The sequence below is a fragment of the Malaclemys terrapin genome, chromosome 6 (genome assembly GCF_027887155.1).
Source record: "Malaclemys terrapin pileata isolate rMalTer1 chromosome 6, rMalTer1.hap1, whole genome shotgun sequence".
NCBI lineage: Eukaryota > Metazoa > Chordata > Testudines > Emydidae > Malaclemys > Malaclemys terrapin.
In genome coordinates, this window is record NC_071510.1 from 104,241,996 (window position 1) to 104,385,085 (window position 143,090).

Genomic DNA, 143,090 nt, shown 5'->3' on the forward strand with positions numbered 1-143,090 from the left:
CATATTTTCAAATGGTTCCATTCCAAAAGATATTAAAATTCTGAAAAAGTCAAAATGCTTTGTTTCAACATTTTCTAAATGAAACATTTCAACTTTTCAGTTTGAAACAATTTTGTTTAAAACTTTCCTTTATTTTTATTTAAAATATAATCAAACCTTTAAAAATGGTTGAAAGTGAAATAAAATATTTCAGGTCAAACAAAATATTTCATTTTTGATAAAATTTCAGGTAGAAAGAAACAATTTATTCAACTCAAAGTAAAAAAAATCAACTCTTTCAATTAGCCAAAAATTGCCAATAAAAAAAATATTTGGGGGTTGACCCAAAACAATTTTTTTAAATTTTGTGGAATTGCTCACAAACCAAAATATGCATTATTCTCACAGCTCTCTCAAGGACCTAAAACGAGGCAAGCTACAATAGGAAACTACCTATGAAGACATGAGACAGAAGCTGGCCCTGGTTGACAGGGGATGGATCACTCAATAATTGTCCTGTGCTATTCATTCCCTCTGAAGCATGTGGCACTGGCTGCTGTCAGAAGCCGTGATACTGGGCTAGATGGACCATTGGTCTGAACCAGCATGGCCGTTCTTATGAGTCTGTCTCCATTCCCCACTGCTCTTAATTTTTCTTTCCCTATTAGGATCGAAGTCAATAGAAACTCTGTTACTGGCATTCTAGTCTATACTCTATTGCCCTCATCACTGTAGTGTCTGAGTGCCTTCCAGCAGTGCATTAAACAACATGACTATATATCTGTCATCTGTTGTTTGTTCTCTCTTCCTCTCCCCAGAGGGAGAAACATGTGCAGAGAAGTGTCTTGTTTTGGTAGACCATCTGTTTTGTTTTGTTGTTAAATATACCTGTTGCTATGTGCTTATGTTAGAGATGGTAAGGTCAAAGAAATGTGACATGCACTTGGAGCAGAAAGTGGTAAGGTTTTTGATGGTCATTACTTCCTGGGGGAGTTCATTATAGTCTCAGACCATCCCCAGAGAGAGTTTTGTCTCCTGCACAGATGAGCTTTACACTTATCATTGAGGATTTCATTGTGGCAGAGGAGTGTAATTGTTAACCATGGTCTTCATCCTGGAGCAGTAGAAGGGCTTTTAGGGTGTCCTAGGCCCATGCCATAGAGCACTTGGAAGATAAGGACCCAAACCTTAAATTTGATTAGATATTCTGTGGGAAACTAGGGTAAAGAATGGAGGACAGGGTTGGTGTGCTCACAGTAGCCTGTGTTGCGAAGGAAAAGAGCAGTGTTTTGTACTACTTAGAGTTTCTGCCCAGGTATATCACATCACTGTAATCCAGCCAAGAGGTAACGAAAACATGAATAACTGAGGCCGGGTCTTTGTCTGCCAGGATGGGATGGAGTCTCTTAGCCAGCTAGTGATGACAGAAAGCATTACTCATGGTCATTTTGATGTGAGAGCTCAGAATCAGTGGGAAAGCCAAGAGGCCTCTGAACTGACCAGTTGTGGGTATGTGCCTTCAATCACAAGGGATTGCATCATGGCTGCAAATTCCTCAAAATACTTTCCTCTGCCACCAGCATCAGCTTTGTTTTGCTCAGGTTCAGCTTTAGCTAGCTGTTCCTCATCCCCATGAGCTGATCTCATCTAAGACATCTTGGTGGTAGTGGTGTACTTGTGTGTGGTGAAGGATAGGTAGAGCTGTGTGTCATCTACATATTGCTGGCACATGAGTCCATCTCATCTGACTAGTTCACCTAACGGGAGCATGTAGATGTTGAAAAGCACTGGGGAAAGAATTGATTCTTGTGGAACCCCACAGGTGTAGGGTCTAGTGGTACAGGTGTAATTTCCCCATCACTGCTTGTTGGGTGCATCCCTCCAGTATGGACTCAAACCATTTCAGAGCTTTACCTTTGACTCCTGCGCCCTCTCTCAGGTGAGACAGCAGACTCTCGTGGTTAACAGTGTTGAAAGTTACAGAGAGGTCAGGAGGTTTGAGAAGGGATGTTTGTCCTCTGCCTATTGATAGGAGGAGATCATCCATAAGTCCCACTAAAGCAGTTTTAGTTCCATGTCCTGGCCTGAATCCAGAGTGTGCTGGGTCTAGAATGCTGGCTACAGTAAGATGAGCTTTTAGTTGGCCTTTTGCTAGCTTCTGTATGAGCTTGCTCAGAAATAACAGATTTGATATAGCAGGTGAGTTGGCTAGGAATGAAGTATCTAGGGCGGGTTTCCTCAGACTATTGCATGTTTGAAAGAGGAAGGGAAGATCCCTTCTCTGAATGAGGCATTGGCTATTTCAGTCAGGAGTACCACCAGTTGTTCATGACTCTCCTTCACAAGCCAGGGAGGGCATGAGTCAGGTCTTGGGTCAGGACTTGGGTCACAAGACTTGGGTCAGGACTCGTTTAGGGTTCTCATATGTATAATATGTTGTAATGTGTTGAGTAAATGATACTGAAAACAGAGAAAAATATACAGTGGAATGGAAAATACATTCCCTGGCTTGGAAATTGAGTGTTTAGAGCCAGAGAATAGAAGTAAGGAGAAAGTTCACTGGCTTCATTCCCTTAATAAATAAATCAGGGATGAGAAGGGTTGGGATTTGTAAATGGCATAAAATAAATGTGTGAGACTTGGAACCAATTTGTTTTTAGAAAGATTCCAAAAATGGAAGAATTCAGCAAAATCCCTTTTTTTCCACTTCATATTTTTAGTTGACACCTTGTTGATTTTAAAATGTTGCACAGCATCTTTTAGAGCTGGCAATAGCAAAGACATACGCTGAATTGGGCAAAGATTCCCTAAAGTAGTCTATTGGGTCTGAACTGGTTCTTTTCTTCTGGTTTCTACTACAAATGTCTTTTCTGAAAGGGAGATTTTCTTTTTCTCTCACCCCTTGCCACTGAGTTAATCTAACCGTAGCTAGTGGACAACCGCGCTAGAAATTACGTCAAGCATAAGTAAGTAGCACAGGCAGGTGCTGGTGGCAGCAATCAGAAGGAAATGCCATACCCAGATAACAACAGAAGACTGAGCCAAGTGGACAGCATTGGAACAGAGACAAAAATCCTGGCAGTATAAAGAGGAAATTAAGAGACTAGAAGCACAGTACCTTTGATATCACACAGAGATTTGGAGTGAATTCTGGAAAGGTTGTCACTCCCTCATAACCTTCATCCCCACACTCCTGCCTTGTGAGTAACTTGATCCAGATCATGTGGATGGGAACAGGAAATAAAGATGGATCTCCTGCCATCACTCCAGACCCAGGGAATTTCTGTAATCCTTATGAGTCCTGGTGCCCTCTGCCAGTTAGCACCAAGAGGTCTCTGGGACACAGTAGATAATGCAAGGCTTCAGCTTTATTAATTGTGGTTTTTTTTCTTTTTCAGAGAAGGAAGCTTGTTAGCTTTTATTTTTCCCCCGTGCTTGTCTATCTCCTCTGAAGATTCACTTAGACAATTTCTAGCATACCTCTTTTCAGTGGGGAGCTACTTCTTTTTAACCCTTACAACTTTGTGCTTTGCCTGACAGGAATACTTCTTCCTAATAAGATGCAGTTACAAGCAAACTCTAACTCCCACACACACACACCTGAGAAGCAGCCTCCTTCCTTTGTCCCTCAATTGGATTCGCTTCATAGCCACCTTACCTTATGGAATATCACTGTCCACCCCTATCAACTAACAAGGGCTGGTACACAATGTTAAGGACCTCACTGACACAATGCTCCCACCTCTTGTCAAGCTAGGAGAAATAAAGGACTCAGGTCGGGTTTGAAACTCGGATCCTACAAGAGGGACTGGAGGTCACTGCACTGGAATGGCTCAACAATTTTTAATCAAATAATCCAGTTAAGACTGCTACCCAAAGCTTGAATCCATTACATTAATACAATAAAGCAGTAATTCTTATGGCTGACCCACTATGGCCAACTGTTCTCTGGCTACCAACACACTGAAGTTTCTTATCAACTCTCTTCATTTTATAATGCACACATTATTAAAGCCCAGATTTTGTCACTTTACCCATGCTGAGTACTACCTTATTTCACAGAGTATTTCCATTAATTTAAATTAGATTACTCCTGGGGTTAGGTAGGACTCAATAGACTAGTAAAATATAATCCTGGATCAATCACGTCTGCATTCCTGCCACGCTCCAACAGAGAGACAACTCTGTTTGTCAGCATTTATGGGCTTCTGATTAGATCTTTAGAAACATCTCCTCTCCTTAGTGGAGTTGTCTAGCCAGTAGGTGACCTGGCAGAGTTCATGCTACTACAGATAGCTCAACAAGGCCCCAGTGCTACTATGGGCAACGGAGCTACCATAGGAATCATTCACCTCAACAAATCCAGTAAAGGGATATGCTAGGCCTGTCTTGGCTGAAAGTTGCCCTTTGTATATCATAGAATCATAGGACTGAAGGGACCTCAAGAGGTCATCTGGTCCATTCCCCTGCACTCATGGCAGGACTAAGTATTACCCAGACCATCATATACCATGGTACAAGTTTGACCCTGTCTTACACTCCACATAAGTCAAGGGTTGCAGGAGATGTAAATCAGGACAGAGTATTTCCTGTAAAAAAAACACCTGAAGTATTTAAAGTAATTCTTAATATGACAGGGTGGTTATTTTCCAAATAATAATAGACAAAATGGATAGTGTAGAAAGCTGAATTTCAGATAATTCTGATGTGTGTAATGTGATCATCTTTGTTTTGATACTACTGCTATTAAAAAGTTATCCATTTTAGCTTTCATCATAGAAAATTAACAAGTTCAGGGGCTAGTCATGAATGAGACAATCATTTTAATAGGTACACAAAATTTCTTTGAAAAAGAATTTACAATATATGCCGTTTTCCAAAATATCCTCTCCCCATCACCCCATCCGTACACACGTCTCCCCCATTCACCAGATATTTTGATCTAAAATATTTCATGATGGGACATGCTGTTAAAATTAAACTCAGCAGCATGTATGGAAAGAGGAAAAAACTCAATTGTTTGCAAAATATGGAAACTTCCCCCAAATGCAGTAACTAATTTTTCTACCAGGCATGACAGAATACTGGGGCATTTTCATCAACTCCATATGAAACAGCAGTGCTTTTTGAGTGTTGAAACAATGTAACATTCAGATAATTCCAACATTCATTCCAGCAGGCGCCACTCACCAAAATTCTGATAACTAAATCTGGCAAAATGTTGTTGTTGTTTTTTTTTAATGGGATGCAATCAGAGTCTCAAGCTTCTTTCCCAGATTTTCTTTATAAAACTGCAGCAGTAAAGCATAAAATAGCCCACGTGTAAACTCTCACAGTAAATCCAGCATTTTTCATGCAAAGGCACATGTTCACATATCACACTTCCTTCATTTCATATGGACCCTGGTCCATAATGACTTTGGATCGCACTCTTCATTTATCTCAGACAGTGACAGAGTTTGGTCACTGTGTTTTAATTTAGCTGGATTAACATCAGGAACTAGAATAGATAATAAATAGAAACATGAATTATTACCTGTAAAGAGATTTTAGGAAATGACCCCTAGGAAAAAATTACATCATTGGTCCAAAACACTACTGCAAAATGTAGCGTTTGGGACCAAGCAGTAAAATATTGTAGTGGTTTTTTTATGAGAAAATTGAGATAATATTTTAATTGATTTTTTAAAAATGTAGTTAATCTGCTGCTTGTAAATGGTGCCAGATTGATAGCCTTGGATAAAGTCCTCTATCTGCTAAGTAGAGACCAAATCCAGGGGGAGGTAAGAGGATAGTTCAGTCTCCAGCCCCAGTTAATCCTCTTTCCTCAGTCTGCCAACATGGTCCAAACCAAAGCCAAACCTGGTAGCAGTGGTTTGTGTGAGGTGAACACATCTGGACTGAAACAACCAAACTGATTTCACGACAGCCACAGAATTAGTATCTCCATTCTGCAACTTTATCTCCTCACAGTGGGAAGAAAGAGATAAAATGGGCAAGGACTGCAGTGCACAATGCAGGTGTGATCAGTAAAGTTCTGAAGAACAGGAGCGCTTCTTAGCATTCTGGTTTCTCAGAAAGAGCCAGTGTCCTGGGGAAGAGATTCATAGCTGACTAAAACAAAACAACTTGCAAATACACTAGCAAGCTGTGATTTTTTGTGAGCTCCCTTTTGGGGGGTTGCAGAGCGTGGAGCAGATGGGTTGTGTGGGTGAAAGTTTGCGCTGGTAAAAATTATTATATTTGGAGCAATAAATTCCTCTTTATTTAATATGCAGACTAGATAAAGTGGACATCTGTAGTGTATTCTTCCCCAGTGTCCGGTGAGTGACCTCTGCCTGGTCCGTAGGTTCCACTTACTGGACCTAATTCATCTCTGCTGTAACTCACTGAAGTCAAAGTAGTTACACTAGGAATTAATTTAGCCTAGTAATTCTGATAAATATGGCTGATATTATTATTTATGGGTATTACAGTAGCACCCAAAAGGTCCAACTGAGATCAGGATCCGATTCTGATAAGCACTGTGCAAACACATAGTAAAAGACAGTCACTATCCTTAAAACCAAAATCACCTCTTCAGAAACCACAAGATGGAGTTGAACTACTATGTTTGTGTCGTTTCTGGGGCCTCAGGAAGTCATCTAGTCCAACCCGCTGCTCAAAATAGGACCAATTCCCAACTAAATCATCCCATCCAGGGCTTTGTCAAGCCTGACCTTAAAAACCACTAGGAAGGAAATTCCACCACCTCCCTAGGTAATCCATTCCAGTGCTTCCCCACCCTCCTAGTGAAAAAGTTTTTCCTAATATCTAACCTAAACCTCCTCCACTGCAACTTGAGACCATTACTCCTTGTTCTGTCATCTGGTACCACTGAGAACAGTCTAGATCCATCCTCTTTGGAATCCCCTTTCAGGTAGTTGAAAGCAGCTATCAAATCCCCCCTCACTCTTCTCTTCTGCAGACTAAACAATCCCAGTTCCCTCAACCTCTCCTCATAAGTCATGTGATCCAGCCCCCTAATCATTTTTGTTGCCCTCCGCTGGACTCTTTCCAATTTTTCCACATCCTTCTTGTAGTGTGGGGCCCAAAACTGGACACAGTACTCCAGATGAGGCCTCACCAATGTCTAATAAAGAGGAATGATCACGTCCCTCGATCTGCTGGCAATGCCCCTACTTATACAGCCCAAAATGCCATTAGCCTTCTTGGCCAGAAGGGCACACTGTTGATTCATATCCAGCTTCTCATCCACTGTAACCCCTACGTCCTTTTCTGCAGAACTGCTTTCTAGCCATTCGGTCCCTAGTCTGTAACAATGAATGGGATTCTTCCATTCTAAGTGCAGGACTCTGCACTTGTCCTTGTTGAACCTCATTAGGTTTCTTTTGGCCCAATCCTCTAATTTGCTTCAGACACTATCTCTAGTAATAAAATGTCTGCCACTTCATTCCCACCTGTTACACTGTGGAAACTCATTACTCAGAACATCCTTGAAAGACAAAATTATTTTTACTATTCAAGAAGCTCTACCATTTAAATAGAAGAAACAAAATGAGTAAATGAGTTTGCTCACTTTTCCAAGTCCTGGCACAATAAGATGTACCTACCCTTTATCCAGCCTGGAAAAAGATTAAAACTAATAGAGTCACAAATAACATTTATCTTCAGTATGTCAGATTGGGCACGGAGGCGGGTGGGAGGGTTGTGTCAAACTGTGAATTCCATTTTGTTTTGTGCATGCCATTTTGATTGTAACATTCATTGTAACCTTCACTTTGTATTATAACCTCTATACTGGACTAAGGCCTGGTCCACACTAAAACCTTATGCTGGCATAGCTGTGTTGGCTAGAAGTGTGGAAAAAAAATCACACCCACATAGACAACTCCCAGCATAGATGCAGCAATGCCAATAGAAGAGTGCTTCTGTCAGCACAGCTAACGTCATCAGGGAGGTGGTGTTTCTGTACTGACAGAACTCCTCCTTCTGTTGACATACACTATATCTACATTAGGGGCTATGCTGACATAGGCTGTATAGTGTAGACATGGCCTAAGACTTTCTGGTTGTTTGGAAAAAAACAGTCTAATTTTGATGAGGCCAGTCTATTCTAGACACTGCCCTGCTCATTCTGGGGCGTGGGACACCTCAAAGAGGGCTAACAATGAGAGGGCCATAAGCACTGAATGACTCTTCACTACTGAAACAATGGCTTTGGTTTTTTTACTAGTAAAGGTATCACCATGGACACAGAAGCCAATGGGAGGGAGAAGGATTGGAGCCTGGAATTCCCCCCATCTAAAGTACATGGGCAAAAGAAGAACAGAGACATTTTAAAAGTGTGTACTTCTCTGAGTAATGAGGCCAAATTACTGCCACATACAAGAAGACCAGGATAAGAAGAGAGATGGCAGGAACAGCTGCCTAGCCTAAGGACACTGACTAACCCCAGGACTCCCAGGAGGAGTGAGCTCAAACCAAAGGTTGAGCGCAGGTTGCATTCTGGATTTTGTTATCTTTCAAAGATCTGTGACTCTCTGGTGCTTTCCAAAGTAAAATTGACTGTGGTTAAGAACTTCTTTTGCTAAGCCTGTGTTCCTTCCTCTCCAGACACATTGTCCACGAAGGATTTGACTAGTAACCAAAGTTTCCACAGCCAACTGGACTCTGGGGAAATATGTCTATGCAACTGGGGGGCTCAGGAGGGCTGAGGCATTTATTTGGGGGTCTCAGGTGACAAGACAGCAGGGTCCCACTGACCAAGAAGGGTGTCAGACATAGGGAGTGAGCCTGAGAGACCCATAGCTAGAAATATTGACCCAGGGGCTTAGAAACATGTGGGGCCCAGGATTTGGGTCAATTTAGAACAGACTGGTGTCTGGCCAGAGGGAAGACAGGGCCATTTATAAAATTCAATATCCAAGCCAGATCTCTATTAACTGCTAAGGTAGTTAACTCCCTTTCTTGGTGAATTTGTGAAATCCTGTTCAAAATACAGGTAATTTCCCCCCCACATTTAACGTAGTGCCAAATCTGCTGTTTAAGTATTTCCAGACTCTCTATGCTGAATTCAAATGTGCAGCTTTATAGTTCTTTGCCACCTCCTCACGCCCCAACCCCCTACCCCAGCCCTGATCCCCTCCTGCCCTCCGAACCCCTTGGTCCCAGCCTAATGCTGCCAGTTTCTCCTTTTTACAAATACTATACATGTTGCTTCCTTTCCTTGGGAAGTTTGTAACAAATTCTACCCAGTATGTCGCTAAATTTAATTTCAAGGTCTCTATCTTAGGGCATGTCTATACTTACGTGCTGGTTCGGCGGCAGGCAATCGAACCCAGAAGTGCTCCCCGTCGACTCCAGTAATCCTGCTCGGCGTGAGGAGTACGCTGAGTCGACGGGGGAGCCTGCCTGCCGCGTCTGGACCACGGTAAGTTCAAACTAAGGTACGTCGACTTCAGCTACGTTATTCACATAGCTGAAGTTTTGTACCTTAGTTCGAATTGGGGGGTTAGTGTAGACCAGGCCTTATTTACTTCCAACCATAAAGTTATTCACGTTGTGAAATTTTTTTCCATGTTTTCTTTGTAAAGTTTGTAAAATAGAAGTTTTTCAGATGTCTGACAGGTGTTTGTCTAACCCACTCTTAAAAATCACCAATGATGGAGATTCCACCACCTCCCTAGGCAATTTATTCCAGTGCTCTAATACCCTGACAGTAAGGAAATTTTTCCTAATGTCTAACCTAAACCAACCTTGCTGCAATATAAGCCCATTGTTTCTTGACCTATCCTCAGATGTTAGGGAGAACAATTTTTCTCCATCTTCCCTCTAACAAACTTTTATACTTGAAAAGTGTTATGTCCCCTCTGTCTACTCTTTTCCAGACTAAACAAACCCAATTTTTTCAATCTTCTTTTATAGGTCATGTTTTCTAGACCTTTAATCATTTTGTTGCTCTTCTCTGGATTTTCTCCAGCTTGTCCACATGTTTTCTGAAATGTGGCACCCAGAACTGGTCACAATACTCCAGTTGAGGCCTAATCAGCATGGAGTAGAGTAGAAGAATTACTTCTCATGTCTTGCTTACAACACTCCTGCTAATATATCCCAGAACATTTGCTTTTTTTTTTGCAACAGTGTTACACTGATCACTCCTATTTAGCCTGTGATCCACTATGACCCCCTGATACCTTTCCACAGTGCTCATTCCTAGGCAGTCATTTCCCATTTTGTATGTGTGCAACTGATGTTCCTTCCTAAGTGGAGAACTTTGCACTTGTCTTTATTGAATTTCATCCTATTTACTTCAGAGAATTTCTCCAGTTAGTCCAGATCATTTTTAATTTGAATCTTATCATCCAAAGCACTTGCAACCCCTCTTGGTTATCATTTGCAAACTTTAAAAGTGTATTCTGTGCCGTTATCTAAATCATTGATGAAGATATTGATGAGAAACGGACCCAGAACTGATCCCAGAGGGACCCCACTTGTTATGCTCTTCCATCTTGTCTGTGAACCACTGATGACTTCTCTCTGGGAATGGTTTTCCAACCTGGTTGTGCACCCACCTTATAATAGCTCCATCTAGGTTGTATTTCCCTAGTTTGTTTATGAGAAGGTCATGCAAGGCAGTATCACATGCAAATTATAATTAGCTGTGGCCAAAGTGCTCCATATTATCATTGATAAAAGCTTGAAGAAAAAATTCACAAACTACAGAAATCTCTGAGGATCCTCCTCAGTTTTCTCCCATTCCATCTGCAAGATGTTGCATCACATTCATACCAAGAATGACTAGATAGGTCTTCAAAGCCCATTGGTTACATTCACTCCTTAGGTGGCTGGGAATGGCTATGAGACACCCTGTTCCACTACAAGCAAACTGTGATGCTTTCACAACATTCCCAACTAATGCTGCCCGAGGGAGCAATGAGAGACTAAGGACAAGAAATAAACTGCACTGTGCCATGTGACAAATAACATTATCCCTGGGGTGCTGAGCTGTCTCCATAATTACATGTTTGACTGTAAACTAGAAGAGAAAAGCTAAACATCTTACTCTGGATTAAGGCCTCAGGGTCACCAGTGGGGTAGAAGCATGAGCAATGGCAACAAGTGCTGCGAGCTGGTTTTTTCCAGCTGACTTCCTAAAAATATGAGGAAGCGGCACAAATACCTTGCTAATATGATAGATCTCGAGACAGAACATCCAGATGTATACAGTGCATATGAGGACAGTCTGTATCAAAGAATGCAGTAGCTTACACATCATTAGGACCAGACCATGCGTGTAAGCACCTAAATAGGTGGATGAAACAACACAAAGGGATCACAGGAATATTAACTAATCCGTATGAAGACAGCATTTTTTCCAGTTGTGCCTGGACTCTGTTGCATGCTACAAGAATGCAAAGAGTATTTTTGTCCAATAGGAAGTGTATGTAAAGATCATCATGACTTATCTACTGCTGTACCCTATTCAGCTGAAGGTAATCTTATGGTGCCATTGTAATCCTTTCACTATTAAACATAGGTGAGCTTTGTTTAAATTCATAACCCAGGCTATTGTACCAGCCTGAACTATTGCGGGACTGCCACAAGGGACAATAACATACAAATATTGTATGAGCAGTTATGTACATCACAACATATAAAAAGAACAGGCTACAAATATTGGCATCTAACAGCAACATAAAAAAGGTGAAGACTTGCCATACATTTAAATCAAAGAGAAATCGGCTCCTTTGGGAAGTCAAAGCTAGGAAATAAACCCAATATTTTTAATAATAGGAGTCCAAAGGTAGGTTCACAAATCTATACTCAGTTGACTGCCTGGTTTTCAAACATTCTGGATGCCTAGCTATGCCTGTTGAGGACAATGGAGAGAGCGAAATTTTATGGAGAGCCATTTTACACCCCCTCCCCAACCTTTATACGATGAGAACAGTGTAAGCAAGCTGCAGTGTGCAGCAGAATCCAGCCCATTGATTTCTATTTAATTTATCAAGACATAGTAATCACTCATTATTATTTGTATTACTGTAGTCTGTAGAGGCCCCTGTCAAGATCAGAGCTCCATTGTACTGGTCACTGTACGTACATATAGGAATGGACAATCTCTGGCCCAAGGAAATAGAGGCACAAAATGGGAAAGTCACAGAGCAGGCCAGCAGCACAGCCAAGAATGGAACCCAGCTCTTCTGAGTTCCAGAGCACACTGTGCCTTTTAAGACTCATGGTGCTAAACCTTTGACATAAGAGAGCTCATTAAATCTAAAAAGACTGCATAATTTTCCTATACTATGGTATGGTTGAGGCAGGTCAATTATAAAGGTGAATGGACTGCCATATATTTGAATACTGATATGACCATTTTGTCTACAAATAGAGATTAAAATTTTGAACAACATTTTATTAATTTTTTAAATAAAAAGAAAGAATAATGAAATAGGAATTAAGCTTTTTAACTCTGAAGATAAGAGAGAGGAATTTCACAGATACCAAGTGTTAATGCAGGACCTTCCATAGGAAATTCTCAGCTTGAGGTGCAATAAACAAATTACATCCATTAAAATTCTGAATGTTTTAGAGTTCTATACCCACTATTGCTAGAGGATATGTCTGTAAAGTGTTTCCATACTCTTGGTGCTAGATAGATAGATAGATAGATAATAGAACTCCATTAAATGAAGCCAACAGGATACAATGCACTCCTTTGTGTAAAATTGAGCAGCCCATGAACTGCTCTGACTTTGTCCCAGCTGCCTGTGGCCCCAGGGTCCTGATGTGGCAGGCAAGAACAATGAAAGCATGGTGGCACTTCAGCCAGAATCTAGACGTATTGGCAACCACCTCGCTATGCTGATGTGCTGCCCCTATGCTACCCAGGGATTCCTCCAGCTCTAGAGGAATTGCCAATGAGGCAGTGTTGCCAGCTTTTCTCCTGTTTGCACCATCTGTAGATGGCATCAAACAGAAATGGGGTCCAGAATTGGGTCCACTGATTTCAATGGAAAGCATCAACAGTGTGAGTAAGGACAGTGTAGAGTATTTTTGCTATTCTGCATTTACTTCTCCCAGAAACTGGCTGGTCTTTCATGCTACCTGACCTCTTTATGTTGCATATGCTGCTGTGCATCTCTAGTAACTATGATTCAGTGGCCTGAAAATGGAAACATTTTTGGTATTTGCAATGTACAGTGTGCACGTTTCTCTCTCCTCTCTGGGTGCCTGAAGAAATTAAAACAGGTCAAACAACAGAGCATAATTATAGCCATCAATGTATCAACTATAGTGCATACACTGAGATTAGACCAGACATGATGCTTTCATCAGAGGCATCAAAGTCAAGTATGAATATAAATAATAAGTAAATAAAGCCTGCATACTCACCTGACTGTCACAAAAAGGGATTTTCCCACTCTCAAACATTTGTGTCATTAATGTCTCTGTGGGAATCAACCAACTGGAGAGCCCTCTCCTACAAAGCCTCATCAAGTGTAATTAGTTGCCTTAGTAGTGAGTCTAACTGCTCCAACATCAAATTCTCTAGTAAGTTTAACATACTGACAAAGATAGTAAGGCACCATTGGAATTTGTGTTAGGACTGCTGAGAGTTTATTTACAGTTCTAGTGATGGGCAGTCTAATGATTTAAAGCAGTGGCCTGACAGATGAGCCTACTAAGTTTTATTCTCAGCTCAGGCAATGACTTACTATATGACTTTTGACAAGTCACTTAGTAGTTCAGTGATCTCTCTTTTAACATTGGTATATTTGTATCTGATATACCTACCTCACAGGGATTTGGGCAGGCTTAATTATTGTTGGTAAAGTGTTTCGGGATGTTCAGATGACAGGCTCTGTTGAAGTGCAAAGTGTTATCAGATGTGTTAATGTTGCTTCCATCTGTCTTATGCAGTGTTTTCTGAGCTTCTCTACAAAGTCATCATTTAAAGAAAATTCCAAATGACAGTAGCTGAGCTGAGAACACTTTGTAGGCACATTTTTTTAACTTGCCAATAAGGCTAACATAAAGCACATCAAATAAAACCGTGTCAGTGTGGAGAGGCTTAGGCTCAACGATCAGAATGGTTGTATCCACAGTTTTTGAAGGGGTGAAAACTTGTCTCCTTTATTTGTCTTCCTGTTCATGGCTAAGCAAGTGGCATGGAAATTCCCTTCAACATTTGAAGTGTCTTCTAAAAATTCAACCTAAAATTGTAAAGTGGACCAACACATTCTTTTTCAGAAATAAGGGTATAGGAACTTGTCTGGCTGCCCGATGGAACCGCTATGTGCTACTATATTGAAGTCCTGGGCAAGTTCCAGAGATGAAGCTTTTGGCTGCTTGATACTCAAATATCAGCTATTGATCAGCTTAAGCTGGCTTTCTCTTGAGTAAGGTAACTCACCCAACACTCCCAGCTAGACAGAATTATGAATTTTGTGTTCATCAGAAGAGGGCAAAATAGAGGACTGGATGGCTCAGGAATTTGGTAATGATAAAGTGGTTACCATTTTAAAAGCAACTTTTACCACTTTCCGGCAGTTTCCACTATCTCAGAAGCTGTGTTGTAGTATCATTTCCTATTCTAAAGATTGAGAACTACTATTTAATAGAACCTAGGCCTTTGGCTCAAGTATGACCCAGGGAAATGGTGACTGAAAGCTACTGTCTGATGGCTGTTTGGTAGTGGTCTCAGATGTCCACATCACAATGGAAATTAATGATTTGCTTCTTTGCTAGGATTGCCAGGAGTGTGCAAAAGAATTAATGGGTATGGAGAATGATCTATGCTCCAACCTCTAGTTACGATTCAGATATTGATATGGCAATGTGGGGAAACTTCCACTTCTATTTGTGCCATAACTGTTCTACAGCTAGACGGTGCTGTCACTTATACGATCTTTCCCTAGAGAGAGAAAGAGGTAGGAAAGGGTTTAGCGATGATGAAACTATATGGAGTCTGCCTCCAACTAAAGGCATCTCAGTTTGACTTTGTGCAGTCATAGAGACATTTCAGTGAGAAAGGAACAGCTGAAGACATACCACACCCAACATTCTGCTGTGTTTATAATCCCATTTGCTAATAAGATCTCAAAACACAAACTGATAAGAACAGAGTTACTGATGTTGAACTTGTCACTGTTTATCTATAAAGGTGTGATGGGTTAATTGCATGAAGATGGGCGTGTGCCCATACAAATCTCTCTGGGGGAGAGTCACACTGTTGAGAAGCATTTGGAAATCTTGGCTGATCTGGAAATTTATAATCCAGTTGTTCCATATCACAAAAGCATACCATGCCCTTTTGCAAATAAAATGGGAACTCAGAACACTGTTGGCTCCTGTACAACAAAATCATCAGCCTTTTCAGCCAACATCACAATACAGAAATTATAACTTCATGTCCAACCAATCAAATTTGCAAGAATGCTAAGATGGATTTTGTGAAACTTTTGATTTTTTTCCAGTGTGTTGATTTTCCACAGAAATTTCCTTATGGAAGTAATACATGAATTACACAATTACATTACCAGATAACAGTTCATAACACTAGTAGTTTCCAATCCAATAAAAAAAATAAAGGGGACTAGTATGGCCTCCACTCAGGCTCCTACATGCTATTCCAGTGGTGTAAAGGAGATACTACCAGCCTGGGGATAATTCCTCTGGTGCAGGACAATGTAGGCTTTACATGAGTAGCCTGACATTGCCTCCTTTCCAGCCCCAAGTATAGGGTGTGCCCTGGTTTTAGGAGGGGGGCATGTATACAGTGATCTGCATTACAAGGAGTTCTGGGCTTTAAAGCAGCCCATAGGCAGTCACAGTAATGCTGCCATAAATTAGACCAGCCCCTGGGGCCACAATGTGCATCGGGGCCACAATGACCCCCACCCAGTTCAGGCAGAATCTAGGTGGTATAAAAATACGTTTGCCACTCTCCCACCCTGCCTCTGAGCTATGCCTTTTTGGTAGGACTATCCCTGGAAATTCAGTACAGAATCAGCTTCAATATTTTTATAGGTACTTTCTAAACGTTAGTGAGCAACACATGAATGTGAAACCAGCTTTATATTACAGAATTGAGATAGGGTAGTCATTTTTCTTTTGCAGTATAGACAATGCAAGCTGTGTCCTGCCATAGTGAAATTAAGGTGATCAGTTTGATCTAATCCCACATGTGCCAAAATCACCCTGGTGAGGGGGGCCCTCTGTATTATTCAGGACTTATGGCAGTGTTTCATGAGCAATGGAGACATAGGATCAGCCACACAGGGCGTTCTCTGTACCCATTGCACACATGAAAGGCACTTTACTGATGGCAGGCTGAGGGGCAGAGGGCCTTAGAACTGCAGTTGTGTGGAATTCGTGGCCCTAATATGACCCCAACCAAAATCACTTTGTTAGTGTGTGACGGGGCATGCCTCACCACTGCAGCACCTGCTGCTGGCTGTCTGGGGAATTAGCGCTGCACCCTCTTCTGGTGGTGTCTCGCCCGCTGTCACCTCTGTTCCTGGACCCATGTCCCTCCCAGGACCGCGGCATTCTCTTCAGTGACACTGCCCTCCAGCTGTGTCAAACTCTATGTTCCCCCCCTTCCGGGGGGACCTGCAGTCTACTGTCCAGCCATTTCCTTCAGTGGCAAACTGCAGTCCACGGTCTAGCCCCTTCCTTCAGTGGCTCCAGCATCCTCCTCGCCCTTGTGATCCCTGCAGCCTGCCAGGAGCTGCCTTTAACTCCTTGGGTCGCTGCCTGCAGCACTGCTCTGCCCTTCTGATTGGCTGCCTCCTGCGCAGCCTCCCTAGAGCTGCTTTTAACCCCTTTTCTGCCAGTGTGGGGCAGACGCCCCATCACACTGTGTTAAAGTTATGTGTTCATGAGTAGCGTTGTCAACTCAAGATTTTATCATGAGTCCTGCAATATTTGGCAAGTTTCAGAAAGCCCCAGCTTTTGGAGTCAAGTGATTAAATGAGAATCTCAGCTTTCATTTTTTTTAAATATAAGATTCTAGCAAAGAAAAGCTTGAAAATGTGACCTCAGTGCACTGTGAAGGCCCAAAACCAGGAGATGAAGAACCCAACATTTATTTATTTTTTAACTTCATGATTTCAAAGCCAATCTCACAGATTTTTTTAGGGCTCACTCAATTCTTGAAATCATGAGATGTCATGTCCTCGAAGTAAAACAGCTTGTAGCTTTCAGGGAAGCTTAGGGAGCTGACTTCTCCTCACCACAGAAGGTGTGAGTATGAAAGTCAAGCTACTTGAGAGGATTTGGGGGAACAGGGAGGTGTTTGTGTATACATATATGCAGTTGTGTCCGTGTGTGCGTGCACTTCTGACTTAGAAGCTGGGGTGGAACTCTGGTGTTTGGATAAACTGCAGTGGTTGACGTCTGTGGTTTGTGCTGTGTGAAGAAGCAAACTGTGGGTTAAACATGAAGGAATTTTCTGCTGTAACATCAATGTTGATTATATAGACTGTTGTAAGGTTGCCATGTGGCTGAGCAAAGGTTCTGCTCTGTTTATTATGAGTGGGTGTGGCTGTGTATACATGTGCTTTTTTGGAAAATATATCAAAAAGACATTTTCTTTCTCTGTAGAATTTCAGTGACCATTGAGCTCACAGGGGCAGCACAGAATATGCTCAGACATTCTTCTCAATTGAATTGAATTTACAGTAACTTCAAAAAATAAATGGTAAATAAGACAGTTTTGATGTGCACACTGCCTGTCCAGTTACAATGGTCACAACACACAGTAGCTGGAAGCACATAACTTCATGGAGAGAACCTGTGAGCTGGTGGATCTTGGCTGGAGAGGATACAGGCTCAGGGGGACCAAGGGAGGGGATCTGGGTAGGGCAGACTCATGGGGGAGGCAATAGAGGATCAAGGCAGAGCCTTGTGCTGAAATTGGGCTTGGGTACACAGGCAGAGGAAGCATCTTTGGGAGAGGAGGATGAGGTGTGATTGGAAGAGGGAAAGGCTATTTATGGGAGAATAGGTCTGTGGGAAGAAGGAGAGGAAACTGAGGGTTGGGAGAGGCAATGCTTTTTGGGTGATGAGGAGAAACTGAAATAAAGGAGGAGGAGTGAATGAAGGGTGGTTGGGAGAGTGAGGAGTTTGTGAACTTATTGAGGTGGGAGGTAGGAGGGAAGAAGGAAACATACTACTGGGGAGGACCGTGGGGGTGCTCATGGTACTATGAGGATCTGTGTGAGTGTCCACTTCTGACTTCTAATTTTTTTATTAAAGTTATTCGAGTGTCCTTTTTACACAAAACATACCTAACTTATATTGCCCTTAATAATCTACACGCAGAGATACAGTTTTAAAAATGACTCTACAAGTTGAACTGAAATGCTTTTTGCTTAAATGACTCAGTGATGGGCACACTAGAAATACCTGGATTATGGCTAGGAAAAGGGCTTTCTGCCTATAGTAGTTTCAGTGTGAAATATTCTCTCATTCTTTTCTTTTCAGAGTATGAAGTCTTCCCACCAGAAGTCTGGGACATTGCGAAGAACTGCAGTGTTTAGAACAAAACTCGTTGTGTGCTATGAGCCTTGAAAGGAATTTTGGAACACAATGTTTACTGGATGTTAGCAGCTACTTGAAATTGAACTTTTTCTATGTGTATACATTACTATCCTTGAATCCCACAGGAATTATACACAGATATCCAGCTTTACTGATGGAAAACATAACAGGGTGCATTTGGCCAAGATCTGTCATTCAGAACTGAGTTCACTGCTGGGGTGGGGGGGGGGTTAGAGGGTCATACAGTGTTGACTGGACGTTCATTGGATAACACCCCCACTTCTACAAACCATCGGTATTGTAGACAAAGCCTACCTCATTACCTCACCCTACTTCATTTCTTTTTCATTTGGTATATGCTTCCTCATGATGACAAAAGGTAAGTGGAGGTTGCCTCAACTGCATAAAATATTCTCACACAGGACCTGATCCTATTCCCACGGGAGTTATTGACAAAATCCTATTGAATCTAAGGGGAACAAGATTGGGCCTAAATCATCAAACCATATAGGGCTAGCTTGCTCATGTGGTGGAGCATTTACTTCCACAAGCAGACCCATTGAAGCTAGTGAGTAAATGTTCACCAGAGTGAGTAAGGGATCTCCAACCTGGCCTCTGATTACATTGGCTGAAAAGGGTCTTCCTCAGCAACTTGGACAAAGGTCTAATAGAAGTCAGTAAGATACCAATACACTATCAAGGCCTAAAGAGACCTGAAGAGTTTTATTCTATAACCTTCCTTTTAGACTCTGCCAGGACTGCAGCTGTGTGATGCTTACATGATTTCATCACTTGATTTCACCCCTCTTCTGCATGGCTGAGATATATTCAGCTCTTCTCCCTTGTTCTGCGTGGCTGAAATATATTCATCTCCTTAACTTAGTCCTTCACAATCATTACAGATATCCCTATACACACCGAAGCAAAGTGGACTTTAAGTTGTGCATCATCCCCAACGTCTGCTGCTTATCATTTGGAAAATAACAATTTGATTTTGTTCTTCAGGTCTCAGTATTTTAATCAACTCTTCATTGTTCTCCAACTCCCATGACTTTTTGCTTCCGTGAACTTAGACCCTTAGTGAGCATTTAAGTAGCCATTCATTACATGTATGAAAAAGTGTTTTCAATCTAAAGAAAGAGGTAATTATCTAAATGCACCTCAGACACAAGAGAATGGCAATTCAGTTCCATATGCACATGCCTTGGTCTCGAGGAAGTGTCTATCAGATAAATTGGGGGGGTTTCATTATATTTCAATTCCTGACAAGTAAGGAGGGTTCTCACCTGCCTTAATTTCTGCACTGCCTGTCTGATCAGGACAGCACAAATCCCCCCTATGCCTAGGGCCAAAGTGGCTTTACATTTCTGGATCCTGGGGTTTCCATGTGCCAGTCTGGACACCAGGATATGTTAGAGTACCCTGATCTCTGCTCTGACTTACACCCAGCTGCCCACAGAACCAAGAAGGTGTTCCAGCAGCTGGGGATAGCAAAGCAACTTATCCATGCCTTGCTTCTTGCCTCCTGGAAACATCCCATGAATCAAGAACCTAGGAAGGAGGGATGGCAAAATGGTGCTATGGCAACTATTTGCCACCCAAGAATTGCCCTTTCACCGGGGTATCCTCAGGCCCCCAGTTAGCCAGTTTTCTGCTGTTTTGCAGCCCCAGAGCAAGAGTCAATCAGTGCAATGTGGCTAAAGTTGGACACCTGGAATTAGAGGTCTGGCCCTAAATGACTTCCATAAGGTCACATAGCAATTTGTAATGCTGAGGATAGAATCCAGATCCCCTGATTCCCAGTCCACTGGACTATATTGCTTCCTGAAGGAATAAAAATCCCTAGATAACTTACTAATGAATCAAAAATAAAGAAAAGGGAGTATTTCCAAATATTCAGTACTAAATTACATTTTTTATATTTAGTAGTGACTAATTATAGCCTTATATCACTAAATAGATACAATCAGTATCTTTAAATATAAAAGCTAACAATATTACAGTTGAGGTTTTAAGACACACAGTTTGCTTCCACTGAAGTCAAAAATAAAACTCCTACTGACCTCAATGGGAGCTGGGTTGAGGCTTTAAACAGAGGTGAGCATAGGGTCATATATTACCCTTCTTTGGGCTTTCTTTGTTTTGCAGGTATTTGTTTCTTGTTTGTATTTGTGTTTACATTTTCCCAGGCTCTTTTAGTGCCTCAGGAAGTCATTTATGGGGCCATGATAATATAACACATTATTATAGCCCCATAAATTACTCCTTGAGGCGCTACAAGAGCCTGGGAAAATGTAAATACAAACACAATTATACAGATACAAAGAGTGCATTTGATTGAACAAAAGTTGGGAAATACTGATGATGAAAAATGCAATAATTAAAAAAATTGGAAAAGTACTTTGCAATTTATTTGCTTTTTCTTTAATTCAAGAGAGAAAATAACTGTCCTGCAGTCAAGCCCTCCCAGTTATTTTTTGTTCGTTTGCTAATGGACGACAAGTAGTGCCCTCTTGTTGTATTGAGAGTTCCAACTGTTATCTGTACTGACATGAACACCCAATGAGATCTATATGAAAAACAGTGAAGCTAGCTAAATGACAACAATATATTTACTTATTGCATTATTTAGAAAACCTAAATATTTAAAATCTAGGTAATGAATATTTAATGACATCTTAAATATTACACAGACCACATAGTAAAGAGAAATACACTATCTATTGTACTTATATAACCCCTGTTACCATAGTATCTGAGAGCTTTACAATCTTTAATGTATTTATTACAGCTAGTTAGAGAATCAAAAATCCCCTCAAAAATTTCTTTTTTTAAACAAATTCCCCCCCAAGGCATGAGAAAATGTCAAAAATATGAAGTTTTTCACAGGAAGGGATTTCAAGAAAACTGCTTTTCGGGAGAACTAAAACAGAATGTTTCAGCTGCCTGCCTGGAATGCCTTTGGAAAATTTTGGTTTTGAAAAAAGGGTTTTTTTGGAGGGAAGAATCATTCCTAACAGAAATTTCTGCCCATCTCTAGTACCCCTGTGAGGCAGAGCAGCACTGTTATCCCCACTTTGCTGAGGATAATAGAGCTCCATCTCTAGTACCCCTGTGAGGCACAAAGAGATTAATTGTCTTGCACAAGATCACACAGGAAGTCTGTAGTAGACCAGGGAATTGAACCAAGGTCTTTTAAGTGCTAGCATAGCACTGCAGCCACAGGACCATCCTTTCTGTCTTGGACAGATTTCTGGCTCTGCTACAGTTCCTGCAGGTTCTACCATGGGAGGGCATGATAGATTCATTCTCCTCAGCCAGAACCTCTCTCCTTAACTTGGCCTGTGTTCCCCGCATGACCTGAATCCCATTCCCTCTTTCACACTGGGACATGACAGGTCACCTTGAAGAATGAGGCCAGGGAAGATGTAAACTATACTAACCCTAATATGTGGCATTGGTTCAATATTGACTCAAAAGGCAGTATGCCACCTAATGACTCTCACACCAACTCCCATCCAAGTCTGGCCCTATTTAGCCTGTGAGATCTGAGGCAATCCCAGAAAAAGGTTGTATTGCCATAAATAGTCTCCATTTTAAGTTGTAATCATGTTATATTAGTTCATAAGAAGTTTTGTACTCAGAAGTTAATCTCTGAACACTCAGACTAATGTCTACAATAAAACAAATGTCTCCATGTTAATCCCAGAAACATTAACAACAAAAATAGGCCCATGTCAGTTGTTTCCAAAAGTTTCCTTGACTGCTTGGTCCTAGAGGTTATGGATTTCAGAGGGAAGTGTTGATGTCAATTACATTAACACTAATAACGGGTGCTCTGGGACTGACCCCGGGTGTATTCATCAATAGGCGGTGCTCTTGAGCCTGAATCTGTTATCAATCAATACACAAATCAAACATTGGGAAAGGAATCCTAGGATTTCTCTTGTATAATGTTATAGAATTAATTATTGGTTATAAAATATTACCCTGGCTATGCTGCTGCTGTTGTAGGGTTTGGGAAAGGTATTGTTCCACTTGCAGAAAAAGACATGAAAAGTAGGTGAGACACAATTTTGATCAGATGGGACATTCAAGGATGGATACAGCTGCTGGAAACAGATGAGGCAGATTGTCCGCCCCACAGTGAAGAGGGAACACTGAAGGGAGCTCATTGTGGCTCCTTGATCTTCAGTCAACTGGCCACAATGCAAGTTAGAGATACACAGGAGCAGCTCTGACTTACACCTCCGATGTACTAATGTCTACAAGGGGAAGATGGAACGTCCATGATGGGCATTCTGGGAGAGGGAAATGAGCCCGAATGGAGTGTGGAAGAGCAGAATTCCACTAAGCTCAACTCTCCACTAATGTAAGGTCCCTGATAAAAAGGAAATGGTACAGCCTCAGAATTCTCTAGACACATCTCCTCTGATCCCCTTTTGCCAAGAGTGGGGTGGAAGCAGGAAGAATTACTGTCTCTGCCAATGGAGAATTCCCCTGCAAAGGGGCAGTTCTTCAGTCACCACCGGATGACCATTCAGTGCAAGCTGGGCTAAGCAGACCAGAGAATCTGACCCAGACTTATTTAGGCCACTAAAATTATGGGCCCAAAACTGTAATCCTTATACTCATACAAGCAGTCCCATTGCCTTTAACAGGGTTACTCATGTGATTTAGGATTGCAGAATTGGACCCCCTTACTCTAAAAGCCTTTACCAAGGTAGTAATACAATCCAAACTCCCCCCCACACACACTTTTTTCTGAAAGCATTTAAAGTAGTTACATTAAAACAATGTATTTTTCTAACAAGTCATTTACTCATCCTGATTTATTAAAGAAAAGGCAAGGAGGTGAACTGTTAAGGACATCATAAATTTTATACTATCAATATAATAAGCATAAATCCACTTTAATATTAATTTAAACTGTGCTGAAATGATAAATATCAGCTTTTATTAAATGGCTGTTTTTCTAAAAAATAATAAATTTTAAAGAGGATATTACTTTCCAAAAACTGAGAACAATGAGGTTTTTTTTCTTCGATGAGGATATGTTCAGTAACATTTAAACAAGTGAGACATTTGATTTACTGCAGACTGTAGACTGAGCGTTTTAAGTGATTGTTTTCATTTCAGAGGTTTTATAAAGAAGCTACCTTACCGTTAAGTTCAAAAGCAGGCATGTGATTAATTTTAAACAAAGTATTGGCAAGTTAAGAGACTGGAGCTGGATAGATATATACACAACTTTAAAGCTAAACCACTGGTTTCAGAACTTCTTGCAATAGACCTGCACTGATCACCTTTCAAAACATATATTTTGCTACAAGATTCAAATAATTATGGTTATTATTTGTCAGTCTTGTCTCTATGCAAGACAATAACTCCAAGCCCCTACCGTGAGGAGATTTAAATCTAGGACCTTAAACATTATTATGCCATGCAGATTCTTAGAGCAAATTATACCAACCTAGCAATAGCATAAGGTAGAAAGTTTTAGCCTTTTAACATCTGGGCACATGTGTGACAGTTGGTTCAGTTAGTCAATGGATTCATTTAGTGACACAGACTGGATGTTCTGTAAATTTAATACTTCCTAGATAAAGCATCATAGATTTGAAAAGGATTCATAATTGGTGTCTATGATACACACTGGAACACAGAATATATGGTGTGCACCAGAGGTCTATTCAAATATCTGTGAGCAAACAAGAATGAGACTAGGAAGGGTGAAAATAATAGAAATGTAAACTCTCACTGAGCATGTAACCTTTGCTTTCTCTCTCTCTCCCACCCCCCAAAAACTCCTCACCTTTCCTTGTAGTGTCATAATTTTGGGTCCAAACATTCCCACAAAATTATCAGGGTAGAGGAGGCCTTCTGTACCTAAATCCTATGTGGAAGGCAGGTGTTGCCTGCCTTTGTATCAGCATCCCCAGGCCTGGACTCTCCACAGAGCCCTCATGGAGTCAAAAGTCCACAGATGTAGAGAGGATGGGCCAAGAAATCCATATCATCCTTCCCTGAAGCCTATGGGAAATCCAGAACAAAATTAATTTAGTCAGAGACTACATTAATATTTGCACAACCTCCCTCTTCATTCCCAGAAACTACCTTTATGAAGGTGTCCTGGGAGCCTGTTTTACACAACATGTATGAAAAACATCACAGAAGAGTGAAGTTTAAATTTTCTCCAATTGTCGTAGGGCACTGGGTATAACATTGTGTCCTGGCTAAGTTATACAATGGTCTCCTCTTGCAGTGATGTCACTTCTTCACAAATATCTTTGTGATAGTGGCAGTGGACAGGTCCATTATCACTTGACTTGCTGGGAGTGAGCCCATTGAATTGCACTGAAACAACCTGAGGTTTTCCAGTCTAAATTACATGTCACATCAGAACTTTCTAAGAACCCTCCAAGCTATGGAGCACCACTGTTCAGATGCTCCTGGCACAACCATGCATAATAGCTTCAAGGGACAGAAAAGCTACTGCCTACATGGATCGTGATCCCTTTCCCTCCCAGCTGGTCTATGGTACAGTAGGGCCACAAAACCTACTTCAGCTCTTGGGGTAGGATCTCCACCAGCCAGCTGGGTTATTCAGGTTGGGCACTGGACAGAGAATTTGGGCCTGTAAACAAGGGCTAGAATATGTGCCTGCTGTGTGGTCTGTCAGTATCATGGATGTGGAGAAGCTATTCTCCTTGAAGACAACAGTGAGGAAATGGTTTGCTAGGGTACAAAAGTAAATATTACTGACTAAGCCAGAACATCAAACTCATTCAATGGAGAGAGAGAGAATTTTATTTTAAATTATAATTCAGAGGCCAACATGCAAATATAAGATGCCATACTGTTCTTAATCCTCAATGGAGCTCCTACTGATATCAGTGGAAGATTTGCAGAGACACCCAGCATAGAATCTTGCCTTTATGTAAGTAACTATACTTTTAGTTGCTTTCATTATTACTATTAGCTGCTCGGGATCTTATTGCTGTATCCAGAACCACTCAGAAAGAACATCTGCTCTCCTTTAGGACCACTGCCCTTTGTTTCACTTTCTTCTCCATCCTCCTTTCTCTGTTTCTCTCGCTCCTCTATATCTTTTTGTATATAGGTGTCCTCTGTTCTTCCCCTGCAGCAACTCCCAAGTCCCACCTCCTCCTAGATCTCATCTGTTAAAATGATCAGCAGTTAATTTAACATGAGCATTAGCTATTTATCATTAATATGCCAATCAGATTATTGGTAGTAGAGAAGTTCACACCTTTTGAAGTCATTGTTTCAGGCTGTCTGCAGATTTAGGAAGACAGCGCTGCATCCATTACATTCAGATCGTATTAGAAGGTTATTTTTGCAACCACAAGGACTAAAAACTGAATTAATTTAAACAAAAGTTAAAAATCAGTCAATCAGGATCAGAAAAGAATGTATCTTTTCAGCCACATAAATACATCAAGCCAGCTGACATCTACCCTGTGTGGTGAGCATTAAGCTTTTTTTGCACTTTTTAGATTCCTACAGTTTCACTACTTGGATTTGGTTAAACAGATTTAGAACAGCTTTGCTCCAAATGTGTGTTACCTTTACAACCACAATAGAACCAATCTTTGTTAAAACAAACATAATACCATGTGAGTTAAAAACTTCAGATTAAATGTCCTAACATTGTACCACATCAGTCCCCAAAGTGGGTCTATTCTTTCTTTTTATTTGTAAAACAGCTCTAAAATCCTATTGCATTTCTGTACAAAGTAAACTGATTTTTATTACATTCTTTTGATCTCCCCTTAAAGGGAGGAATCCCAAGAAGACTATTTTTTCCTGCGATACATTTTTGTAATACTTTCTTTCTAGAGATCATCCAAATCTTCTAAGTCAATACTTCAGAGTTCAACAGTGCTCATCTTCTATGATAATTATAAAATATACAGTGATTTTAGCAGATGGCAAAATGTTTCATGAGAGAAGATACAGTACCACAGCCCCCTTACTCCAGCTGGTTCTGGTTTATATCTAGCTGTCAGTCTTTATTTGTGTGCACTCTTTTTAATACATTGTTTAAATATACAGTAAGGTTGCAGCTTGTGCAGTGGTATAAATATCAGACACCTAGAGTAGGTGACCACAGCTCTGTTCCATTACCAAGTTTCCTACTCTGGACCAGCACAGAATTTCAGCTCAACTGGGGATGTAATCAGAGTTTTAAAAAATTTGATTTGCCTCATTTTTTGATAATGGTGCATAAAATGAAAGAACAAAAAGAAGCATCCACTTTAGAAAGTGTTTTCTAAATTGTGGTTGGGGAATTTGATTGAATGTTCAGTGAATTCAAAATGGTAAAACTCTACTTGAGGAAAATCTTTCCTTGCAGAGTTGTGGGGAGGAGAAAGGGGGGTTGTTTGAGGTGAAAGGTGGTGAATGCTCCCGTCAGCAAATACTCTTCCAGAAAGCATCCTCCCTTCAGGCAACGGATCTTAAAAAAGCATAGTTAGAGAAAAAAGGTGTGCAAGGATATTTTAAAAATCTCACAAGGAATAAATGAAAGAGATTTTATTATATAACAAAATGCCTGGTTTTTACTCAAAGTAGTTTTATTGATCTCAGAGGGATTTACTCATAAAAAACTATTCACCTATTCACATGACTTTGGGTTGCAGGATAAAGCCCTCAGAGGGCACTCTTGTTAGGTAATGTACTGTAAAAATGAAAATATGAATATGAATTTCTTTAATGTTATGTAATGTTCTCTAACATACTTCCCTATGAAGTTCAACGCTACACAACCTTTTTTTAAGCTTTTCTATAGTATCACTCCGTTGGTTACTAAATAGTCTAGAACAGTTTATATTGACTCCAGAGACAGCTGTTGGGGGGGGGGGAAATTCCTCATTTCAAGCCAAATATGGAGTTCGTGGCTTAGCTAAGGAATTGGCTACAACCCAAGAATTTGCTAGGTTTTTTTCCTCACATATGAGTTGCCCAATGCCCCCACCCCCAACTCTAAAGTAATAAAAGGTAAAGCATACCCAAAGAGCTTTCTTTACATAATCATTTCTTTAAATGGACATTGTCAGATCAATCTAGGCCTAAAATTTAGGTTTTGTAAAACTAGGCTTTTACAAAGTATAAAACGAATAGAAAATGTATCATGATTTAAAAAAAAAAAAAATATTCCACTGAAAATAGCTGTTTGTATTTAAAGGGGCCCCTGTAGTATTCATGACTCCATGTAATGTCCCATTATGCTACTACATAAGAACCAGGAAGTGAAACTGACTAGAAACAAAACTCAAACAGATTAGTCTACTTTCATTGTTCAAGCAGAGAGAAATGCAACTAATAAACAGCTTTAATCATAGGACTGGAGGGGACCTCAAGAGGTTATCTAGCCCAGCGCCTGCACTCATGGCAGGACTAAGTATTATCTAGACCATCCCTGACAGGTGTTTGTCTACCCTGCTCTTAAAAATCTCCAATGATGGAGATTCCACAACCTCCCTGGGCAATTTATTCCAGTGTTTAACCACTCTGACATAAGGATTTTTTCCTAACGTCCCACCTAAACCACCCTTGCTGTAATTTAAGCCCATTGCTTCTTGTCCTACCCTCAGATGTTAAGGAGAACAATTTTTCTCCTTCCTCCTTGTAACAACCTTTTATGTACTTGAAAAGTGTTATCATGTCCCCTTTCAGTCTTCTCTTCTCCAGCCTAAACAAACCCATTTTTTTCAATCTGCCCTCATAGGTCATGTTTTCTAGACCCCCTTAATCATTTTTGTTGCTCTTCGCTAGACTTTTTCCAATTTTTCCACATCTTTCCTGAAATGTGGAGCCCAGAACTGGACACAATACTCCAGCTGAGGCCTAATCAGAGCAGAGTAGAGTGGAAGAATTACTTCTCGTGTCTTGCTTGCAACACTCCTGCTAATATATCCCAGAATGATGTTTGTTTAGAGTAGCTCCATCTAGGTTGGATTTCCCTAGTTTGTTTATGAGAAGGTCATGGGAGACAGTATCAAAAGTCTTTCTAAAGTCAAGATATACCACATCTACCACTTCCCTCCCCTCCTCCCAAGGCTTGTTACTCTGTCAAAGAAAGCTATTAGGTTGGTTTGACATGATTTGTTCTTGACAAATCCATGCTGACTGTTACTTATCACCTTATTATCTTCTAGGTGTTTGCAAATTGCTTAATTATTAGCTCCATTATCTTTCCAGGTACAGAAGTTAAGCTGACTGGTCTATAATTCCCCAGGTTGTTCTTATTCCCCTTTTTTATATATGGGCACTATATTTGCGCTTTTCCAGTCCTCTGGAATCTCTCCCACCTTCCATGACTTTTTGAAAATAATCACTAATGGCTCAGCTATCTCCTCAGTCAGCTCCTTCAGTATTCTAGGATGTATTTCATCAGGCTATGGTGATTTGAATACATCTAACTTGTCTAAATAATTTTTAACTTGTTTTTTCCCTATTTTGGCCTCTTATCCTACCTCATTTCCACTGGCATTCACTATGTTAAATGTCCAATTGCTACTAAACATTTTGGTGAAAACTTTTGAAACAAAAAAATCATTTAGCACTTCTGCCATTTCCACATTTTTTGTTATTGTTTTTCCTCCCTCATTGAGTAATAAGCCTACCCTGTCCTTGGTCTTCCTGTTGCTTCTAATGTATTTGTAGAATGTTTTCTTGTTACCCTTTGTCTCTAGCTAGTTTAATCTCGTTTTCTGCCTTGGCCTTTCTAATTTTGTCCCTACACACTTGTGTTATTTGTTTATATTCATCCTTTGTAATGTGACCTAATTTCCACTTTTTGTAGAACTCTTTTTTGAGTTCCAGATCATTGAAGATCTCCTGGTTAAGCCAGGGTGGTCTTTTGCCATACTTCCAATTTTTCCTAAGCAGTGATGTAATGGTGAGTTTTAGAATTTTCATTTTTAATAATTTGAGGTTCTATTAATGACACATACCAAAATTTAGTTTTAAATATATAACATTTACAACCTGATAGACTGTATCCCTTTCAAAGAAAGTGCATTTGTCCTAGTGCTTGAGTTACAACTATTAATGAAGGTGGTAATATAGGACCTGGTTTTCACTAGTCAAATGTCTAGTCTATATCTGGTTGCTGTTGTTGGCATACTCATGATCATTAAAACAAAGAAGCATTGACCAAATTCTTCTCAAATCAGTAGAAGGATATATGTTAATGAGAAAATCTATATTTGTTACAATAAATATCTCAAATTGAAATTTGTTTGATGGAACATGGGTTCTATAGATTTGCTTTATTGTGCCTGTGTTAGCTCGTGTATGAGAAAAAAACAGCAAAGCGAAAAAGAACAAAATGTTATTATAACATGACAGAAAATGCAGCCTTGTTAAGAAAACATTGCTCTGCAGGTAGATATAATCAGATCTTGCAGCAAATAGTTTCAACTGATGAGAAACCTGCTGGCAGGAAAAAATGGCTACCAAATAATATTCAATAAAATGGGGGTAGTGCTTAAGGTTAAAAGCAAATCTGCAACTGATAACTTCAAAAGCATGGAACACTGAAAGCAAATAATGCTTAATCCCAGTGATATGAGAGGTATTTTAAAGATTTTTTTCCTTCGACTGGGAATATCTGAGGGGTTATGAATTTTACAAAATATGTTTCTTGAGTGTTATGGAACATTCTTGATAGAGGAAGTGCGCCTGACTGATGTTGGTCAGCAATAAACACTAATTATGATCAGTTATTGTGGAGGGGTGCTCCCCTCCCTGCTGCGTCCTGATTCTGGAAGACTATTTCTTAGTCATACACTAAAGCCTCAGAAAACTACCAGATAACTAGAGATTGTGTCTATTCAAATTTGCATGGATGTTCTCAGTTCCTTTAACAGGAAATGAATGTAAGCCCTTTATGCAACTAGCAATACAGAAACAGCCCATCTGAAACTGTATTAGGAAAGGATGGCCCAGTGACTAGGGTATTAGCCTGGGATTTAGAAAATCTAGGTTCAATTAATTCCCTGTTCTGCACAGGCTTCTCCTGTGATGTTGGAAAAGCTGCTTGTTCTCTCTGTACCTCAGTTCCTCATCTGCTCAATGTGAATAACAGCAGTTTCCTATCCCACAGGTGTTCTGTGAGGATAAAAGCATTAAAGGTTATGAAGTTCTCAGATACTGTGGCAAAGGAGACCACCCAGATTCTTACTTTTGCCTGAGATAGAAGCATCACTTGTACTACACCCTCAGACAATGGGTTAATATGAAGGCTGTGCACTTGGTTTTCCATGATAAAAGCATGTTGGTTGAGGCTAAGTTAACAGTGGGTTAACTCAGTTTTAAAACACATCAGAATGACAATTGTTTCATTTAAATAATAGCTTAGTGCCAAATTCAGGGTAGGGTGGCGATGGTGAGAGCCTCTGAGACTTAGAAGTAAAGTGTGTGGACATAAGCATGCAAAAGGAAGTCTATGTAAACCAGCCACTGTTTGGTCTCCCTGCAATGTCTGTGACACAGCTTGCATCCATACATAAAATTGCTCCCAAAGGTACACACATAAAATATGTCTTAGCCAAAAGTAGCAAGTTTCCCTTAATGGAAGCTGGCCACTCTTATCAGGTATCTTTTAAATGTTACTTGGAGATTGATGCTCGTGTGAGTGAGGAATGGTGGTATATACCTGTTGTTGTCCTTGGCCAAGTTCTGAAGGTTCTCATTTCCTTGGTAAAAGATGATAAATTATTTACTAGGGTCTGAGCATGTGTTTGTAAAGAATCAGTCTTCTGTGATTCAGCAGTCTTACCAAGATGGCCATGATGGCCCCCCTCCCGCATTTAAAATGTTCGATTCTATTTTGCTCGGAAACACCTACATTGAATACATTCTCACAGGTAAATATGCTTCCAGCTGTTGTATTCACTTCATCACTTCTACTCAAGTGATGCCTCACAGATACAGGGTATCATCTTTGGGCTAAAATGTACTCATCATATGTGGTCAGCTGCTTCTGCTTATAGCCAAGACTGGGGCAATCAGCCCAAGCAGGGCGGAGTAAAGACATCGATTTTTCAGACCAGAGTGAGAACCAGGTAATGGAATAACCTGCACAGTTACTGTACTGCTGCCTTTGATTCTCCATAAAGGAAAATAAAACTAATGACATGATAAATCAGACCCATGGCGGTAGGGATCAACGCTGGCAGAGAGAGTGGAAAAGGGTAAACCACGCACAGGTACTTTCACTTTTGGGTACAAGCTCCATAGGATGCTCTCTCACCCTATCTTCATTCAGTTTGATGCTGCAGTATTTCTTGATAAACCTTTTTCTATTTTGCTTTTAATGGTCTTTCTCTCTCAGTTAGGAAGGTCTGATAGACTGACCAATGGAGTGTCCTGCTAAGAGAATTCTGCTGTGCACAGCACTCATATCCATGGAATTGTTATAGCATGGACCCATTTGGCTCTTTGGCAATATAATAATTGGTTTGCCCACTGGTCTGTAGAAACCCTCTCTCGCAACACATGTGAGTGGAAAAACCTTACTAAACCCCCATAGCAATAAGCAACAGATACTAATGGTGAGTCCACCAATATTTGCTAGGTTGGCTGGGTTCTGGGCCTGGTCCCTGGACTTCTAGTAAAAGAACAGGAGTACTTGTGGCACCTTAGAGACTAACAAATTTATTAGAGCAATGCTCTAATGCTCTAATAAATTTGTTAGTCTCTAAGGTGCCACAAGTACTCCTGTTCTTTTTGCGGATACAGACTAACACGGCTGCTACTCTGAAACCTTCTAGTAAAAGGAAATTGATCCACACTAGTTGTGCTGCTGCCAACCTTCCCATCAAAGATGCTTGCCTCATCACTGTACATCACCTTGCACTGTACATTGGAATTACACTCCACTCGAGATTTGATGCTCCCCCATGTGGTATATTGAGGACTGTGTAGGAATTGCCAGCTGTCACTTTGCAGGGAGGAGATTCCTGGTCTTGCTTGCAGGCTAGGGAGCTCTATAGTGAAATGTGTAATTCGAATTACTCTGGAAAGAACCAGCATAGAACAAGGGGGAGTGAGTTGTGCCTCTCTGCCTTAGGAGTGTGTCTACTCTGCAGCTGGGCATGTGCCTCCCAGCCTGGTAGACACACCCTAGCTCTGCTCAAGCTAGCATTGTAAAAATATCAGTGTGGACTTTGCAGTATGGGTGGCGACACAAGCTAGCCACCCAAGTATGGATCCGGGGTGTCAGGTAGGCTTGCACTTGGGTGGCTAGCCCATACCACCACCTGTACTGCAATGTCCACACTGCTATTTTGAGCATGCTAGCTCAAGCAGAACTGGCATGTGTCTTTCTACCTGGGCTGGAAGGCACACTCCGAGCTGAAGTGTAGACATACCTTAGGGAGCAGACTGCTTCTTCTCTCTGTTTTTAGGTTTCATCATTGAGTCTAAGAATAAAAGTGTTATGTCATGTCACAACCTTCCAGCAAGAGTATTTTATGTTTTTATCTAACCTCTCTAGGTGGGCACCTGAACATAACACCACATCTTTGCATATGGCTTATGAGACCCATTTTCTATTGATATGCTGGAAAACCTTCCACCATTATAGAGAACAAAGGGCACACGTTACATCAGGAGTGTCACTGTGTTTTGGGGGAAGGGGAACATACCACATTTTGATTCATCATATGTAAGAAACTCAAACATATTCAGTGCTGCTGATTCTCATTTCTTGTATGGTGCATCAGACTCATCACCACCCTCCTTACCATGTCCTGTGTCCTTTCTGCTGCCTGTTCAGTCACATTATCCCTTCTCCCCTTTTGGATGACATGACTACTTTGAGGTTAGAGACGTGTGAACTAGAACATGAAGGTACTGCACATTCCTCCTACTCAGCTACTATGGTCACCTGGTGTTCCCACTTCTGGCCACTCTGTCCATACCTTCTTTCTCCTCCTCCATCTCATAGTCTAGGTGGCAGCACCCTCATCTACAGCATTTCCATGATCATGGGATCTCTAGGGTCCTTTATGTGTAGCATATAAATATATTTTTATATGTCTAGAATCAGCATCAAATCAAGTGATAAGTGTTTCTGGGCATGTGTGAGGAGACTCTAGGAAAAAGTTGAGCTTACAAGATTTGTTCTTGTTCTTTTAGCTGGAGAAATGGAGCACTGACTGAACAACACTGGGTTCGACTCTGAAGAAAGAAGAGATGGTAATATTTACAAATTATAGTACCACCACTAAGAGGGATTAAGAAATGTATTAAAATATTTGTAGAGTAAATCCACCTTTGCCTGTCATTAACGCGTATATTTTTAAACATAATTGAAATGGCTTTGCTGGGTTAAAGAGGCAGTACTACCCTCAGCCCCTAAGAGAGAAAGGAAGCTTCTTGAATCACACTTGAACAGATCCCTTTGGCCATATCTCCCAACAGCTCTGATAAGCTTTGGAGACTCTGTTACTAAACTAAGCCAATGTTATAAAAGACCCTACCCGGAAAAAGTTTCTGCCAGTTTGGTCATTTTGCTTCCTTTGTTAAAGGAAAGCAGAGTTTTATTTGAGCTACATGTTGCTACTGTGATCACATTTGCCACAGTGGAATTATCAACTTAGCAAACTTTATGCAATTGGTTTCAAGCATAGTGTGCCCCTCAACATTAATGAAATATCTGCACTCAGAACAAAGATAGAAAGTGCCCTGGATGTATCTGTTCCATAAAGCAGTTAATCCTATTCTCACATCAAACTTTTTCCTCATTCCCATTTCTGGCCTGCTTATCTCAAATTTTGAGATAGTAGAACCGATGGCATTTTCTTTAAAGAAGCTTGCAGTGTCCCTGTTTACCAGAGGACTTTGCGTAACACCTATAGGTTATCACACTACTTATTTGGCTTGTACAATCATGGGGTCCTCGATAAAGAGGTCATAGTTTGAACCCAAGGGAAGAGAGAAGCATATGTGTTGCTGCAGTTCTTCTAAAGTGGAGTCCTGGAAAAATTCATGTAAACTGTGCATAGCTGTAATGTGAAAGGGGCCATTTGTTTCTCAAACAGGAATTAGTATGGTGCAAGAATTATCTTGGCAGATAAACAGAACACAGGAAAATGTGTAAACAATGTTTTATTCTGTAAAACTTTAAGCAAATGAGCAACCTCTTTTAAAAGGAAAAAAAATGCACCCTCTCTTTACCTTACACACACTCACAGCCACACACCTTCCCTTTAAAATCAGTTGACTTTTGTTGACACTTTTGACCTCAGTTGTTTGGTTTGATTTACTGATGGGTAGAAAAAGTGTCAAATGTCAAACTGAAGAAAATCATTCATGCAAAAACCTATTGGCACAGATAACTCTCCCTCTAAAGACCACATTCTAGGATTCATAGTGTGGGAAAATTGCTTGTCTTCCCCCATTTCCTAAGAGATTATTCATATGAACATTTTTTTAATTACAGAAAGCACAGCACTCATGACTTTCCCTATTGTAATGTATTGGTTTCCTCTACTGGATGGAATGCCTGCCCTTTTTAAATTGTAGGCAACTAAGTTCATCTCTATTGATTGACACACAGAGTAGTGTAAATTCCTTAAAATTACTGCATCTTAAAACTAGTAACAGAAATTCTTCTTTAGATCAAGTCATAGCAGGTCTGTGCTTTTGAAGCAGACAGTGGCAGGTTTAGGCTCAGATCTTCAAAAGTATTTAGGTACCTAACTCACACTGTAGTTCAACACCTAAACACCTTTGAGCATCTGGCCCTACGTCCGCACAAGTGCAGTTTAGCTGTTGACCATATCTATATCAGCAACACATTTATTATAGTGTCACATATTCCCTGGTTATTAGAACTGGCAAAAAAAAATGCAAAAAATGTAGTTCAAGTTTTGGCCTCCATTTTTGGCCAAAATTTGAAATGTTGACAAAATAATTCAGATTTTTGACCAGCTCTATTAATTATCTACAGTAAGTCTCTCAACACTAGGGTGCGCAATATTTTACCCCTTTCTCCCAAATATTTATTTGTAAATTGTTAGGTGCATGGGTGTGTGTTTTTAGGGGAAGTTTGCCAAAAATATTCACGAGCAAGCCTTTGATAACAAAATTAATGAATCTAACAAAGGAAATATGTTCAGTAAGAGAAAATATTTTAATGTCTAGCTTCCAAAGAGTTGCTATGAACAAAGGGTACAAAATTCTAAAACAAGGACTAAAAACAAATGAATAAGACCCTGCCATTATCAATTACATTATTATTTACTATTTGTATTACCATAGCATCTAGAAACCCATTATGTTAGGCCCAATACAAACACAGAACAAAGACAGCCCTTTGCCCCAGAGAACCTGGAATCTAACTAAACGCCAAGAGACAAGAGATGGATATAGACAGGGGAGTACAAGTAAACAATGAGATGATATTGGTCACCATGATAAGCAGTGGTGTCCACAAACCCGCAGCCTAATCATTGTTAAGTTTTTTGTAGGTGTCACAGGATGCATAGTCAGTGATACTGACTAGGTAGTGACACACTTCGTTCTTTTCTCAGGTTTTGCCAATAGGTCCCTTATGTATAGCATTTAAAACATCTATGTATATCATATTGTATAATACTAAAAAGCTCTTCATTCACCCTACTCTGATTTGTTTGCAATGCTGAGAAAAAGAAAAGCCTGGCATGCCCAGTGTTTTTTGTTAGCACTTACTGTTCCCAAACCCTGTGTGTTAGTTCAACGGGGATTAAATATGAAATTTTACTATGACAGTTGGCTCTCACGTGAATATCGTATAACTGCCCTAAGGATCTAAGAGGATTTTTTTACAGTAACATGATTTTCTATTGGATGCCACCCTTTGTGGCATCATGAATCATGAACTTTAGTTAGAGTAACATTTAGTAAGGCATTATTATGTTCAAGGAGTGGGAAAGTTGGACATCTTATAGAATTAGCAGAAGAGCTCATAAGAAGATACTGGTATAGGTATAGCTGATTAATCTTTGTTTGCTTTATCTATGGTAGTAGATACCTACTAGTAATGGGGGATTTTAACTACCCAAACATCAGTTGGAAAAGTAATAGGACAAAACAAAATTTCCAATAAGTTCATGAATGGATTGGGGACAACTTTTTCTTCCAGGAAGCAGAGGAAGAAGTCAGGCCATTTTAGACTTGAATCTGAAAATGGAAGGTAATTTGGGTGAGAGTGAGCATGAAATGAGAGATTTCATGATTCAAAGGAAAGGAAGGAGTGAGAGCAGCAGAATAAAGACAATGGACTTCAAATAAGAAGACTTTAACAAACTCAGAAAACTGGTAGGTAAAGTCCCAAGGGAAGGAAATGTAAGAGGAAAAATGAGTTCAGGAAAGATGGCAGTTTCTCAAGGAGACAATATTAAAGGCAAAACTGAAAATTATTGTGATGTGAAGGAAAGAGAGAACAGTAAAAGGCCTATCTAGCTCCATTAAGAGTTCTTTAATGATCTGAAAATCAAAAAGGAATCCAACAAAAAGTGGCATCATGGTTAAATATCTAAGGAGGAGCACAAAAGGATATGTAGGAACAAAATCAGAAAAGGTAAGACATAAAATAAGTTTCACCTATCATGGGACATAAAAGGAGGTTCTATAAATATATAAAGAGCAAGAGAAAGATGAAGGAAAGTGTAGGACATCTACTTAGCAGAGAAGGTGAGCTAATAATTGATGGCATTAAGAAAGCTGAGGTGTTTAATGCCTATTTTGCTTAAGTCTTCACTTAAAGGTTAATGCTGACCAGCTACTCAACAGAATTAACATTAACAACCAGAGGGAAGGAATGCAACCCAAAATAGGGAAAGAACAGGTTAAAGACTATTTAGATAAGATGGAGGTATTCAAGTTGGCAAGGCCTGATGACATTGGGTTACTAAAAGAACTAGCTGAAGCAATCTCTGAATCATTAGCAATTATCTTTCAGAACTCCTGGAGGACAGGTGAGGTCCAAAAAGATTAGAGAATGGCAAACATAGTATCTGTCTTTAAAAGGGGGAACAAAGAGGACCCAGGGATTTATATACCAGTCACAGCCTCACTTTAATACCTGGAAAAATACTGGAACAAATTGCTAACCAATTTGTAAAGCACCTGGAGGATAAAAGGGTGTGACGCATGTCTAGAAAGGGTTAAACATCCTGCAAAATAAACAACTCAAATTCAACCCTTAAAGACATGTGGTGAGGTAATGGTTGTGTTTTTGTGTATTTACATATGTATGACTAGGGTTGACAATGTAATCAACAGTCTCTGTCTATGCTGTATTCTAATAATTCAGAGATCAAAAGAACATCCTAGTATTTAAATTAATTGTAAACACGTATCTCTGTATTCATCTCTCTTTGAAATGTATAGCAAATAACCTGTGAATGGTGGAGGAACAAGCAAATTCCTTTATGTTAATTCTAGGGATAGCTCAGTGGTTTGAGCCTTGGCCTGCTAAACCCAGGGTTGTGAGTTCAATCCTTGAGGGGGCCATTTAGGGATCTGGGATAAAAATCTGTCTGGGGATTAGTCCTGCTTTGAGCAGGGGGTTGGACTAGATGACCTCCTGAGGTCTCTTCCAACCCTGGTATTCTATGATTCTATAGATAAGTACCAGTGATGGACCTCCTTCAAAGTCATCCTAATTACCTTTTTGTTCCCAGAGGAACTCCAACTTGTCAAAAAGGACATGAAATTGTATAAAAGATCGTTGGGTCCTAATCCTGTTTCTCTCAGATCTGCTTAAGATTTCCTGCACTTAGGACGGAAGAATCCCATGCACTACTACAGACTAGGGACCGAGTGGCTAGGCAGCATTTCTGCAGAAAACGACCTCGGGGTTACAGTGGATGAGAAGCTGGATATGAGTCAACAGTGTGCCCTTCTGGCCAAGAAGGCTAACGGCATTTTGGGCTGTATAAGTAGGGGCATTGCCAGCAGATCGAGGGATGTGATCGTTCCCCTCTATTCAACATTGGTGAGGCCTCATCTAGAGTACTGTGTACAGTTTTGGGCCCCACACTACAAGAAGGATGTGGAAAAATTGGAAAGAGTCCAGCGGAGGGCAACAAAAATAATTAAGGGGCTGGATCACATGACTCACGAGGAGAGGCTGAGGGAACTGGAATTGTTTAGTTTGCAGAAGAGAAGAATGAGGAGGGATTTGATAGCTGCTTTCAACTACCTGAAAGGGGGTTCCAAAGAGGCTGGATCTAGACCACGGGTAGGCAACCTATGGCACGGGTGCCGAAGGCGGCACATGAGCTGATTTTCAGTGGCACTCACACTGCCCAGGTCCTGGCCACCAGTCCGGGGGGCTCTGCATTTTAATTTGATTTTAAATGAAGCTTCTTAAACATTTTAATAACCTTATTTACTTTGCATACAACAATAGTTTAGTTATATATTATAGACTTATAGAAAGAGACCTTCTAAAAACATTAAAATGTATTACTGGCACGCGAAACCTTAAATTAGAGTGAATAAATGAAGACTCGGCACACCACTTCTGACAGGTTGCCGACCCCTGATCTAGACTGTTCTCAGTGGTAGCAGATGATAGAACAAGGAGTAATGGTCTCAAGTTGCAGTGGGGGAGGTTTAGGTTGGATATTAGGAAAAACTTTTTCACTAGGAAGGCGGTGAAGCACTGAATGGGTTATCTAGGGAGGTGGTGTAATCTGCTTCTTTGGAGGTTTTTAAAGTCAAGCTTGACAAAGCCCTGGCTGGGATGATTTAGTTGGGGACTGGCCCTGCTTTGAGCAGGGGGTTGGACTAGGTGACCTTCTGAGGTCCCTTCCAACCCTGATATTCCATGATTCATGCAGGGGAGGCCTATGCCATAAGGACTGAGATCCCAGTTCTAACTGGATTGCCCTGAAATATAAACATTGGACTATAACCTATGGACTATTTCTGAAAGAACTCCTTGCAACTACAAAGCTCACAATCTTTGCTATGAATCTCAATCTTTAGAACAGAACTCATGTCTGTATGTATATTGATCTTTTAATATACTCGCTCTCATTTTTTAATACATGTTAGTTTAGTTAATAAGAATTGGCTATAGTATGTATTTAGGTAAGATCTGAAACATTCATTAACCTGGGAGGTAATGTGCCCTATCCTTTGGGATTGGTAGAACCTTTTCTTTTATATGATGAAATAAGATTTTCAGAAGTCATCGTATTTGACTTAGGTACCTGGATGGAGGCCTGAGTCTGGATCACTTTAAGGGAAATGTGTTTTTGGATTTCTGAGTAACCAGTAAGATAATAAAGAAGCTGTTTGTGCTGGTTTGGTAAATCTAAGTATTGGAATATCCACCAGCTTTTGGGAGATTGTCTGCCCCATTCTTAGAAACTCACCCTAATTGAGTGACCACAGCTGGCCCGCACTGGGGCCATGGTCACAAAGGATTATAAGGAATAGTACAGGATAGATGGGTCAAGAACAAATCATGCCAAACCACCCTAATTTCCTTCTTTGACTGAATTACTGGCCAAGGGGGGTGAGGGGGAAAGCAGTAGCTGTGCTAGATCTTGATTTTAGTAAGGCATTTGATACAGTCCCACATGATATTCATATAAGTAAACTAAGGAAACATGGTCTAGATGAAGTTACTATAAGGTAGGTGCATAACTGGTTGAAAAACTGTATTCAAAGAGCAATTATCAATGGCTTGCTGTCTAATTGGGAGGACATTATCTAGTGGAGTCAGTCCTCGGTTCAGTACTATTCAATATTTTCATTAATGACTTGAACAATGGAATGGAGAGTATACTTTTAAAATCTGTGGATGATACAAGCTGGGAGGAGTTGCAAGCACTTTGAATGAGAGGATTCAAAATGACCTTGGATTTTTGTCCAAAATGACAAATTGGAGAATTGGTCTGAAATCAACAGGATGAAATGCAATAATGATAAATGCAAAGTATTTCACATAGGATGGAAAAAATCAAATGCACAAATACGAAGGGGGAATAAGTGGCTAGATGCTAGTACTGCTCAAAAAAGGATCTGGGTCTTATAGTAGATCACAAATTGAATATGAATCAAAAGTGTGATGCAGCTGCGAAAAAGGCAAACATCATTCTGAGGTGTCATAGAATGATGAGTGTCATATATAAGACACGGGAGGTAACAGCAGGGCCGACGAGGTGGGGAGGGAGCCGGTACAAATTACCGGGGTCCGGTGGTCTAGAAGGGGGCCCAGGGCCTGGTTTCCCTGGCTGTTTAGCTGGTTCACCCTTGCTGGGGGGCCCGAAAACAAATTTTCACCGGGGCCCGAACCCGCTCTCGGCTGCCCTGGGTAACAGCCCTGCTCTATTCAGTACGGATGAGGACTCAACAGGAATACCATGTCCAGTCTGGGCACCAAACTTTAGGAAAGATGTGGGCAAATTGGAAAGAATCCAGATAAGAGCAACAAAAACCATAAAAGGTTTAGAAAACCTGTCCTATGAGGAAAGGTTACAGAAACTGGGCACGTTTAGTCTTGAGAAAAGAAAACTGAGGGGGACCTGATAAGTCTTCAAATATGTTAAGGACTGTTATAAATAGGATAGTGATCAATTGTTCTCCATGTCCACTAAGGTAAGATCAGAAGTAATGGGCTTATTCTGCAGCAAGGGAGAATTAGGGTAGATATTTGGCAAAACTTTCTGACCATAAAGGTAGTTAAGCACTAGAATAGGTTTCCAAGAGAGGTTGTGGAATCCCCATCATTGTCCAACCTGTTCTTAAAATCTTCCAAACACATATCAGGGATTGTCTAGGATTACTTGGTCCAGCCACAGTGCAGAGGGACAGATTTGATGACTTCTCAAGGTCCCTTCCAGTCGTACATTTCTATGTTTCTACGCATTTCCTCAGGATTAGACAGATTAACCCCCTCACCAATAGTTGGGATCCTGAAGGGAGGAACACTCAGTGAGTGACTCTAGGATTCCCTGCTCCTTCCCTCTACTGCTGCCTTCACTACCCCTGTCCATGAAGAGTGGAAGTGGATTCCACACAAAGGGCACTGCAGAAAAGGGGATATTGCTTGGGGCTCCCTTTATGGTAGAATTTACCCTGCCTACTGGACGTGGATTGGAGATGAAGGAAGGATACATGCCTCCTCCCCCCCCACTCCTCCTCCCCCCCCACACACACACACTTCCCCTCACATGTGGAGACCAGGATCGATGGACATCCATATCCAGACCCAGCATCCAAAGTAGGACAGGACTTTTAAGGGTGGCTTCCTCTGCAAAGGAGGACGGAGGCTGGCACATAGAAGGCCCCCTCCATGAACAGTTCTGGTGGGAATGACCTTCTCCTCCTCTCCTCTGTTTCCAGAACGTATCTGGGGAAGGGGAAGTTCAATTTGAAATTTCACAGTGGCCTTTTGTTATAAGACAAAAATGGTGTTGAGGAAGAAAAGTGCACAGTGGTAGGAAAAAAGAGTAAAATATGAATCCTTAATTGCTTAGGCACACACTTGTGGTCAGTGAAAACGCTAACATATTTCCACTTACATTTGCTAATTAAAACATTCAGTGCAGAAAGTGACTACATTTCACAAGAAAAACTGTTTACAATCCTTGTAATCTGTTGCTAATTCCTTTAGGGCATCATTTACCCAAATTTGACCAATATGCTTAACTGTTAAAAACAAAATTAGTACAGGTTTGTGTTGTACAGAACTTGGATTGCATGTAATTAAGAGTGCATGAGCTACATCCCCTTGGCATGTAGTATGGTTTTATAGTTAACATGGAGAGGCAAATGTCACCCTGGGGTCATTAATATTGTATAAAGTAATGAGAAGCAGGGGCAAGAGACACAACAAAACTGGAGGGTCAAAGCTGTTCACAAAAGATGTGAACCTCTGTGTGATAAAGCAGCAGATCTGAAATGCTTGTAATGAGTAGGCTCTTTGGAAAGGGAGTAGTGTTTGGCTAAAGCTAGAGAAGTGGATAACCACCTAACCATGTAAGTACTTCTTTCTAAGTATACTTAGTATACCATGAAAGAGTCAAGATGATGAAAGACAAATAGAGGGGAAAATACTAATAACTTTCAATTAAGAATGACTCATTTAATAGTTGTTTGCAATGTTGTTTTAGCCGTATTGGTCCCAGGATATTAAAGAGAAAAAGGTGGGTGAGGTAATATCTTTTATTAGACCAACTTCTATTGGTGAAAGATTCCACATGCTTTCAAGCTTAAAACACAACTATTTTTCATATCTGGGAAAGGTACTCAGAGTATCACAGCTAAATACAAGGGTGGAACAGATACAGCGTTCATCTTAAATTGTCTTTTGCAAAAGGTGTTAAATCAGCAGTTTACCTCTACAGTCAGGTGTAAAGAAGCAATAAATCCAGTGTCTTTATTAAATCCATGTTATTTGGTGTCTAGTAGAGTTATGAATTTAAGTTCCCAGGCTCATCTTTTAAAAGTGTTGTGCAGGTTTCCTTTGAGGATGTGGACTGACAGGTCAGATATGGAGTGATTGTTTTGTAAAAAGTGTTCGCCCTTGGGTGATATGGCATTTTTGTCTTTTACTATTTTTCTGTGAGAGTTCATTCAAGAGCACAGTGATTGTCAGGTTTTTCCCACTTTGTTGTTGTTGGGGCATTTGATGCATTGGTTGAGGTACCCCATATTGTGACAAGCATGCGTAGGACCAATGGATCTTGACAGGTGCGTTGTGAGGGGTACTGATCATCATAGCAGTCGAGATATGTCTGCAGGTTTTGCATTTGTTGTTCTGGCAAGGGCTGGTGCCGCTGTGAGTTGGTGTGTCCTGGTCTATAGGGAGCTTGCTTCTGATGATGAGCTTGGCAAGGTAGGGAATTGAGTGAAGGCCAGAAGAGGGGGTTCAGGAAAGATTTTTTTCAAGATGTGGTCACCATCAGCATGGGTTGTAGTTGTTTAATGATTAATTCCAATGCATTTGATCCCCATGCTTCTATATATAGCAATATAACTTATTTTTTCATGTACAGTTTGGTTCGGAATAAAATGAGGGCTAATGTTTTGGTGCATGAAAAAAAAGTGAATTTCGATTTTGTTTCCTAGATGTTTCTAGATTTTTGTGTGAATTAAATGTTTTAAAATTCAAGAACAACTGAAAAGGGTGAAATCCTGCTGTTATTAATCAATGGAAAGATGGCCATTGACTTTATTGAGGCCAGGATTTCACCCCAGTGCTTGTGTAGCTAAGTGCCAATGGAACCTCTTAAATAGGTTTCCCTGCAGTTTCTAATCCTGCTGTTCTATCAAAATAAAATGGTCAGTAATATTGCTCAAGAAGAAAATGAGATTTTCACTTATTAACTAGGACACAGGACTTATCAGTTCCACTGACTCTAGTGCGTGTAGGGAGCCAGAGCAACTATAGCTCCTGGAATTCAGCGAGAGAAAATTCAGGAATACATTAATTCTCCTCCGTGATGTTATAATTGAAAGTCATTTTCCACCATTACTCAAGCTATTTGGTTATGAACTGTTTTGTCCATTCATTGTAAAATGTGAGAAATAATCATCATCTTGGTCATGACTGGGGGATTGAACTGGGTATCTCCAGAGATAAAAGCATGGGCCTCTACAATTTGAGATAAAAAAGATGAACGTCTATAGCTAGGAACTGTAAAAGAGGGGATGAGACACACCACACACTGAGTTACATATGCACATACTGACTTCTGCCCAAGAGAAACTTAACCCAGCTCCTGAGTGCTTAACCAAGAAGAGACTCTCCCGTTTTAGATCATCTGGTACAGCTGCTGGCATACAATTCTGTTTTAACCGTGGTAACTAGCACGCTACAAATAGTGGCTCCGATTCCACTCTCTCTTCCCATGGTGTAGATCAAGAGTAACTCTATGGATGTCAATGCACCTAAAACCACTGTGAGATTAGAATTGAACCTAATGCATCCCTCCAAGATGGGGAGTTTAGTTAATTAAGTCTGCTTTAGTTACTGGCTGGTTGAAGATACTCATTACTCCTTCCTATTTTTCTCCCTTCTTTATCCTCTTTGTTGCATTTCTCCTTTTAGTCTTAATTTTTCTTCATGGCTTTCTGTCTGTTTTTGCTTTGGGGGTGGGTTCTCTCTCTATTTGCACATCTTTCAGTCTCTGCCTTCTGTTTCAGCAAGGTCTGCAGCTGCATGAAAACTAGGATGCTTTGGTGTCTCTAGGTCTATGTTCTGAGACATATTCATGCAGCAAGGCAAAAGCTAGCTTAGCTGCATGGCAGGTTTAGAGTCCTTCTGCAGCTGCTAGTCCCACAGATGCCAGTTCTGGAGAGGCAAACATTAGCATGCCATTCAAGAAGTGGTGTGGCAGGGTGGGTTCACAATTGGGTCATGCAGGTGACCATTTGCTGGAGATATCTCAGACTCTGAGCTGACACTTAGATACACAGTATCCCACTTTAACAGCTACAGGAGGGAGAGAAAGAGGATAGTCACTCTGAAGCTATCTTACTATCTTGAATAGATTCTCTCAAATTCTCTGCTGCCAGACTATTAACTTCTCAGGTATATTTGTGTGAAACAAGTGACATCCAGTGGCTGGTTCAGTTAATTACTATTTGTATTTCAAGGCTTCACTTTCTGAGCCAGGTTCTCTGATGATCCTTCCCTAACTCTCTTCTTTTATCGACTTCCTGCCCAGGCTAAGGGCTTGCAGCTTGTTAACCTATCCTTCTGGCTGAAGATAGCTAGACTTCTCCTTCAAGACCTGGTCCACAAGGGCACGCTGAAGAGGGACACCAGGATTAAGGAGGCAGATAAAGAAGCAACAACCTCACTTTATCGCAGACTGGAATCCCAAATTTTGTACTACCATTTGACCATCAGGTCAGTCACATCAAAGCCTGTTTGAATCTTAAAGCAACACTGACAATATTTTTTAAAAGGGGTCCCTCTAAAATTTTCTTGTGTCCATATGAAACCACAAATCCCAGGGGGATGCATGGCACTTTGGGTCATAAGGAAAGGAAGGGAGGTAACTGCACTTGGCAAAAATCTAAAGCCGCACTTGTGAGTATTTATATTTTGCTCCTGAAAAATATATAAGTATATTGATAGTGTAGCATTGCAACAGCCTACATAATCTCAAGTGGGGATAAGGGGTGAGACCTTGTGGAGGGGGCTGTAGGCATCCTCCCCAAGGAATATTTGTAAACCCTTGAAATTAAGTGCAACCAAATTCAGAGACATTTTTGTGGGTTCCAGAGATCAATCATTTCTGTAATGGACAGTTCTGTCAAGGACGCCACCTACAGAGGTAGGGAAACCATCTCTGTTTTCTCAGTTGGAAAGAAAAAATTTAACAGGGCACCTCTGAGAATCGCATGATGTGGAAGGAGTTGTTTGAACAGTATTTGGCAGATCTCTAATTTGGCCATTCTGGAATGATTCTAAAAGGTAGATCTCCTAGGGCAGACTCAGGAATAGGACAACATTTTCACACAGCATGAGCTGAATTTATGTTGTTCCTTTTGAGATATGTCTGATACTAAGATTTCTTAGAAAGACCACAAATAGCTGAGACTCTTCATAGCAGCCCTAGCAAAACCTATGCCATTTCAAAACACTGACAGAACAAACATGTAAACATACAATTACCAAACCACTCCGGAAATCCAAGACAAATTCTGCTGCTGAAAGAGTGAAGTAAAGAGTACCAAGAAAAATAGATTAACGTGGCCTATGTGTCAGAGACACAGACAACAGGACCATCTCCACAAACAGGCTTAACAACAAATGTTGGTAAGGAAATTTATTAAATGGCTTAGATTTTTAATAAACAATCCAATTAGATAATGGATGAGCATTCCACACTGTGTAATTACGTTACAGATTTAAACTCATTAACCAATAATATTTAAAACAAATGTCTCATAAAACATTTTCAGTAATTTCTTGGGTGCTTAGTATGAACATATGGACACATGACACATACTTCTTCTTACTTATAAAATGTCTTGGATAAATGGGAGCAATCTGTTTGTCAATGAATCCTGTGATCTCCCTGGTTGAGAACAGTATACATGTTCATATTCCACGTCATTGACTAAACTTCATCAGTTTGTTTAGTTTCTATTCTGTTCAGGTTCTTATACCCTGCCTATCACTGAGGTTTATGAGCATCTTGTCTAAATCAGTTTATAAAACCATTGTTCTAACTCAAACTGGAGTCAAAGCTCTGCAGGCTGAATCATTATGTTCAAGCATAGACAAGTAAAGAATGATCATGTCTGTACTGACCTGCCAACATGCTTCAAACATGGGCTTGAAGACTCACCAACAAGCAGACTTAGCCATCTCCAGCGTCTCCGTTTTGATGGCAGATATTAACTGAAAACTACAAATCATTTCATTCAAAATCAACTCATTTTACCTACTATGGACATGGGGTGGATTCAGTCCAATGAGCTAGAGCTAACAAGTGTTCTCTAATTCTGAGACACCAAATCCTACCTAAGTGAAAGTCTTTTAAAGACCTTTTTGTAAAATTAATTTCTGCTTTATTCTACTTTTTTTAAAATAGCTTTTTTCAGCCTTACACCACATACAGTCTCCATATTCTTGCTATACCTCTTGCTTTCATATAATCATAGAATATTAGGGTTGGAAGAGACCTCAGGAGGTCGTCTAGTCCAATCCCCTGCTCAAAGCAGGACCAACACCAACTAAATCATCCCAGCCAGGGCTTTGTCAAGCCGGGCCTTAAAAACCTCTAAGGATGGAGATTCCACCACCTCCCCAGGTAACCCATTCCAGTACTTCACCACCCTCCTAGTGAAATAGTGTTTCCTAATATCCAACCTAGACCTCCCCCACTGCAACTTGAGACCATTGCTCCTTGTTCTGTCATCTGCCACCACTGAGAACAGCATAGCTCCATCCTCTTTGGAACCCCCCTTCAGGTAGTTGAAGGCTGCTATCAAATCCCCCCCTCACTCCTCTCTTCTCCAGACTAAATAACCCGTTCCCTCAGCCTCTCCTCGTAAGTCATGTGCCCCAGGCCCCTAATCATTTTCGTTGCCCACTGCTGGACTCTCCAATTTGTCCACATCCCTTCTGTAGTGGGGGGACCAAAACTGGACACAATACTCCAGGTGTGGCCTCACCAGTGCCGAATAGAGGGGAATAATCACTTCCCTCGATCTGCTAGCAATGCTCCTACTAATATAGCCCAATATGCCATTGGCCGTCTTGGCAACAAGGGCACACTGCTGACTCATATCCAGCTTCTTGTCCACTGTAATTCCCAGGTCCTTTTCTGCAGCACTGCTGCTTAGCCAGTCGGTCCCCAGCCTGTAGCGGTGCATGGGATTTTTCCTTCCTAAGTGCAGGACTCTGCACTTGTGCTTGTTGAACCTCATCAGATTTCTTTTGGCCCACTCCTCCAATTTGTCTAGGTCACTCTGTACCCTATCCCTACTCTCCAGCATATCTACCTCTCCCCACAGCTTAGTGTCATCTGCAAACTTGCTGAGGGTGAAATTCATCCCATCATCCAGATCATTAATAAAGATGTTGAACAAAACCGGCCCCAGGACTGACCCCGGGGCACTCCGCTTGATATCGGCTGCCAACTAGACATCGAGACATTGATCACTACCCATTGAGCCCAACAATCTAGCCAGCTTTCTATCCCTAGTGTTTTACTCTTGGCTGTACTACTGTTAACATTCATGCTTTATTATACATTTTCAAATGATGATTTTCAACACTTTAGGTTAAGTTAAAATCATTGTTGCCATACAGGGAAATAGCTATGGAAGCCAGAAATGTGCCAATGCCAGGAAAAACATGAGCAAGCTAATGCCAGCTCTGAGATTCAGTAACAGGAGAATTTTAGGACCCCCACCACTACTACCAATGAGTAAGGTTTCTCAATACAAAAAGATAAAACCCGTGATGGGCTTGACTGACATATTACTGAAAGCCCTCAGTACCTGGGGAGAGCAGGACAATCTTTCCTGAGGAGGAAAGATCCTTTACCAAAGAACTATGCTGTAACCATCCATTTCACATTCTGCAGATAGCGTATCCTCCCATTAAATGTTCTTCTCCCTCGTATTTCCTACTGGCTAGCCTAGGCAGCTCCCCGCTCAGTTTGCTGTCTTCTGTGAATCCCTTTTTTAGTCTCCTAACTCTCCCTGTGCATTGTATGGGAAGCCTAATTCAGGGTTGTGAATTTCACAAGGCAAGAGATCACTTAAAAGTTAGGCACTGCAATGCCTAAGTCCCCTTTGTGAATCTAGCCCTGTGTCTTAAATGCTGTCTTTTGCAGCTTAACTATGAATTTGGTTTCAGAAAGGTTTTTCCCATGGCAATGCGTTCAACAAACACCCCTTCACCCAATGTGGAAAGCAGACTCCTTATCAAGATGACCATTTACGTTTTAATTACAAAGATGAGGCCATTATAAAATGCTACTTCAACCCAGCACACCAAGAAGCCAGAGCTCCCTTGCTCATGATCTCCATTCAGCCCATGCTCACTCTTCAGCCAAAGACCTGAAAGTAAACAGAAAAGTTTATAGTATCACCTCAAACTGGCTTATGTACTGTGGTGATACAGTGACACATGTCATGAAAGGCAACAGATTGTCTCATCTAGACTGACTGTGGAAGCTAATTCTAGAGCAGAGTGCTCAACAAGAACACAGGCCACCAGTCTGCAAGAGACTAAATCCATCTGCTCTTCTGAGCTACCCATGGGAGACACACTCAGAGGGGACAGATACTACCCCACGACACACTAAGTGCTTCCTCTATATGTACCAACAATATTGTCATTTTGTCTCTTTTGGGGTTCAAACCCCCACTCTCATATATGCCTCTGTGGCCAAGCACTAGGAACCCAGACACACGGCTGTCTCTCTACCCCCAGTCTCAGATGGTACAGATAGTGAGATTGGGCTGCAATGTGATTTTCCACAGTGGTCTCCAATAGGGTTACCATATTTCCACAATCAAAAAAGAGGACACGGGGGGGGGGTGAGTCCCGCCCTAGCCCCGCCCCCACCCCATCCATTCCCTCCCACTTCCCACCCCGACTGCCCCCCTCAGAACCCCCAACTCCTGCCCTGCTTCTTGTCCCCTGACTGCCCCCTGCTGAGAACCCCCCACTCTAACTGCCCCCCTAGAACCCTATCTGTCCCCTGACTGCCCCGACCCTATCCACTCGCATGGGTGGCAGGGTTGTAGAAATTTTGGTGGTGCCCAAAACCCGCCCCCCCCCACCTGCCTAAGGCTCTGGGAGGGGGGTTGGGTGGGGGAGGAGGTCTGGGGTGCAGGTCCTGGGCTGGGGATTAGGGTGTAGGAGGGGTGCAGGCTCTGGGATAGAGTTTGGGTGCTGAGTGCAGGCTCCAGGCTGGGGCAGGGGGTGGGTGTGCAGGAGGGGGTGAGGGGTTCAGACTCTGCGATGGAGTTTGGGGGTGGGAGGAGGTGCAAAGGGGGGGTGCAGGCTTTGGGAGGGAGTTTGAGGGCAGAAGGGAGTGTATGGGAAGGGGGAGGGGGTTTGGGGATAGGAGGGGGTGCAAGGGTGAGGGCTGTGGGGCTGAGGATGAGGGGTTCATGATGCAGGAGGGGGCTCAGGGCTGGGGTAGAGGATTACAGTGTGGGGGGGATGAGGGTTGGGGCTGAGGGGTTCATGATACAGGAGAGGGCTCAGGGCTGGGGCAGAGGATTAGGGTGTGGGGGGATGAGGGCTCAGGGCTGGGGCAGAGGATTAGGGTGCGGGGGGATGAGGGGTTTGGGGCATTGGAGAGGCTCGGGGCTAGGGTGGAAGGGCAGGGTAAGGGCAGCCTGTCTTGCCATTAGTGGATGGGGGGCACTAGGATCCGGGGGCAGCAGACAGCAGTTGCTGCTAGCTCTGGCAGTACAAGCAGGCAAGGGAGAGGCAGGCAGGCAGGGAGGGGGGAGACCTACGGGAGGGGTGGCAGGTGGAGGCCGAGGACCCATCCAACCCTCCCCCTGCTCCCTGACTGCCCCCTGGGACTCCCCTTACCATGCAGATGTCCATGTGTAGGCAAAACACGCTGCAGGCAGCAGGGGAGGGGCTCTGGCTGCTGGAGGCCAATGGGAGCGGCTCAATCAGGTCCAGCCGCCCAATCAGCAGCCGCACTCTGCATGGAAGGGAGGGAAGGTGGGGAGGGGAAAAACCCCAGACCTTTTAACTTTGTTACCAATTCCTCCCGGACGGCTATTTAGAGACACAAAAGGCGGACATGTCCGGGGAAATACAGACGGATGGTAACCCTAGTCTCCAATACACACTGAATGGGATGGGTTCAACAGGCAGCTGGGCAACTGTGCAATAGCATCCTCTAGGGAAACAGATCTCCATCCACTCCAACCGTCTGCAGGCAAGCTTTATGGTCAACCTCATGGATTGTTCAGATCTAAAAACAGATATGAATGCTTGACCTTTGTTTACTGGCAAGAAATTCATTGACTAATGAATCAGGGAAGTGTCAATACCACAGTCAGGCCAAAAACCAGATTGAAAGATGTCTAGGAAATCAAAGGACTACAAAACCAGCAATTTCTCAGGATTAGGAAATGCTAGAGACACGACCTAACTGGTGTGTGGTAAAACTGTCTCTATCCAGAGACAGAGTGTGCTTATTGAGGGAAGCTGGCACCCTGTCCTCCCCTAAAGTGGTGTTAAATCTGTGCCCATAATGGTCACAATGCTGCCTCTCTTGCTTGCACTAACCACAAAAGGAACAAGTCTGTCTTGTAGTTGTGGTCTAGAGCTCTTCCTGTACTTCTAGGAGTCCCCTCTGAGCCAGGGAAACTACCTGAATCTCAACCAAGGACCTAATCACTGTTGCCAGCATGTCATACTACCTGTCCACTAGGGTGAGATGGCCCTGGAAACCTCAAAAAATCCCGAGGCCAAGAAATGGGAGCAGGGAGTGGAGAGAGATTCCTGCTGATGACCACTGTGGGCCATGCTGTGCAATTCAAGGGTGATTTTAGCAATACTTAGCACTTACATGTAATGTAAATACATTAATTATAGCTTTTAAAGTTGCATGTAGCACTAAACCAGTTCTAAACTGACACTTCCAAAGGAGAATGGTGATGTCAAAATAAAGACTCATGTGCCTATAAATCAAAGGCAAAATTCATCTTCCTATGTTGTCTGCATGTTAGTAAATCCCTCAGAAGCTATAATAAAGATAAAACTGTGATTTTCTGGATTTAACATTTCTCAAACAGTTCTTCCTATCCACATCTGTAATATTTTAATAAAGAAAACGGGAAATTGCTATTATTGCATGGGACAACTTTAACATCTGCTAGGGCTTTTCAAAATGTGTGCTAGTTATTAGTTTCTATGTCCCTGGGAATTTTTTTAATTATCGGTTAGACTATTTAACAGAATAACAATTTTATACTGTACTAGAGAACAACCACAATCTTTTTTGTACACATCTCTTATTGAGTGTAAAGCCCTGTCAGCCCTTTTGTTCTTCTGTGGCTTCCTTCCCATAAGAGAGATGGGGTTGGACAAGAACCAGCTCTCAGGGTCTAGTCAGCACAGAACTGGGGAGATGGACAAGAGGGTCAAGAAGCAGAGAGACCTTGTAGGGCCTTTACGAGCCCAGATCTAAAGCCTGAACGCAAAATATCCGCAGTGCTAGCAGATTCACAGAGTATTCAATAAAAGCACATGTGCTGCAAAGAGCAGAATTTTGGCCTACACGTAACACCTCTGCACTTCATAAACAAAACTGAGATGTATAAGGGACAAAGCTATCTCTGAGACACTGTCATTCATTTTTCTTTAATAATTACTTTAATAACCTTGTTTGTAAACAACTTATTCTCTTCATGAAAAAACATTGGCTTTATTATATGACACATCACATAATCATACACCAAAAGCCAACATGGTTCTAATTTTCTCCTTGTTCGCATACTAAGAATATTGATATGAGCACAGCAGTTAAATATGGTTTATTAGTGAGTCTGCTTCCTTTGCTGTTTCTACAGCTGCCTTGCAAGGATTAAAATACAACCTATATAAAAAGGACGATTTGAAAATTTCAAGAGGGGTGGATTTAAAAATTAGAAAGGGGATAGCCTCTTGGATTTTATAGAACAGTTTCTTTAAATTAGGTAATAAGATGGACCCAAAAATGCCAGTGTCCTAAATCATTGTTGTGTGCAAAACTGGACTAAAGGTTCCAAAGTTCAGAGGGAGGTAAAGACAGATTAATAGAACAAATGGTTTAAAGTTTTATTTTAATCTTTTTCTTCACTGGCTTCTTGTTATCCGAATGTTTCAGATCCATGCTTATGGAGATAAAGGTCCCACATCCAAAAGGCCACTGTGATCAATGTCCTGGGAGCAGCCATTCTTCCATTTTAAAATAATTTAATTCCAAGCAGAGAGTTTTTCAAAACAAGATTTTAGGATAGGTGCTGGAGCAAAATATCTAACTAGACATTTTTAGGAACTTGCATCTTTGAAAGTTTTAAACCAGCTACAACAGTGTGTTCTGTTTCTTTTATACAACACTAAGGAACACATGAGAATAGTCTGTAACCTAATTAATGTAATATTTATTTCCTCTGAGTGACTACAGAGCAGCTGGATTATGCAAGTCACTGCCATTTTAGCAGAGGAATTTTTTCACCATCCTACACCAAACACAGTTGCTGGAACAATACCCAGTAAACTGGCAAGTCCCATAAATTGAATATTTGAACTACTCTGCCTAGATATACAAACAGAACAACCCAACTTTCCCAATACTCAAACTTATTGAATGCAGTAAGTTCTCCTGTGGGATTGGAAAGTATGCTCCTCTGCCGTGTGTATACTTTGTAATGACTTAATCATAAACTTTTTGCTCAAAGTAAATCTGCAAGATTGCAAGTGAATTGCAGCCTATGGTGCCTCTTCTGATTCTTTGAGTTTCCATCACTTTCCACCTCTGAAGGAATTTGAGTCCCACTATACTTTCCAGGTGAAAAAAAACTAACAGTTGATACAACAGGACAGGAGTTATTCATTACATTATCATCTCATTTTAAAAATATTAGATGTGATAGACCCAGGCTAGTTGGGTACAGCAGAATAGCAGAAGGCAGATATACTGGCCACTGGATTAACAGTTTTCTGTTCCCTGACTGATCAGAGCAGGGCCTGCTCCAGGCTAATGAGAACACCTGACTCCAATTAACCTGCAAAGAGTCAGGTGAGGGCATTAAGCTAATGTGACCACCTGACTCTAATTAAGGCCCCACTGATACTATAAAAAGGGCTCACTCCAGTCAGGCAGAGGAGAGCCAGGGAGCGGAAGTGTGGCTGAAGGGCTGGTTAATGAAGACACCCTCAAGTTATTGATATGGGAGCCCTAAGGGAAGGGTGAAGAAGGGAGAAGCAGGAGACCTGTGGGGAAGTGGCCCAGGGAAATATAGCAACTCTGGCAGTGAAAGGTTGGCTGCCAACAGCTGCTACCATTAGGGTCCCTAGGCTGGAACCCGGAGTAGGAGGGTGGGCCCGGGTCCCCCCCAACCCACCACTACAGGAACACCTCCTTGGAGGGGAAGTCAGGCTCCTGTCAGGACAGGAGGCTAAACTGTTCTAAAACAAGCCCTAGGGACAACAGAGACTGTGGGAGTTCTCTCACCAACCTCCTTGCTGGCTTATGATGAAAAGGGCTCAGACTGTAACCCTGGCCCTAGAGAGAGAAGGGCTACGTGGAGGGTCACAGAGAGCCACTGAGGCTAGCATATACCGCCTAGAAGCGCAGGACCCGTGGGGACAAGGTCAGAGCTTTGCCACACAGAGCAAAACCCAAGTTTGATCCCTGGAGTCACAGGCCAACATTTCATTAAGTATTCCTTTTTAAGAGCCATGTTAATACAATTTACACTATGCCGTCACTATGTAAGGTTGAATATAAAATGCAAGTTATTGTGTTGCAAAGTGCTTTCATTCCAGAGGATTGCAGAGTACTTTACCAATTTATTCATACGAGTTATATACTGGGATCACTTCACCCCTCACTGAAATGCAAGCCATATCTAAAGTAAAAACAGACAGTAACAGTAGTGTGCAAAAACAACACACAGTTTTGGGCAGAAAGTGAACATGATGCTAGATAGTAGAAAGTGCAGGAGAAATGTAGGAAGGCAGAATTTAGTTTCTGAACTTGGAATGCGGCCGGGGATATGGTATTAACATAGTTTAAAAAAATAAATCATGGACATTTTATTCACTACCAGGTGCAGGGACTCTTACAATTTAACCAAATTTTGGTACCACAAAGGGTCCTGGCTCCAAGTTAGAGAAATCAATCAAGAGGAAGAGAAAGCTACCTATTGAATCAAGACCTCTGACTGTTGCTCCTGGATAGGATACTTCTAAGAAACAGCTAAGTTCTGACCACATCCAAACTTGAAGAGAACTGCTTCCTTTTTATCCTGGGAGACCTGTCTGCAAGATTGGCTGAAGTTAGATTGTGTAATTAAGTAAGCAAACATATGTCAGCTCAGGACTGGTAACTATCTGTGAAAAATAGATGCATCCAAAGATAAAACCAACCTGGCCTGCCTTCAGTGTAATTTTGATGCTGTAACTCCCAAAATGGAGCATCAGGCTAGTGACCTTTTTAGGCCACATTATACTGGAGAGGAGATGAACAATGATTCTGAACGAAAACTACATTTTTTAAGCTTTTTTAATAATTCTCTGATGTTTCATGATAAAACACAGTTCTAAAGTTAACACTGGCACCTCTGATCCATAACAAATTGCATTTTTCATTTCAGATACAAAGGAAAAGGCATTTTAAGAAAAGATTAACTTTTAGTTAGCTACATACAAGCAGAAATAAGTTGGACACTGCAGCCAATAATACTTAAATCAGACTTGGTCAAGGAAAAAAAATAATATTCCATGATTACAAAATTGCCCGCTATTTAAGTCCCTTTTCTCCCCCTCAAGGTTTGTTTTTTTTTTTTTTGCGCACAGACCCAACAGAAATATAGCTATCAATACAATTATATTAAGAGGCCATACATACTGCATTCAAACATAGCTGCCCCAATGTGTTAAGTTAGAATTTAACGCCTCAAGTATTCCTATGCTGTGTAACAACATATTAATGCTTATATGCTAATGTTATTTTTGAGCTATAGAAAAGACAGATTTCTAAAAAGGCTGTTTCTTTCATACATTATTACATTTCTTGATATACTACCTGTTCAAAAAATGGATTTTAAGTTATCCTTACATAAAAACAGAGGTAGCTAAGTGGTAATATTTCTCAAATGCTATTGAGTTATTCAAGGTCCCAATACATGATGTGATTAAAAAAAGCAGTTTTATAAACTGTCAGGATGGATTAATTTTAAACTTGCTTCAGAGTAGTTTGTTTTTCCCAGATGTTAATGCTTTCTAACACAAGTATAGCTATTTGTATTTAGCTTTTGTCACCAAAGACAGCTGCTACATCATTGTGCAAACATGATAAATTCATTTTATTAGGCAAATATTTGAGTTCCATTCAAGTACTCTTAACAGAATAAAAATAAAATAGCACTATATGCCAAACTGATTTACTGCTTAGTGGTACTTATGAAAATTTAAATAGTGCTCTTAATTAGATTAAGGGAAAGTCAAATATTCAAAACATTGATTGTAAGATTGCATGCTTTTGCGGTCCCCAAATGATAGTTGATTCATTTAAAAAAATTGTGATAAAGAAACTCTTGATTTGCATCTTCTCCAGCATCTTAAATATGTTGATTAAGAAAGTGCCTTCTTCCAGCATTACAAAAATGTTGATTAAGAATGCATCAAAATGAAAGTAGCAAAATATCATTAAAAGTCAAAAGTGAACTGAAATTGAAATGGCCTGCAGTGGCCAAAGATTTTACAATCAGGTTAGTGTAGGCAACCGCTGGTGCCCAAACACAATCGATTGCGGGATTGGGGACATCGTTTTCTCAGAACAGTTAAAATGGCAACAACTGCAGGGGGGATAAAGATTTGAATTAGTTGCATTTGCTGAAAAATATTTCAGCACTTTAGGTGCATATGTTTACATCATGTCATACTTAGAAGTTAATGAAACAGGTCCATGAAATCCTACATTTCAATTTATATTACCTGTCTGCTAGGGGAGAGGAAAAAAATTCAGCCCCACTAGATTCATCTAAAGATGGACTCATTCTGCTGAAGTGTTCCTGATTCATAGCATCCATAAAACCCACAACAAACACAATTCAGGTTTTTCTAGACCCTTAGCAAAGTATTGATTTTTTTCAGATGTCAAAATTATATAAGCCAATTTGTGCACTTGTTTTTTTTCTCATAACTTTGCCTTACATTCTGATGTACAAAATAACGGTTTTTGTTTTTCATACTGGCCAAATATTAACTTTGATAGGTGTTTCAGTATTTACATCTGGTAGGATTCTCTGACTTTGGCCTGCAGGGCATCACAGGTCTTCTTGGCATCTCCTAAAAGCATAGCGGTGTTGGGTTTGTAAAAGATTGGATTGTCCACAGCTGCATAACCGACACCTAAAGATCTCTTCATAACAATGATCTGCAAAAGGAAGAGTTTATATTTGACATAGTACATATCAATCTTCTCCCTTAGTGCAGGAGATTTGAATATAATCTCAATACACAAAATAAAATAAGGGATTTGATATTATGCCCTGTAATAGATCACTTTATGGGTGCCAATATATATATTCAATGTACTACTTGCAGGCCAATGTCACTGTGCCACATGAACAGGGTAGATAGGTGGTCTCCAATTAATGTTCCACATTCCCATGCAGGAAACATAGGTTTGATTCTCAGTCTCCACCTCACCCCCCGGCATAGGTAAGGTATGTTCCTAGATCCCAGGGAAGGAATGGCTTGCTTTAATCAAAAGCAAGACCAATGGCTGACTAGGGACTGTACTGGCACACACAAGCCCTAACCCAATGGTCTCCAGCCACTGAGGGTATGACTACACTACAGCTGGGAGAGAGCGCCTCCCAGCCTGGATAGACAGACTTATCCTAGCTTGGCTCGAGCTAGCATGCTAAGAATAGCAGTATGGATGTTGTGACTTGGGTGGCAGCTGTGGGTCTGAGTGTGGCTAGCTAGCCCAAGCCTCTGCCAGGTCCACACTGCTAGTTTTAGGATGTTAGCTCGAGCCAAGCTAGCATGAGTCAGTCTACCCAGGCTGGGAGTCTCGCTCCAAGCTGCAGTCTAGACTTACCCTGAGGACGACTAGGAGTGTGAAGAATTATTATACAGCAAGGGTACACTGGATGCTGTACAAAATACTAGAGAAGCTAACTATACAATGAAAATGGATGTAACGAAATGCAGAACGTGACACCTTAATTTCAAGTGCATGTAGCATCTCAGATCCACAGCATGTGAGATTGGGCAATAATGATTCAGTTAAAAGTCTTATTGCACATACAAATTACCTATGGAGACTCTACTTTTGACCACCACGTTTAAGGTTTACTGTGCAGGGGAGAACACATTTAATTAACCAGGCAGAAAAAGCTGACTACAGAAAGATGTCAGAAAGGCCCTTAAAGCATGATTAAAGAATCCCCTGACATCACTCCCTAATGTTTGATTGCAATGACTGGGAAATGGATAAAGTGAATGATCATCTTTTAAAGGTGAGTTACCTAAAGTCTATCGTTGGCTGTAATATTGAGGTGATTCAATTCTCAAGAGTCTTCCATGCTCTCAAAGGTACTTAGTTCCAATCCACAGTTAACCATTTCAGGCTGTGGAGCTCCAAGAAGCAGGCATAGCTTGGCAAAATGGTGACACCTTAGTCGCTACAGTTTAACTGATTTTCATCCTCTAGAAGTTGAAAAATTTAAGACTATGCCAGCTTCAGGAGCACAGGTTTTTCCACACCTCTAGTAAAGTCGCTTGTTCGCCACAATCTTTTCATCTGACGTAGGACAGCTCTACATTATTTTTACACCTTGTCTATCACAAAGGAACCAAAGCAAGACTTTGGGACTCAAGAATATTATACAAACAAAGCAACTGCTCTCTTTTAGAACCCAGCCTCTCAGTAACAACAACAGAAATATTTGAGTGAAAGTCCAGCACCAATATTTGATAAGTTCACATTCTTGATAACTATTTTCCAAGATAATATTGTGAAATAATGGGCTGTCAGTTCTGACATGGGTCTTTTAGAAGAAACAAATAGGTTTGGGATAATTAATGCTAGAGCCAATTAAGGAAATTAATCAGCAGACTTGGAGGTAGGGAAGTTACTGGAGCATTCTGCTTGCTTATATGGATTCCTCCAATCATGGTAATGGGGTATTAAGAGAACACTAATAATAACAACTCCATCACTCTAAGCACTTGAGTGTTTCAGGATGGCAAATCTGAATACTGAGAATTCACAGGAGTGATGAAGAATAATTGACAACATTTGTACTGCTGCACAGATAGATGCAACTCTGCTTCTTATCCACACCTCATCCAAACAGTATCTCTAAGAATTTTCTACATGCTAGATCTTTTTTCAAATCAGACTAACTCCTTTGGCTGCTGTATTAGTTTCACTATCTGAGGAATGATAGCTAATAAGGAAACTACATGGCTGTCTGTCCACTCCACCCTTCCCCAGGCCAACAGTGCCAAATATACTTGCCAACAGAATTCTACTCTTTAGCCTCGTGAGTTGTAGCCACCATTAGCTTCACTGGATCAGAGCACAGCAATATGCTTCTATTGCAACATTACTGATGCTCTAAAGTGCACTTCTGAAGTACAGAATATTCTGTTGTGCACAGCGCAGTACATGATGGGAAAACTTTGTATGCAAATAGAAAAAGTAGGATAATCCTATTAGCATCTCCAAACAAAACCGTTTTAGGAAAAGGTGGCTAAATGAGATTGCTACTATGTTTTATTTGTTCGCCTTACCTGTTTTGACTTCCAAACTTCTAGAACTGGCATTCCAGCAATGATAGAGTTAGGATCTTCTTGAGCTGCTGAATTAACTGTATCATTAGCACCAATTACAAGGACCAGGTCAGTTTCTGCATTAAAAAAATAAAAAGGAAAAAACAACTTGAAAAATCAGGAACAATACAGAATTTACTACGAATATTGATTTGCATTATGATAGAACCTACAGTGCCAACAGAGTGTGTACAGTGCCTCACACAATGGAGCCTCAAACTCATCAGGAGAGTTCCTGTTCTGAACAGCTTACAACTTAAATACGGAAGACAGACAAAAAGCGAGCATGGACACTGGTATACAGAGGTGAAGTTTCTCATTCAACTGGTCAGTAGTAGAGCCAGGAATAAAACCCAAGTATCCTGACTACCGGATCCAGTACCCTATCCATTAGTCCATGATGCCTCCCTAAGTTAAATCCTTTTACATCCACATAAAGTTTCACAAACAAACTTAAAAACAGAAATTCTAGTATGTGGAGCCATATTATCCAACAGATCAATAGTAGCATCAAAACTTTTAGATACCCAGTCACTTAAACTAATGGAGTATCTAGTACCATCATCTCCTATTGACCAGCCACTACTGGGAGATGAGACACCACATGCCACTGGTTTCACAGCTATTAGACCTTCACAGCAGAGTAATGTACAGATCAGAAATCCTGTGCTGAATTTTAGGTTCTGGAGAGGGGTGTTCTCTAGTGGTTAGACATCTTTTTGCCCATTCCCAGCCTGTCTCCGTCTGTCCCTATCTCTTAACACAGGGGTCGGTAACCTTTCAGAAGTGGTGTGCCGAGTCTTCATTTATTCACTCTGATTTAAGGTTTCGTGTGCCAGTAATACATTTTAACGTTTTTAGAAGGTCTCTTTCTATAAATCTATAATATAGAACTAAACTATTGTTGTATGTAAAGTAAATAAGGTTTTTAAAATGTTTAAGAAGCTTCATTTAAAATTAAATTAAAATGCAGAGTCCCCCGGACCAGTGGCCAGGACCTGGGCCACTGAAAATCAGCTCGCGTGCTGCCTTTGGCACCCGTGCCATAGGTTGCCTACCCCTGCCTTAGCATATCCCTTCCAGCCTGTTTCTCTCTGCTCTTATGTTTCCCACACTATTTCTGTCCCTCCCCCGCCCATCCTGTACTTCTACCCTTCCCAGTCAGTTTCTGTTCCCCTCTATTCTTGTTCCTGTTCCTCCCCATCCTTAGCCTGTCTACATCTCCTCTCTGCTCCTCAATTCTCTACTTTTGAGCCAGCCTGCTTCTTCCTTCTCCTCTATGTTCCCTCAGCATCAGCAGGGGAAGCAGTGAGAATACAGAAGGGGGTGAGGGGGAAGAGAGACACTGCCCTCAGTTCTAGTACTTGGTGCCATGGCCAAGGGAAAGTCCTGCTCAACCCCTGCAGCCTTGAGTTGGAGCATGCTCAATGCAGATGGAACTTTGCAGAATGTAGTTGCCAACCTCTAGCAAACCTCTACTGAACATGTGACATGGCAATTTTCAGAAGCTTATACCTTGGCCAAATTTGGGTGAACGTTCATGAGTACAGTAAAAGGCACCTTTCTGACTCCAAGGTAACCCATCTGCCACATTTCAAATCCCTGCTCCAGAGCATAAAGGCATTAAACTTTGTTAATGAAGCATATGCAAGTACGTTTTAATCCTTGGCAAAATATTTTTCTCTAACAATGTTCACAAAACAGATGAACTGTTTTTGCCAAAACGTTCCAAAAGATTTAGCCGGAATGGTTAAAATTTGGTAAATATATAAAGCATATAATAAGAAAGTCTTGTAATAGAAAGCATTTAGCAGATGTGGAAACAATGCGTATTGTTGCCTATTGTTATAGACACGTGCGTGGCTCTATTTTCATTTGAAAAATAAACAAAAAATAACCACTGCAAGTTTAATATACTAGCAAATAATGTAGTTTAAGTTATCACTCTCTCTAACCTGGGAAGTCTTCATTGATCTCATCCATTTCCAGCACAATATCATATGGCACACCTGCTTCTGCTAGGAGCACATTCAGCTGACCAGGCATCCGACCAGCCACAGGGTGAATACCAAACCTAGACCAAAAAAAAGGGAACATACCCATTAGCAGAAATAGCCTGTTTCATTTCATACTTTAAGGATTTGGCCAAGTATGGGATAGAACGCTAGTTCCTAACTGTGCTAATACCTACAGAATTACTCAAAAAAAATTTAAATCTCCAAAGACAAATTACATTTATTTTCCAGCATTTCCTGGGAGTTTGGGGAGACAGAGTGGGAGGGAAGGAGCTATAGAAGAGGAAGATATTTGAAATCACATAAAACCACTAGATTAAGATTTTAAATCTCAACCCTTCAGCCTCAAGGACCACAGATTAAATCCATCAGAATAAAGTTGTGCCAAAACCAAATTCGTGTGTTGGAAACCACAGGCAAGAAAAGCCCCTAAATTAGCCCCTTCCCTGAGACAAGATGGCCATTTAAAGCACCATTGATGCATCCAGGACAAGAGAAAAAGTTTCCAATAAAATCAGTGAGAATTGGAAATGGAGTAGATTTTAACTTTTATTTAATGGAACTAGCCCTTTTAGTATGCTGATCCACAAGGAAGCTGCCTCTGGAGATCCTGCAGCAATGAGAATGACAGAGGCACTCCCAATTACAGCGGTGGAGGAACTAGTGGCAGAGGCTTTCCAGATAAGTGGATGGGGCTGTCAGGAAATGCATGGCTGGTGAACAACATAGCAACAGTGAAGTAAAGTTTCCACGAGGTAATATTCTACTTCAATAGGGTGGGGTTTTTTAAATAGTTTTAAAAATAATTGCCTTTTTCCTGCTCCCTTTTGGCTGACAAATCCTTCTGTCACCAGCCAAAGTGAGACATATATGCCAAAACATTTGTGTCTACCTCCCAAACAATACTAGAAGAATTAAAAACATATGAACAGCATATTTGTCTTTGGCTCCCACAACAGATGTTGGGAAGGCTCCTTAGGTTATCAAGAATTACAAGTGCCACATATCGTAAAGGGTGTGACCAGAATCAACAACTCTCCTATGAAAAGTGGAAGACCATGTGGGGTGTTCCACAACCAAAAGGTATCTCCCAACTTTCTCCAGAAGAATCTTCAAGGCTAAGTTAGAGAGAGAATACTTTACTCTTGATTACAAATAAAATGTATCCTTTCAAGAATTCAGACTCGAACAGAGTTTCCTTAAATTAAAGTTTGTCCCAATTATCTAGGACTTCAGCTGCTTCTGGATAAAATTATTTTAATTTCTGAAAGATGGGAACCATTGAATTTATCATGGTAACAAGAGTAATTGCCATAAAATTACTCTCATGAAATGGGAAGATTAAACTGGGGCGAGGGGGGGAAAAGGCTGTGTGCTCTCTTTATTTCATGTAATGAACTCAAATGGGGCATTAGAAATCTGTTTTTAAGAAGTTGGCATGTAGCTCTTTGCATCTTTTCAAAGAACATGACAATCTCCTTAGAATGAAAGAGGCCACTCCATCTCATGGCATGTATCCCTCTAATCCCTAGACTCTGACATTATTAACAACTTTATTCCAGTGAGAGGAAGACAAGACAAGAGTAAAACAAGTCATCTGTACTTTGCTTGATGTATTATGCTGTAACTTTCAGGCAAAATATGATACTATAAAAATATAAGATTGGTGACAGGTTAGATCTACTTTGTTACAAATGAACTTTGTCAAACAGAATTATGACCATTTCATCTGGTAGTCATTAAAAGAAAAATTAAGGTCTTTACAGTAGGAACAGAAGTCTGGTCTCTTAATGATGATTTAGTTTTTACTCGACTTTTTTATTTTCTTAGAGTGCACATTTTGAGAGATCTCCTTTTCTTCTCCACTCAATATTTTACCATATCAAAACTTGGACAAAATGTACAAAGTTAGCATTGCAATTTTTTCTACCTAACAAAGCCTTACTTAACAGTTTATCTCTTCCCTTTCCTCCAACACACATTCAGGTGACACCAGAGGATACAATTATAGGTATATAATTAGCACCTTATATCTAGCAGTGCAGCAAAACTACAAATAATGCGGGCCAGAATATTAAGTCTCTATCATATAGCCTAATGACATTGCAGGACAAGTTTAGATAGCCAAAAGGTTATTCCCAAACTGGAATTTAACCAGGACACCAGAGATAATATCCATTACTCTGGGTGAACAGTAGATGGAGTTTTAGCCATAGAATTTTTGGTGAAGGCACATAGTTTTTTTTTCCATCTCATCTAAATGACGGCACCTCCACAGAACAGTTCCTCCCAGCATCACTAAGGCTACACACACAGGTTAATTGCACCTCCCTAATCCTACTTTATATTCCCCTGCTTATGAATCCAAAGATAATATGGAGAGATTTGTTTCTGTAAAACTGAAAAAAACTGTCTTAATTATAAGGCTGCTTTTCACCCTTATGTTTGAGCCCTGTATAGCATAGAGTCTCAAATATTTCCATACCGAGGACCATTATCGTATAACAGATTTTCTCATGGTCATTTCCTTCCCACATTACTAGTCACAATCCAACATGTTCCCCAAAGAAGCAACGGTGATCAGCACATGAGAGTAGTACTAGGACAGAATTCAGGAGATAGGTGCTAACTTGCTTTAATCTCATGGGTATGACCACTTAGCTGCAACTCCTCCCACTATTTTGATTTCTTCAACGGGTGCAGGTATTTACATTTATCAGACCCAAATCACCTCCTTGTCTGCAGCCCCTACTTCTCTAGTCTCTCCTCCAGGCCATGCTGTAGGTGGGTTATGTTGTCCTATACGTTTGATACCCTCCAGTTTTGGAGTCAGCAATTTTGATCATGGTTGAATTTACACAAAGAAATGCCAAAAGATAATTAAGTGACTTCAGTTCCTGTACAGCAAACCAAAGAATCAGAGGTGTGATAAAGGAGTTCTTAAAGAAATATAAAGGAGCTCTGCTTGAAGACTGATGATTAAGCAATTGAAACTTGCTAGGACAAGAGAATTATCTTTCCATTGTGCATATTTCATCATTACAATGGAATCAGTTCACAACCCCCACCAGTGGTCCACAAACTACAGTTTTTGAACCACTGACGTGTAGTGGATACTAATTTTCACACTGTACAAATATAAATTTAGAATGAGAATAATCTGTTTAACTACCAGTAGTAAGGTTAAGGCAGCTTGAACATCAGCTAATTTGAACTCCACGTTCAAAACCAGACATACTGAATGATCACTCCACTCAGCACTATTAGATGCTGTGACAAGATGCAAGTACAGTAACTCCTCACTTAAGGTTGTAGTTATGCCCCCCATTCAACCCCCCTGTTCCCCGCCTTCTGACCACCCCAACCCCTATCCACACCCCCATCCTCCGACTACCACCCCAAACTCCCCTGACCTCTATCCAATCCCCCAGCCCCCTTACCGCGCTGCCTGGAGCACCGGTGGCTGGCGGTGTGGCTCAGACCACCAGGACAGGCAGCCGTGCCGAGCCAGCCATGCCACCATGCAGCACAGAGCACCGGGTCAGGCCGCGGCTCTGCAGCTGCGCTGCCCCAGGAGCTCACAGCCCCGCCACCCAGAGCATTGCACAGGCAGCGCAGTGAGCTGAGGCTGCGGGGAAGGGGGAACAGCGGAAGAGGCGGCGGGGGCTAGCCTCCCGGGCCAGGAGCTCACGGGCCGTAGTTTGTCCACCTCTGGCCTAAAGTTACACACCAACCACTCAGTAATGTAAACCATGTGCAGCAGCACAGCTGCTTCCAAACTGCGCCCAAATGCAATGATTTTTAGTACTTTAGAAGAACTCTTATTTTGAAACATGTTAGAAAATCATCACTATTTTGGCCAGTAACAAAGATTTCCCAACAAAATTCTCTTTAGTTACTAATAAAATTCGAGCTTCTTTTTGATTAAAGCTGGCTTACAAATTAAAAAAAAACAAAACAAAATATGCTTGAGGTTTCTATTAAATACTAGATCACAACCTTGTTTCCAGGGCTGATCCCCAAACCGACATATAAGTTGCCAAGTGAATGAACTTTCACCTTCCTGAGGGAAGGGGAAGAAGAGGAAAGAAATATTTTTGGTTGGTGGGAGAAGTTATGGTATGGACCATCATCTCTCACAGATTTTGACAAACACCACCAGAAACCATACGCTACACATTTGGAAGGTTTATGAACTGTTTACACAAAATCTATTTGACAAGAGACATTTAGAGGACTCCCAAAGGGAGTTTGTTTCTGAGAGTCTTGATGACCAAATATGACAGTAGCTTGCCAGTACCTCTTGGAACAAAATGCGTGCAAGATTGTCAAACCGTGTGTGTGTGTGCGCGCGCGCATGGATACAGACACTCACCATGATCGTGTTGATAAAGATTTCATACAGGCAACATTTACACAGATAGTTAGTGAACTTATCCACTCATCTCAAAAAGGAAGATCCTACCAGCCATTCAGGTGAGCATGGCAAGGCTGAGAAGAAGCAAGAGCAGACCAAGTGCCTCATAAACACAGAAGAGATTACACTAGAAACACCGGGGCGGGGGGGGGGGGGGGGGGAGAGAAAGGACACTCTTAAAAATGCTCCATCTAAACATCGTATAACCTTGAAGAATTATTTTTGTAGTTACAGATTTGCACTCAACTTGAAATCCCCTCCAGTTTATGACAACCTCTTGATTTCACCACCATCACATGCAATGGGTGCGACATGTCCTATTCACTGCACATTACAACAGCAGTTCTTGAAAACGACAAGCTTTTTTAAGGGCATAATATATTTGCCAAATCTATTCTCCCACAACAAGTTTTAAAATAAATCCTTTCCCCCCCCCCACTTATTCATTCCATTCTGGAAATACCTAAAAATACAACAGGAGACAAACTTTATGGAAGAAATTGAAACGATGGAGAATTATTAATAATCTTTAATTGCTTAAGAAGCACTCTCTTTCAAGTGTCTCTAATATTAGTAAAAAGAAGAACAGGAGTACTTGTGGCACCTTAGAGACTAACAAATTTATTAGAGCATAAGCTTTCGTGGACTACAGCCCACTTCTTCGGATGCATATAGAATGGAACATATATTGAGGAGATATCTAATATTAGTGCTGCAAGAACATAAGATTTTCTCCTCAAACAAAAAAAATTGAAGGAAAATGTTTTTAAAATTTCTTATTTTTTGGTCAAACACTAAAGGACCTTATATCAGGAAAATGTTTGCATCTCCTCCTGCTGAACTTATACGTGTCAGGCAAAGTGTGTAGGCTACAAGTTCAGTGCAAAAAACTAAAATTCATGACCATGCTCTACTTTATCAGAGGAGTTGGCTCAGTGCTGTACTGAAACACAGGTTCTCTTTTTGGACTTCAAATAAGTCAGATTATACAATTCTGGGCCCTTTTTCAAACTAAGTCTCTAGTTTCAGAGGCATAATCTTGTGCCCAAACTTTGTACCCACGTGCGTTACCAGGAAAAAAAAATACATGAATACATTTTAGGTGCAAAACTATACCAAAAAATAAAATAAAATGGGGAGCTGGTTTGAAATCCAGCCCTTTATATGGGTTTCTTCTAGAAAAAGCTAGTCTCTGTGGGCAAGTCAGAAGCATTTGGATTCATGAAAATTGACTGGTAGAATTGTTTACACATGCTGATGTCTTCTGTTGCGCAAAAGGCCTTTGTCTATACATTCTCTGCATATATGTAAAATTAAGCAGTGGGATGAGGGAGCAGATTAGGCTGAAGAAGTCAAACCCACTTGTAGAGATGGCCCAATATTTACAGTACAATGCCCACCCAGTCTTACCACCTCAGTGACATGAATAAAGGGTTACTGTTTCAGACTCTCTGCCGATGCAGGAAGACCGTACTGCATCTGTTACAATCAGCTCACATTTGGACTGTCTTCTTCACAGCCCTATTGGCTAGAAACTTTCCTTTTTCAAAATGAAAGCTTAGATTCTGCAAAATCTGAAGATGCCATGTAAGCCTATAAATACATCTAGACTGTCACATAAATACATCTAGAATGTTAAACATTCCCCTACAGTACACACCCCATCACGAAGAAACAAACCCTTCCCAAACTACAAAACTAGATACTACCAGTGCTAGTGCATTTAAACACACACACACACACACACAGACTATGTCAGGAATCCTGGGATAAGTTTTCAGCACTGATAAAAGAGCTTTAATGATTTGTGCAATTTTATCTGTGTTGAATTTAAACTCAGTTGCCTAGGATGTTATTATAGATGCAGTAGTATTCTATTTTTAATGCTTACTGAGGACTGAAGAACTTCAGAGTGGGATTTACTATTTGCGGTTAACGTAGTCAATCTTTTTACTCAAAACAGATAAGAAAACAATACTATTTTCCTCAATCCTGAATAAGTTTATTTATATTTAACCCATTGCAGAAGTGGTTCAAGATTATTTCATTGTCATGTGGCTCTGGTGTTTGTACTGAAAGAATGCATAATGCATGAACATTAAACGCCAACACACAGGAGTCAGTGTCCGGCAATCTTCCTCCGAGAGCACTTCATCCATGTAAAAATAGGATTTCTGTAACTTTGCCAAAGTTGATGAGACATAGGGTGCTCTAAGGAAGTTACATCTGCTTGGTGCCTATTTTAGCTTGCTCAACAAATTTTTTTTAATGTCTGAACATTTATAGAAGTTATACACACACAGGATAGCTTGCTCAACAGAGCCCAATTTCTCCCCTCTTAACTTTCTATGCCCTCTGTCCCACACGTGCAGCCTCTCTGTTCCCAGTACATACACATCTGCCAATTCTCTTAAAAAACACACTCTAGTTTCATGGAGAGATAACATGAATGACAATTTAAGTACAAAGGGCATGCAGATACTCTAGCACTTGTTTATTGCTCACAAAAATCTGAGTTACAAAAAACATAAGGCCTGATTGGAAAAGATTTTAAACTGTCCATTTTTTACAAAATAGAGCTTTCGGTCAAGAAAACACTTCCAATTTTTCTTCTAGGAAACTAAGACCTTCCCTGGGGCATGGGTCACTTGCCAGGATTTTCTGGTTATATCTCACCTAATCAATTCCTGGACACTGCAAGGGCCTCAGGCATTGATGCAACTTGGTCCCTCTTATTCCTTTCCCTGTGGCATGTAACAGTATTACAGACCACATGAGACCACACTGTGGTCTAATTTCTGTTGTTGGGTTTGGTGTGCGGGCTCTGGCTGGTGTTTGTGGCCAATGATATACAGGAAATCAGAGTAGATGATCTGGGGTCCCTTCTGATCTTAAATGCTATGACTCTTTAAGGCAAGATTCATGTAATTTGAAAGAATAATGTAAGAATTCGAACTAATTAGTTTTATTTACTTAAATGTAAAGAAAAGTTAAAGATGGCATCCATCCATATGTTCCAGAAACCCTTGGCATAATTAGAATGCAAGACCTAGTATCCTACATGCAGCAATACAATTTGACTACATCCCAACACCCGTAACCTAGGTAAATTTAAAAACTCAAGTCCACCTACCTTACAATTTCTCCCATTTTCAAATGCCTAGGAAAGAAGCTAGAAGCTTTGCCTTGTGTCCCAAGATCATGAGACACTAGCACATAAGTCCTTCCAATATATTAACCTAAAAAAATTAGTCAAGACCAGCCATCTAGTGATTGAAGTTTGAGAAAAATATTCAGACAGTAATGTAGATTTTCTCTCACAACTGCATATTCCACTGACTATGGCAGCTAAAAAGTAAAGAACCCACATGCTTAGTCAATAGATTTAAAATTAAGTCTGTGCGCTTTCTTCGAATACTTCAGCACTTGCATGCAACTTCCTTAACCTACTGTAATTGGTTACTATTGCACTTTGTGCAGAAATTTTAAATACACACATTCTACAAGAATGGCTATAAAGTCACACAACTGATATCATGGCCAAAATATAATGCCTGTGGACAATGTTCAATATGCTATGTATTTGAGCATTTCTTTATATTAAACACACCATATAATATATAATTTAAGAGATTAAATTCATACCCTACCTTAATCTGAATTAAATTCAGTGTAGGCAAGTCCTCAACATCCATCCATAGAATTTTAAAGTGGACTAGCTATTCCTGATTAACTCTCTATGCGGATGCTTTTGCTGTAGATTAAGGGTGCCTTATTTTGAATTAGTTTAATGCACTTCAGAAGTGCATTAAGATCATTCGGAATCAAGCCCTTACATGCATTGTAATGAACCATTCGAGATATATGGTAAATGGAGAGTCTTCAATGACAGCTCTGTAGTACTACAAAGGCAGTAACAGAGAATAAAACTGCTTGAAGACCAAGTGTCTTCCCTTGGCTCCTAATGGATTCTGGGAACTTTCTAGTCTTTGACACTTTTTGTAGCTCTACCAGTCAATAACAAGAAAGGAAAAGCCAGCAGGAAGGTTGAGTAACATGCAGTTTTCTTACATGATTCTACTAATACATTTAATACGTGATCTGCTGCAAGATCATTTCAAGTCAGTGGTGATGTTAGCAATGCATTTTAATGACTAAAGCAGACTTAAATTTGCAAACCCTCGTGTATTTCTGAATTTAAGACCTGGTCATAAAATGCTATACATCATGTTATATAATCTATGCTCTTCACTGAGCATGTTATGGCTACAGGCAAAGTTAAGGAAACAGTGTCTCTGAATCAATCATGAGCCGTGAAGCAAAAAAAGACCATATGACAAATGCAATTTTTCTTGGCACAGCATGGGCATAACAAACTGATGACAATCGTATGTCCATGCTGGCACGCTTCCAAGGCGAATGTGTGTGTGTGTCACTGCATCTGGATGCTGAGCGTGCTTGGGTCCTGAGGCACTTCAGACCTACTGAAACCAGAGGGACAGCAGCTGCACTCAATGAACACTGTGGGAGCTCCACAAAGTGATGAAAGGCCTAAATGACCACAAACTGTAAATACAGATTTATTTAATTAAAATACTAGGTAACCACTGCAGCAATCTCTTCCTGAAATTGACTCATTTTAAATATAATCCAGTTACTTCACAAAGCTTCGGTCATATTTTTCCCATACAAAGCTGACATGCAAGGTGAAATCAATAATACTTTATATCATTATGAAAAAAGGAAGTTAGCCCTCACAGAAGCTATAAAAGAAAAAAATCAAAGAAAGAACAGGACACTGTCATCATATCACCCCAAATGAGGTTTTTTTGTTACATGCCTAATGGGCCTTCAGGATCTTTAACACAATTCGGCAATGAAACCAGCTTCCACTAATGGTGAGAAAATAAGGGATGAAAAGAATTGCCATGGGAAAGAAAGACATCAGGGGCCTCATTCAGCTTTCCTACATGTAGATTAAACTGCTACACAGAAGTATATTATTTTGGGTGATTGCTAATGAACAATTTTACTAACTGGTATTCTTATCCATCAAATTATGTACTACAAACACTGCCGGGTACTATCAATATCGTTTCTATGAATGTGGAAGATACTGGAGAAGAAAACACACATTAATTGCTAGAACGTTGACTCCAAAGCAACGTCACTATGTATTTAAAATAAACACACAGAAATTAGAGAATGAGTTTGGCTAACCAGCATCTGTCAGAGTATCTTTTTTTTATATGACAACTGAGACTTGACTAATTTTTAAGATATTAAATTACCATAATTAAAAAATAGCTTCCAAAACAAATTGCGATGGAGAGATGACAGGTATTGAAAGCACTGGAAAGCTAAGTCTTGTGAGGAAGGAAGAATGAAAGGACTGAAGTTTCCATGTTTGTTAGCTTCATTGTGAACTGCTTCCTCTTTTTGTAACACTCTATTGGGGTAAATTCTGTGGAATTTAACATTTGTTTTGAGTTCCAACAGCCTTTACCTGTAGAGCTAGAGGAGTTGATGTAAATATGGATGTGAAAATATAGTCCAACTTGCAATGGCAACTACAGGATAAAAACCTGGCCTCCAAAGTCTTATGACTGGAGCTACAATGGCAACAAACGCCCATCTCTTCAGAAAGTAGCTAGTGTGGGCTGGGCAGGAACGTTCTAAACAAATCAGAAGCTAGATGCATTTACACCCAAGGGCATGGGGTGTAAAAGACTCAATGATGCAGCTCTGTCGTTTGGGAGAGTCCAGTGGTGAGCTGCAAAGGGACTAGAGGGCTCAGGCAGAGCTCTCAGCATATCCTTTGCAAGTTACAGTCTCTGCCACAGACAACAGAAAGAAGACCTTACAAGGACTTTTAGGAACATGCCAGATCAGAGAGCTAATCTTAACAGAGGGGACAGCCTGATCCTTCCCTCCTCAGGACTAGAAGTCCTTGAGAAGGAAACCTTTTGCCACCGTTTAGAGCAGGCTCTACCACTTCACTGTTAAACACAGACTAAGGGGCTCCTGAGAGATCGCCAACCGCTCTTGCTGCTCTGTATGCCTCTCCTACCCCATTACCAGAGTCTCCTAAGGGCCCCAGTGTCTGCAAGCCTGCCAGCGCTTGTGCAATTAAAAATGAATTTGCCACCAAGTACTCGGCATTCTTAGCTAACTCATAACATGTTGGGGGGGGGGGGGGGAGAGGTTGGAGAGGAAAAAAAGTGGGATGACATTTAGTGGGTGTGTGAGAAAAAGTTGAAATGTAGAATTTTTTAATGCTGTTAGCGTGTGTGTGTGTGTGTGTGTGTGTGTGAGAGAGTGAGATTGATTTATCCAATATTTTAAATGCAGATTTTTTTTACCCCCTTTTTAGTGTAAATAAAGCCACTCAGGGTGGGCTGCCCACCTTTTGTGTGTTTACTGGCTACTAGTGTGTGTTTTATTTGCTCCTCAGATTGTAAGCACTGATTCCATTAGTATAAATCAGTTAAAAATGAAATCCAGAGTAAGTTTCCTGAGGGAAATAAAGCCTGTATTCATGGTGTGAAGATTGCTGCCTCAGGTGGAGGTACCTTAACATCCTTCCATCTGGTATTGGATTGATTTTTCCTGGCATTCCCTTCCCCTTCTCACTCCCTTCCCCGCCCTCCCCTCCCAAGTTCCAGGAGTGCCACGTCCTCTCCTACTTTAAACCTCCCCAGAAGACAGTGACAGTGCAACAGGCATGAGACTTGATTCCACGGGAAGGAAGCAAAAGTTAGGAAACAGGAATGATTTGAACAGGATCCTGTGCTATATTTCAGTGAAGCAGCTGTTCCTGAACAGAAGTCTCCTCTATATGTTGTGTCTTTAGAAAACCAAATGACTGTACTTTGAGAGATACTTCCAAGGGAAGGGGAATATTAAAAAAAAAAAAAGATTCAACTTTCCAAAGATTTCATGAGCAATTATACTGAGCAACAGCAGTAAAAGGTTAGAGTGTTGTAACCATTGCTTGGAAGGATGGAGCCCAGCATGACAGACCAAACAAAGTAGTACTAAGCTTAAAAAGATTAAAAATTAACTGCTGAAATAAATGAATGCAACTCCACTGAAGTCAATAAATGGCACCAATACCTGTCTGATTAAACAGTATCATGAAATTATTAGACTGTTTGATACTCTGTGGTAGGTTGATAAGAGTAGAACATTCCTCCAGTTAGCTTGTTCTCAGATATCAGCACAAACATAATTGGTGACAGCAAAAAGCAGACTTCTAAGGCATTTTCATACAATGAAAAATCCTTTGTTATGTCTCCCTCTACACACACACACACACACACACACACCACCCCCACAATGGTACTTACCGGACATGTTTGCCTTGTTCTTTCAGCATCTTCACCAGATCAGCTATGGGGTACTGAGCTTTCGCTGCACACAGACCATAACCTGAAAGAAACATTCCCATACTTAAACAATTGTTTCTCCAGTTCAAAGTAGGAAAAGTTGCTTCATTTCCTTTACGTGTACACCAGAAGCTCTAACCATAAAAAAGCTGAACTCAAACGATAACTCATGAGAGTTTCAGCACAACCTAATTTTTTCTTCTTCTTTTTTGCTCTCCAGACTGAACTACAGTTGTGATATCAATACATCCGTTTGGACAACTAAACTTCAACTTTACAGAAACATACATCCTGTTCTGTTGTACTGGAACAGGCGGTTTCACACAAACATAGCCAAAATCGGGTGCAGAAGCTACTGTCATACCTTCAAACTTGGATATCTACAATGCAAATCGAGGTGGGATACAGCCTTTAGGGATATATAATTATTTTACTTTCATTAACTTTGTACAGAAATAATGCATGGGAGGAACATGCACCACCCTTAAAACCCTCAAGAGCATAAATTGTAAGCAGCATTCTTCCAGTAATATAGTGCCAGAAGTACCAATGATAGCAATAAATGCCAAACACCAAAACAATACATCTGTGTGCCTGTTTGAAGCAAAGGTAACTCTTATGAAACAGCTTATTTGCCTAAATTGGCATACATAAAAGGATACTAAGAGTGCTGGTGGAGTTTTATACATTAATAGTAAGATGCTGTCCTATGCAGCCATTGGCATCATGTGGTTTAATGAAAACAAATCTTGAAATATAACTAATGACCAACTTCTCTTTAAAAGGATACTCTACTACGGAAGTATACAAAACCTACATTTTTTTGGCCAAGAGAAAGGTTTTATAAAACCCTATGAGAAGTGTTTTCAAGATTTTTATTATCTCAGTGGTTGGATTTAGATATTTATCAGCTGTCCAAAAAATAGAACATTGAGCTAGTGGAGAAGAACCACAAAAATCTTCCAGTTCTAATAATCCAAGGTAGAGAAATTTTATTACTGCCACTAGCTGTATTATGATCATGCCTAAAAGCCCCAACCAAGATTATAACACAACAGAGTTATAGTACAGACAGACAGAGTAAGAGACAGCTCCAGACCTTAAGAGTTTACGAACTAAATAAACTAGATAAACGGTAAGAAGAGAGACACCAAGACACACAAAACTGAAGTGACTTGCCCAAGGAGGCTACACAGTTGGTTAGTGGCTAAGTTGGGAACAGAACTAAAGACTACCGACTCCAAATTTAGTACCTTAACCTCTAAACCACATGTCCCCTCTTATGATTGTGAATCATGAAGATTTATAACCTATGTCCCTTTAGTATCTTACAATATCCACTGTCACTGCCTCTTACCTGGAGTAATGATAATACTATTGGCCTCCCTTATCATTTCAACTGCATTGTCCAAGTTGACTTCTGTGTGAGTACCAGTAATTTCCATAGGTTTCCCACCAGCTGTTGAAGTGGTACCATAGCCACCAAGTATGACATTGGCAAGAGAACGATTCATGGCCTGAAAAACAAGGCGTTTTTGTCCAGCTGATCACTAAATCCAAGGATAACAGAAAAATAGTTTTACAAAGCAAACTTTCTTCTGTATCGTGTTTTTTTGAAAATACTCTTCTGGTTTTTTTTAAAAGACATTTTTTTACCCCAAATTAAAACATTTCAACCACAAAAAATGGACATTTCAACAATAAAAGGGATCTAGGGGTAGGAATGATGAAATTTCTGCAAAAGTTGTTCCTTGTTGTTGACCAGTTCTTCTTGTAACCATAGAATCTCTAAACCATAGTATGACAATTAAATGGCCCTTATAGGTAGCTTTATAAGCTGCCACTACTGCTTCAAGCTGAAAAATAAAATAGAACAAAGCAAAATACACAAGCCAAGCTAACCAAATGCTAACTCATACAACGCGTTAGGGAACTGAAGAGGACCGAAACCAGACACTGGTGGACCACCAAAAAGGGTTCCAAAAGCTGAAAAAGCTACTCCTCCTGAGAATTCAGTTCCATGGACTGACAACAAGAACACTCTAGCTGACACTAACTACTATGATGCATGCTCTTTCTAATAGCTAGGGTCCCAAAATATTTAAGTACTACCAGGAAGTAGGCAAAATTTGTTGTAATTACAGGTTTCAGAGTAGCAGCCGTGTTAGTCTGAAGAAGTGGGCTGTAGTCCACGAAAGCTTATGCTCTAATAAATTTGTTAGTCTCTAAGGTGCCACAAGTACTCCTGTTCTTGTTGTAATTACAGTCTGACAAACTTTAAAGGGGAATAAAAGGGAAATAACTTTGCTCTTAGGTTTAAGAGTGTGCATGCCATGCCAGGTTATAGCCCAGAGCAAATAAGAACGGATGTTAATCTGCACACATGCAAATGAGAGGAAAACCCACAAGGAAGTGTACAGTGCCCAATTAAGTGTTTAAACAAAATCTGCTACAGCCTTAGAAGATGTGCCACTCTGGAGAATTCAAACACCTGTCAAAAGAACAAAGAAAGAGAAACAAGGATGTTACAAGTGGAAGGCCTTTGTTCACAAGTGATGTGGTAGCAGCATTTCAGATATCATGAGGACAGATGTTGGGCCTGACCCAAAGCCCACTGGAGTTAATGGCAGTCCTTCCCTTGACTTAAATGTGCATTGGATCAGACCCATTCTGAGACCTACAATTAGTACACAATTTTGGATATATGCTATGAAGCTTTAATACCTCCCCTATTTCAAGGGGAGAAGAGAAAAATAGAATTTATTGGTAATTGCACTGTAGTGGCTAATTACCAGGTAATGTGGTCTGGAAAGAGGAGAATGCTCCCAACAAAACTCAATTGCCTTAAAGACACTGGGGCTGATACTGCAAGATATAGAGCAACCTCCAATCTTGTTAAAGCTTGTGTGTGGGGGTGGAGGAGAGAAAGCAGCAGCTCCCTAAAGATACACAGGCCAACCCCAAAAACTTGTACTTTACTTGGAAGGTCTTTACAAGGGAAGTTAAAAGGAAAGAGATACCTCATTGTGCAAGAAGACCACGAAATCAGAAAAGGAGACAGTGCCCCAAGATATTACCAGAATAGTTAAGTCTTCTTACTGTCTAAACTTCACTGTGCATTCCACAGACAGGCAATTTGCATGGTGCTTAAATATTAGTTAATGATTAAACAGCCTGTCCATCTATATGTGTAAACCAAAAGCAAAGGGGAAGGGGGTTCTCCTAACAAAGCAAAAACTTTCTACGAAAATAGGCCTGTGTTAAGGTTGTAAAGAAAAAGAAACCAATTCAAGTAACAATAGGGTTACCATATGTCCGGATTTTCCCAGACATGTCCGGTTTTTTGGGCCTCAAATCCCCGTCTGGGAGGAAATCCCAAAAAGCCGGAAATGTCTGGGAAAAGAGGGAGGGAGGGGCCGGCAGTGCTCAGCCGTGGGCTGGGGCTGGCGGTGCTCGGCCGGGGGCCGGCGCCCCAGAGCTCGAGCCGAGCCGGGCGGGAGACGCCGAGGCCAGAGCCTCTTGGCCTGGGCCGGCCGGCCGCCGGAGGGAGCCACTGGGCCGCGCCCTGCCCCGCCACCGCCCCAGCTTACTTGCTGCCTCTCTGTTTCAGGCTTCCCGCGAACATTTGATTTGCGGGAAGCAGGGAAGGGGGAGGAGCAGGGGGCGGAGCGTTGAGGGGAGGGGGCAGAGTTGGGGCGGGGCTGGGGCGGGGCCAGGGCCCTGTGGAGTGTCCTCCTTTTTTTAAATTAAATTATGGTAACCCTAAGTAACAAGAAGTCTCTAACAGCAAGGTGTTTTTCTTTTTTGGTTTGGAGGTTAAAACTTTGTCCTTAACTCACCCTGTCCAAGGCACAACAGGGTAAGTCAGGCAGATTCATCTATGAATGTCTTATAAAATCTTTAAGAGATTTGGAATGTTTCTTGGGATTAAGTTAGTTTTAATCACAAAAAAGTTATTAAAAATCCAGCAGAATGAACCTTCCAACCATTAAGACATTTCCACTACACCTCCTCATCTGCAACAGATAAGTTTCAATAAATATATTGTTTTGGATGGAAGTCACATTGAGAAGAATGTTGTTTCACTGGCACAGTTTGAGTCATGTTTGCATTATTAGAGTTTATATCATCTTAAATCTGACTTTCCCTACCAGGTCATGGGAGTGACGTTTCTTTTTCACGATAGAGCTGCTGAAGAATAAAAGCTGTTCAGTCCCATGGATTACAGTAATGCATTTAAAGCTACATTTTGGAAAGCAGTTCATAACATGGAACAAAGTCCCTTACTTAGGGGAGGGTAGAAAATTGACACCTGCTGAAAAATATCACATTATTGTGTTTATTGCACTTCAGTAACTCAGTGCAGTTATGCTGATTGACTTATCTATACTGGGTTAAAACAGCACAAGAGAGTTACTGAGCATCATCTTAAAAGCTAAACTCTCCAAAGTTTGCAAATATAACATGGTTGCCCCTACTCTCCAAACCTGTCCGTGTACAGACCTAATCAGGCCATGCATACCATACCTTTTTATTTAATCTTTCTTGAGCAACAATTGAAACAAAAGTTTACATTAAATTATACAGGACATTTCACACGATACCAGCTCTAGTTTACCAGGAACAGAGTAATGGACGACAGTCATAGTTGGCAACAAGGAAATATCAGGAGGGGAACAGATGGCAACATTGATATGAAAGAAGGCAAGAGTGGGAGGAGAAACGGAAGGTCCGAAAATTATATAATGGGAACAGACAGAAATGGCAGTTGTTGCACACTAAGGGCACAGTTTTCTGCTCTCTATCCCGCTTAGAAAACGAGAGGGAGAGGGAGGAAGAGAAAAAAAAAAGATTAGTGTGGAAGCATTCCAGGAGCACAGTCCATTACTAATACTAAAATATGATTACACATGACGGGATAAACTTAAACTCATAACATTATTCCAGATATGTCAGTAACAGACTAATGTGCATCTGCTGCCACCCAGTGGAGATTCAAATTCATCGAACTCTGAACAAACCATCTAACATCACATAGGACTGTAGATTACTAACTCAAATGGTAAGTAAAGCCATCGTCAGATTGAACCACACACATTACAGGCTTTATAAAGGTTCATAGCAGAGTTCACTCATGACAATAGGTTTTCCTGTGAATACAGACAGACAAGTCTAAGCCTAATTTATACTGCTAATGGATAAAGATTACAAAGATGTTCAAGTCTGAGGAGTCAGCCTACTTAGGTATTCATGGCATGATTCTTAGCCCACTGAAGTCAATGGATTTTGTATCAGATTCCTAGGCTCCAGTTCTGCAAAGCATTTAAGAGCATGCTTAACTTTGAATTGAGCACTGAGTCAATGGGAATTAAAAACAGAGTGTTCACTACTTTGCTGCCTAGGGAAGGGTTGTTGAATTGGGACTTTATAAAGGGGAAATGTTTCAGAATTGCAGAAAAGTCAGGCATGTTTAATCTCGGAATTGCTGCTTCTACTTTCACAAAAGGTTCAGTCTGTCCAACCCAACAATTTGAATTAAGACCATAAAGAAATTTACCAGTCTCTAAACAACATTAACTGGTCATAGCAGTTTTGCCTCACATCCCTTCCCTGCCCAGTGCAGATTCTGAGCATGGCTCCCCAGTTATTTTGCAATACAATTTCAAGTATGAACACAATTTCTATTTAATTCTTACCACACACATGATGTAAGAGAGGATGGCACCAGAGGAACCAATGAGAGCACCAACAATGGTCAGCAAGTTGTTGTTGAGCAGGAAGCCTTCAGCACACAGAGCCCATCCAGAGTAACTGTTCAGTACAGTAATAACTACAGGCATGTCAGCACCTCCTATAGCCGCTGTTAAAGTGACACCCTGAAGATGAAAAAATATATACATTTCACCATAATCTTACAAATTGTAAGCAACCCAGAGATATTATATTTAATAGTGCAGATATTTACTAAAAAGCATTAAATCAGATTCCAAAATGATTTGATCCACACACCAAAGTATGTTCTATGTAAAAGAGATTAATAAGAGATTAACCTATAGGATTTCTGATCATTTCTGCCTTCAAAGATTAGACAGAAAAAACACATTACACAGCTTCATAAATAAGGTCTTTTGTGAACACTGGCCTTGATTAAAAATAAATGATTATATCCCTAAAAGCAGCAGGTTTACAATTCAAAGAGAAACTGTGCTGCTGATGTACCAAGGTGAAGAAAAAAAAAAAAAAAAAAAAAGACTTGTAGAAGATCTATAAATATGTTGTGGCATCATTAAACAGGTCTCTCTTGATCTACTTCATTTTATCCTATTTGTGAATAGTTCCATTAATTCATGATACTTGAGTTTAAAAAGGTGAATTGCAATTCTACTGTATTTTATTTTTAAAGTGAACGAAAAAGGTATTTGTATGGTGCTGAATGCCCAAAATAGCAGAGGCAAGAAGGATAATTCAGCACAGTAAACTAGCTTTTTCCTTACCAAGGCCCAGATTCAGCAAAACTAAACATATGCATAAGTACTTTACTGAATCAAGGCCCAATTTCAGATCCTTTAAAGTCTCACGTCAACTCCCATTCCACTCTAGTACCATCGTTTTTACCAGAGCATCACAGCAGAGTTGTCTAATATACATGGTAGGAAGTAACTTATGATATAGCATACTTCAGCAAAAAGGTGATATTTTATATTTTAAAGGGATATAAAAATTACACATCTTGCAAAGCTAGATACTAAACCAGTCCTTACCCGAGTTCTTGCAGATTAGCTTCATCTGCCCACAGGGGTTCATGATACAGTAGCTCTGGTTTATGGCATGATAACCACTGTATCACAATATATTGATGGGACAATTTTAGTATCTGGGGAAAAAAACAACTGACAATTCTGTACGTGCTGATTCCCCCCAGACTCTCTTGCTATGTGGGCATTCAGCGTATATTGCAGCAAAACAGATATTGCAACAAAACGAAGTCTATATGTCTGTAATTGCTGTTCACTTTGAGTATTGTGCAACTCCCTGACTTACCATAATAGCAGAGAGTGCCGACACTGAACCTAAACAGGTAAGTCCTGTAGTGTAACTAGGATCAATCATATATGGAATCATTCCACCAACGCTGGCGGCCAGCAAACTTGCATTCAGTAAGTGCCGTCCTGGCAGAAGGAGCGGTGCAGAGTTCAGGACACCTGGAATCAAACATAGGATCACATTTAAAACTTAAAATGCATGAGTGACACCTGACTCCCCCTGTTCCCCTCTGAGAAGTAAAGGAAAATAAAACACCCAAAAACAAAATGAAATTCAAAGTTAAGGCAGAAACTGGCAGATATGGCAGTTTCCTAGACAAACCTTATTGAACTAAGTTTCAGTATCTTAGGAGCTCATTGTATTAAAAATGCAAGTGTGTATCGTGGGATTGTGTGTAATGTCTCTAGGGAGGAGACATAGCTAATGAATATCCAGGGCAGTGTTATGAGCTTTAGAGAACTCGTTGAAACAATGTGCTAGACAGATAAAGTTAAGTAGGACTCCTAGGAACATCAAATCTATTCTTGCTTGAGACTTTTTGGGGGGGGGCGGGGCGCGGCCCTCAGAGAGGAGTATTTTGACTTTAACATGAGGAAGGAACAAATATATCCTTTCTCTCAAGTGCTTTATGATGTTTATTAATTTCTAAAGTTCTCCAGTCACCACAGAATATTCCAAGGTAAATCTGACCTGAATTTCTCATGATAAAAACAAGTGGGTTGGGCTCGGTTGGAGGGGGGGGGGGGGGGCAGGGGAGAGAGAGAGAGAGAGAGAATGAATGTGAAGGTAGAGAGGAACATGCATTACATAAACAGTTCTAGCTCTGAGGTGAAGACTTACTTGTGCTATCCATAGCAGGACCAGAAGTACCACATAATGCCAATCCCCATTTAGGTACGGATTCTACATTCGTATATATTTCATCAGAAAGTAACAAAAAAGGGCTCTGTGACAGGGGGTACCAGACCTACTGAAGGCTTTGCGGTCCTCCACACACCAGGAAAGGAGCAGTGAAGGTGGGTCCTTCACACCTAGAAAGGCTGCAGGGAAGCAGCCAATCAGAACCCAAGAGTCTCAGTTAAAAGGACCTGCAGTTCCTGAGCAGGTCAGTTACTGGCTGAGACCAAAAGAGCAAGGAAGAGTGCTTGTTGCTGATTATTGAAGCTTGAGAACAAAACCAGAAGAAAGGTTCTGGTGGTACTTGCATTCAGTGAGGAGAAAGAGGATTTGAGAACTTCAGCCCGGAGGTCAGGGTGCAGAGAAAGGAGCTACAGGGGGAAAGGACCAGGCAATAGCAGCAGCAAACTGAACGAATCAGTCCGTGGCTGCGGTGTGTAGGGGTCCCTGGGCTGGGACCTGGACGAGTGGGCCGGTTCCCCCACCAGCCACTAGCAAAGTGGCCTCAGCCCTGAGAAGGGGACAAGATTCAGTTGAGCCGCCCAAGTGAAGAGCAGGACTTAAAGGGACCCAGCGGTGAAGACCCTGGTGAGGGTAGACCTCCAGTTCCAGTGGGACTCTTTACCTAAGGCCCAAGAAAGGGGCTAGATTTAAAGGGTCCCGAGATAGTGTTGAAGACCCCAATAGCACAGACGGTGTGTTGAACTTCTGTTACCCCAGAAGGGGTTCATTCATCAAGTTTGACTGTGTGACTTGGCCAGAGGGCTGAGACTCTGGAGACCCATCCAGCAAGGGCAACAACCCACAGGGGGTGCCAGAACCAAGAAAAATTGCAGCACCTCATCCAGCAAACAGGAGGCACTCAGGAGGTGAGTGTTTCCTGTCACAGGCCAAAGCCTGTTTATTCAGAAGGAGGACCATTCTCAGGGGGAAGGCAAGAAATGGGCAGTCTTCCAGTGCTAGGAACAAAGAAGAGTACTCTGGTATCTCTGGCTCAGTCATGGAAACAAGAATGTCCCAACAATGGTACTACAGAGGTGAAAAGGGAGAGGTGGGAGAGGACTGGGGCAGGCATCTCGGGATTTGAGCTCATGAGGTAGCGAGAAAAAGCAGCACACTGAGTGGCTGCTCAGGGTAGCCGGGTACTTCGCTTGTGATCTCCACTCACAAGCTGCCTTCTCCTAAAGCTCTCTACCAGAGAAATTGCTAGGGCAAACCACCTTGTTTGTATATTCTATTTCCACCTTCTCTGTGAGGCCTTGTTTATACAGAGAAATTTTAGCTAAAAATTCCCAATGGTGCTACTACAAGCTATACCAGGGTTAGCACTGGTGGGAATTTTTAGCTAGAGTGCCCTACTGGGGACAGGTCTTAGATTTCTTGTACCTATGCACTAAAGTGTTCACTCAATCACTTCCACAGCAATCAACTTATGTCAAATGAAGGATTAGTACTTCAGGTAGAGAATAATCATCAGGTGTTGGTGAATCTTTAAAGATTCTATGTTTCATAGGAATGTTTATAAATGTAAAAAGAAGAGACAGATTTTATGTGGTATGTAAGCAGAAATGCATCTAAATAAGATAACTTTAATGAATTTGACTGTTTAAAGTAGGGTCATGTAACATTTGCAACAGACCTAGTAAAAGAAATCTGTACTCTAAGTCAGAAATCCTATGGAAGTCAGTGACAGAACCCCTATTAACTTTAATAGAACCATGATTTCACCCTAAATTGTCTACTCGACCAGATGACATATGTACTTTTAATTTTAATACATTTCAGTAAAAAAATTATGTCCAGACAGAAAGTATGTACAGTACATTAAATAAGAAATCCAAATCAGTACTAAGTTTTGGATAATGTGGGCTGGGGATTGTTTACATTATTTGGTGATTAACATGAGAAATACTGTCCATAAGCACACTGAATGCAGATCATCCATAAAAAAGCACTATACAACAAATAAAAAAAAGTGCAAAGCAGCAATTAAAAAAAACCCTCAAGTTAAGCCTATATCAACTCACTTAATACATTTTCTGTAAAACAGAGTTTTTTTTAAGCTCTACACACACAGTTTATTAAATGGGTGCTAGAGTCAAAGAAAAATGACAAACACAAAATAAATTTAAAAATTCGCTTTTGCCCACCATGGACAACACTCACCTTGCAGTTTCCCGTAAGCTATGAGGGAGCCACTGAAAGTCACACCACCGATGTATGTGCCAAGATACGCCACAATCTTGGTGAGGTTTGCAGCTGGATCAGTAGCGAAGTGAGGATACTCAATCATGTACTCTGCTACGCAGGTGAGCACAGCAGCCAAACCTACCAAACTATGGAAAGCAGCCACTAGCTGAGGTAAATCTGAAATCTGGATGCGTTTAGCAATTGTCAAACCTGGCAAGAGTTGGAGACAAAGAATTAAAATATTAGAAGGTACTGTTTTATGTGATCATGAGCTTGTGTATTCTGTTCAATATAGTAATGTCAGTAATTTTGTGCCTTGGGGACATTGTGCAAATAAGGAAATCAAAAAGTCAGAAATGTATTAGTATTAGACTACAGCCACCTGAGAAGCTTCCACTGGACTTAGTATTCTTTTTATATGAGGCAGCATAGTCCAAAAAGAGAGGGAATCTGACTAGACTCAGGAGACCAGATTTCAATTTTTCAGTCAGTAACTAACCTGCAGTGTGAGCTTAGCCTCTCTGTTCCTTAATTTTCTTACTGAGCGAGCTGGGCAACTACAGATCCATTAGTCTGACCTCAACAGAATGCAAGCCTTTAGAACAAATTTTGAAGGAAATAATAATTGAAGACCTGGTGGTAAATGGAAAACGGGATAAAATGCAACAAGGTTTAACAAAGGTCGATTGTGCCAGACTACCCCAAAATCCTTCTTTGATAACTGTTTTTGTTTTTTTTTTTTTTTAAAGACAAGGGAAGTGTGGTAAATTTAATCTATTTGGACTTTAGTAAGGCATTTTATACAGTAATAAATGGGAAATTATTTGTTAAAATGGAGAAAATTGGGATTAGTACAGCGATTGTGAGGTGGCTGGCTAAAGATATGACACCAATGATTGTGCTGAAAGGTAAATTATTGGGCTGCAGGAAGGTTACTAGTGGAGTGTCTCAAGAATCAGTCTTTGGACTTGATCTCATTGAATATTTTCATTGGTATAGAGCCTTGCAGCAGGACTGGGATCCCACCCATTATTATGGCAGAGGGACAGAAGCTGTTAAAATGTACTTCATTGTAAGCAGGCAGCTCCTTATCTGCTAAGTGGGGATCACAATTTTTATCCCACCAGAGTAAAGTGCTTTGATAGATGGATAAAAGCACTCTATAGCCACTAAGTTAGAGTAAAGATATCAAAAGTGGTATGTAACCATGAGCTATTAATTTCACCTGTAAGTTATAAAATTGAATTTTACATGGTGCTGTACTCACCTATGGTGCCACCAAGGGTCATTGCACCTGACATCTGAGCCAACAATTCTGGTGATGGTTTAAGGCCTCCAAGAGTAGCTGCCAAACCTCCAGCAACACCTATCATACCCAAAGCGTTACCCAGACGAGCAGTTCCTTGAGTGGACAGACCAGCCAGAGCACCAACACAACACAAGCCTGAGCCCAGATAGATCATCTTTAAAATAACAGAAACACATATATTCATTAAAATCTTTCTGATCATTACATAAAAAAGACAGATTTTTAGTGCTGATGGTTCACAAAGGTGGATTTGATCTTAACGAATGCTACTGAGGAGGAGTTCGAGATTTTACTGTGGTGTGCAAATTTGTTGTTGTAATGTGACTGTGGTCATTTTAAAAGGTTACATTTAAATCAAATTTGAGGATTTTTGCTTTATTAGTTTAGTTCACCTGCTTCTCATGACATTAATTTTAAGTTTTGACGACTTTCCAGAAGTTTTCCCTTCGTAAGCACAAGATTTTCTTAGCATAACACCAATTAATGTTGTCAGAGTTCAACTGTCCTAATGGGTAGGGAAACAATTTTTGATGTTTACTTATGATACCTTTGGCTTCCTGTTTACAAAAGAAAAAAATGTATCTTACATGCATATATTTAATTTCAATAATAATTTAAATAGCATAAAATGGGTGTTTGTAAAATACTATGTTACAAATCCCTGAGACAGTTATTTTAGACTGTTACTTCAACAAAAAATAAAAGGTAATTGATTTCCATTTTCTTAACTAGTATGATCTGAATCTGAACAAGCAGCACTATAATAAGAGGTTCTACATTGTGAGAAACGGGATTATTTTTAAAGACCTTATCTCTTCTCATTCCTTCTGGGCTGAAACTTTGTAGACATGGCCTTAGCTCAGAATCCCATCCATCCATCCATCCCTCTACAAATATGGTTTACAAGTTTTAAGACTTAGGTAAAAGAACTCCTACCTTTTTTGCCTGATCTCGGATTTAAACTTTCAAAAAAACTCTTAGCTCTCTATTTCGTTCTTAGGTATTGTTAGAGCATCCATTTCAATGGCATTTAAAAATGAATAGCAGAAATAAAGCTTAAGAGATTTGTCCATAATGCGAAAAACCCTGCTATTTTAGAAATATAAAGATATTTTAAAGGAAGTTGTTATTTAGAAACTTTGCAACACTAAAGTCAATGTCTAAGGTTCATTTGCAGTTTGGCGCTAGCTTGTGGAGTTAGCTAATACGTGGCTGCCTGTGTGGAAATAAGCAGAGGATGAAAAGTCATTAATAGTTTGTGTCCTCCAAAGCCCATCAACAGAAAAGTATGCCATGTCACTAGCAGTCAGCGGATGCTTGCTCTAAAAGCCTGTACTTGACATACAGATAAGCTCCATATCCCAGCCATCAGGTAAAGGGGAGAGGGAATTCATAATGTAAACTGGAGCGTGATGCATTCCCAACAAGTGGAAAGTGTGGCAAAGCACAGAGAAGAAAGGAATACTGAAAGAATAGCAATTAAGTGTGTGGGGGGAGAAAGGGAACAAGACCGACAGAGTGAATTTTTCCCTTTCCCACAAAGAAGTTAAATGCCAAAACTACTGTCGCATCAAGTTACTTACAAACCTGCAAATGTCAAAAAAGTTCTTTGACCTTGTCTTGACCGGTTTTGATCCCTTGCCCATGTCATCTTTACCAAATGTATAAATAAGAGGTAAAACTAGAGGCAATTTGAGAAAGAGTTGGGTGGGAGATGAAGGACAGTAGGATACAGCCCTTTTGTAGGTTTATTTCAGAACCTGTTTGATCAAAGTGATTTGAACACTGTGTACTTTAAGTCCAGTTGCCAAATGGGAAAGAGACCTGGTGAAAGCTGGATCAGCAAATGACTGAAAATGAAGGATCTTCTTACCTGTTCAATATTATAGCCACCCTGGAGAGCAGCTGCATATCCCCCTACAAAAACACCAGCAGGGAGCAGGTACAGGTAATTGTATTCCGGGGGATCAGTAGGACGCTTGAACATATCCAGCATTCTCTGTGTAACCAGAAAGCCACCTTGCCAAAGTACAAAAGAAAAAAAAAGCTGAAACTAGGCCTTGGCCAACCTTCTAGGAAAATATTTAGTTAATCCTAGTACCCATTAAGTACATGGAACATGAGTAAGAGCTTTGGAAAGCTTGGAATCTGGTGTACTAGCCAGTATGCAGATATCTAGGATTAAGGTCAGATATAACTACTTTCTTTAGACTACACAGGGAATTCATCCAATTGGAGGGAGGGGTTGGTGGGCTGGCAACCACATATAGATACCAAGATCTGTCAGACACCCCCCATCGATTTGCAAGGTGGCCTGCCCATCTACCATTACTCTCAATTGTCTACCTGTTCAGCAGCACAGCTCATTGATGATCACACCACTCATCATCCATGCCTGTATCGTACTTCTCCTCCCTACTGTGGGATAGAAATGCACTGACACACACTGGAGTTTCCAATGAAAATTCTGCAGTGGATGTCCTCTGTTTCTGCCACCTAATCACATGTCAGAGCTTTTACTAACACAAGTATAGGAAGGGAGATTATGCCTGTTCTCTTCCCTCCCAGTCACAGCCAGGAACAGTCTTCATAGGAGTCAGGTGCCCTTCCATGTTACATAGTGGAAAGACTTATGTTCCCTATTTTTGTTATGAGTCTTTTTGAAGATTGGCCACAATTTTGATCCTGAAGAGGGGAGATGGATAAATACAATACCATCTCAAAATGCAGAGGAATGCATGGAATACATGCAATCACTAAAGTGATTAAACTATAAAAAATAACTGGTATTCTTAGACTTTCTCCAATGGAAAGTCACATCATAGAAGGGGCACACAAGAATGCCACTGTCAACAACCATACTAGCTTGTTTGCTTTTTAAGTGATCCCAATCCATAAATTAGGGTCATTTCAATCTATACCACTAGAAAAATGGAAGGCATTAATGGACTGTGGTCACAGTGTGTTTTGATTCATGTTCATAGAAAGTTAACATGCTCATACCTGCAATGTTGACAGATGACACAAAAGCAGCAAGCACAGCAAGACCTTGAGGAGTACTTTCAGGGAAATAGTTTCCTCCCATCAATGCCAACCCACCAACTGCAGTCAGTCCTATTAGAAAAAGATACGAGTAAGCTACTGAATATAAACAGCGGATTATATACCAAGCAGCGATCTCTAATTCAAGAATCAACAGACACCACTTGATTATAGTTTTGCCAAACACTGTACACATTACTGTAGTTTAATCCTTCTGAACCACGATTGCAGTGAAATAAAAATTATTGGCAAAGCTATCCCAGTGTGCCACAGAACACATTAGTAAAGCAACAGACCAATACATTTTTGGAATAGAACACATCATATGTTAATTTAAGCAGCACTGGCTGTTCATCTATAAATGAAAGGCTGAGTTATTAGGCCACCAATGTGACCGGCTTTGTTGTTCATGAGGGCTGAGAACAGCAGTTATTTCCAAAGTGAGGGCCAGTTTACTGTCTATCCTAATTTCATTATTAAGCTGGCAGTAATCGCAACTCTGTATGCTGCTGTACAAACATTAAGAGGAGACGGCCCCGTTTGAAAGAGCTTACAGTCCAGGAAAGACAGACAGAAAGCTGTTCAGACTTGTACTAGCTCAAGTGCAGGTGTAATTTTTTAAGGGCAAGGAGAGGGTTATAAACCTCATGGAGGTCATTAGTGGGAGATTTTCCAGAAGCGAGTGTGAGGAGGAGCATGAAAGATGGCCACTCCAAGTATAAAAGAGTAACATGGAAGAAGGCATGAAGAGGAGAACAGGAGAAGGAGAGAGAGGGGGCAGTGAGGAGAGAGGCTTAGGAGGAGTGAAGGGAGTAAAAGAGGAAGTAGGAAGAAGAGAAACCAGAGATGTAAGCACAGTTTGTTTATGACCTGAAAGGTGAGGACTAAGAGACTTGAATATGATATGGAAGGGGAGGGAAGCAGAGAGCAACAAGCCTGCCAGAAGGGAAGGAGAGGGAGATGATTTTAGTAGCAGGATTTTGGATAGATTGGAAGGGAGAGGTGTGGTATGCAGGAAAGAGGTTGCCATGTCCCAAGCAAGAGACAACCCAGTTACATGGTAAATTGCTTTTAAAAATATGCAGTATGTTTGCTTGTATAGATTTGTAACTAGTTCTCTTTGAAGGAGGCTACCAGTAGTAAGAACCACACATGAAGTCTCTTATCTTTGCTATTTATGACAAAAGGTTCAATTGGAATAGTCCCAAATCTGGCTCCTTAGCATCTTAAATACAGAGGATTAAACTTCTACTAAAAGCTCATAAAATATCATAACTACACCCAATGTTTCCTCTACACAACACAAATAGCTGCAGGGCAATCACCTACCTGAGATGGCATTAGTCACAGACATGAGTGGAGAGTGAAGAGCAGGGGTCACACCCCAGACCGTGTGGTACCCTACTATTCCAGCTAAACCAAACGTTGTCACCATCTGTGGGAATGCAGCATTAGGAGCTGCAATGCCCAGTCCCAGCAAGCTAGTCAGACCTAAGGAGGACAAGGTTAATGCAAAATTGTGATCTCTAAATGGTTTGTTTACATTTCTCCACTGAAACTGTAGGACATATTGAATATGTAAATCAGATTAAGCAGTTGATGAATGTGTCCACCCCATTGCCCTAATGTACCCAACCATACGCTATTGAACACATCTTATTTCTTGAGAACTCTAGGTGCTCATGGTGAAGATACTATGGTGAAGATACAGCTTGGATTAAAAACCCTCCCTCCTCCTCCATCACAGCATTTTACATTCATTCATTATTACCTTAGACAAATGAGTAGTACACACCTGATGCCAACATTACATTACTCTGAGAACAAAACACAGAGGCTTGAAATGCAGGCCTACACTGAAAAGTGACTAATTATGGAAGCATGTAGTTCCATTTTGGTGTCCAGATTAAATCTGCACAGTTTACAGAAATAAAAGGTTTTTGTAATGGTCAATCCAAGCAAATGGCACATGGGACGTGAAAATCAGATGGCTGTCAAAGAGGACTGTGACAGAGTGTTGACCTAGGCAGTACAACGAGAGACCCGCAATCAGAAGGGACAAGGGAACATCACTCCCAATCTGACCAGACCATGAATGCCACAGAAGATAGCCAACTATGTCACCCTTCCTGCACAGGTCAGCAGGAGTGCGTCAAGTAGCACTGGCTGTGCACCCCTTGTTTTGCTGAATATTAGTTCTTGTGATTAAAGACAACAGGAAATGCCAAGGTCTGAAGACCAAGGAAGATTGCTGCCTTGCAGCGTAAAAGGTGAATGGAAGTCCATTATTCCTTCTGGCAGATCCAGCCCTAAACACGAGCCAAGAGGAGAAGGTCCAGAGGGCCCTCACCCATCATCTCCCTCCCAGTGCTAAAAAAGACATGGCAAACTCCCATGAGGAAAGAAAGGGGGAAATGCCATCCTCTTCAAACTTTGCTATTTATGACAAAGGTGCCACAGGACCCTCTGTTCCTCTTCAAACTGATAGCCAGAAACAATGGAACAAGTCAGTCTGAACCAGACTGCACTGGGCTCACTATTTAAATCAAGTTACTCAATAGCTTGTAATGGCTCTCTCTAAAATAATAATGCCCACCTGGAAACTCCTTGATTAGTAGATCATTAACCCAACAGTTATAGTTATATGGGAGCAATTATAGCTTATCAGCTCAAAGCCTACTTTGAAATTTGAGTTGACAAATTCAATAGACTAATTGTCAGTGTCAGCCCAAATGTTGGGTGGAGTTCATCTCACATTTCTACTACTATCCAGATTGCAAATGTACTTCTAGCTTTTAATTCTGTACAATGGAAATAAAGCATTTGTGACAGATATAACAATGTCTTGGACAAACCTGACTGAATTAAATTAAAATTAATTCAGTAAGGTTTAAGTACTGTAGGAGCTCATTGTATTAAAAATGCAAATACTTATGTACTATTGTAGGATTGTATGCAACTTCTTTTAAGGGGTATGAAAATACCCTCACTCCAATCATGTAAGAAATCAGCCTTCTGAAATTTCCCCTTGAGGGGGAAATCCATTGTCTGGCTGATTATCTATTCATGGTGTCTTCAGAGACCCAAACTGGATCAAGGAGGGACTCCTTTGTTTGCTTGTTCTGAACTGAAGCGGTGATGAACCTCTGACCACAGGAAAACCCCTGGGTGGGGTCTGAAGGACTGTTCACCAGCCAGAGCCCTTGTTAGAGTAAGGGGGTGATCTCTGGTAAGCTTATTTCCATGCATGTAGGTTCTTTTATTATTGTTAATGTTTTCTCTGTAATGCTTTTACCTTAAGAATAAATGTGCTTGCTTAGAAAGCCCTGTGTGGTAGCTGAACTGTAGGCAATTATATGGTCTACTGTCTCTGAAGCAAAAAATAAAGCAGGCCAGCTTAGGGAGCTTCAGTTTCCTGGGGAGGTCACAGTACAGGAAGAAGAAGTGGGCTGTAGTCCACGAAAGCTTATGCTCTAATAAATTTGTTAGTCTCTAAGGTGCCACAAGTACTCCTGTTCTTCTTAGTACAGGAAGAGACCTGTGCAGTCGGGAAATACCCCAGTCAGGACAGAGAGAGACATGGATCTCTGCCTAAGAGAGGTAACAGCTGAGGAGCAGGGAGCCTAGAGCAAGAGCTCTTGCTGGGCCATGAGTGGGAATACAGGTGCAGCTGCCCTGAACTGTGACAGCATTGAAGTAAAAATCAAGTACAGTTTTGTGTATGAATTTATCAGATCTGTGGGCCTGAAGAGAGGCTCTGCAGGTGCTGATCTTTATTAATAAACATGCTCTCCGGATTTTTCTTATGCACACAGACAAAGCTACACTGGTAGAAGAGCTTTCTACCTTAGGAAAGATAGTGCTGAATGTGGTCTCTCTCCTGTTTTGATTAAATGCAAAAGCTAAATAAGAGTACCACAATCATGCTGAAATTCTGTTGCAATACTTAAACCATGAGTTTTAAAGAAGAAAAGAAAACAGACATGCAATTACATTCTGAATTCCTTAATAGGCTAACTTACAATATTGGTGCATGTAAAATGCTAATTGAAAACCTACTGGCAACTCCTATTGCCTGCTGCTAATTCTTCAAAAGCAAACACTTGTTCCCAATACTTCTCAAAGTTGTTGGGCAATTAGTATCTCTTTTTGTCCAGTAAAGCGTAAAAAAATCCACTTCCTAAAAAGAACTCAAACACACATACTTCAAGGACTTTGCTGGAATACTAAGTATTTCACAGATTCTTAATTAAATACACCAAACATACACCCATGCATGTCAGATTACTCTGGACTATTTGAGATGTTGAAATACCAGCATTTCTGGTGAGATTATTTAAGTTTTGCTCTCCAAGAAACAATTATTGCATTGTTTTTACACTAAGTCAGTAATCAACCAGTCGGTTTCTCACACACCAAAATAGGGTTAGAACTAGTTACTAATGGAATGATTGAAGTTACTATTTTTCATTAAGAACTTGTCTACATGGCTATGCCCAGGAAAATTCATGTGAATTAACTTTTAAAGTGGATTAGCTACAATGCATCCTGTGTGATTGCTCTTATTCAGAATTAAAGTGATCTTAATTCAGTTCAGCTTGATTTACTTCCAAAGTGAATTAAGATAAACTACCTTCTTCCCCATATAGACAAGCCTAAGTTTCCAAGAGGCTGAATTTAGCACACAACACACAGTCACCTAACTCTGGATGTAGTTGCAGTGTCAGAGTTCTCTCACCTGCAGTATATGCAGATGCAGCAGTCATTGTTTTTCTAAAAGGTGTGATCGTGGCTGCTCTCTCAGCTTCCAGCTCAGCCACACTCTTCTGTTTCACAGGGACTCCCTGAGGAATGTTGTTTGGTGGAGGTGCTGGAAAAATCACCTTGCCATCCTGACAATACAAAAAGTTACAGTTACCCCTAGAATGACAGATGGCTTGCCCAGCTGGTCATTGCTTGTTCTTCAAAAATAAATTCTTCAGACAAGAGTCAAGATCAAAATCAAAGAATGATGGGTGAAAATCTGGTCTGTGGCTTGCCAAATAAGAGCCATAATTATGAATAGAATGTTCTTCATAACATCTCTTTTCAGTCAAAGCTAAAGATTATTGTTCGGGACAGCGGAGCAGAGGTGGGCAAGGGCTAGCACCCCTGCAATGGAAATATTGAAGGGGCTGATATATGTTTCTGGTCTCTCCCCCCAATATCTCAGAGGCAAGGGCAGGATCCAGCTATGTTTCTGACCCAGAGGAGGGGCCGGTACACGAGACTGGGCCAGCCACCAGGAAGCAGGTAGGAACAATTCTGCTCTCCCCATCTTCCAGCCACTACAGGTCCTGGCAGGAATGTGTGTGCCAGCCACTGGGGTGGGGAGCCAGGGCACCAGGCACCAGCCACTGGGGAACTGCCATACAAACAGGAGTAGGAACTTCCAGGTCATCCCGCGCCAGCCTGGAGTCTGTTCCCCCGTCACATCCAGTCTCAGTAGTGTCCCTCGCTCCCTCTCTTGTCCCTCCCCTTCCTCACTGACAGTAGTATCTCACCCCACCACCCCATTATTATTTATTCACAGAATTAACATTGTGCTAGGCACCTGAGGGAGTATTATTATACTAGCAGCTAGAATCCCCAGTCAATATCAGGGCCCCACTATGCTAGGCACTGTACAACATAGAGTGAGAGACAAGTCCTTTGCTAAATAACTTACAATCTAAATACACAAGACAAACAAAGGACAGGGGGCAAACAGAAGTACAGAGAGATTAAGCAACCTGCCCAAGGTCATACAGCATGTCAGTAGTAGAGCGGGTAATAGAACTCAGGTCTCCTGACTATCTGCCCAGTGCCTTATCTAAGCCATGTTGTCTCTCAAACATATAGACAGACATATTTCCTGCTCAGAGGAGTCTGTCTTGATTATGTGAACCGTTAAGCATACGTTAGGACAAAAAGCACAATACAGTATCTATATACAACCCACTCCCTTCCCAGCTAAAGTTGGAATACGAGGAAACTAATTTGAGGTCTTATTCCAAGTTCTAGTGGACAGACACCGATATCACAATGAACTATCCCTCTCACTTAAATGTTCCATAAGATCACAAACGAGGCACATTAATATGGAAAGAGAGGAGAAATTTGTATTACCATTGCCGATGCTGGACCTATTCTATGAATAAATTAAGACCTTCAAGTTTCCTTTGGCTTTGACCTATGCTAAAAAACAACTTGAAAGGATACTGTCTACTTGATCTTTTTTAAATGTAATGTTAAAATTATATTTCTGCTAGAGCTCCCTTTAAGTACCATCTCCTGATTTTTATTTGTTTAAATTCCTTGAAAATAGATTCTAGAAGTGTTTTTCTGCTCCCTTCGGGATGCTTATAAGGATCTTTTCAGCAAGGGGAAAACTGACTATATATGGGAACAGCATAAATGTCTACTCAGAAAGTGTTGTCAAAATTCACAAAGCAAGCAAACAAAAAGATACAGAAAGACATTTTTGTTTTTTGCAGTTACAGAAATCTTAGGCTTTTCTGTTAACTGTAGTAGGCACAGCATTTTCAGATCAATGTGATTTTCACATTGACGGTGGCCCTTTAATAAAAAAAGTAGTGATAATAAAAAACCACAATCATCACAGAGACCAGAGGAATGTTTAACATGAACACAAAAACAAGGCTTTGTTTCATAAGCTACATATAAATACAAGCAAATATTTACCTCCTTAGGATGGATTTAAGGAGATTTCAATTATAGGTCTGGAAGTAAACAAAAATACAGTTATAAAGATATAGCATGCTGACTTACCTTCATTACCACAGTGCCTCTAACAACATGGTCCAGAGTGCCATAGTCAAATTGGTCCTTCAGATCAAAGTAGAAGTTTTCCTTGTCAGGACTTATAGCCTTTAGAAGTTTGGTAACATTGTTGGAGTACAAAGTACTGGCCTGGGTAGCCATTCTACTTGGAAGGTCTGTGTAACCTATGTGTGTAACTCCCTAAATAAAACCAAGTGAAACATTTAAAAGTCCAGTACAATTCTCAGAAGAAACAGTGTTTCTCAACATCCAAAACCTTTCTAGATATGCACATCAAGTAGCAAGTTTAGTTTTAGTACAGGTTTGTATAGATTTTAATGAGTTACAAAATAAACTGTTGCATTAAGATTTACACTTACTGTTTGTGTTTTTTACCAACAGTGTTTATATCACAAAATGAGTAAATCCATTCACTTTGCACACCACTGGGATTAAGCCTGAACATTAAGAGGGATGCACTATGTGAGCATTTTTCCATCTCTAATTTCAAAAATACTCTCTTACAACTTCAGGTACTTTAAAACAGCCAGATGAGAGGTGGACAGAATAGCCTATTAAGTCTTTTGGGAGAGCATTAAGAGCGTATTCCCAGACTGATGAGGGAATGGAAAGGAGCTTTTATGTAATTGGATGTCTGGCTGAGTCGAGTTATTTGTCCTTGGCTATATTTGCTTTTTTAATCACAATCATAAAAATGGGGGGCTGAAAGGGATCTTAAGAGGTCATCTAGTCCATCCCCCCACGCTCAGGCAGGATCAAGTATACCTACACCAGCCCTGACAAATGTTTGTCTAACATGATCTTAAGAACCTCCACTAATGGGGATTCCACAACCTCCTTTTCCAGTACTTAACTATTCTATAGTTAGGAAGTTTTTCCTAACATCTAACCTAAATCTCTCTTGCTGCAGACTAAGCAAATTACTTCTTGACCTACTTTCAGTTGATATGGAGAACAACTGATCACCATTTGGTGACAGTATTTGGTCCTGCCATGCGGGCAGGGGACTGGACTCTATGACCTCTCGAGGTCCCTTCCAGTCCTTGAATCTATGAATAAACCATTGTCTTTATGACAGCATTTAACGTACCTGAAGACTATTATCAGGTCGATCCTCAGACTTCTTTTCTCCAGACTAAATATGCCCTCCCCCCTTCTTTTTTAACCTTTCCTCATAAGTCAGGTTTTCTAAAAAAAATTATATTTTTTGTTGCTTTCCTTTGGACTGCCTTCAGTACGTTCACATCTTTCTTAGAGTGTGGCACCTAAAACTGGACACAATACTCCAGCAGAGGACTCACCAATGTCTAGTAAATTACCTCCCATATCTTAGCTACAACACTCTTGTTAATTCCCTCCCCCCCACCCCCCGAATGATATTAGCCTTTTTGCAACTGTATTTCATTGTTAGCTCATGTTCAATCTCTGATCCACTATCATTCCCAGATCTTTTTCTGCAGTACTACTGCCTGGCCAGTTATTCCCCATTTTGTATTTGTGTATTTGATTTTTCCTTCCTAAGTGTAGTACTAAATGTTGCAATGTTTAAGTTAGTTTCAGGGTGCTTAGAACCTCTGTATATGTATCATCTTATTTTTCAAATGTAAAGAAATAAAATAATTTAACTTCTAAGACTATGAAGACATATTTCTGTTCTGTGAAACTGAAGTCTGCCAAAGAGATGTAAATTATATTCACTACCAAAAGAAAAAATTGTTACTATCAATTTTCAACAGAACATAACATTTAACTGGTAATTTAGTCTTTTTGAATTAGGTATCCCAAAACAAGTTGAGTTAAATACAGAAGAGGAAAAAAATATCAGGCCATGGCTACTTTACAACTTATGTTGATATAAGTTATATCACTTAGGGATGTGAATAAGCCACCCCCTGAGCGACAAGTTACACCAACCTACACGCTGGTATGGACAACGCAATGTTGGCAGGATAGCTTCTCCTACCAACACAGCTACTGCCACTTGTAGGGCTGGAGTAATTAAGTCGACAGGAGAGCTCTCCCATTGGCACAGAGCATCTACACTAGCAGTGCTACAGCAGCGCCCCTGTAAGCTCTGTAGTGTAGCCATAGACTTTGTCACAGCTGGGTCAGATCAATCTCTACCAAGTCTAAGAAACATGATCTGTTAAGGCAATCCTTCCTGAGCAGGCCTTGAATTACATTTGTCTTTTAAAAATATGACTGGTGACAAAATGTTAGTCTTAAAAACAATAAAATAAAATAAAACGATTTAAGCCTATAAGGGTAGACCAGGAAGCTACACATTTTTAAGTGTTTCGTTTAAAAGCTATGGAGTCCTCAAACAATGTGCACTCTTATAAATCCAGAACTGCTACTTAAGAAACCCCATACCTTGTGAACGTAAAGCTCTCCTGGCTTAGTAGTTTCAAAGTTTCCTCCTGCTTCTGAAGCTAAATCCACAACAACTGAACCTTCTTTCATTGATTCAATCATGTCTTTACGAAACAAGATAGGAGCTTTTTTACCTGGTAAGACAAGAAAATATAGCAGGCTACACGCAAGTATCACATCCTGTGGATAATGTCCAAGGGCCAAATTCTCCCCTCAGCGAAATATACACTATTTGCATATAGCTACCACAGAACTCACTACAAATTGTATATGAACATTGAGAGAATTTGGTCTCTAATTTGAATGTTTTCAACCCATATGTGACCTACATTTGTGTGTCTTCGCAGAGAGAAAAGATAGTATAATTTTTTCCCCAAATAAGTGGAAAACCTCTTCTTGACCCCTCAAGAAATAATAAAATGATGTTCTCCCAAAAGCACATTTTTACTTACATAAAAAACAATGTTAGAAAATGCTATTCTGCATTTACTTTTATTTATCTTTAGGATATGACCTGCAAATTTACCTTTGAAAAAAACCAAAAGTATTTTTAAAGTGCCTCTGGTCTCCAAATACAAGCAGCAATAGGATCTAAGCCCATTATCATCCCTATTCATTCCAGAAAATGAACCTTCAATATCTTTCTGAAAGGGTATATGGTTTCTGCAGAAGTTGGACCTGGATCCTGCAAAGGGATTCAGCCAGTAGAATCCCAATGAATCCAGCCAAACTCTGTGCAAGTGAGTGTCTTTATGCAATAAAGGCCTTAAAAGAGCAACTTCAAGCTTGTTTAAATGAGAGCATGCATTTATTTCTGGATTTTTCTTATGTAAGCAAACACTGAAATACCCTATTGACAAGAACTGAAGGAAAGAAAGGTCTATGAGGAGAAATTTCAGATCTCACGGCTGAAGTGATACCCAACAATCACCAATGCCACACAAACTGTTAAAAGAATATTAAGGTTGCAAAACAAAGCACTCAGAAATTGCTTGTCCATGCAACCTTAAACTCTAACCCCCTTCCCCCCCCACTCCCCCGCTTGTTTTGATTCAAATTTTAATTACATGGTCACAAGTTACTATTGCAGCACAATTTGTCTTATTCACTGCACATGTTCTAGAGTCAATTAAGCAGGAGTCATATTAGACTTCATGTTTACACCAGAGCATAATTTAACCACCACCAAGTTGGATAGTATAGAATTTAAATAATTTTAGTTATGTTATATTTACAAAGAATATGAGGGTTGTATTTAAAAGGAGAAATATTTAAATTAAAATTTAATCTGCACAGTTTTTTAAATTCTGACTGATAAGTAACAGTGTACATTTTCCCAATACCTCATTATTTTCTAGCAAGACTGAAGGAACTTCACAGAATCAAGAGACCTGGGGCTGCTGAAGAGTGCTGAGTGAGTGGCATAGTAGTACACAAGATAGAATCAGGTGAAAGAGAGAACCATCCCAGAAAGGTCTAAGGACCAGGAACTCCAACAGCAAAGGAGGCCTCTCTAACAAGAAAGTCCTTGATAAGAGAGGAATAGTGCAGCATGACTTGCTGGTTACTCCCCTCTGGACTGAACATCTGTTTTACACAAGGCATCAGCTGTGGGAAAGACAAATATGGCAACCTCTTCAAAAACTGGAACCCACCAAAAGAAGAAGAGGGACAGATTTATGTAAAGCTGAATTACCAACAGCTTCTCTGCCTTCTGCTCCCTCGCACTGGAGTCAAGATAGCCCCAAATTTGCACAAACTTACCTGAGCTTAGTGGAGATGGAATATTAAAAGTATTCAGAGCAGAAGAGGAAAACATGTCTGTTGCATTGGTGACATACCAGGAATAAGAGCTGTACTGATGATGATATCAACTTCTTGGCATTGTTTGGCAAAAAGTTTCATTTCAGCTTCAATAAACTCTTTGGACATTTCTTTTGCATACCCGCCTTGCCCCTCTCCAGATTCCTTTAAATCCACTTCTAAAGGCTCAGCACCAAGAGATTTGAATTGCTCCAAAGCTGCAGCTCTAAAGGTTTAGACAAAACACAGACCACAGAAAAGTCAAGTCTGTTTTTGTAGTGACAATTCAATCCATCCAGGATTTTATTGGAGACCCTTACAGTAGCAATCAGAGAGGAAGAGCAAAGAGAGAAAGTATGGTCCAATGACCAGTTACCCCTCTGTAAAATGGGCATAGCAGCATTTTACTACTGACAAGGATGTTTGAGGATACATACATTAAAAATCGTGAGGCACTCACACTATGATGATAGAGGCTATAATCACCCCAGGTAGATTGCAATTGTTCCTGCACCCACATACTCTTCTTATTGCAGGATTTTATTAAGATCAGGTGGCAGCACTGTGCAAAATATTAAGTTTTCAGAGACTACTTTCCAATTTCAATATAATCTCAACATGCAAGGAATTATGCACACAAATCCTTGCACATCAAGATGAAAATATTCAGCTTGCTGAGCACATGCATTTTGAAAACTTGGAAAATTTAAGATGTAATTTAATTTCTGCCTCTGAGAAACAATCCATTGCGAAGAATGCTTGCTTCCCTCCCCTCCCCCTTCCCCTTCCCACACACACTTTTATATAATCAATTGTTATTTTTAAATGTAATGGATTGAAAGCGGTTTCCATAATCAGAGAGCTTCTGCCAGAATTTTTGCAGCATTTCACTCCATAAAAAAATTGATATGTATTCATTTTTATTTCTTCAAATTTGACAAAAGATATATCCAAACCCTAAGCGCTTGAAAATATAACCAAATACACAGTATAACTACCAATACAACATATAAGGTCTAGAAAACCTATGAGAGAAGATTGAAAAAATTGGGTTTGTTTAGTCTGGAAAAGAGAAGACTGAGGGGACATGATAAGTTTTCAAGTACATAGAAGGTTGTTAAAAGGAGGAGGGAGAAAAATTGTTCTTCTTAACTTCCTAACTGTCCGGGTGGTTAAGCACTGGAATAAATTGCCTCGGGAGGTTGTGGAATCTCCATCATTGGAGATTTTTAAGAGCATTTTAGACAAACACCTGTCAAGGATGGCCTAGATAATACTTAGTCATGCCATGGTGCAAGGGACTGGACTAGATGACCTCTCAAGGTCCCTTCCTATCCTATGATTCTAGGATATGCACACAATAATTCAATAAAAGCAAATTCTTTAATGAGAGAAACAAACATTTAAGGCTCATGAGGGAATTTTTTCTTGGCCACCATTACCCCATTATTCCTGGCTTGCCTCTTAAAAATGCCTTTGGGACAGGAGAATGATTTCTGAGGCAGAGGAAGCAGTCTTAGGATGGTAGCATTTAAAATGGCTCATACTGCTGACTCTGCTTCCCCCTCTGCAGGAGCAGAGTGGGTTGGATCTCTGCTCCCCATTCAATGGCAAGGAAAAAGCCTTGCTCAGGAATTCCCAGATGCCCTTGCTCTGGGATACAGGATAGCAGGGTTTCTGGGAAGCATAGTGGGGTCTGACACTGCCACTTCTTATGAACAATGTGAATGATTGTGGATAGGATTTCTCTATTTTGGGGTGAACTGAAATAAAATCCTTGGCAGGAGGATTTGTTTACACTCCACCATTTCATGAAAAATGAAAGATGAGCTTGAGTTGCCACTAAGATTTTAAACACCCACACTTACCTGGTATCAAATCCACGAACCACTGCGCCCATTGATTTAGCTGCTCCTGCAGAAGCTAGCCCCGCAACTCCCCCTCCAATTATAAGGACCTAGAATAACATTTGTTATTAGAGATCAAGCTACATACAAAGTGATCTGGAAAAGCGGCACCAATTCTGTTTGACATAGTACAGAATTTCCCATAGGGACTATGGCTCATTGACCAGATCTATTTAACAGATTACCTTAGAGTACAGGGTCCAAATTGACTAGGGTATAGTTCATAATATCACATTATTTAATTAAATTCATTTCTAACATCTAATAATTTGGGAGTCAGCCCATATATAGTATGGAGTCTACATAGACTGACATAAGGAATGTACATTTCCCCCATTTTACATAAACTTTGGATTCCCATTCTCAACTGATTTTCTCTCTTTCCCCTCACTAAACCCAACCAAGGGCCACTTCTATCAGAATTCTAAGACACCAAAGTTCCAGCCTGACAATCCCAAATAGTTTCCAAAACCCTCCCCATCCTGCCAATGCATGAACTGATTTTATATCAGAAGCTTGAATTGAAAAAGTTAAGCATAAATGAAATTTATTAAAGTTCAACATTCTTTATATTCAGAGTAGCTTCCATTGCAGACAATGGAAACTTTGCCTGAATAAGGAGTGACTCGGAATTAATAAACAGGTTCTAAACTCTGAAACTAAACACAGGTCTATCAAAAAATATTTAACACGCATCAACAGTGGTTTGCTATACTCATGAAATCACCTCTGCTCTTAGTCCACATACCTTGGCAGGAGGAACTTTACCAGCAGCTGTGATCTGACCAGTGAAAAATCGACCAAAGTGATTTGCTGCTAGTACAACAGCCTTGTAACTGTCAACGGAAAAAGATGAGACCATAGTATCAGTATTTTTCCATGTCCAACTCCCACCCAGCCATTGCAGCAGTCAAAGTGGCACACATTTAAGCATAGGCATAGTTTGACTTCTATACTGGGGGGGGCAGGAGGAAGAGAACGACAGCTCCAGTAAGGCCAATGGGGCCACACGTGTGGGGGCCAATTCCACGGCTTGCAGTCGGGGGGGGGGGGGGGGAGGGAGGAGAGAGAATACCCCCCTACCTTCCCCCAAACAACACCCATGCATTTAAGTGAAACATGCAAATTGATGTGAAAGCTATACAGTTATGCTCAAAAAACATTTGAAAATGTAGCCCAAACAAGCATTTGTCATATGCCATGGAGAAGTGCTAGCCAGTTAAGGATGCAACTAGCTTATAACGAGCTACTCTAAAGGCTTATTTTTGCACCTCTAATTTTGATTTTGATTGAAACTTGCCCATATTTATTCTGAACATAAATGTTCTTTAAAAATGTTTGAGTGTTTTTGCAAAAAGTTAAAGTTCCAGATCATTACAAAAATTTAGTCTGAATTAAATGTCTGTATGCATCCCTTTAGCTCAAAATGCTTATTATTTCTTTCTATACAATTAGCACTTAAATCTTCTTGAAACCTTACAATGCACTTCTTTGTACTTAAGAGCATGCATTTGTGGGGCAGTGGAAGATTTCTGATGTCTCTAACCATTCATTCTCTTGCTTAGGGTTTTAAAATGTGATAAATATACTGAAACTTAGCAACTAACTTCAACAGTTTACAATCTTGGAAGGTAAGGTCTGCAGCATCAGCTCTGTTATGCATGCATAATGTGAGGATCTGCACACAGGGAAACTGCAGAATCAAGCACAGTAAACGTGGTGTAAAGGTAGCACAATCTAGGAGAGTAAGCACAGAGCTAGGAGTCAAGAACTTTCTCATCCCAGATGTACCAATCCTTGTGTGGTTTTGGACAAGTTGCTTAATCTTTGTGCCTCAGTTGCACCATCTGAAAACAGATAATACTCCACTTGACCGTAAAGGTGTGTTTGGAGGCTTAGTTAATATTAGTACAGCAGATTGTAAATGTAATATGCTTATCACTAGGTGCTGCCTCAGTAGGTCTTTCCCTTGGCCAAGTTGCATTTCTGTAAATAACATGTTGACTAGTGTACTCTTTTCCTATTGTGCTCAATCTTCCCTTTTTTCCAGTGATTTTGCAAAGAGTAAACTGTAAGAAAAGGTATGAATGTCCTTTTAAGTGCAGGGACAGTATTACTAACTTCTCCAGTGTAGAATGCAGCTTAGTCTAGCAGAGAAGGAAACAAAGGAGCCTTGGGGCCTCATTAAGGGACTAAAGTTCTTCTGGTGTATGCTTTACGCCCGATTTCCCAATTCTCTTATTTTGGTCTCTTGTTTTGTTAGAAACAAACTGGGACTTATTTCCTGATCACCATGGGTCCAAACATTTTATAGTAAGATATGGGATACTGACAATCCCATATCTGTGCTATATAGGCGTTTAACACATTTATTAGAGCATAAGCTTTCCTGGGCTACAGCCCACTTCTTCTGGGCTGTAGCCCAGGAAAGCTTATGCTCTAATAAATTTGTTAGTCTCTAAGGTGCCACAAGTACTCCTGGTCTTTTTGCAGATACAGACTAACACGGCTGCTACTCTGAAACCTAACACAATTAGAAACACGCTAATTGTTCTGGATACACCAAAACATTATTTTAAGTGTATATTCTTTAGGAGGTCTTATGACTTTCTCTAGCTCTGTACACAAAAGAATGTCTATTCTTTGGGTCAAAACTTATAAATTTTATAACTTCCTGTCATATTCTATTAAAACTATACAAGATGAACGAGAAGACGCAGAATAATTATTCAAGCTATTACCTTGTTTTCTCTAGTATAATTTAAAAAACATCATCAGCTATATACATCCACAAAGAAGCTGGTAATTTGCCTAGAGCAAGCAGCTAAATACATTTTGAAGGGCACAAAATGTTTTCTTACTTTGAAGGGTGACACTTTCACACCTGTACAAAAAAGCAAATGCTCATAATACTTGCTGACAGCCACTTTACCAACTAAGTTGCCACCACAGAAGCTACAGAGAATGCAAATCCTAGGGAAGTTTAGACTTTCAGTCCCATCTGCCATGCTGGTGGGTTTCATTTAGAGCGCTTTATACTGTCTTATCCCCAACCTCTGTGTTGGACATTAGTCACTCTGTGCATCTTAATCTATCACTATCTCAACTATAACTTAAGCCCATTCTGATCTAATTCATTGGGTGAGGCACTACAAACAAGTTCTCAGATTAAGAACTACCTTCCAATTAAAAAAAAAAAAAAAAAAATCTGATCACTGCAAGGCTGACCATAAGAGACTAAAGTTTAGACAACTCAGACTGATTCCTCTTGAAACAGCTGCATGAAAACAAGTGAAAAATTGTTTTGGACACAACACATTAATACCAGAATGTTAGGTTACCTTTATCTAGCTATATTTACAGTCAAGGTGAAAAAAAGTTAGTTTCATACCCAGCAATGTTGGCCATGGAGCTTAGAGCATCATATCCCTGAGCAATGGTGACCCGTGGAACCTGATCCATAGCCAAGACAGTAGTTTTCCTTTCTGCAAGTTTATTCAGTAGGTCTGGGTTTTGAGCTGGGTAGATAAAACTAATCAGGGTAGCAGCTGTCTTAAAAAGATCTGCCTCATGTACTCCTAGTGCAGGGTTAACTATAGGAGCCCTCACCTGAAGGAAAAAAGAAGGGTTCAGATTAATCAATACAAACAAATCAGTGCATGTCCCATGGAAAAATATAAATAGACAATGAGATTTATTAAGAATTGTTTACCCAACTAAACTAATGAAAGGTGCCTTTCACTTGTAGGTCACTTGTTAAAATCAGACCTAGGTAATTAAGTGGCAGTACAGCAGGACCTATTAACTCTCCTGGGTGCCCGGGGCTATAGATTTTGTGGGGTCCCTGTATACAAGTCTTTTTCTTCCTAATTTAAAACAAAATGATCACAATTATGGCATCGAGGCTATTGACGCTATACTAAACTTGCCTTTTAATTAACATAAAGCCGTTTTGTGGTTACATTTCAGTCTTAAAACACATAGAATATAGTTAAGTTAATTCAAAATAGCCTACTTCTGACCTTAGAACAGCTGTTATATTTGTTTCTTTCTGGGAGGGAGTTTGGGTGCAGGAGGGGGCTCCAGGCTGAGGCAGAGTGTTGGGGTGCAGGAGAGGGTGAGGGGTGCAGGCTCTGGGAGGGTGTTTAGTGCAGGAGGGGATTCTGACCTGAGGTGGGGGTTGGGGTGCAAAAGGGGGTGCGGGGTCTGGGAGAGAGTTTGGGTGCAGGAGGGGATTCTGTCAGGGGATTGGGGTCCAGGAGGGGGTGTGAGGTGCAGGCTCTGACCGGGAGGCACTTACCACAGGCAGCTCCCGGCCGGTGGCACAGCACGGCTCAAGCAGGCTGCCTGCCATAGCCCCACGCTGCTCCCGGAAGCGGTCGGCTGCTGGCACATCTCTGCGTGCCCCTGAGGGGAGGGAGGCCCCCACAGCTCCCATTGGCCAGTTTCCAGCCAATGGAAGCTGCAGGGATGGTGCTGGGGGCAGGGGCAGCACACTGTGCCTCCTCCTCCCTGCCCCCCCCCAGGGGCTGCAGAGACTTGCCAGCAGCCAGGTGCTTCTGGGAGAGGCGTAGGGCCATGGCATGCAGGCAGCCTGCTTCAGCCCTTCTGCACTGGGGCCCCAAGCTGCTGCCCCTGAGCTGCTGCCCCTAAAGCCCCTGCGTTAATCTAGCCCTGCAGTACACAAATAGAATTCAAGGGACCTGTGTGAAATGAGTTAATGGCCCTTATTCAACTGGTAATAGTTTTTGTGAAGGCCATTTGGATTACTGTAATTAACATGTATGCTGGCAGTCTCAGAGCTACTCCTGAAGAGATCAGGAAACCAGGCTACTCTTAACGCTATCACCACCTCTAAAGGCTGAAAAACATAAAGAAGCTTGTACTGCTGGTGACTGTATTAGACTCAGAGGGCTTAGATGTCCAGATCTGTTAGCTAGCCAGTCCCTTTTTTGAGCATATTTTTAAGATGGCCAGCATTCCATTATAAATCCCCACTTTTCTGAAGGGTTGATAGTTTGCCCATAAAAATTCCACTGTGCCATATCTAAATCTTGACACACACAACTAAGATTTCTGAAGGAAGTCCCACCATCAAGCTTAAGCTTCTCTACTTCATCTCCAAGGCTCTATGCAACTTGGCTACGACCTACATTTCTTAATACGCCTCATGCTTCTTTGTTTTTCCATGTTCTCGCCATATCAGCTGCCACTGTTCTCCTGTCTCAACTCCACTTCAGAACACACTGCTGCCATAAGGTCTTTGAATGACAACTGGAGGATGGTGCGTGGCATTTATTCTTAGCTAGCACTGCAAGTAGAGCTATTACAGGAGAAAAATAACTGACTTCTTTTCTATTATTAGTCTTAACAGTGCAGGTTCCTTGGGGCAGGGATCCTCTCTACTCAGTGCTCTGAACAGCACTCTCCTACTTTGCTCTGGGAAATGCCATTACTCCGAGTGTGCGAACTGTAGATAATCGTCCTCAAACCATTTCAAAACTGCTGTTCAAAAGTTTAGTTCTATTTTCCAGCTTAGTAGGGTTTTTAGTGCCCAGATGAAAATTAAAACACAGGTAAAACCTGAAATGTGTAAGATGTGAATTTAACAATCGCTCCCTCTTTAAAAAAAACCAGCTAGACGTTCAGCAGACTATATGAAATGGTTTGGAAAAGTCATATATTAGCCCTAAAACATTTAAAATACTCTATATTGAGGAAAAAAATAATTACTTTGAGTACTAAATCAGAAGCCAATACTTCCTTGGTCCCTTGGATCTTTGCTCCTGCCTCTCTGTAGTGGTCATCAGAGAATTTGGAAGCTTCTCCAGCACCTGATTCCACTACAACATTGAATCCTTGTTTAATCAAAGCCTGAACACCAGCTGGCGACAATGCCACCCTCTTCTCGTTCTGGAATATCTCCTTAGGAACACCCACAGTCAACTGCTTATATGGGATTCCTGTAAATGCATAGGAAAAGATGGCATTTAGTTTAGCAGTAATAAGAACTACTGGACTGATGTTCTGTTACAGCATTTTCCTATACTTTGTATTGACACTTATAGATACATCCCACATTTAACAATTCTCTTTTCTCAAAACAGATGTAAGAGGCTAAGAAATTTTTTCCAGAAATGTAACATCTTACAGTTCTACTCCCAAGCATCACTTCCCCTTAATTACCAACAGGTGGCAGTAGTAGTACAATGTAGTAGGAAAATCAGCTCTCAGACAGCAACAAGTCTCTAAAGGTTCAGATGGGTATACAGTAACTCCTCACTTAACGTTGTAGTTATGTTCCTAAAAATGCAACTTTAAGTGAAACGATGTTAAACTAATCCAATTTTCCCATAAGATTTCATGTAAACACGGGGGGTTAGGTTCCAAGGAAATTTTTTGGGGGCAGCCAAAAGGCATTATATACTGTACAGTAGGGTAGTGTGGTGGGGAGGTGCCCTGGCTTACCCCTGGGACTCAGGGCTGGGGATGCAGGGTCTGGGAGGGAGTTAGGGTGTGGGAAGGCACTCAGAGTGGGGGAGCGGGAGGAGACTCAGGGCTGGGGCAGGCAGGAGGTGCAGAGCACTTACCTGGGGCAACTCTTGTTTGGTGCAGAAGGTGTGCAGGTTGCTCTGCGCAGCGCAGCATCGCCCCCATGGCCACAATTCTGGGAGCCTCCCTCCCCACCCCCCCCGGGCAGGCAGGGCCACCCAGAAGGCAGGGGCTAAGGGAGCCCCAGGGCCCTGGCCTACAGCTCCAAAGCCCCTTTTGGAATGCGGCTCTGCAAGCACGGGCCGGAGGACTCAGGAGGAGCAGGGGCAGCCGCACAGCCAGTGGCTGGAGAGAAGCAGCACTTTCACCTTCAGAGCCAGCCAGAGAGAAGTGGGGCTTTGAAGGGGAAAGCACCGCTTCTCTCCAGCCACTGGCTGCGCAGCTGCCCCTGCCCCTCCTGAGTCCTCTGGCCTGTGCTCGTAGGGCTGCATTCCGAAAGGGGCTTTAGAGCTGCAGGCCAGGGCCCCGGGGCCCCCTTAGCCCAGGACCCTGCAGCCCCTGCATTCTGGGTGGCCCTGCCTGTGGAGAGGGTGAGGGCAGCTTCCCCGCTCGCTCCCCTCTCCCTCCCAGAAAGTCCTAAGCGCTGCCAAACAGCTGTGGGAAGCGCTGGGAGGGAAGGAGGGAAGAAGGGAGAGGGAGGAGGCGGAGAAGAGGAACTTGTGCAATGCTTCCTTGTAAAGTCAGCCAAACAACGTTATAAGGGAGCATAGCAAAACTTTAAATGAGTATGTTCCCTAACGGAGCAGTGACGTAACTTCGAAACAACGTTAAGCGGGAGGACGTTAAGTGAGGAGTTACTGTACACTAAAATATGTGGGCTTGACTGGCTTAATGAAAGTACAATAGAGCCTGGATGTGAACGCATACTAATCAGTGCTTGAGTCTACCCTTTTTACAAATGAGCATAATACTTACCTACCTTCCAGGGGTATCTTGTGAAACATAACTATTTTAAAAGCCGTTTGGTATCTTGTATGATGGTTGCTATAAAAGCTGTTAAAGACTAAGTGAATATTTTTTTTAAAAAAATTGGGATGCCAGCCTATTAATTTTAATCAGCTGGAAAGTTAGTCATTTTCAAGAGAAATAGGGGACTGAAAAGTCAGCTCGGTAGTCTAGAGTTGTGTTTATTACTGACAACTTTGGTTCTCAAATTATCAACCTCTGATTTTATTTATGCACAGTTTAAGATCCATAGTTGAGTCTCAAGTCTGAAATAGTTTAAAACTGTTCTTATCTAACTGGAAGTGTCTAAATATCCTCCAGACTGATTGATGTATGTATTATATAAATACATCTCTCACACAGTCAGTCAACCTCACCATTTTGGTACAAGCACATTAAAACAATGTGTGCTCTATCAAATCTCAGCCCAGTCCTGCAAACAGTTACCACTGAAGTCTATGGAATTTCCACACAGGAATAAGAATGTGTGTAGTGTTATTTGCAGGAGAAGCTCCTACATATCATTTACATTAAGGGTATGGAGATTTACAATTTATATAGCCTATTCCATCCATAAAGATCGATGAGAGGGACGTGCCAGTCATACTCAATTCGTTTTTGGTTTTTTTAAAGTGAACTTTTGTTGCAAAATTAGTTTACAAGATTTTCAATTTGACCATGAATGTTACGTCCTTTGATACAAGATGGTGGTAAACACAGTTTGTAACAGACTTTATACAACTTAAACATTTGATACAAAAAGTGTGTGTTTCGGGGATTTAAGTGTTTGCTTCCCTATTCCACTCCCATGCTTTATTTATAGACCTTTTTCCTTTTTTTAGGGGATGCTTTGACCTACCCTTGAGCACAGAAGTATCTTATAGCTATGAACTTGAAACACCAAGCATTTATATTTAATCTAAAGAGACTTTTTTTTAGATTAATACTCACGCCAACTGTTACAAACTTTGCAATTCTTGATAATTATCTGTCACTGCTGCTCCAAAAATCTGGATTTGAAGAGCTAATTAGATTAGCCAGTCGCCTGCACCCTTTAGAACTGATGCCAGAACACACCTACCCAGGAGTGTAGTAGAAATTAAAGGGAAGGAAACAGACCAACAGCCAGAGGTGTATTTCATTTAATTATTTCAGCTCTTCCTTTGATATTGACTGTCTTCACCCAAAATGTAATTGCTGCAATGGTGGAGGACAGTTTGAAAACACCAGTATGTAATGTCTAAATACTAAGAGTACAGCTACAGTTCTTTATACAACTCCTCCCCCCTTACCAGACAAAACAGAGTTATCAAAATAAGCAGTGTTTAAAGAATGCTACATCACTGTACGAGCCATGATTTGTATCTAATAGAATTAGTCACATAAGTACCTGAGAGGTACTTTACAAACCTCTGCTTCATCAATATACAGCCCTCCTAGACATCACTGTACAACTGGAACAGCATCCCCCACTCCCACCATAGGCAAGTAGGAAGCTTTCTCTGCCAACCAAATAAGTGTCAACAGTAGAGGTTACAATTCTATTCTCTTGCTGCTTGAAAGAGGCACCTCTTCCCCTGCCTTTCTAGCTACCCAAGTAGTGGAGGACCCAGTCCTGCCTCTATCTGATTCGACTCAGTGAAAATGACATGCTGTTTAGAAAGCAGAAGTGAAATTAAGCAGATTATTGTCAAGTGCACTCTGTGGCTCAGGAAAGTTCTGAACAGCACAGGCTGAGGGTGATTTGGGGAAAGTGGACACAAAATGGCAAAAGGAAGGGAGAGGGTGGAAAACTCTCCCCCACACACACCTTTTTACAAAACCAGGAAGAAGGAAGAGGAAGCTCCACAGTGCAGTGGCATTTGGGGAGCTTGGGGGGAAATAAAACAATAAAAGGAGAAGAGCATGATCAATCCCTTATATTGTTCTGACACTGGAGGGAGGCTGCTAACTTAAAAGAACACAAACTTAATCTAGACAACTGTCAATTTCAATAACTGACTTTAAAGCATTTTCTGCTACTGCATGTTCAAGCTGCATTGCCAATTGATTGGAATTAAAAAAGAAAACTAATAAAACATTTATTTTCCCCCTGTTGCTGTGTGGAAGGCTCAGGGGAAAATCCACAGTGTGACAGCTGCAAAGTTTTCTCATTTCTTTCACTCATTCTGTTAGATGTTACTTGCATGAAAGATCTATTTCTCCGGATGTTTTAATCTGATTTAGTATCCTTTCTAACAGACATTACAATCCATCGTCAGTATGGAAAGGTGTGCCCTTCACCACCAAGACACAGGGAAAGCAGGTCACTGAGAAATACCCAGTGACTTTCCTGCTCTCCACCAACCCCACAAATGCATCAAACGCTTTCCACCAGCCATAACACTCCACTTCAGTACAGTGCTGCCCACTCACAACCACTGTTATCAGCCTCTAGCTAATAGTAATCCAGTACTCTTTTCAAGCCCTGTATCTTGATCTGCAGGCATTTCATTACCCAACAAAAAGGAGCAGCTGTTTAACAATGCAGAGCAAATAACTAAATTAACGGGTTAGGGCAGGACACCAAGGTCACTACATCCAATGGAAACTACAGGTGATATTTTACACAGGCAGAATTTAAATATAGTTGAGCTGGGACTTGTGGGTTATCATCACTCTTCAAATGAAATTTAAAACCCAGAAGTATCTCCAGGAGTGCACTGTCCACTCATTCTGAGTCATGGGTTTAAATAACAGGCTACATCTACACCTGGAGCTGGGCAGTGATTCCCAACTTGAGTGGACATACTCACAGTAGCTCTCATCAAACTAGTGCCCTAAAAAACAGGTATAGCCATGGACGTATGAACAGCAGCACGGGCTAGCCTCTCTGAGGGCATACCCACAGGGTCCAGGCGAGTTTATACTTGAGGCTGCTAGCCCACACCACTGCTGGCCATTGCCCACGCTACCACACCTGCTACGCTATATTTTGCACACTAGGTGGATGACAACTAGCATATGTTTACTCAAGTTGGAAATCACACCCCGAGATCCAAGTGTAAATGTAGCCTAAGTTGCGCAGGGAGGGGAGTGTGAAGTGTTTCCTACTGAACTACCAACAGCACTTCCTGCAGAACCTAGCTATTCCATATAGACGGCATAGTCTGTGACATTAACAAGATTCTACAGGGAATCAAGTACAAGTGGAGACTGAGCCTTTCAACTCTAAGTCACTAGTTCAAGAGCAGCCTCTGGCAACAGCAGATGTTTTGATGGCTTATGTGAAATTGGGTTTATTTTGATCCTGATCCCAGCAGACATGTGCAAACCTCACAGCACAGGGCCTCTCCCTCCCTTCCCCCCCACCAACCTAGAGGGGCAAAGGACTGAATAGGCATGGAGACAGACCTGCCCTCTTACCCTACAAATGGTCTCTTCACGACAGAATTGAGATAACTTGGGGAGGGAAATGTTGTGAAGGTTGAACTGCTGCTTCCCATGCCATGGATAAAGGAATTCAGTTTCCTGGAACCTCACAGGCACTGAACTGCCATTAAACTTTTCATTCATTTTGCATCCAAGTAATAGATACATAAAAGCTTGCTGATGCACAACTATCTAGCATGGGTAATGAGAGGCACTTAATCACCTGGGTATCTAAGGTGGGATCCCAAAACTGCATAGTCCCACTGACCTCAAGACCAGTATACACAAACTGTAACAAGTAGAAATATTTTTAATAAGGCAACATACTTTTTGCAGCATCACAGCAGCAAGAAAACAGCAAAGTCAGCTGCTCATTGATGAGACTTTCAAAGCACACATGGCTTTAAAAAAAAAATCTCCTCCTAACACAAAATAGGTAGACAAATTAGATTCCCAAGCTTTTAAAGGTACCTAACAATTGAAATTGAGCCTGTTAAGAGTCTACTCTTCATTTAACTTCCACTTAAAAGACTAAATCCCTAACAAGTCACTATATTAAACTAACAGGAAAAGTTAACAAGAACTGGGTAGAGAAATCAAAAGAAAAATAGAAGCCCTTTTCTTCATAGTACTTTAACTTCAGGGAGTGCAGTGATACAGGATACCTCTTCACTACCAGCCAGATCAGCAGGTAGTAATCAATCTATCGGGGATCGACTTATCCCCATCGACTCCAGAACTCCACCAGAGTGAGAGGCAGAAGCGGAGTCGAGGGGGGAGCCACGGCTGTCGATCCCGCGCCGTGAGGACCCGAGGTAAATCGATCTAAGTTACGCAATTTCAGCTACGAGAATAGCGTAGCTGAAGTCGACGTAACTTAGATCGATCCCCCCCAGTGTAGACCAGTCCACAGAATGATACCAATAAATGTTATCAGAGAGGAGAGTAAGACATAGTTTGCTGGGGAAAAGAGACTATCAGACTATGTGCTATGTCTTTAGGATGGGAAGGAAGGAACAAAACTCAGCTAGTTACCAACTTTAACATCAGCTTCAGAAGAAGCTGCACACCTGTTCTCAGAGTTCTGAAGTAAGACGAGTAGACACTCTGAAGGACAGTGATGTGATGAACACAAATCTAAGAGCTTAGCAAGATTTAGAAATTATTAACAGTTACAAGAATATGAAATATTACAAAGGAAATATTTTTAAAAAGCTAAAAAAAAAGTTTAGGGAGGGATATGCACCATCACACTTCAGGGCATAAACCAATCTCTAAGGGAGGGTGTAGGAAGAAACTCTCTTTGTGAGCAAGTTACTTCATAACTGCCTACTGCAGGGTTTTTGCACCTTCCTCTGAAGCATCTGGTAGTGGCCACAGATGGAGACAGGATACTGGACTAGATGGACCATTGGTCTGCTCCAGTATGGCAATTCCTATGTTCCTAAGAGACGAAGAAAATGGCAACCAGAACAAACAGTGACATGAAAGACTCCTCCCTTCAAGTTTACCTTTAATTTCAACTTTTCTACTGAAGTCCTTTCACTAACCTCAGTCTTACAGAGCGAACATTGAATGCTATAAATCACACAATGTGGAAACAATCTCTAAATAGATGCAAGTATAAACATCTTCCATTGAATGATTTCTCAGTGGTAAATCTCTTCCCCATTTTGCTTGGACTATTTAACCTCAAATGGAAGAAGGGAATCAGCACAAAGTTTCCCTAAAAAAAAGGCTAAGCCTCTTCTGCAATACAAAGCGAGATATGGGGATATAGTCTGAGGTAGCAGCTACAAGCCTAAACAGCTAAACAAACGTACTAACATTTTTCGAAGCATCTTCTTTATAATGAGCTGATTCTGAATGCTAAATAATGTTAAATCAAATGCAGTTTTACATCACAGCAATTTACTAATTTTATTTTTAGAAATTGTGATTTTGAGGTTGCAGTGAAATTTAGTAATTTATTTCATATGCTGATGAACTTCTTTATAGAACACCCAACCCACAGGAAAGTATTCAGAAATAAAAGTATACCTAGTCAATAATAGAGAAGAGCATGACATTTTGTTCAGAAGTTTACCCTTCATTTGCTTTTTTTGTTTATTTATTGAATCCCAATGTTCAGATTACCAAAAACAAAAAAGTGGGCCAGTTTAATCATCAACTAACAGAGTTATCAGTTTGGTTACTTTCAGTTTTAAATACCGGATGGCATAAAAGTAAGTGTCACACTTACATGATATTTCACATGAGTTGCTAGTTCTGAAGACAAGAGTACTGTGTAGTTAGTAAATACTTTAATGTGTAACACCAAGTATCATATGAAGATGTCCATCCTAATCTGTAGCAACAATAATTACTGACTACCAAAGAAACTGTCAAACTGCAGTCTGGTCTGTGGAATACCAGCAAAGTCTTTTTATGGCCAAAGGCTAAATTCTGTCTTCAGATTTTAATACACTAAATTCCCATTAGGCCCAGGGATGCATCCAGATTCAGGGAAGCATTTAAATATGTGCTTTAGTCTCTTAGACCTCATCTATAGTAGAAAGGGTTTGCCTATATAGCTACACCAGCAAATCCCCTTAATGCAAACACAGTTTATGTCAGCAAGCGTTCTTTTAATGGCATATCTCATACTATTCCCTGAATTAAATAAGCTATATTCTCAAAAGAACACTTGTTGGAATAACTGCATCTAACCTAGGGCATAGTTACATCTGTTAGGGGTGAGGGTTTTTTCCACAGCTATGCTAGCAAAACATAAGTGTAAGCCAGGCCTTAGACTGCAATGGAACCCAAGCATATGCAGAAGTACTTTCCTAAATCAAGGTCACACTCAGTAGAAGCTCTGAACATACACTCAGGAGCATAACTTGGCCCCAAGGTGTTGGGAATTGGGAGAGGAGGTAGTTAAGGAGAAACTCTGTTACACAGTGGTCTGTGAAACAAATGTAAAGTTGTACAACTTCTGATGCACTAGAATTAACTCACATGATTCAGGGGCAAGTTTTGTATATTTTCATCTTAGCAGTAGTTTTTCAAAATATACCTACTTAGGAAGCTTAATCTCCAAGTTTAGAAAGGAAAACCTAGCTGTTCTACAAAATTGTTTTCTTAAATTAACTTACCTGGTTTTACAGGTGCCTGACACCAGAGTATCTGATGGGTTTGGAACATTCGCAAGCATGGCATCTTCACAGTCTGCACTTTTCGTGACATCACATTGCTGAAGAGAGGATTTGAGCAGCTGATAACTGCTGTACGTAGGAGGCTCGCCATGTTGCCTGGGATCTAACAGCAAGGACTGCCACGTGTGGAATCCCTGCCACAGCCTTGCTGTGCGCAAAAATCACAAACAGAGGCATAAATAATTAATGGTATAGAGAGATGAACAGTGTAGAGTCAGATGCTTATTTCAGTTGACAAAAACCACACCAAATGCCCATCTGTCCAAGTAGAAAACAAAGGCCGCTTTTTTCTAAAAAGTCTGAGCAACCATCAAAAATAGACAGATTGATGGCAGGAATAACAGTACAGTCAATTTACATAGCATTTTATAAGCACTAGTTCAAAGTTACAATACTCAATAGGCAGGATAGAGATCAGTCCCCTTTTACAGAGAAACAGAAAAAGCATATGTGACTTGACAAAAGCCACACTAAGTCAATGACATTGTGGGTATTAGATCCATTTCCTGACTCAGTCACATGCTTCATCAACTGCCATGCTGCCTCTCAAATATAAGAGGCATTTACAACCCTCAATGTAAATTGATATTTGACCATTAACACTAAACCTTTAAGTGTTATAAACAAACGTTGATCCAACTAGTGAGAACTGGTCAGTGACCCCCCCCCCCCCCCCCGAGAAATCCACCAACAATAAATCACATTTGCTTTTACATCCATTTTAAATATAGACTGATAAGCAAAGTCAATTGACTGTAATAAAATATTTTACATTACCTTTTTCTGTTGCCATGTAAGATGCAATTATTACTTAATTCAGACATTTGTGTTGCTTATCAAAAAGTAGAGACTATGCTAGTGAACCTAAGGTTCAGCTTGAACGTATACACCACTATACAATAGCTATCAAGTAGGTCACTATTGTCATTAGGATGCTGTCCTGCAGGATTAAGTCAATTTTACTGAAATTAAACAATTAATTAGTCAGGATTTATGAAATCTGGGGTACATGAAGTTCACTCCATATAAATATAGATTGTGAAATCTGATAAATCAAGACTGTAGTCTAAATCTTCAATTATAAAAAAAATTAAAAAATGAGAAAAGAGAGAGAAAAACCAACTTGCATAGAGATGGCATGTAGACTTTTGGCATAGGTCTTAAGAGAGTCATGGTACAATTTCTTCTACTGAGAGTTTTGGCATCAGCTGTTCCAATTTTGGACTCTAACCACAGCTAGCAGAGACATTTGCTAATTTTGAAGGATTGGAGCCAGTGCATTGCACACAGATGAACCTCTGCACCTGTGTGGCCAGAAGTCTTCAATGAGGTCACATACAACATCTTGCATGAATGGTGCCTTTCTGATGTATCTGTCATGTTTGCTACCATAATTTGTTGGTCTCCTCTTTAGTGCCAAGTATAGCTCTGACAGCCTACACCAAATGCTGGCAAAATAAAACAGCCATGAACCACGTGCAATATGATTCACATGAAATATTTTAATCTTTAAAAAACAACAACAGGCTGAGATATGCTAGGACAACTCCGCTCTTTTGGAAAGACATCACAGCTCTCCTAGCTGAAAAAACTCCACCCCTTTCCCCCACTCGCTTGCCTAAAGTACACACAGCGTTCAGCAGGCAGCTATGGTTTCTAAAGAAATTACCATAAATAGAAAACATTGTAGCACAGTAAGTTACAAGTGCTCATGCCACGTATTCAGACAGGCGCTTAGGATAAGAAATCTATCCCCTAGGGGTAAATAGTAGGGATCAATAAACATGAATTGTGCCTCCTCAGGTTACCAAGTAACATTTGCCTGCGAAAAGGTTCCCCTTTAAAGGACAATCCTCATCCCAACCCCAGCGATGCACAAACACGCGCTACCACGTCTGCAAACTCCACAAGCAGCCGGCGTCCCGACGCCACTCTCATTAGCGGGTTCTCATTGGCTGCTTGCATTCAGAAATGCTATTCATACCTTACCCCAAGGCCTGTATGATTGGCCACCGCTCCTCACCTCGTCAATCACTCTCTCCTTGGAGTCTCCAAGTCCACTCATTGAAACAGCATTGAAATAATTTGAAATTCCTTGCCTAGAACTTCTGCACGTTTAACTACCTAGCCTGCTCCTACCTTCCAGCCACTCGAAAAGACATGCACATTACGGGAGCAGCATGATCTGATGACTGGAGCACAAGAGTGGAAGTCAGCAGTTCAGAGTTTTATTTCTAGTGCCATAAATGACCTTCTTTTTGACCTTGGCCAAGTCATTCAAGCTCTTTGAGTCTCATTCTGTCCATCTGTATTTGCATTCTGTGCCAAATGCCTTGAATCTAAGAACTATTTAGCACATGTAATTTCCATTAACTTCAGTGGGAGTTGCTGGTATGATCAGCTCTTCATCTGTCTATATGTAAGTCACAGCTAACACCTACACGAAAGGAGTGTTCTACAACTTTTAATGAAAAATGCTACAGCTGTGCAAGCATGACAATACATCAGGCAGACTGTATCTTCCTTCTCCTCCACATAAAATACATACACGCATCCACGCAGCAAGCTCCTTGTCACTTAATCTCACAGCTTCCTTCTCCGTTCTATAGCCCCTCCCCTAATCCTTTACAAAAACTATGTTTCCATGAAAGCTACATTGTGTCTAGGTAGCACAAGGTCATCTATTCCATTATACTACTGTAGATCTGCCCTCTATTGTTGCCAAAGTCAATACATTATCCCTCGTTACGACAGTGAAGTTACTGAAACTCAATCCTTGCTTCCTGCAAGTTTTATTCTTCAGATTTGCTTTTTCCAAAATCTTTCTTGATCACCAAGTTTAACTCACTCTACTGGGCTGCGCTGTAAAAACCCATCTTTAAATGTGATAGAGAATTCAACAACCACTGCTGGGATTTTCTCATGCATTGTTTATCCCTCATCACTGTCCTGCTATTGTAAAAGATAGAAACTTCCTTTTGTTCAAGTTTTTTTCCTCCTGAAAAACCTTCTTGCATCCAAGTTCCCTCGAATCAGCAAATTGTACTGAGTCTCCAGCCTCAGGATCTAGTTCCATTTAGTTTTGCTTGGTATCACCCACACCTCGTGATTTAGTGAAATGAGGGTAGAGCGGGCAGCAGCTGTTTTACCCGCTGTTGCAGTTCCAAAGAGAAGAGAATAGCACCTACTGTTTCATCCCTCCCCTGCTTCCCAACCACTTGCTGCAATTTCAGTAGAAGGGGAGGGAGGGGGAACAGAGAAAATAAAATCAGCCTTTAATCCCTTGTATGCCAAGCATTTGCTACAATGGTATAGTAGAAGGATAAAACCAGCTGCAATTGCAACGGAAAGACAAAGTAAAAAGCAGCTGAATTATCCCCTAGCTCTGCACGCAATCGCATCTGATTAACCCACCCTTTGGCTAGAGAATCAATAAGGCGCCTCCCCAGCCCCATTACAGGAGACAATAGCACCCACCAGCCTCCACGCTGCGCTCCCTCCGGCCCCTGCTCCCGCTGCGCTGACCTTCGGACATGAACCGGCGCGCGCCAGGGCTCAGCCAAAGGGGAGGGCGAACGTCCTCCAACCCGGAAGTACTGGGAAGAAATCTAGGTCAAGCGCTGCAGGCAAAGCGGGTCACGTGATCTGGAGAGTACTGTACCTAGGCCTCCTTCAAAAAAAAAAGGGGGGGGGGGGATTAGCGGATTTCATCACGTGACGCTCATTGAACGTCTGTAGCACAGAGGGGCGTGTGTGTGTCTGTAACTTTTCCGCCAGGCTCGTTCCCACGCTGTACGACGGGGAGTGGCGAGTGTCTGCAGGCTGCCCTCCTGGCTGGCTGGCGCGGGCCGTGTCCTAGTGCTGCCAGCTGCGTGGGGTCAAACACCAGGAAGAGTGTTTACAGCTAATAAAGGGCGGGGTCTTTTTATTTGCCTTGTGATGTCTCTGTTCCTCCGGGTCAGGTTTCCAAGCTTTTTTTTTTTTGACAGCCCTACAGTATAGAAACTTCTGAAAGCTGAGAGCCTCGTGCAGTGTCCCCATTTCAGCAGTGAGGCGTTAAGAAAAACTCCAAATACTGTGAGACTCATCAGAGCTGGAGAACACTGGAATCTAGGGGAGGTGTCCTTTGTTCTTATTGTTAGGGGTAATAGTAGCTAGATGTAGCTACATCTTCTTTGCTGTGTGTAATATTATGTTGTGATATGTGTGTTGCAGATTTCCGACAGGCACATTCAAGAAGGCTAAATTTGGGGTATAAAGAGCCTTAGGCATCTTGCTTAATTAATTAGTTAGCTGAGTATTGTTCGGGAAGCAGTCAGAACACGTAAAGCATTGAGTATATAGTACATTTTATTTCTTGAAATGTGTGAGCTGGAGCAAAAGATCCTCTTTTGTTTGTCAATCTATACACCACACAAAGGAGTGACTGTATACATTCTAATTATTAGGATATCAGTAAATTAGGTAACATGGTGCTTTACAGAGGACTGCTCACAAGGAGCAAGTATCGGGGTAGCCATGTTAGTCTGTATCCACAAAAACAAGGAGTCTGGTGGCACCTTAAAGACTAACAGATTTATTTGGGCATAAGCTTTCGTGGGTAAAAACCTCACTTCTTCAGATGCACAAAGAACAATTTATCTGCCCACATTATCATCCATTTTTGTAGTCACACAATTCCTTTCTAGCATAGACAACTTATTTCCAGGTGCAATTTAGGCATTTTTTAAAATGTAGCCTATCTGTAAGTGCAAAATACCCACCACCTCAGTACTTACTTTTGTTTGTTTTTAAACCTGCTACTTATTAATTTCATTCATAGCATTAATTTCAAATTTTTAAATGTTAAATTTAAAGTGAATTTGAGCAGAGGTGAATATGATTTGTAAGGAGATTTTAAAGAGGAAAACCCTAACCCCAAATCAGAACAACTGGATCGTGCTCAATAGCAGTACTCAGAAGCCCAGTAACAGTACTGAAAATAGTAACCTCAACAGGTCAGCACTATACCCCCATCCTATAGCTGACCTTGTGTAGTTGACCTCATGGTAAAAACTACAGTGCCTTTCCTCCACTAGCATTTTACAACAGGATAGCTAACATGTATTAAAAGCAACAAGATGACTAATGTGGCCAGAAGGAGGTGAGAGGCAGATGAGTTGAAAGTCTCTAGGTAAAGATTGGGTGGGAGGGAGAAGGGATCATAGTAGGGGTCTAGTAGAGACCACTGAATCAGAAGGAGGAGGTGGATGAGGTATAACAACTAATAGCAATATCTAAAACACAAGAGCTAGTAATAATGGGGGCTTGTGATGGGGTGGCTGCCCCTGACTGGCAGAAAAAGGGTTAAAAGCAGCCCTACGGAGGCTGCACTAGAGGCAGCCAATTCAAAAGGGACTGAGAGGAGTAGCCAATCATGGCGGGTAGGCTCATATAAAAAGGGCTGCAGGGCAGAGCGGAGTTCAGTAGATGATTGGAGCGCAAGGGGAGAAGCCCCGGCTCCTAGCAGAAGGAAGAAGCCCCAATGCCTGGGACAATTCAGTGCTGCAAGCAGGAACTGGGGGATTTAGAGAGAGCTCCTGGTGGGCTGCTAGAGTCTACAGGCTGAGAACCTGAGGTAAGGACAGAAAAGGGTGCTGGAGCCACATAGGAAGTGGCCCTGGGATAAAGGACTGTAATTGCCACTGAGGTAGTGGCTGGATAGAGCTTGCAGATCCCCCAGAAGGGGAGAACACAGAGTGTGGCACAGCTGAATGGCAGTGTCACAGAAGAGGATGCCGCAGTCCTGGGAATGGTGCAGGTCCTGGAGCGAAAGTGATGCTGGTGAGGCACTGCCAGAGGAGGGCGCCCTGGCAAGCAAAGGTAATTCCCATGACAGCCAGCAGGAGGCACCAGAGTGGTGAGTCCCACCTCATCACAGGGCTGTTAACTGTGACATCTGTTGGAAAAGTAATACAGCAAAACACAACATTCTCAATACATTCTTGGAATATATTAGGAATAACTTGTTTCAGAAGGTGAAAGAAATAATCAGGGGGACAGCTATTTCGGACTTGAGTCTGATCAGGGAGAAATTGGTTGTGAGTCTGAAAGTGGAAAGCAATTTGGATGAAAGAGATCGTGACATGATATATTTCATGATCCTAAAGAAAGGAACAAGTGAAAGCAGCAGAATAAGGACAATGAAATTCAAAAAAGCAGACTTTAACAAACTCAGGACTAGTAGGAAAGGTCACATGGGAAGAAAAGCTAAGGGGAAAAATTCAGGAGAGCAGGTAGTATCTCCAAGAGATAATATTCAAAGTGAAACAACTAACTATCCTAATGTGACAGAAAGATAGGAAGAATAGTAAGAAGCCAATATGGCTCCATCAGGAGCTCTTTAATGAAGTGAAAATCAAAAAGGAATCCTACAAATGGTGGAAACAGACAAATTGCTAAGGAGGAGTACAAAAGAATAGCAAAAACATGTACAGGCAAAATTGCAAAGTGTAAGCCACAAAATGAGTTACAGAAAGAAGATGTTCTATAAATATATTGGTAGCAAGAGGATAATGAAGGAAAATGTAGGCCCTCTATTTAGCAGGGAAAAGCGGTAATAATCGATGACATCAAGAAAACTGAGGTGTTTAAGGCCTATTTTGCTTCAGTCTTTGATAAAAAGGTAAATTGCTATCAGATACTTAACACGATTAATATTAAAAGGGGGGGAAGGAATGGAAGCCACAACAGGGAAAGAATAGGCTAAATAATCTTTAGATAAGTTAGATGTACTCAAGTCAGAGGTCCTGATGAAATTCACTCTAGGGAGCTTAAGAAACTAGCTGAAACAATCTTGGAACCATTAGCTATTGCCTTTGAGAACTCCTGGAGGACAGGTGAATTACCAGGGATCTTGAGAAGAACAAACATAGTACCTATAGTTAAAAGGGGGCAAAAAAGGACTCAGGGAAAAAAGAGGACCCAGGAAATTATAGACAATCATCCTAACTTGAATACCTGGCAAGACACTGGAACAAATTATTAAGCAATCAGTTTGTAAGTACCGAGAGGATAATAGGCTAAAAAAGAGTGAACATGGATTTGTCACAAACAAATGATGCCAAACCAATCTAATTTCCTTTTTGGACAGGATTACTGGCCTGTGGGGGGAGGGGACGGATTGTAGGTGTGATATATCTTTAGTTTACTATGACTTTTGACACAGCCCCACATGATAGTCTTACAAGCAAACTAGGGAAACATGGTCAATTATTATGAGGTGGGTGCAGAACTGGTTGAAAGTAGTTGTCAAAGGTTTGCTGTAAAACTGGAAGGATATATCTAGTGGGGTGTGGCAGAGGTCCTGGGTCTTGTGCTAGTCAATATTTTCATTAATGACTTGGATAATGGAGTGAAGAGTAGGCTTATACAAATTTGTGGATGACACCAAGCTGGAAGGGGTTGGAAATACTTTGGAGTACAGGATTAAAATTCTAAACAACCAAGACAAATTGGAGAATTGGTCTGAAATCAACAAGGTTAAATTCAATAAAGAGAAGTGCAACATACTAAACTTAAGAAGAAAAAAATCAAATGCACATATACAAAATGGGGAACAATTGGGTAGGCAGTATTACTGCTGAAAAAGATCTGGGGGGGTTACAGTGGATCACAAATTGAATATGAGCCAACAATGTGATGTAGTTGCTAAAAAGACTAAAGTAATCCGGTGGTGTATTAACAGTATTGCATGTAAAATATTGGAGGTAATTGTCCTGCTATACTTGGTACTGGTGAGGGCTCAGCAGGAGTACTGCTTCCAGTTCTGGGCACCACACTTTAATATGGATGTGGACAAACTGAAGAGACTCCAGAGGAGAGCAATCAAAATGATAAAAGGTTTAGTAAACCTGACCAATGAGAAAAGGTTAAAAAAAACTGGGCATGTTTAATTAAAATCTGGAGGGGGGAGGAGGCATCTGACAAGTCTTCAGATACAATAAGGGCTGTGATTAATTGTTCGTCATATCCACTGAAAATAGGACATGAAGTAAGGGAGATTTAGGTCAGATATTGGGGGAGAAACTTTCTAACTATACAGATAGTGAAGTACTGGACCAGGCTTTCAAAGGAGGTTGTGGAATCCTTGACATTAGCGTTTAAGAACAGGTTGGACAAATACCTGTCAAGAATGATATACAGGTCTGTCTCATCTTACGCTGGGGTTACGTTCCGCAGTCAGCGCCTAAAGCGAAAATCACCTATAGTCAAAATTACATTGCCCGCACTACAGAAACAGTACTTTAAATTGTTTTTCTCTTTGGGGGGGGGGGGGTGAGGGCTGGTTTTGCTGACTCTGTAAAGCTGAAATCGCACATGTTAAATGCGCCTAAGATGCGACAGACCTGTAGAATTACTTGGTGCTACCTCAGTGCAAGGGACTGGATGAAATAACCTCTCAAGATGCCTTCCAGCCCTACATTTCTATATTTTGTGAGTCTATGAAAATCTGTGTGTAGGCCAGGCCTAATACTGAAGTAATAGTTTCCATGTGGGATGGGGGGGACGAGGACTCACTGGCGCAGTGCCTCCTGCTGGTCGTCCTGGGAATTAGCTCTTCCAGCCCATAACGTCCTCTGCAGGCCAGTGTCTCGCCTTCCGCTGGCCCCGTGTCCTTCCCAGACCCTGGTGCCCTTCACCACTGGGTTCTGCCCACCACAGTATCCCCTCACTCTGGGTCTCCCCTCCCAGGGGGACCCCCAAACCCCTATCCCCACCTTGCCTCAGTGTCTACTGCCAGTCATCATCTAGCCCCCGCTCACTGGGGCAGATTGCAGTCACTGGCAAGGGGGGTTTAGACCTGCTGCCTTTTCTAACCCTGGGCTGCATCTCTGCAACCCCAGCACCTGCTTTGAGCCTTTACCAAGACCTGCAGCCTGGGGAGTTACCAGGCTGGAGCTCCCCCACACCTTTGCCTTTCCCCAGCCTTGCTCAGCCTCAGGTACCCTGCTCAGCTCCTAGGCCTTATTGGAAAAACCTGGGAGGTGGGTGGGCGCAAGCCCGCCCACTTCTAAAGGCCCCTCCCCCAGCCTAGTGAGAGGGACCACTGGACCCAGGAACCAACTAATTGCATGGGACAACTAATGAAAAAACGGAGTGGAGTGACGGTCAAAGGTTCGAAATAAGGGTGTCGGATGGGGACACCGAGCAGAGGACCCCAGATAGCGCCCACTGCTCCTCAAAGGTGTCAAGGGAGCCAGCGGACGCTGCCCAGTGGAACTCTGCTCAGAGGCGTGAGACCAGGGAGGAACGGAAATAGGCCCCACAGTCGCAGAGCACCCCCTCATCCAACATCCTCCTCTTGGTATTATAGATGGTAACTTTGGCTAGAGCCAGGAGGAGGTTAACAAGGAGGTCTTGTGACTTCGTGGAGCCACGGATGGGGTGTGCAAAAATGAACAGATGTGGGGAAAAGTGTGGGGAGGAGCCGGAATAGGGGCTGCAACCTGGTGCACTTGAGGTAGATGTGCGTCAGGTTCTCCCTCACGCCGCAGAAGGGGCAGTTCTCGGGAATAGGGGTGAACCGTGCCAGATACATGCCCGTGCTCATGGCTCCATGAAGGAGCCGCCAACTGATGTCCCCAGCGGGCCGTGGGACCAAGGTGGAATAAAGGCTGGCCCACCAGGGCTCCTCACCCTCCACAGGTGGTAAATAGTCCCGCCATTTGATGTCAGGGCAGGACGCAAGGGTGAGGAAATGCAGTGTGTGGAGCACAAGCGTGTACAGCTGGTCTTTGGGCGCAGTTGGGAACTGGACTGGCTGCAGGGTGTGCATCCGGCTCGGAGTACGGGAGCGGGGAAGCTGGGGGGGGGCTCGCGGAACAGGGGCCCGATAAAAAGGTCCAGAGGGCCTGGGGTGAGGGGTGGGCGGGGAGCGCCCTCTCACAGGGCCCGCCACAGGAAGATGAGAGAAGGGGGCGACAAGGCAGTGCCCACCTCCTGGAGTACATGCAGGGGGGTCGGAAGGGTGAAGAGCCCCATGCGCCGGCCGAGCGCACAGGGATCCAACCAGTGCCCCCTGTTGTCGTCCAGGAGGTCTCCAACCCTGGTGGTTTCTGCCAGGACCAACCTCCGGCACTCCGAGGGAAACTCTGCACACGTAGATCGGGGTTGTGTAGCAGGGGCTCCGCGAGGAGGTCCACGCCCTCGGTGGCCACAATGGACCTGGTTGCCGAAAAAAGCTTTAGGGTCCGGAGGAGGTCCTGGTAGAAGACCGGCAGCTCTGAACGGTCTCGCGGGAGACCCCTCGGGTGGAGAAAAAAGAGCTGCCAGTCATATCGGAGCCCTCAGAGGCGGCAGAGGAAGGCGTGCGCCAACGTGCTCCACGCCGGACTACCTGCACCGTAAAGGAGTCACTGCAGGGCCTGGAGGCGGAAGACATGGACCTGGCTGCGAAGGCAGACCAGGCCCTGCTCTCCCTCCTCCAGGGGAAGACTCAAAACCCCTGCAGAGACCCAGTGCAGCCCTAGCCAGAAGAACTCCAGGGCCATCCTCTGGAGCCTGGCCAGGATCCCCAGGGCAAGGCTCAGGGTGTTGAGCCAGTGCCAGAGCATGGACAGGACGAGCTGGTTCAGCACCAGCGCCCTCCCTCACAGGGAGAGACACCGGAGCAGTCCTGTCCATCTCCGCAGCCGTTCACCCACCCTGGCCTCCAAATCCTGCCAGTTCTCCGGCGGAGAAGGATGCGTGGCGGATAGATAAACACCGAGATAGTGCAACGGCCCCACGCTCCACCGGATGGCTTGAAGCACGGGTGGGAGGGAGCTCACCTGCCAGCCGTCCCCGACCACCAGGCCAGAGCTCTTGACCCAGTTGACCCGGGCAGAGGAGGCCGCTGAGTAAATGGCCTGGCAGGCCTCCGCCCGCACCAGATCACCCGGGTCCTGGACCGCGAGGAGCACGTCTTCGACATACACCAACAGGACCACCCGCAGCTCCGGCTCCTGAAGCACCAACCCCATCAACCTCTGTCAGAGGAGACAGAGGAAGGGTTCAATCACCAGAGCGTACAGCTGGCCCGAGAGGGGGCACCCCTGCCATACTCCCCGCCCAAAGCTGACCGGCTCGGTCAGGGTCCAGTTGAGCCTGACCAAACACTCCGCGTCATCGTACAGCACCTGGAGAAAGCCCACGAACTGGGGGCTGAAGCCAAACGCCCACAGAGTGCCCAGGAGATACCCGTGGTCCATCCTGTCGAACACCTTCTCCTGGTCCAGGGACAGGAGGGCGAACAACAGACCATCCCTACGCCCCAGCTCTAAGAGGTCCCGGACCAAATACAAGTTATGGAATACGGTCCGGCCTGGGACAGTGTAGGTCTAGTCGGTGTGACGGGTTGGATCACAGAAACCCCCTTGGGAGCTGCCACCCGATGTGCAAAGACTACCCCTGCTTCTGTTTTCCCTGCCAGCTCAGGACTCCAGCACCCTGTCTTGCTGAGCCAGCCACTCCTGTCTGGCTCTAACACAGATCCAGGGTCCGATTCACTTGTCCCAAAGCTGCAAGTTTACCTGAAAACAGCTCCCAGAAGTGTGCTTGTCTTTAGCACTCAGATGCCCAACTCCCAATGGGGTCTAAACCCAGATAAATCCGTTTTACCCTGCATAAAGCTTATGCAGGGCAAACTCATAAATTGTTCGCCCTATATAACACTGATAGAGAGATATGCACAGTTGTTTGCTCCCCCAGGTATTAATACATACTCTGAGTAAATTACTAAATAAAAAGTGATTTTATTAAATACAGACAGTAGGATTTAAGTGGTTCCAAGTAGTAACAGACAGAACAAAGTAAGTCACCAAGCAAAATAAAATAAAATGCGCAAATCTATGCCTAATCAAACTGAATACAGATAATCTCACCCTCAGATGCTTCAGTAAGTTTTTTCTCAGACTGGACACCTTCCAGGCCTGGGCACAATTCTTTCCCCTAGTACAGCTCTTGTTGCAGCTCAGGTGGTAGCTAGGGGATTCTTCATGATCGCTCTCCCCCTTGTTCTCTTCCACCCCTTTATATATCTTTTGCATAAGGCGGGAACCCTTTGTCCCTCTGGGTTTCCATCCCCCATCACTGGAAAAACACCAGGTTAAAGATGGATTCCAGTTCAGGTGACATGATCACATGTCACTGCAAGACTTCATTACTCACTTGCCAGCACACACATATACAGGAAGACTTACAGGTAAATACAGCCATCTGCAGACAATGGGAGTCATCAAGATTCCAAACCATCCTTAATGGCCCACACTTTACATAATTACAATAGGCCCTCAGAGTTATGATTTATATTTCTAGTTTTAGATACTAGAGTGGTACATTTCTACAAATAGGATGATCACACTCAGTAGATTATGAGCTTTGTAATGATACCTTACAAGAGACCTTTTGCACGAAGCATATCCCAGTTACATTACATTCACTTATATTTTTATCTTATATTTTTATAAAACCATATCGACTGCACAACGTCACAGTGTCACATGTCCGCCAGCACGGACCCCAGCCGCAGTGAGATGGCCTTTGCTACGACCTTATAGTCCGTGCTGAGGAGCGAGACGGAACGTCAATTCTGTAGGTCACCGAGGTCCCCCTTCTTTGGCAATAAGGCGAGCATGGCTCACCTGCACCAAAGAGAGAGGACCCCGCTTTGCAAGGACGTCCCAGAACACATGGTAGAACTCCATGGTCAGCCTGTCCATGCCTGAGGATTTGCTGGTGGGCATGAGACAGAGGGCTTCCAAGAACTCGGCCAGAGAGAGAGAGGCAGCTCCAGCCGGTCTCGGTCTCCTGCGCTGACCATAGGGATTCAGTCCAGAGCACCCTGTTCGCTTCAGTGTCGGTCGGATCAGGAGAGAAAAGTCTGGTGTAGAAGGCCCTGGCCCTTCCACGCATCTCCTCTGGATCCATGAGGGGGGTGCCGTCCTCTGCCAGGAGGCAGGTGACATGCTTTTTAGCCCCCATCTTTTTCTCCAGGGCATAGAAGCAGCAGGAGCTGCGATCCATCTCCCGAAGGAGATGGATGCGGGATCGAACGAAGGTGCCCAGGGCCTGATGGTCCTCCAGGGCCCGGAGCTCCTCCTGCTTCTCCCGGTACGCTGCCCAGAGGGGTGGATCCTCAGGGCCAGAGGTCAGACACCTCTCTAGCTCTAAGACCTCCCGCTCCAACTGCCCTATCACCGCATCTCTCCGTCAGCTGGCACCCTGGGAGTAGTCGCGGCAGAAAAGCCGTGCGCACACCTTCTCCCCCCCCCCCATCCCACCACCGCCTTGCCGAGAGAAGGGCGCACCGCTGCCCCCGCCAGGCTAGCAAGAACTCCCGGAAAAATGCCATGAAGCCCACGTCCTCCAGCAAGCTGTTGTTAAAATGCCAATAGGCTGGCTCCGCATGGTCACCAGGTAGTGATCAGAGAACAGGGCTGGCCGGATGCCGGAGGCGTGGGCCCGTGCCAGATAGAAACGTGAAAAATAAATGTGGTCCAACTGGGAGTGGCGCGACCGATAGTCCTCCACCCGGACATAGGTGAAGGTGGTGTCGTCGTCCGGGTGGTGGTCGCGCCAGATGTCCACCAGGGAGTGATGGTCCACAATCTCCCTGAGGCCGCCCAGTGCCGCCTGGGATTTCTCGACTCCTGAGCGGTCACGGTCCTCGAGGGTGGTGTTGAAGTCCCCGCCCAGGACCAGGCACTCGTGAGGATCCAGGGTGCCGAGGAAGGCCGACGCCTGCCGATAGAAACACACTTGTTCTGGGCCCGTGTTCGGGGCGTAGACGTTGACCAGGTTTAATGTCAGCCCCTCCACACAGGCCCAGATGTGCAGCAGGCAGCCCGGCACGACCTCAGCGACCCCCAGCACCTCGGGCCGTAGCGCAGGGGGAGAACAGGGTGGCCACCCCGGCCAAGCGGGCGTTGAAGTGGCTAAAATATACCCTGTTCCCTCACTCCAGCCGCCAGCTAACCTCAACAGCTGGAGCTATGTGGGTCTCCTGCAGGAAGATCACAGAGTACATTTGGTGAAGGTCTGTACAATAGCTCAAGAATGTTTTCTTGTTCACCAGAAGCTTACTAAGGTCATTAAAAATAACCTAGCTGTTTTCATGGTGCTTCATTTCTCTGAACTTTTGTTGGATTGGATAGACACTCAAGCACTGTCAATGAGTGAGTTTAAAAAAAAAAAAAACCCTCTTGAATTTTTCTTCCAAGCTTCCCATCACCTTATTTCTGCCCTAATAACCAAACTGTCTCTTCTTCCAAGGAATACGAGTATCCTTGAAGAATGGCTCAACTCCTAAGTTTTCCACCATTTCTTTGACAGCAGTGATGGCATCTTCAAATCTGTCTCTGTAGGCCACTACAAAATCAAGGCAGCTTCTCCTCAAAGTAGTAGTGGTCATGATGTCCATCGACTGAATTTGTAATGCCTTGCTTACAATGTTTAATTGTGGTTTGCCACGATATCACTGTTACAAGTGAGACTAGAAATTTGAAGTCAATGATCTGGTTTGCCACGTTTTGCGCCTTGTGTCGGATTCCGGCTTTGGCTTATGCAACTGTACCAGTTTCATCAGGGCATTGTAAACCTCAGTCATTTGGTCCCTCACTGGCCTTTTGCTGTCAATGCAGCTCACCCAGCGAGTGTCATTTAGCGGCTTCATGGTCAGATTTGTAACACTGTCCGTGAGGATCTTCCACCTGATAGTTGATGCTGAAAACAGGACATTTATCCTTTGCAGTATTCCAAAGAGACTGAATCTAAAGAAGATTACTCTGCATATGATGCAACCAGGTTGAGAGAATGGTAGCCACAAGGCAGGAAGAAGGCTCTTGGATTCAGTGCAAGGATCCTTGCCTAGAAACCACTGTTTCTTTCCTTCATGTTTGCACCATTGTCATAGCATTGGCTGCGGCAGTCCTGAAGCTTTTGTGACATTGTGCAGTCTATATGGTTTTATAAAAACTTGATAATAAGTCAATATAATGTAACTGAGATCGTTTTAGAGAAAATACGGTAATAAGTGAATGTAAAGTAACTGGGATATGCTTCATGCAAAAGGTCTCTTGTAAGGTATCATTACAAAGCTTATAATCTACTGAGTATGATCTGATTTGTATAAATGTACCACTCTTGTATCTAAAACTAGAAATATAAAATGTAATTCTGAGGGCCTATTGTAATTGTGTAAAGTGTGGACCATTAATGATGGTTTGGAATCTTGATGACTCCCATTGTCTGCAGATGGCTGTATTTACCTGTAAGTCTTCCTGTATATGTGTGTGCTGGCAAGTGAGTAATGAAGTCTTGCAGTGACATGTGATCATGTCACCTGAACTGGAATCCATCTTTAACCTGGTGCTTTTCCAGTGAGGGGGGGTGGAAACCCAGAGGGACAAAGAGTTCCCGCCTGGTGCTTTTCCAGTGAGGGGGGGTGGAAACCCAGAGGGACAAAGAGTTCCTGCCTTATGCAAAAGATATATAAAGGGGGAAGGAGAACAGAGAGGGAGAGGAGCCATCATGAAGAATCCCCTAGCTACCACCTGAGCTGCAACAAGAGCTGTACCAGGGGAAAGAATTGTGCCCAGACCTGGAAGATGTCCAGTCTGAGAAAAACTTACTGAAGCATATCTGAGGGTGAGATTATCTGTATTTAGTTTGATTAGGCATAGATTTGCGCATTTTATTTTATTTTGCTTGGTGACTTACTTTGTTCTGTCTGTTACTACTTTGAACCACTTAAATCCTACTGTCTGTAATTAATAAAATCACTTTTTATTTAGTAATTTACTCAGAGTATGTATTAATACCTGGGGGAGCAAACAACTGTGCATATCTCTCTATCAGTGTTATAGAGGGCGAACAATTTATGAGTTTGCCCTGCATAAGCTTTATGCAGGGTAAAACGGATTTATCTGGGTTTAGACCCCATTGGGAGTTGGGCACCTGAGTGCTAAAGACAAGCACACTTCTGGGAGCTGTTTTCAGGTAAACTTGCAGCTTTGGGACAGGAGATTCAGACCCTGGATCTGTGTTAGAGCCAGACAGGAGTGGCTGGCTCAGCAAGACAGGGTGCTGGAGTCCTGAGCTGGCAGGGAAAACAGAAGCAGAGGTAGTCTTTGCACATCGGGTGGCAGCTCCCAAGGGGGTTTCTGTGATCCAACCCGTCACAGCTTTATTTTATTCTCATTCAAAATGTTCAGAAACAGTTGTTAGGCCTTTTCCAGTAGAGTCGTCCACAGACCAGAAACTGATAAAGTTTTCCTTTACTTGGATACAGCCATCCTTGTCATCAACAAATCTTACTGTAAATGACATCTTTTCACTGTGACTAATGTCGGGAGTACAGTCCATTATTACAGCATAGTTCTTAGCTTTGCTGAGCTGTATCAATATGTTATCAAGCACCTTCCTCCTTCCCATAGGGTCAATCACTTTGTTTTTAATAGTTTTGCTGCAATAATTGTCCATAGCTTCTTTATGAACTACTCCACATCCATGCCCATGCATAACATCCTATTTCCCAAGGAGCTCTACCAAACCAAGGAAATTACCATTATGTTCAGTGACAAGCCATGGAAAGCCATATTATTCTTTGCAAGAAGGTAATTGAGATCAAACATTGAGACTGTTCCTCCAGTGCTGGTTTTCTACATTAATAATGTGCTAGTTTTCTGCAGCTATGCATTTATTCAGCTTGAGCCTGGACTCTGCCTCCATCCATTTGGAGTAGACTATAAAAGGCTGGGTGACCTTTCACGTTGATTCAGAGCATCAACTAAGTTATGCCAGTAATTGTACCCGGAAAGTGCAAGCAATGATTTAGCATTCTTGTCAAATATTTTGCAAGAAAAACAGAACACTTTGTCAGTTGATTTTGAGTAAACTAGCCAGCGCCGATTCAGTTTCTCTATTCTCAAGCACTCTTTCACAGTCTGACTTTAAGTGTCGCTTTTGCTCATTTACTGGAAATGTCATTGTGACATTCTGTACCTTGGAGTGTCCTGTAACCCCCATATTCCTCATTTATATACGATTGTGATCTTACCTTACAAGGCATGCTTTATATGCATCAGGAGAAAGAGAAATGACTTTCAGCAGATCATAACTTATCCATATATGTATACCATTACTGCATATGAAGTTATGACAATTATGTTGTATGGTTGTCACTGAAACCTACTGTAAATTGGGGATTCAGTCAGATATTCGCTCCCCAGAGGTAACAGCAAGGAAAGTAACCAATGCCCAGGGGGGGGAGGGGAAGTGTCAAACAACCCATCAACAGCCATTGCCCAACAAGGGAGCTACAATTCAATGACTCACCTGCATGAGGCCACACCAGGGGAATTGCTCAACTTAGGCTGGAGATTCAGCAATGCCCCACAGGGGTGGTGACACGCTTGGCCGGAGGCTCCAGCAGAAGGGACAGTGGGTTCCTTGCAGGCTTGAATGGGAAACTCAGCCCTGCTGACCCATTCTGGACAACTCCAGTGGGCCTGTGAATTGTTAGGGACAGTGTGTCCATGATAGCTCAGGTTTCAGAGTAGCAGCCGTGTTAGTCTGTATCCGCAAAAAGAACAGGAGTACTTGTGGCACCTTAGAGACTAACAAATTTATTAGAGCATAAGCTTTCGTGGACTACAGCCCCCTTCTTCAGATGCATGACAGCTCAGTTTGTATGACCCGATGAGCTGTGGGCAAGCAGGCACTGGCTCTGACAGCCTAGTGGGCCTGACTTGTGGACAAGCAGGCGCCGACCCAAGGGGGTGCATAGGCCTGTGACAGCTGAAAAAGCCTCTTGCACGTGCCAGTTCAGACAACTGGGTGCTACTGGAATCTGACTTTTACAGTCAGTAAGAGAGAGTGGTGTGTCTGCCACTGAAAACTTATATAGTCTGTGGTGTGTCAGATTAAGTATAAGCATGAGCAACAGGACGTTTGGAGCGGCTGGCTGGACCCCCGAGATAAATAAAAATTTGAGTTCGGTGTGAATCATTTTGGAAAATGCAAAATCCCATGGCCTGAGGGTCTGTTTGTGGGGGACAATGCGCATGAGGTATTATGTAAGAAATGGCAGGACTTCTTAATAGCTAAGCCAACCCCCAATTACAAAATGTGAAAAAGAACTTTGATATACGGGTTGGCAATAGTAGCTAAGGAGTTAAGCAGAAATCTCTCATCTTAAAGCAGTAACAGCAAAAAGGGAGTTAGAATTAGAAAAGCTGGGAGCTCAAAACAACCTATTAGCAGGTCAGAGTTTGTCAGGCTGCTCAGATCAGTCAGTTAGATTTACAAGTGCAGGAACTAACTGCTTTAAGTAAAAAGAGTGACAACTACGTTGTGACAACTATGTTCTACCAACAAAGAATGAGGAATCTCAGGCAGCAGTGAGAACTGGTGAAAGATTAAAGCAACCCAAGAGAATCATGTCAGGCACACTGCCTGCTGAAATAAGATCAACAGTTTAAAGGGAAAACTGAAAAGAATCCAAGGAGTGGTTGTAGCAATGTGACCAGATTCACTAAAGGGTTGCAGTTCTGAAATAAGTTCAGAAGAAGAGGAAGACTCAAGCAATCAAGGTCCCTGGAACAGAAGAACAACAGAGTGTCAACCTTCAGCACCTAGGTTTGAAGAAGCTGAAGTTTCTGAAAATGCCCAGGAGGGGATAGGACTTCCTGTGGCCCCTGTCACCACAGCGTTAGTCAACTATGGATCGTCAAGAGCACCTGAGACTAGATAGGAAATAAAAGCCTACACTCCTGAACAAGCGCCCCCAATGGGAAAAACATTGGAACACCTGAACCATGAGTCTGCACTAGACTGGCTTTCCAAGATTAGCAGTCTCCCAGGTGTCAGCAAGGAGGATGCAGCAGTCCTATTGAGGGAGTGCATGTCTGGAGAAGACTACAGTGCCTTGCCTGGTAACATACAAATGGCTAACACAGAAGACATCATGAAGATGTAGGAGGGCATATACAAGTTCTGCTTCCTGCGCAATGTCATCGGCTGATTCTACACTGAAAGATAATGCATGGGCAAATGGCCAGAAAAATATTTAAGCCGTAAGAAGCTGCTTTACTGGTTAGCAGGAGCTGCCTCTTGTGATACCAATGAGTTCAAGGACTCTTTGGTTCAAGAATTTCTGCCTACCTTAAAAGTCACTATGGGGGCAGTAGATCCCAGGAACATTACCATGCAGGATCTAGAAGAGAAGCTCAGAGCAGCTTTCGAAATACAGAGGGAAGCCTTCCCAAGCAACTACCAGAGAAAGAAGGTAGCTGTGTTTAAGGAAAACCTCAGGAAGCAACCTAAGGGACAGAGCTGCAATGGTAAAAACAAAGACCAGCAAAGAGCTCAGTATAGATCTGACAAGAAAATCAGCAATCAGGACCCTGTTGAAACAAGAGCTTTCTGAGCAATGCTATGGCGGCGTCTACTCCAATACAAATCTAAGGACCAGATAGACAGTCTTCCAACCGAGGAATTGCTAGCAAGGTTGGCAAAGCATGAGACAGGTGGAGCAATGGCAGGTGTCACATAGCAACAATTACAGGGAGGCCTAATGTGCCAAGGCCAAGCTCCTCCTTCTCCCCCAGCACCAGTGGCACTCATCTTCAATGATCCATGGGGGAGACCTGTAGTGAAAGCTACTCTAAGGCCTGGTCTACACTACGGGTTTAGGTCGACTTTAGCAGCGTTAAATCGAATTAAGCCTGGACACGTCCACACAACGAAGCCCTTTCTTTCGACTTAAAGGGCCCTTTAAACAGGTTTCTTTACACCACCTTCGACGAGGGGATTAGCGATAAAATCGGCCTTTGCGGGTCGGAATTGGGGTAGTGTGGACGGAATTCGACGTTATTGACCTCCGGGAGCTATCCCACAGTGCTTCATTCTGACCGCTCTGGACAGCACTCTCAACTCAGATGCACTGACCAGGTAGACAGGAAAAGACCCGCGAATGTTTGAATTTCATTTCCTGTTTGCCCAGCGTGGAGAGCACAGGTGACCACGCAGAGCTCATCAGCACAGGTAACCGTGATGGAGTCCCAGGATCGCAAAAGAGCTCCAGCATGGACCGAACGGGAGGTACGGGATCTGCTCGCCATATGGGGAGATGAATCAGTGCTAGCTGAACTCCGTAGCAGTAAAAGAAATGGCAAAGTATTAGAAAAGGTCTCCAAGGCCATGAAGGACCGGGGCCATAACAGGGACACACAGCAGTCCCGCGTGAAAATTAAGGAGCTACGGCAAGCCTACCACAAAGCCAGAGAAGCAAACGGAAGGTCCGGGGCAGAGCCGCAAACTTGCCGCTTCTACGCAGAGCTGCATGCCATTCTAGGGGGTGCAGCCACCACTACCCCAACCGTGTGCTATGACTCCGTCAATGGAGAAACACACAGGGAAGACGGTTCGGGGAACGAGGAAGATGAGGATGGAGGTACTGTAGGTAGCTCACAGCAGCAAGGAAGCGGAGAAACCGGTTTCCCCAACAGCCAGGATATGTTTGTGACCCTGGACCTGGAACCAGTAACCCCCGAACTCACCCAAGACCCTCAGGGCACACAGGAGACCTCTGGTGAGTGTACCTTTGTAAATATTACACATGGTTTAAAAGCAAGCGTGTTTAATGATTAATGATTAATTTGCCCTGGCAATCACAGCCAGTACAGCTACTGGAAAAGTCTGTTAACGTGTATGGGGATGGAGCGGAAATCCTCCAGGGACATCTCCAGAAAGCTCTCCTTCATGTACTCCCAAAGCCTTTGCAAAAGGTTTCTGGGGAGGGCTGCCTTATCCCGTCCGCCATGGTAGGACACTTTACCACACCAGGCCAGTAGCACGTAGTCTGGAATCATTGCATAACAAAGCATGGCAGCGTATGGTCCCGGTGTTTGCTGGCTGGCATGCAGACAATATCCATTCCTTATCTCTCTTTGTTATCCTCAGGAGAGTGATATCATTCACGGTCACCTGGTTGAAATGGGGTGATTTTATTAAGGGGACATTCAGAGGTGCCCGTTCCTGCTTTTCTGAACAGAAATGTTCCCCGCTGTTAACCACGCGGTGGGGGGAGGGGTGAAGTGATCATCCCAGAGAATCGGGGGTGTGTGTGTGGGGGGGGGGGTGGTTTACTTGGGTTTGTGCCGCATGTTAACCAGGAAACCGCAGCCCCTCCTTTTACATTGAAAACCCATTTTCAATGGCCAACCCAATTCATCCTTGATATGGGAATGCGTTGCTGTTCGAAACCTTTCCCGCATGTTAAGAAGGTTAAAAAAGCCAAAAGACTGTGGCCTACCATGGCTGCCTGCAAGCCGAAATATGTTGCCTGGGGCACTGCGTGAGTGATCTCTCATACCAAACCGGCAGGCAGAGGAAAAATGCGACCTTGTAATGAAAGAGTGTACCCATTGTTCTCTAAACTGTGTCTTTTTTTAACCACCTCTCCCTTCTCCTCCACCAGCTGCAAATGTTTCTCCTTCGCAGAGGCTAGTGAACATTAGAAAGAGAAAATGTAGGACGCGGGACGATATGTTCACAGAGCTGCAGATGTCCTCCCACGCTGATAGAGCACAGCAGAATGCGTGGAGGCAGTCAATGTCTGACATGAGAAAAGCACAATATGAACGAGAGGAGAGGTGGCGGGCTGAATGGCGGGATGAAAAGAGCAAGTGGCGGGCTGAAGATGATAGGTGGCGTCAGCTTGCAGACAGACGGCAAGAGTCAATGCTCCGTCTGCTGGAGCATCAAACTGATATGCTCGAGCGTATGGTTGAGCTGCAGGAAAGGCAGCAGGAGCAGAGACCGCCGCTACAGCCCCTGTTTAACCAACAGCCCTCCTCCCCAAGTTCCATAGCCTCCTCACCCAGACGCCCAAGAACACGGTGGGGGGGCCTCCGGCCACCCAGTCACTCCACCCCAGATGATCGCCCAAGCATCAGAAGGCTGGCCTTCAATAAGAGTTAAAGTTTTAAAATGCAGTGTGTCCTTTTCCATCCCTCCTCCCCCACCCATCACAGGCTACCTTGGCAATTATCCCCCTACTTCTGTGGGGAACTAATAAAGAATGCATGAATGTGAAAAAACAATGACTTTATTGCCTCTGCAAGCGGTGCTCAAATTGGGGAGGGTGGGGAGGGGTGGGGTGGGGTGGTTGGTTTACAGGGAAGTAGAGTGAACCAGGTCGGGGGGGTGGTTGGAGGGTTCATCAAGGAGAAACAAACAGAAGTTTCACACAGTAGCCTGGCCAGTCACAAAACTCATTTTCAAAGCTTCTCTGATGCGCACTGCGCCCTGCTGTGCTCCTCTAACCGCCCTGGTGTCTGGCTGCGCGTAATCAGCGGCCAGGCGAGTTGCCTCAACCTCCCACCCCGCCATAAATGTCTCCCCCTTACTCTCACAGATATTGTGGAGCGCACAGCAAGCAGCAATAACAATGGGGATATTCTTTTCGCTGAGGTCTGAGCGAGTCAGTAAGCTGCGCCAGCCCCCTTTTAAACGTCCAAATGCACATTCCACCGCCATTCGGCACTTGCTCAGCCTGTAGTTGAACAGGTCCAGACTACTGTCCAGGCTGCCTGTGTACGGCTTCATGAGCCATGGCATTAAGGGGTAGGCTGGGTCCCCAAGGATCACGATAGGCATTTCAACATCCCCAACGGTTACTTTCTGGTCCGGGAAGAAAGTCCCTTCCTCCAGCTTTCGAAACAGACCAGAGTTCCTGAAGACGCGAGCATCATGTACCTTTCCCGGCCATCCCACGTTGATGTTGGTGAAACGTCCCTTGTGATCCACCAGGGCTTGCAGCAGCATTGAAAAGTACCCCTTGCGGTTTATGTAGTCGGTGGCTTGGTGCTCCGGTGCCAAGATAGGGATATGGGTTCCGTCTATGGCCCCGCCACAGTTTGGGAATCCCATTTCAGCAAAACCATCCACTATTGCCTGCACGTTGCCCAGAGTCACTACCCTTGATATCACCAGGTCTTTCATTGCCCTGGCAACTTGGATCACAGCAGCCCCCACAGTAGATTTGCCCACTCCAAATTGATTCCCGACTGACCGGTAGCTGTCTGGCGTTGCAAGCTTCCACAGGGCTATCGCCACTCGCTTCTCAACTGTGAGGGCTGCTCTCATCTTGGTATCCTGGCGTTTCAGGGCAGGGGAAAGCAAGTCACAAAGTTCCATGAAAGTGCCCTTATGCATGCGAAAGTTTCGCAGCCACTGGGAATCGTCCCACACCTGCAGCACGATGCGGTCCCACCAGTCTGTGCTTGTTTCCCGGGCCCAGAATCGGCGTTCCACGGCATGAACCTGCCCCAGTGACACCATGATTTCCACATTGCTGGGGCCTGTGCCTTGTGAGAGGTCTATGTCCATGTCAATTTCCTCATCACTCTCTTCGCCGCGCTGCAATCGCCTCCTCGGCTGGTCCGGGTTTCGCCTTGGCATGTCCTGGCTCTGCATATACTCCAGGACAATGCGTGTGGTGTTCATAGTGCTCATAATTGCCGCGGTGATCTGAGCGGGCTCCATGATCCCAGTGCTAGCTATGGCGCCTGGTCAGAAAAAAGGCACGAAACTAGTATCTGACGGACTAGGGGAAGGAGGGAGGGCGGGCCGAGTGACGACATGGCGTACAGGTACAGGGAATTAAAATCAAGAACGGTCTGTGCATCAGGGAGAAACACAAACAACTGTCACACAGAATGGTCCCCCCAAAGATTAAACTGAAAACCCTGGGCTTAGCAGGCCGTTGATTTCACGGAGGAAGGGGAAGCAAATGAATACAGAACAAATCTATTTTTTACATCTTAAGCTGGCAGCCGACGGTGCAGCATGACTGATAGCCTCTGCAGTACGATGACGACGGATACCAATCATAATATACCATCTTCTACCAAAAGGCAACGGGCTGCTGCTGTGTAGCAATGCAGCCCCACGTCTGCCAGCCCCACGTCTGCCAGCACCCAGATCGCCCTCGGCCTCTTCTGGGTGCTTAGCAGACAATACTGGGCAATTGGCAGGAAATAGTATACTACGACTGATAGCCATCATCATCGAGACAGTAGCATGTCTGCCCAGGTGCCCATGATTGACAGCCACTGCAGTACGACGACGACGGATACCAGTCGTAATATACCATCTTCTACCAAAGGGCAAGGGGCTGGTGCAATGCAGCCCTACGGCTGCCAGCCCTACGGCTGCCAGCCCCACGGCTATTAGTCATGCTACACCGTCTACCGCCAAAAGGCAGTTAGCAGCTGCTGCTGTGTAGCAATGCAGTCCCACGTCTGCCGGCACCCAGAGGACATATGGTGACGGTGAGCTCAGCTGAGCTGAGCGGGCTCCATGCTTGCCCTGGTATGTTGTCTGCACAGGTAACCCAGGTAAAAAGGCGCGAATCTATTGTCTGCCGTTGCTGTGACGGAGGGGGAGGGATCTGACGACATGTACCCAGAACCTCCCGCGACACTGTTTTGCATCATCCGGGCATTGGGATCTCAACCCAGAATTCCAATGCGGGGCGGAGACTGCGGGAACTGTGGGATAGCTGTGGGATAGCTACCCATAGTGCAATGCTCCGGAAGTCGACGCTAGCCTCGGTACTGTGGACGCGGTCCGCCGACTAGAGCACTTAGAGCATTTTATGTGGGGACACACACAATCGGCTGTATACAACCGATTTCTATAAAACCGGCTTCTATAAATTCGAACTAATTTCGTAGTGTAGACATACCCTCAGTACATTCCAAATTTCAACAGCGTCAGCAATAAAACAGCTATTTCTGTAGCCTTGAACAAAATGTAGGGAAATAGGCTTCAGGGTACTCAGCATGTGTTCAACATTTCTCTTAAGCCTAATGTTGAGAACTATGACAGTGCCATCTATTTTTTCACAATTTTGTTCACAAACTGTCATCAGATTAGGCCAGTTCTTGATATACTGCTCAAAACAGTCCACTTCTGAGTTCCATCGCACGTCTTGTGGGAGAGTTAGCTTGGTTCCTCCCACTTTTTTCAGAGCAGCTGCTGCAAAGTGGTTGTTATTGAAGTATTTTGCAATTTCAACAACATTAGCCTTTATTTCTGGAACACTGAAGTTTTTGGCCAGGAGGTGCATCAAATGAGCACTGCAACCGTATATTAGCTTGGGACTCTCTTCTAAATAATGTCTTCTCAGTTTGGGTACACTTGCAGCATTGTCTGTGATCAAGCTGTGTACTAGACATTTGAATTTTTTTTCAGTTTGTTATAGCTTTTACTGCTACTTCTTTTAAATGTTCTGCTGTGTGTGCATTTCCTGATGTATCAATTGTTTGTGTAAGAAACACATTCCCTTCTTCTGTCACACAAGCACATACAATAGGATCATTGTGGACGTTGCTCTACCCATCAAGACTTAGGCTAACAATTTTACCCTCTAGACCTTTTGCACACAGCTCAATTTCTTTCATACACTTTATCCAGCAATTTGCCTGCAACATCTGCTCTGTTGGGTGGACTGTATCCTGGTCTTAATGACTGAACCATGTTAATTAAGTGTGGGTTCTCAATCATAGGGAAAGGAGAGTTTGATGAAAAAATTGCCCGGTTTGTTTATGCAACAATTACCTCGTTTGTTTGTTTGTTTTTTTGCTACAGATGATATACTATGGCTATGTGACATACATGATGTGACTGAAACGCTGTCATTGGCGGATAACTCTGAAACTATAGAATATGATGGTGATCTTGTAGGTAGATAGTCTTCAGAATCCTGTATGTTGAGGATGGAGTCTCCTAAACAAAATAAGTCAATGCAGTTATTTAATTATTATTATTATTATTATTATTACCATACTGCTCATTTCATATTACTCATTGCATTCACTGACACTCAGTACTACTTTAAAGGTGAAATTGTAAAAAGATCTGCCTATTTCAGCTAACTTTTTTTTTTTATCACAACTGCATCTAAAATGATAGTACCATAGAGAAATGACTACATTTTTTGCTCAAATATGAGAATTCAAGAATAGTCCAGAAGGAAGACAGGCAGTCCTTAAGAAAAGAAGTGTGAAATAAAAACGTTTACCAACCTGAAGATCCTGCATGTTCAAACATGTTCCTTTCATCATCATCAACGCAGCTTCCTCCTGAGAAGGAGCACTTCTCATGATGTTTCATTCAGGCAACCAGGCCTTGCATTTCGTTGTTGCACTGTTTGCATTTTGCGCTCATGCCTGTCTTAACCATAGGTAGAGGAACTTCATTAAAATATTCCTAAACTAGGTCTCTTTTACGGTCTGCTGCCATTATAGATTTTTCCCTTCTAGTGAGAATGGTATGGTAGATCTCAAATCAATGACGGCTACACTCAGAAAGACATCAAGAATTCTGGAATATGCTGCTCAAACAGTTTCACTTTTGTTTCTACTGCCTGTCCCTCCCTTCTCACATTTATCTCTAGATTTCGTCTCCTTGTCTAGATCTATTCCTTCCCCAACGGTCTTCTATTCATTGAACTTTTTGAAACTTTGCACTTTTAGAGAGAGGTAAGGGATCAACTCTGTGAACACAAATCTGCAGAAGGACAATAGTATTTCTCACCTCTCTATTATTTTTAAAAACATTTTTGCTGTTAGTATGCATGTTATCTCTGGAGACACAAATCCACAGAACTAAGCATCTCTGATGGTATCTTCTAGACTGAGCACTGAGTTCCACTGGGAAGACAGAAAGATTAACCTAAATCTATACAGCAGCCCCTGGAACCGCATAAGATTGGGTCCCTAATCCATGAACTATTGGAACTCATTTACAAAACTTTTCTTAAACATTACATGAATATATTCTCATACTATAGAATTGGAATTTATTATCCCTATTCCATGATGAGAGAGTTTTAATTAAGATGCATTATAGCTCAAAGATATCTTTAGATAAAATGCTTTTTGAGGAAAAAAAAAAAATCAAAAAAATCTGATTTAAATAAAAAAAATCATGGATTTTTATCCACCCTGTCAGGTAGCCATAGCCAACAAGGCTAGCCCAACTCTATACCAAGTCAAGCTGAAAGAAAAGAGGAGGAAAATCCTTAAGTGGTTCCATTCCTCTCAGTTCAAGAATTGGAAAGGAGCTGTAACTTGAGCAACCAGAATGTATAGTAATCCTTTGATGCACTGGTCCTCAAAGGAAACAATAAATTGTGCTATCTAATATATATATATATATAATGTTTTATTTGTGTATGTGGATTGCTAAATGTGTTCTGCTATACATAAAAGAGGGAGAACACACTACTTTTGTAACATAGAAGAAGATGTAAATGCTACTGAAAATAGACTCTGGGAGGGCATATATTTTGTGTCACAACATTACACAAGAGAGGCCCCTTTGACGCTCTGTACCTCAGGGGAACACCCAGCTCGCCCATGTTCATCCTTGTAAAATGATTGTTTAGTATCCAATGCAAAGTTTGTTATGTCGGGTGTCTTTGGAAGGCTCATGATGTACTGAGCATTGTTGTTATAGTGATGTTATAGGTTATAATTCCATGTATATAGTTATGAGGTTGAAAATGTATCCTCAGGGCTTAAAGCAAGCCCAGACAAAAGCTCTCCAGAAGCAAAGGGGCAGTTCACACCTCCTCAGGGCATGGATGGGACAAACCCAGCCCACCCTCACAGGAACAAAGGGCACTGGCCTAGGCAGCAACAAAGAATCTGCAGTGGTTCTTTACCTTTACTGCAGCCTGCACCCTTTTGGTTCTCAAAATATGTTCTCGCACTCCTTATCAAAAATCGTTGAAGTAGGTCAGTTCTTTAAACCTAGATATATTTTTTGTTTGTATATTACAGTAATCGTTAAATGTATAATGATTAATAAATACATAGGTTTGATGAAACAAAGCAGTTGTACTTGCGTGCCTGTGCTTGATTTGTGTTTTCAATGATTTACCTTCTAAAAAAATCTGGCATGTCTTGCACCCCCAGAAAAGGCATCTCGCACCCCCAGGGGGTGCATGCACCCCAGGTTAAGAACCACTGTGTTAGACTCTCGAGGGAGTCACACCCCTTCCTTTGGTCAGTTTGGAACTGCAATGAGGTAATGCTCACCTGACTATGAAGGGGGGGGGGGGAGGCAAAGCCCAGAGGGAAGAAAGGACATGATAAAAGGGAG

The 143,090-nt window shown here is 42.0% G+C and overlaps 1 protein-coding gene across 2 annotated transcripts; it reads right to left on the minus strand.

Annotated features, from left to right (window-relative positions):
* Positions 1 to 55,277: 55,277 nt before the first annotated feature.
* Positions 55,278 to 118,478, minus strand: NNT (nicotinamide nucleotide transhydrogenase). Of its 2 annotated transcripts, none has more exons than XM_054031634.1 (22): positions 118,371 to 118,478; positions 114,834 to 115,041; positions 106,522 to 106,751; positions 104,180 to 104,397; positions 101,537 to 101,624; positions 100,750 to 100,838; positions 98,920 to 99,107; positions 97,079 to 97,212; positions 94,694 to 94,885; positions 92,622 to 92,775; positions 89,213 to 89,374; positions 87,845 to 87,955; positions 86,715 to 86,860; positions 84,800 to 84,995; positions 83,509 to 83,742; positions 80,443 to 80,603; positions 79,098 to 79,277; positions 74,759 to 74,918; positions 73,363 to 73,444; positions 61,537 to 61,655; positions 59,543 to 59,658; positions 55,278 to 57,170 (listed from the first exon to the last, which is right to left on the minus strand). In XM_054031634.1, exons 2-22 carry the CDS (start codon positions 114,982 to 114,984, stop codon positions 57,021 to 57,023), a joined length of 3,261 nt encoding a protein of 1,086 aa, XP_053887609.1. In that variant the 5' UTR covers positions 114,985 to 115,041; positions 118,371 to 118,478; the 3' UTR covers positions 55,278 to 57,020. The 2 variants fall into 2 exon arrangements, with proteins under 2 accessions (XP_053887609.1, XP_053887610.1); XM_054031635.1 differs by having other exon boundaries at positions 114,834 to 115,037; positions 118,371 to 118,470.
* Between the last annotated feature and the right edge of the window lie 24,612 nt (positions 118,479 to 143,090).

Coding starts and splice junctions, on each gene's coding strand:
- NNT (XM_054031634.1), bottom strand. CDS start 114,984: ATGGCGAGCCTCCTACGTACAGCAGTTATCAGCTGCTCAAATCCTCTC. Junction 87,956..89,212: donor TGTGACTAATGCCATCTCAG/GTAGGTGATTGC, acceptor TTTTTCTAATAG/GACTGACTGCAGTTGGTGGG. Junction 83,743..84,799: donor GACCCTTGGTGGCACCATAG/GTGAGTACAGCA, acceptor AACTCTTGCCAG/GTTTGACAATTGCTAAACGC.